Source organism: Oreochromis niloticus, linkage group LG22, assembly GCF_001858045.2.
Source record: "Oreochromis niloticus isolate F11D_XX linkage group LG22, O_niloticus_UMD_NMBU, whole genome shotgun sequence".
Taxonomy (NCBI): Eukaryota; Metazoa; Chordata; class Actinopteri; order Cichliformes; family Cichlidae; genus Oreochromis; species Oreochromis niloticus.
In genome coordinates, this window is record NC_031985.2 from 29,987,192 (window position 1) to 30,131,370 (window position 144,179).

Consider the following 144,179-nt stretch of genomic DNA (forward strand, 5'->3'; position numbering starts at 1 on the left):
CAGCAGCTCTAATAGGGTTGTGTACTTGTGTCCGCTCCTCGGGGTTTATTTGCTCAGTGTTTCCTCCGCAGATGGAGGCTTTACAAGCCCAGGAGCCTATTATTGGCCTCCTGTCACCGTCCCAGTGAGCTGTGTTAAATCTATAACTGACAGCTGAGCGAGATATTGGAGGACTCTCCAGGAACAATGGTGCGGCGAGAGAAACACTGTTGCTATCAGAGAAAAAAAAACAAGACAAGCCTTTACAAGCTACTCAGCTTTACAATGCTGATGATGATTATTATCGCAAGTTGGCGTGCTGCTGTGCTGCACTGATAGAGACCAGGTGTGTGTGTGTGTGTGTGTGTACTTCTGTATAAGTGTGCAGCCACTCCTTGCCTTCGTTTGTCCAGAAAGCCATTACACTGGTAACAACAATGCAACATGACTAATGTCACACTTATGTAGCTGACATACTTGCCACCCTCCACGTCAGCCTCTGCATCACGGCTAATGTATGCATGCAGGCGGCCACCAGTTCACATTGTTTCCTACAACACACAATGAGCAGAGGCGCATTAGCAGTTGCAGTTATGCACATCACAGAGGATAATTGCCTTTGCATATTTCCTCATATGCGCTCCCCGCTCGGCCCGACTAGCGGTGGATTGGTTTCGAGTGCCAGTTGCAGAACCATTAATAGAAATTAAGTGCCAGAGAGAGCTACTGGAGAGAGACCAGTGGAGCCAGAATGGAGTTTATGTGAAAGATAAATACATTTCTACAGAAGAGTGCCTCCGTTTATTGGTTGGGAAATGCACTGTGATATGATAGAGGGGCAACAAATGAGTGTGGAATGGGACGATATGGCTGAGAGAGAAGAGAATGTTGCAGAATTAGAGGCCTGACTTGAATGGGAAATGCGGCAAATAACGTTAGCCTGCATCTTGAGTTGTACCTTTGCGCTCCGAGACCTCAGAGATCTTACAGATACACTTAAATGTGCCCGCCATGTGTCATACATCCATTGAGTAATTTACCAACAAGCAATTGTAAAATACGTCAAAACACCACAGGCTTCCAGTCACTCCAGGTTGCTCTTTCTGTCCTGTGAGTTATTATCCTTCAGCCCTCAAGTGTCTCTCCCTCATGGCTGGCTGGTGTCAGACAGATTACACACTCATCATACACACACACACCCATGCATGTGCAAGTGTACATGCCTGCGCACAAATTCACCCGAGCTAATGAAAATTCAGCTTCGTCCCAAGCCGTCTAATGGGCCTAATAACAGAGAGTCACTGGGGGCCTTGCGCGTGTCAGGCAGATTACAGGACGCCTGTGGACTAGACAGACAGGCCCCTGGCAGCATCATCCAAAAGTACAATCCTCACCCACATGTGTGGCTCGCTCCATTAGGTGCAAAAACCTCTTTGGCCACTAGGAGGCAAGGACGAGCTTTGCCAGAACAGAAAAACAAAAAGCCACTGAGGCTCCTCATAACACGCTGAGGTGCTGGGTCTTCAATTACACACATGACTTCTCCCATTGTCATGTTGTTCCACGCAGCAACTGATCATGTTATGCATATGTACTGTATATTAGTCTTTATTGCCGGCACTGTGCTCTATTAAAGTTTCATGATTTCATTATTAAACTTTTTCTTTTCTGTGAATTCCAGATTCATTATTTCCTTAAAAAGCATCAGTTACTGAACCAGCTTACTGAGGGTCACAGGGTTAATGCAACAGCTGATACGACTGCTAACATTTTTTGACTGGATAAATAAAGTACTACGTAAAAATAGGGGTTTCCTGATTGCATTGTCTGTATCTGGGGCATCTGTAAGATTTATTCAGGCTATTCAGAATTAGTTTGACAGCTCTTTGGTTGCACAGAAAAGCACCTGTATCTCAAGATTTTATATTTTTATTTGAATGACTAACACTGATGAGATGTGGAGTAGTGTAAGTATGAATCTGCCAAGAGAGGAAGCTTTAAACAGGAGTCACCCTCTCTTTATCTCTAGCCTCAACTAAATCAGCTTGCCCAGTTTTCTTAAGTTCAGCTGAAATTTTTTGCCCGACAGCAGTGCCTGAAGGTCCCGATTCACCTGCAAACTGTTGATGGAAAAACACACAGAAATTGCACTGTAGATGGACACAAAGCCACAAAGAAACAGAGAAAGATTAAGGAAAAGACTAAGACAAGAAAATGAGAAGGAAAACGAAAAAATAGCACACAAGGAGACACAAATCTATTAGATAAAAACAAAAAAAAGCTGAAATGCAAAAAATGCATAGACACAAAACAACCATGAAGGGATATAAAATCCCAGAAAAAAGATGCAGAATAAAAACAAAGAGACACAAAATGACTAAAGTGAGACCTCCAAGAGTTAATTCTGTCCATCTGCATGTTGCATTTTCAGTGGTAGAAACTTCTTCTTCAGTCTCAGCTAACTACAGGTTTCCACAACCTTACGAATGGTACATTTGCATTATGACAGAAACTAGCACAACTGACAATGGGCCTTGAGGTCAGTTCCATGACTGTCATCTACATTGCTCAATGGCTGTAAGTGTGATTCCTAGAGAGTTGGGAAATGACAATCATACCATTGTAAGATGGTGAAAGATGTACTCTTTCACCATAACTCTAACCTTAACCCCTGTTTGGTTTAGAGATGGTCATTCTCTTTTCACGTAGTTTCTTGACTCCCCACTCAAACCATTGATCAATCCAAATATTAATAGTACTGATACCAACACTATCAGTATTGGATCGACACTAGCACAATAAGATCAATACTTGACTTCTATCCTCTCAGTACGTACCCCAGTGAATTGTGTGTTTATATATATTGTGGGAGTAAAGATGGACCCGACAACTGCACTTTAACACACTTCCTGGATTTCCGGTTGTCGTATTTCCAACTCACAGCCGCAGCTTTTCAGCTGCGTCCTACGCACAACAACAAAAACAACCCAGTCCTCAGGTCCTGGCACGTTTAATAGGGGAGGCGGGATGAGCTGATTGAGCTCAGGTGTGTCTGCCTCCCCCACAGCTGTGCCACGAACCACACCCCGCTGCATACATATACATACATATATATATAAACATAAATTTAGAAAAATCCCCTCTTTCCCCTGCAGGCGGTCTATCCTTCAAACTCGGGTCTTCTACCAGAGGCCTGGGAGCTTGAGGGTCCTGCACAGTATCTTAGCTGTTCCTAGGACTGCGCTCTTCTGGACAGAGATCTCAGTGCTGGAGCCACTTGCCTAGCTTGGGAGTCACTGTACCTAGTGCTCCGATTACCACTGGGACCACTGTTACCTTCACCCTCCTCATCTTCTCGAGCTCTTCTCTGAGCCTTTGGTACTTCTCCGGCTTCTCGTGTTCCTTCTTCCTGATGTTACTGTCATTCGGTATCACTACATCTATGATATATATCTCTATATAGATAGATAGATATACTTTAATACCTCACAATGAAATGACTGTGATGTCTATTTTACTTATAGCCTATAGCACATTTAAACAACAGACGCTAACCCACAATACTTTTAGAGACAGACACATTTACAATCCAGGTCTCCAAGCAAGACAGTTTCATGACAGACTGAAAGGTGTCTTTTGTTGTCTGGGCTCACAGCCCATTGTTAGTCAGTGACACTAGTTTTGGTCATTATGCAAATGTACTGAAACCTGCAGTCATCTGAGACTGAAGAAGTCACTTGGATGACTGATGGAATGTTTCTCCCACTGAAAACGCTACATGCAGATGAACAGAATCAGCTGGGATTTCCTCACCTGGATGACCGAGCATGCATCATGACTGAAGTCACACAAAAATTCAATACATAAAGAAAAAAAATGACTTAAAACAGATGAAAAACAACTTAACAGCAATGCAAAACTTCTATAAAAAAGCACGAACGAACTAGAAAAAGATGCAAAGTACATACAAAGTACTGAAACTAGGTAGGAAAATGACTACAATGGGTTGCAACAAGTAAAAGAAACAACACAAAATGCAAAAAACAACAACAAGAAGAAGAAAAGTACAAAACAACTACAGAATGAAAGCTGATGATTACAAAGAGATGCGAAACATCTGCAGGGTGTAAAGCAAAGAAAAAGACTGCACATAAAATCGGAGCAACTACAAAGAAATATGACAGAACTGCATATAAGCCCAAGAAACTATGCAAATAAAATGACAGGAAAGGCATGCAAACAGCTGAAAGGGGAGACCAGAAAGTCCTGCAAGCTCAAAATGGCTAAAGAGTTAGAGCATACAGGAGCAACAACAACAAAGAGATGCAAAATGATTAAAAGGAAACAACAAACGAGTGGAAAACGCTCTTTCAGACTGAGTGTCTTGTTCCTTTGTAGGTGGCAGGGAGCCTTTTTACACATTACTCAAGGGCCCATTTTCTCATAATCTGCCCATGCTAAAAAGCAAAAGAAAATTCCATTAAACACAAGTGAGCCCAATGTCAAACATAGACACAGCAGCCTATTTGATCAAACACAAAGTCCGAGCCACAGGGGACTGAATTACGATTGCCATTCTGGGGGCTTTGAGCTTCCAGGCTGATCCCATGTCAAGAGGAAGTCGAGGGAGACTTTCACGTGTCGGCTTAGACAAGTGGAGGGAGAAGAGAGAGAGGGTACCGGGTCTGCATCTGAACTCTACCTGAACTCCAAATAACTTTCCCTGAAGTCATTTAAAGTCATCCCAAGAGTGGGAAGAAGAGAGAGGGTGGTTCAGGGGGCTGAACAGGGGGACACACAACAGAGAGAATAGATGAGGGAAGAGCGGCGAGGATGTGACGGGAGGAACAAATGTGCATCATTCCGAACGGACTGAGGAACGTGAAAAGAGGATGAGGAGAGGTATATAGCGGTAGTGGAGACGGATGCCAAGGGAGCAATAAGCACACTGGCTCACCTTGACCCTTGATAAAGTCAAGACTTTGGCACTTAAAGTGCAATTCAACAAGTCTCTTCTTTTCAGCCACAAGCTGTAAACACTCTATTGACCTTTGCATCTAACACATATGGATTTCTACATGGTCACATATGACTTTCCTCTTGCTCTATCATTATTAATTTGTATTGATTCCATCCAACTCAATATGAATCACTAAAACCCGGCTGAATTACTTCACCTGTGACCCACAAGTATCCTTAGGAGTCATCACAGCTTTGGAGAAGTGGAAAAGTGACAAAGTAGCGCTTTGGCTTTGTGTTAGGTCAGATCCCCGGGCCAGTTGCAAATGCAAACTTCCAGCTATCAGCATTCAGCAGATGATGCTGCTCAGCCTGGAAGGCCTGGAAATGGCATCGATATTCAGCTATATATACATTTCCAACATTCTGCAACATGCCAAGCTGTTACAAAGGCTGTAGCCAGTTTGACCTATTGAACAGTCAAACACATGGCTTTAGATTTCAGAAGGGAAACAACGGACGCAGCCCTCCAGTATTTAGAAGACATGCATGTTTCCTCTGCAATAAAAACATAAACAGTGGACTTACTTATTTGCTTAGGGAAACTGCCAATCTATGATGAAATATGCCTTTGGGCCTAATTTTTCTGTTTTTCTTTATACAAATCAAAACATTTCCATCACAAGCTGATGCAGAAAAAGTACAAAGTTCACCAGAAATTCAGTGTTTGATGCTCAAAAGTTCACAGAGAAAGACCCACAGATCTTTTGCTTCATTTATTCCTGTTAATGCTGAAAAACAACCCCCACAACAAAAAATTAATTAATTAATTTAAAGAAACTAAAACCTTATTTTCAATATCTTATAGTACCATATCTCCCCAACAGAGCACTTTGCTCTCAGACTAATGGTACGTACTAGAGATATTGGTCCCTTTGCAATAGGTCTAGGCTGTTGGGGTTTCCCATGATGCACTGAGAGTTTCTTATTCAATCCCCTCTTTTAACTCTCTGTGTTTTTATACACCTCTCTGCATTTAATTACAAGTTATTATTAATCTCTGGCTCTCTCCCACGGTGTGTTTTTGTTCTGTCTTCCTCCCTTCACCCCAATCAGATGGGGCAGGTGCCCAGATGTCTGCCCGTCTGGGTCTGTCTGGTTCTGTCTGAAGTTTCTTCCTGTTAAAAGGGAGTTTGTCCTTCCCCCTATCACCAAGTACTCGCTCGTAGGTGGTCATCTGACTGTTGGAGTTTTCTGTAGGATCTATACCTTGCCATATAAAGCACCTTGAGGTGACTGTTATAAATAAAATATCAATAAAATATCAATAAAACTGAATTGAACTGAAATCAGTGATAAACAGACAGCAACTCATATTACCTTCCAGACTTCTATAGACTGTGTGAATAAGTCCATGTAAAATCTTTGCTGATAAATCTTATAACGAATTTTATTTTGCAAGATTAGACTGCAACATTATGAAAGGGTCGATTTGAACCCAAACACTGATTTCTTCCTTACTGGGCATGTCTAAACCTAAGGATGTAGTTTGTATTTGTTTGTGTTTAAACATTCTTAATTCCTGCACAGGCATGTTGTTGAGATCTACTTTTAATGGAGAAATCCCACAGCCATGAGTTTGCTGACTGAATTTAGGAAAAGATATATGACTGGACACAAAAATATACTGGTTCCTAGTTTTAACCACACATTTTAAGTTTCTGCAAGTACAGAATGTTTATTGGCCTATACAGTAAATCATGTGCTCATGCATCCGAGTCCTATTTAGGAAGAGAGAAAACTTTCCCTCCTCCTGGACTCAGCACATCATTCACTCCAGTACAGCGAAGGTCAAACACCTGATTGAATTACATTAAACGTGTATAACACCTTTAAGTATCAGGAGGGCATTTAATCCCAGCTGTTCTGCTGCCTTTAGAGCTCAGGTGAGGAGGCTGGATAAAACAAAATAGAAATAAAAAACACAGAGGAAGTCTTAAATCACATTCTCAAAATATGAAAAGCCCCCCACCCGAAAAAACCCTCTCTGGTGCTGCAGAGTCTGACACCCTCCTCTGTGAACATCCACCATCTTCCTTGTTCCCTATACACCCCCACAACCACCCACTCAACCACTTACAGCTCTACCCAACCTAGACTCAACCCCCCTCCCTCCCCCACCACCTCCACCAACCGTGCCCTCCCCAACAACCCTCCCCCTCCCCCGTCCTGTTAGTAAGCTCGGACATGCTTCCCAGCCCACTGCCCACACATTTCTCAGCTCCTCTTCATTTTGGACACTCATACATTTATGGAGTGATTCGGTGCAGTTCTTCCTCCGAGGCATCCAGGATTACTGGACATACTGAACTGTGGCGATCAGAGAGTGGGGGTGGGGGGTGGGGGCATGGAAGGAGCATTGGGAGGGGGCGGAGGAAGGGGGTGAGTGGGGGGGGTCTTTAAATTTTTTAAAGGGAAAAATGAAAAGCCGGATAGGGGAAAAGAAGGAAGTAGTGGAGAGAGGAATCAAGCTTGTTTTTTGTTTTTTTTACACAATATAGGCACCTGTGTGTGTGTGTGTGTGTGTGTGTGTGTGTGTGTGTGTGTGTGTGTGTGTGTGTGTGTGTGTGTATAAAGTGCACCGTATAGCCCATTATGTGTATGTTTATGTTTGTGTGGGTGTGTTTGATGGAGGGTGGTAAGCCTTGTGTGACATGTTACCAGTAATTTAAGGCTCTCTTTTGGTGCAACACCTACTTTTTTCTCTCTTCTTTTATCTCTTGAAACACTGTCTATATCACCAATGAGACTGTCTGTGGCGGTGTGTGTGTGTGTGTCTGTGATTGACTGAGAGATGGTGTGTGTTGTACTCTAATTAGCACCTAAACACACAGGAGAGTGCTGCAGCCAGACAGCAGATAAATCAGACGAGGCTATAAGATCGTAACACTCTACCAGACGATATCGGCTGCAGTGCAGCTCTAACACACTTGATGAACTGACAATACAGCGGCTGGCCGTGAGCAGCTACACAATCCCAGAGCATTGGATTCTGGGGGGACAATTTTGTATCTGCACTGCAACTTTCTTTGTCCTGACTACAAAGATGCAGCAAGTAATGAGACCAACACCCGGAAAGGTCTTTTTTTTCCTCCCCACATTCATTTGCTGATACATGCCCACTGCATTTCTATATGTTTCCCTCCAATTACCAGCATTACTCAAAGTCAGAGTTTCTCCAAGCACATTTTTCATTTTTCACTTCCCTCACTCTCATTCATTAATTTGAATATCTCAACCCCGACCGAGCGGTTGGAGGCAAACACAACAGTGGCAGCAGAAATGAGTGTGCTCCCTGATGTGTGTGTGTGTGTGTTTTTTTCTCTCTGCTTTTACGTGCCACCCTCCCTCTCTGCTGCTTTAAGCACTGCGGGCGTGAAGGAGATGGATCCCAGCAGTGCAGTATGGTCTGGCACTGGTGTGTCCCAGCCCCAGGGGAGTCTGGGAGAACGACTCCCAGTGGAGGTTTGTTTAAATGCTAGAGGGAGTGTTTGCCCTGGACTAGACTCTCTTGCGCAAATTGATATGTCTGTGTTATTGATTGTAGGACTGCAGGAAAAAGAAGGGAAAAAAGTGTATAAGGTTTTGTTATGCATTCATTATATTTTAGTCATACAGGGTGACATCACATTGCTCTTGGAGATTTTTGTATCAGAGACGTTGAATTCATATCTGCACTTTGGGATATTCATGAAAAATGAACCCATGACATCACCTTCAAACAAAATACATGTTTGTGAATGAGCAGAAGACAACTGTGACAGTGAAGGTGCCAGGAAGGTGGATGAGTTTAAATACCTGGGGGTCAACCATCCAAAGCAATGCACAGTGTGCAAAATGGGTGAAGATGAGAGAGCAGGCAGGTTGGAGTCGGTGGAGACGACTCTCAGCGGTGATCTGGGACAGAAGGATAGCAGCCAGAGTGAAAGGGAAGGTTTCTATGATGGTAGGGAGACCTGCTATAGTGTATGGTTTGCCAGAGATGGCCGAGCAGAAGATGTTCAGATTTTCATTAAAAGTGACAAATTTAGAAATGAGTACATCGGTAGGACAGCTCAGGTTGAGTGGTTTGAAGAAAAAGTAAGAGAGGCGAGCCTGAGGTGGTTTGGACATGTGCACAGGTGGGACAGTGGAAATGCAGAGGGTTGGTGTGACAGGAGATGATGCTAGGGTGAGATGGAGGCTGTTAATTCGCTTTAAAGAGAGCAGCTTTAAGACACGGCACAAGCAACTGGATGAGTTTCAGGTGTGAACACAGGTAAAGGCCTTGAAGCCCCTTTTCCATTAGTACTGACTCGGATCGACTCACCACAACTCAACTCGGATAGACTGGTTTTCCATTAAAATCGTGTACCACCTAATGTGTGTGGTCTTCATCATAGCAAGACAACCAAGCGTCCCGTGATGTAATTAGTATACGACACGAACGCTACAACAAAGGTGGATGTCGAGGCGACGATGTATGTACTGCTCCGTCTGTGGCTTTTCGTCAGACTCCAGGAACACTGCGTTGTTGTTTTTTAGCCATTTCCCTCGTTGCCAGGTTTCAAAAAATGATGGATGCACTTGTTTGAAACCTGGACACACTCATTGAATAACGCCACTGACCAGCCAATCGGTGGCATGTAGTCTGATGATGTCACATTTTAGTACCTGCTCGGAACGCTTGAAACCAAAGCCGAGCAGGTACTAAAAAAGTACCTGGTACCTGGTACTATGACCTAATGGAAAACCCTGGAAACCGTGGTGAGCTGATCAGAGTCGGTACAAATAGAAAAGGGTATTTATTTTACACTGTGAGCCAAACAGCCAAAAAGAGAACATTAAGGCATCTGCTAATCTATTTTAAATGGTCGTGCATTCATTAATGTCAGTGTTTCTAAAAGTGAGGTATGCAGATGGCCCATAACCAAGATGGCCACAAAACATTGTAAATTGGATTGTAAGTGCATGTCAACAGATGGATCATTTATGGAAACAAAGTAACTATGTGTTCCACGCCCTCACCCACTTTATTTTTGGTCTGCTAGACGCTCCCACATGACTGCGTCACATCATGGCGGTCGGCATTTGTTGAACTACTGTTGGGAGCTCCTTGGAAAATGTTGTTGTCTGTAATCAGAAACATGGAAAAAGTACAAACATTATGCTGTTGCTGTTAGGTGAAGAAATGCAGCTGGAGCACAATATTCCCAAAACACAAAGCATAACTCAGCACTAATGAGCTTAGAGTACAGGTTAAATGAAAACACATAACATTAAAAAATCATCTTAAATCTCAAACATTTTCAGAAGACTTCTGTAAAGACTGTGGCCATGAAGTCAAACTACAACTTGCATGTGTTTTAAATGGCTTAAAGAGATTCATATTACCCCTCTGCCAATCAGCTGTGCGAGTCATATGTATTAAACCCATAGAGACATCTAGCTTTTACTTTTGTTGTTAAATTAGGTGAGTAGATTATATTTTACTCGGGCAGTGTAAAATATTACACTAGTTGCAGAGTAATGCACATTACAGCCAATGTAATATGTAATATATTACTATATTAGTAGTAAGTTAAATAACTGGGCTTGGATCATATGATAGATTCACCCTTTTAACACATCTTTAATATGCAGTAGACATTATAACAGGAACTGGCTACAGCTGATACAGTCACATATCATATGCTGTTGGATTCAGCACAGTCAGACCTTTTCCAGCAAACTCTGGTTAATGTGTCCAATTCCAGAGTTTCAAATTCAATTTGAAATGTATGTTGTGCTGCGTTTCCTCAGTGCATAAGAGCATTCAGATCCATTATTTTTAGACCTGTAGAAAAAGCCTCTGCTGTTCAGTTTGGTATTATTTAACTTATGGGGTATACTACAATATTTGTCTATTTAACCAGTTTTGTGTGTGTTTATGGGTTGTTGTGTTTGGTTCCACCTCCTGTAGGGGTAAAACAGTGCTTAAAACAAAAGCACTTTTTTGGCCTTTCCTCTAACCTATTTACCAGAAGTGAACATTTTCTGTTTAAACCCTGTTATACTGCCCCCAAGTGGCCCCAACTCCCCCCACAATCACAGCTTGGGTTCAGTGAGGTTACATTTTATTATTTCTGGACAATAAAATACAACCAATTACCTGCAATTGAGGTTAATAAAATACACATTTAATAGAAGTCTACAGGTACTGTGGGGGATTTAAGATGGCTATGAAGCCGTGTTACAGTGTTAGGAATACACAGTGTTAGCATTTCCTTTAAAGACATGGAAGCACAGGTGTAGAAGTAAAGAAATAAAATAAATAAATAAATGAACTATAGAGAAGTTGTGTTTACTGTTCAAGTTAAAAGCCGTTGCTGGAAGTGTCCTTTAACAAGTACTTTGGTGACACATTCGTCTCCTTCACGTTGTCAGATCGTTTGTGTTCGCGCAAGGCCGCCGCACAAGCGCGCTTTTCACCGTATTTCCAGACATTTATGTTGAGCGGCCCTTCATCTTCCCATCTGTATAGATCAGACTGCTTTCATCTCTCTGGCTTCACGGTGGTAAAAAGATAAAGATAAAGAAAGCAAAGAAAGAAAGTACCAAAAGAAAGGAAGAACATCCTGTAAGTGAGAGTTTACCTCAGAACAACGCTGTCTGAGGCTGTCTGCAGGAGACATTATGTCATGTGTTACGAGGCGAGAAGACTGCTGCAGTCGATATCTCGCAGCGTGCATCTCTTCCCCCCGCCTCCCCTCTGTCTCATTGTGAGCGAAGAACCTGCGGACCTGTGGATGCAGTTGCTGGCTCCTCTCTGACACAATACATATTCACGTGAACCTCCTCACGGCAGCTCCCGATTGCTGCTGGCAAGGTTAGCTCTGTTTATGAAACCATCAATTACACATATTTAATTTTGTAAGAGAAGAAACGCCGCCACGCTGACTGAATCCAGACCGAGTGTCCCCCTGAGCGCTGGGATAAATAGAGCAAGGGAAGAGGAGGAGGAGGAGGAGACGAGAGAGGGCGAGGAAGAGTGAGAGACACGGGGAGAGAGGGAGGCAGACTTCATTAATTCTGTCGTCCATCTAATTGGAGCCCTGTTGGGCCCTGCAGCTAAAATGAGGTCCGAAACAAGTTCTAATGAGAAACCCGGAAAAAAAAAAGATGTAAAAGGGGGGAAAAAGTTGGAGCTACTCATATCCAGAGAACAACCTTGGGCAAAATCGAGACTTCATGTACCATACAGACCCTTGGGATGTCCCAAACTCCCTCGGTTGGATGCTGATTAAAATTGGATGGTATTCATTCTAAATAATGAGACTAGAGGCCTACCTGAACTTTCTAATCTGACAAAATGATGTAGTGGGGCAGAAAATGCGAAGGGGTTCTCGATCAGAAATTCACCTGCTGATATTTGCATTAAAAGCCTATACTTACGAAAACGGCGCGCACAGGAAGCTCTGTTGGAGCGTTGAGCAACACAAGGAGGCAGCAAGCGCACCGCTCTGCATCTCACTCTCTGACCTTCCTGTTGAACAAACCAAAAGACAAGAGGAGCAGTAAAGTCTCTCTTCTGCGAAACGTCTACGAGATCAACGTCAAGATAAATTTTTCAGATATTCCATCTTAAAAATCCTTAGAATAGAAAAAGAAGCAAAAAAACCATCCATTTTGGTGTAATTACAATTCCCTGGATGCATATCGGAGCGCCACCCCAAAATCCCAGTCATAACAAATGTGGCATCATAGGCGACTCTGGTTATAATGGCATCAGTGGATCAAGTCTTTGTCTTTCATTATGGCTGTGATCAAGACCAAAAGCCAGACCACAAATTAAAGGAAACTGAGCTGAACAAGGAAAACAAGCACAGCCAAATAAACAACAAGATACTGTGCGAAGGAGAAGAGAGGATATTAAAGTACAATAGATTGTGCGGACAGGAGAGTTATTAAATAGAGTACAGGAGAAAAAAAAAAGTAGAGCAGCGTAAAGTGAAGTCAAATGGAACTGAGTGCTGGAAACTAGAGTAAAAGAGTCTAAGAGGGAGTAATGGAGAGGAGTGGAGCTGCGTAAAGAGAAGTCAAGCAGGGAGACTGCAGAGTGATTCAAGTACAGAGTCTGGGTTCGAGCCAGTGGGAGCAGCACTGCTGTTTTTATGTATTTATTTATTAATAAAGCTAAATTACAAACTAAAACTCAGTGTTAAGTGAAATTAAAAGAAAGTTAAAAAAAAAACAACAGCACAGTAATGCAAGCATCAGCCAATCAGAGGAAAGCTGGCTTAAAAAGAGGGTGATATGACAGGGATCGGGAGCTACACGGGCCCAGGATATGACATAGAAGGATTATTCTGAACTGTGATTCATGCAAAGCTACTTTAAGAGAGTCCAATACTTTAAATTTGGGACTGGAAATGAACTCAAGTCAACTTTAAACACGGATTCTGCATTTTGCACTTGCCTAAGGTGTGTACTTTTTTACATTAATTGGATAATTATACAGTGGCCCTGAGAGTTCAAATGCACTGCAATTTAAGAAAATGCCAGGAAATAGACAACTGCTGCCAAAGAACACCAAACACAAGAGAAAGTGAAAAAAACACAATGAAAGTTGAATGAAACACAAGGGGAAAAGAAAGATTTTCAGAAAAAATAACAGAAGTGTTTTTGGGGAGACAATAACATGACGGACCAGCCGTGGAAGAGACAAGCTAATAGCAAACAGCTAATAGCAAACATGTATTTACATCATTACATGAATGATGTGATGAAAACACACATTACTTTGCATTTTTCTCTCCCACACAACTCATACAACCTTTACTCTCAGGGCCGTAAATAGACATTAGCATGCTATCAGCCTGCTACAGAAAGTGCTTGAATGTATCTAGAGCTAATTTATCTCTTAAGAACGTTTAAAGTGGTGATTTTGAACTCATCCATGTATTTCACTGTAAGGTTTAAAGGATGTGGCTATGTTTATTGACACGTGCAAATGTCAAGCAACCAATGGGCAATCACACTGGCCATCTTTTATATACAGTCCACCTCATGAGCAGTGGCACTTTGGGTTTTTATTTAATTATGTACAACCCTTATGTTAGTTTAAAGATGGCCACAGAGCTCCGATTATAACTTGAACCCCGACTGGACCAGAATACATCAGAGTGGATTACGGGAAGAGCAGAGTTGGGTACAGATGAGATTATTAAAATACAGAGGAGTAAAGTATCGCAGAGTAGAGCGGACTGGAGTACACTAGAGCTGTGTAGGGGTGAGCAGAGATAAGTAGAGATGGAAAGGACTGGAGCAGAACACAGTGTAGGCAGCACTGTTGCCTCTCAGCAAGAAGGTCAGGGCAGGGCCTTTCTGCGTGGACTTTACTCCCTGTGCTTGCACGGTTACCTCAGGGAATACTTTAATTCACCACGTGCCCTTTTTCCACTGGCTTAGAGCAGGAGTTGATCCCCGAGTGCTCCGTACAGCTGCCCACTGCTCCTGATACTTACAACGGGTTAAATGCAGAGACTGAATTTTGCTACTACGGATCAATAAAGGATAACTTTAACTAGTATAGAAAAGTAGGACAGTGAAAATCATATCGAGCAAAGAGGCAATCAGAATACAGAGTGATATAGAGTACATGTAGTCCACAACAGTGCAAAATATACAGTAGAGTAGGACACTGGAAAAGTACAGTGGGTTAGAGCGGAGTACAAAGTAAAGCACGAGTGAAGTACAGAGGAGTAGATTCCATTAAAGTGCAGTTCAGCAGATCAGAGTACTTGTTGACATGTTGCAGAGCAAATCAGCAGCGGGCCGTGTTTTCACAGCGCGGCGTACACATGTGCTGCGTGAAGGCTGCTGCACACATTGCGTCTCGCACAGGATGTTCAGGTAATTTGTTTGTGTGATGTGACGGCAGGGTGGAGTAGTGAGGTCTGGCTTCTGCTGACTGTCAGCATGTTACCGGCAACAGTGAGAACCGTCTTCTGCACCCAAACCACCGAATCTGTGGGCTCACACTGAAAATTATTAGACTAATCTAATTCCGTGCCCAACGCCGCCTCATCTCCATCTTCGTTCACAGAGACACACACACACGCACACACACAGTGTTCTGTGCTGTACCACCCCATTCCCAGGAAAAGACACACTGTTCAGTGGCATTCCTACAGCAATCCAATTAGGTTTGATTTCAATTCAATTACTGGACTGTTAGGGGAGCAGAGTGGAGATCCATTGAATGAACTTTACTTGGGAATTCCATTACTACTGAGAAAGTCATTCAAGTCCATAATCCGGATAGGAATAGAGTAGTAGGAGAGAGACAGAGGCTGATATTAACCCTCGCTACGTCCCTGGGAATGAAGTGGAACAGTAACCGTCTACAGTGTGCTGCCTGCCGCAGTGACGCTTTCAGTCAGACAGGGAAAAGATTAAGGCTCTGGTTCAACAGAAAACTGCAGAGCCTCACACAGGAAGACATCTGCTACATGAGAGACCACAAGCAGCAAACTGTCAACAACTATCTAACCCCACAACCTCCCTCTCTGTGTGGTACGTGCATATGTGTAGATCTGCATGTGTGTGTCTGTGTGTATGCGTGTGTGTGTGTGTGTGTGTGTGTGTGTGTGTGTGTGTGTGTGTGTGTGTGTGTGTGTGTGTGTGTGTGCAGCGCTGTGACTGCAAGAACAACAGATAAGCGCCAACGCATCTCAATGGCAGCCTGCGCAACCATAAATTACTACCTCCCAGAGATAAGAGGCCACTATCAAGTCAACCTCACTGCAAAAAGTGTCGACTGTAAAATAGTTTGGACTTGAAGTTCGTGTTAAAATCTTGTTTCTTTGTGGGGAAGTTATAAAAACCCCCCACTCATTTTCTTTAATCTTTGGTATTAATTAAAAACACAAAAAAGAAAAAGCTGTAAGTAAATGTAGGCTGTTTATAAAATACATTTAAAAAATAGAATATAAAAGTTAAACCTTCATTCTCTGTAATGACCAGCAGGGGGAGACTGCTGTGGTTCCAAAATGATTGTGCAGAAAGTCGTGAGAAAATGAGGCCAGTGCTCAGTTGACGTGTGACCTCAATGTGCACTTCTCCAATAGGAGAGTCTTACTTAATACAGCAGCATTTTTTTGTAAGCTACATTCCCTTTTAGAGTAAAACAGAAGCTAAAAGCGTGAGTATGCAGTGTCCTGCAGCTTATTTCTGCTAGCTGCTCTTCCTTTCTTGCTTATGACTTCTGGTGTCACGGTTTGCGGTGGCAGACGATGGAGTAGCAGAGAAGGAGGACTCGAAAGCAAGACTTTTAAGGTGACAGTGGATTTATTTACAGAAGTGCCCAATGAATCAGTCTTTACAAGTCCCATGCACTGTGGGTGTGCCTGGTAACGCACCGCTCCGCTCCCGATACCTAGTGAAGACAGAACACACTTACTGGTGACTACACTGTCCTTCCTTTTAGCAAAAGCTTTTCCAACTAGCAGGCCACAGCTATACTGACGAGTCTGACACAATAATCCCACGCTGACCAGAGCTCGGCCACACCCTTAAGTAGAGTGCTCCTGATGAGGCCATCAGCTGCAGCTGGTGACGGCTGACGAGCGGCAGGTGTGGCAGCCTCCAGTGTGGAACACTTCCGGGGTCGCGCAAATGAACAAAAACACACACAGCGAGACAGAGAAAAAGGGAGCGAGAACAAAATACTAAACGTGAAAAATAAACCTATTAATAAAGACCTCCCAGACAGGATGACCCGCGAGGATCACCAGCCTGAGGTAAGAACAAAAAACACATGAGTCCTTGGTCCCTCAGACCCGGGCTCTGACATCTGGTTTCAAAGATGGCAAGTCAACAAACCAGTAATTGAAATTATAGCAGAGAAATCCATCTTTTATTTACAGTCTATGTAAGCAAAGTAAGCGTTCACTCTTAGATATATGGAAAAACCCTTAATATAAAATTATATATTTGTCTACAGACCAAACATGTTTTTTTACAGTGTGAACTCACTAATTAACTTTATGAGTGAAATGAAGCTGAATGTTTCACAGGGCTTGCACAGACTTGTGCATGTATAGCAAAGCATTACAAATAAAAGATTCCTGCCATTTTTTTTTGTCGAAGAAAGGGATTAATAAGTATACTGCAATATACTTTTTTTTTCCCCCATGCGTATATTTTTTACAGTACGCAGTATGGTAATATAACTTGGAGCATAAAGGAAGTTTCCAGAAAGGGGAGAAGACAGTTTCTGTCACAGATAAGAGCTGATGTAGATTTGAGACAATGGGCTGTTTATGGTACCGTATCTATATCCAGAAGAGGAAGAACTTCACCGAGTTTTTAATATCACGGTTTAAAAAAGAAAAAAAAAGAGGATATTATTTGTGTGGCAAAGCGAAACTCCAAAACCTGCCTTTTATCTCCCTTAATGCGACTCCTTCCTGCTTTTCATCTCTCGCACAAACACAGACACACAAACCCCCTATTGAGAGCGCTTATATTTGAGTTTATCCATTATCCATATCCATCAACATCAATCACTCGCCCCATAACCGCTCCCCGTCCACGGCAATGCACACGCTCAGGTGCACACACATCCAAACCCTGCCACCCAGATACACTTCAATACCAGCGAATAGACTATCAGTGTGCTTTTTACTGGCATGTGTGAGGGGCTGACACCTCTGTGCTCGCTCTATTGATTTTGTTGTCTTATCCTAATGAGCCTTGCGTTATCCATCACTGCTCGGCTGGTAGCACTCAGCCAGCCTGGATGGCTGGGAGCACTGAATTAAGGAGGGACATGGACTATCACCTTGCCACTGGGTATATATATCAATGAGAGTTTCCTGAATACTGTTTTTCAGAGGCGTCAACTGTAAAATATATATATATAAAAGATCCTTGCACATCTATTTGAGATTCAGTATGTGATGTGAGGGTTTGGAATAGGATAAGTGCATTCTGACATGATTTCAGGCCCCTTAGCTGCTGACATTTGACCCCTGCAGGCTATTGCCTTTAACACTTTCCTCCTTGAGTCATGAAAGCGCTTTTAGGTTGAGTTTGCGTGTGTGCGTGTGTGCGTGCAGGTAACCGTGTGTATGTGGTGCAATCTCAAGAGCAGGTGTTGACTATAGTGATGATGGGGATGTTAGAAGGCAGCTAGCACCCATTACTTACTTACACCTCTGGAGTACAGACTGGAGATGAAACACTTCCACGCACTGCAGCTCCTCTACTCCAGCCATCCGTTCATCCACTCAGCCATTATGGAAGCTGCCCCCTGCTTTAAGAGGCCTCTCTGTGACTCTGAAGGGTGTTCTGATGTCTGAAGGGTGTTCTCCACCATACATTTAGAAATGCTCACCATCTGTCATCATTTACAGAACTGAAGGAGGCATCGTCAAAATGATCATTCTTTATGTAAAAAAGCACATTTCCATGTTAAGTGTAGAAGCACAGCTCCAGTCGTGTAGGCCGGGATTTGCAGCAGAGCAAGCAGCTGCGTCTCAATTTGTATATGCATGCTTTGCCCCTGAGGTGACTTGTTGTTATGCGCAAGACTTGTAGTCATTGGGCTTTGTTTCATGCCTGCCACTAGTTTTGGTGATAATTAGTGTATTGGTTTTGTAACCTACTTTTTGGCTCTTTGAAACACTTGTTACTCCCTGACGACTGGGACAGGACTTAGACTAGCTATCCAAACCCATTTATTCTCGCTGTTGTCGCCCTAACCCCCATTTTATTCATGTATCAGTACAGGAGCTCAGAGATTTCCAGATTACAGAGGAGACAACTTGAAAAGATGAAACTTTCTGAAGAAAAATGTAAGAAAAACCCCCCCCCTGTGTGATCATTTTGTTTATTGTTGCCACTTTGGTAAAAGTTTATAATGCAGCTTTATAATTACAGGACGTATTTTACCATAATAAGTGGAATTTTAATGTTTTTTGTTTAAAAAAAATTGCAATGTAATTATATTTACCTACAAATACTTAAAGGTAAGTACACTAAAATAAGAGGGTAACAAGTCAGCTTTTCACAGGAAACAGAAAAATTCTACTGTACGTATATTTAAGTTGTGTGTAAGCAATTTTAAGCAAAGCATAAGTAATTTTAAGTAGTGAATGACTCAGAAAAAGAGACACAAATGATTCTGTATGTAATTTTAAGAACTGTATAATTTTTTGGTAATTTTGTGGAAAAACAAACAATATTTCCCATCTTACATTGTAAGTACACAGTAGAGTTTCTGGGGCACAGACTGTATTATGGAGTGGCTTAACCTAGCCTACCTTACAGGTAACTTTACAGGAAAATAGACACTTCTTTCCCGAAACACTTCTTTAAGAAGTAATTTTTTAAACAATGACTGCAAAAAGAATTCAGTTAGGCTTGGCTCCATTATTAGAAGACCACATAGGCCAGCAAATATTGACAGTATTTATTTTTTGTAAGGGAGAACAGTCCTTGTTACATTTATATTATTAATATAAATGGATGGTTGGCCTCAAAATATAACACCCATCATGGACAAATATACACCATACCTAGATGTACTACTTAAAAATACTTATGCAGTACCTAAATTACTTACTATTTTTTCTTTCCTGTAAAATACATGAAGTTACTTAAAATTGCTTATAGTATTGTGTGTCTCCTTTCCTGTAAAGTAGCCAGAATTTAGGCACTTCTTTCCTATTCACTTATTTAATTATTTATGCATTACCTAAATTGACCTTCAATGTAATTATTTCTTCTTCCTTGTAAAATACCTGAAGCTATGTAAAATTGCTAATGAATTAATTAAAATTACTTACACACTATTTAAACGGACTTACTTTACTTTTACTTTACCCTATTATTGTGGGGTACCTTTACGTATTTGTAGGTAAATATATATACATTTTAGTTTCAGATAAAATACTTTGAAATTCCATTCAATAACAGGGGAAGTACACCCTTAGACACATACATATTATAAAGTGTTTCTTCACTTGTTCCTTTGACACCTGTCGCTCAGAAGACTGCAAAAAATTTAGTATGAATCAACTGAATAGTGATGATTCTGTGATGATGTCACAGCTGGCACATGCAACAACCAATGTGGTGACCATGAATTAAGCATTAGGTAGAAATTAGGGGGAGCTACTTCCTGTCATGAGTTTAGTTGGGCTGGTGCAGTGGTGATGGTGGTTAGCACTGTTGCCTCACAGTAAAAAGATCCTAGGTTCAATTCGTGGCTCTGGCCTTTCTGTTTGGTGATTGCATGTTCTGTCTGTGCTTGTGTGGGTTCTTTCTGGGTACTCCAGCATCCTCCCACAGTCCAAAAACATGCATGGGTTAGTTTAATTGGTGATTCTAAATTGGTTGTGGGATTGAATGGTTGCCTGTTGCCTGCCTGGGACAGACTGACGTCTTGTCCAGGGTGTGTCCTCCCTCTTCCCCCACGACAGCTGAGATATTCTCCAGCCCCCTCCATGAATCTGAAATGAATAAGCAGAAAAAATGGATGATTTAATACTGACAATTAGTTAAGTCTTTGACACTTCTGTTAGAAGTCTGCTTTGGTTTTGTTTTTCTGAGCTGAGTCACGCGTCCCCACCCAGATTTAAACTGTGCTTTATTCGTGTATCTCTGTGAACACACTTTTAGCTCAACCTCTGACCACCTGGTTACTAATAACAACCTAACAAACTGGATTGTGATTGGATTTTGTTTTCTGTAACATCCAAACTCATGTATAATAGGATCTCATTTATTCTACATCCCTATCCACCACCCATACACATAAACTGCCCGTACAATGAAGCCAAATTAGAGAAAACCTAAAAAAAAAAATGACCTTGCATTTACCCCACATCCTCCATCCTACAAGAGTTGAAACTGCACTTTCCATGTGACACTAATCCTACAGCAGTCAGGCAGGGTATATCTCACACTGATCAGCGATAACAATAAACCACTGACAGATAACAGTAACAGTAATGCTACAGTGGAATCTTCTGTTGGAAAATCTCTGACTCTTAGCGCTCTTATGAATGTTACTTTCACATGTACCATCCACCTCGCCATTGTTGGCACCAGCGGTAGCCTCCTACAGCAGAAAAAGATCCCGATAAACCACAAACAACACACGGGCATAACACAGCAAAGAGCCCAAGGCAATGACTCCAAACCTTGCCTACCAATTGATTGAGCATCTGCACAGGGTGCCAGAACAAGCCTGATCTGTGAAAGTTGTACCCTACAACCTAAAGGACCCAGACGTTTTACTAAGGTGCCCACTGTTCTTATCCCCCCAGGCGTCAACTGGCTCATGGTTCATTTATACAAAAGGTATAGTCAGATGGGGCTGTCGCTTCCAGTTTCTAAGATATAGGTAAACTGTTGTGAAAGTACATCATTTATCCAAGCCATAATGTTTTCCTAACCCCAGCCAAGTACTTTTCAAAGCCTACATGTAATTGGAGTGAAAGGTAACATAAGAAGCAGGAAAAAAAGAAGGCCAGAACACAAAGGTCCCGACAGGATGTGAAGCATGTCTGACAAACCTGTGACTTAAGACACGCCCACATGGACTTTGTGGGTCTTTGAAAAAGAACAGGTACCTATGTTGGTCCATACTGTCCAAAGAACACTCTCAGATGCTCGATGTCTGTGACTCAGTGGTTCACAGCATTTTTGACAGCATGAAGAAACCTGCACACAACATTAGGTAGCAGTACTGAGTCTGACTGGTGTACTTCCTCAAAGTCTCCCAGTATCTAAAGATCCTTCATTCTGCCAATCACAAAAGGGTTAATATCCATATTCTGCTTTCTACATATCAAACCCAGTATTTTATATCACAGATTGATCAGTACATTTTTGGCCCTATATCATACATCTGCAAGCAGTCTGTATGCGTAGGATGTAGACAATTTGCCAGCTACCTAGTTTTTGGCCACCATAAAGAACACTACAGCTGAAAAAAGATCCAATCCTCAATTAGAAAATAATTGTGTGGGATGGTAAAATAAGAAGACCAGAAATATTCTGTCCTAAGAGGCACTTTGGTGAAAATTATGGGTTTAATCTTATTAAACTCAGAGTGTTGCCACTATTTACTGGTGTTAAAGAGGATAAGCTGCTTATGGCGTGGTGGGGAATAAAGTCAGACTCGGCTGAGAGAACCTCTCTCAATGTCACTCGCCATCAATAAGCGAGCTATTCAACCCGGCGCTGCGTGCTAGCGCATCACACCAGCATAAGTGAAATACTATAGTTTACAGTGAGTCTAAAAAGATTACACGCATGCTGCGCTGTCATGTGACTTCAGTTTTTGCCACAAAAAACAGTTTGTGACTTTCCCGTAACATTAGCAGGCGAGGTTTCATGCACCCTAAGGCTAGCACACATACAATTGCCAACACACACATTGAAAGAACACAAACACACATACACACAGGCACCAAAGGATCCAGTAGGCTTTGGGAGCCTGACCTCTGGTTACCAGTCAAAGGAGCGCTGTTCACCAGCACACAACGGCACTACTGATCCCTTGTGTTCCTCTTGTAAATTTTGCTCTTTCTCCTCGGGGGCTCAGAAGAGCCCTGCGTTGTTTTGTGAAAAGGAGGAGGAGGAGAAAGAAGGAGTGAAGCCAGTATCTGTGTGTGACCACTAAATCACTGTGTCTGCATGAAGGCTGGGATTGTGCATGCGTTTCTATGTCTGTGTGTGTGTGAGACCCTCTACAGTACGTGTGCATATAAAAAGAGCAGAGAACAAGGGACCTATAGTGCGCGATGAAAACATAGACCAATGTTACAGGCCAAATAAGATTAACTGGTCTAATGGACACACTTATTTTCATTATTCTGCATCGTTGCTACAGCCCAGAAAGAATAGGCTTGCTACTACCAGAAGCCCCGAGGCAAAGACGTCTCGATAAAGAAGACTTTGCTCCATCCACTTCTCATTTCCAAGAAGTCGCTTGTTCCTCCTCCCGTTTTGCCATTTCAAACGTCACCGTGTCCATTTATACATAATTTATTGTTTTCAAGTATGTGCAAATTTACAGTATTCCATTTGTGACGGTACAGCGTGCTGTCATGTGCCCGTGCTATATAAAAACAGGCTTTTCCTTTTTGCAGATCTGCACTGTCCAGGGTAATAAAGATAAATAAATGAGAGATACTGAGGGAGGAGCCACATGTATACCCCTCGTCCCCCTCTTTAATCTAGCCTTCCTCATTAACGCAGGCGTAAATATGTAAATGAGAGGCGACAGCATGGAAATACACTAGCCCATTACACAATTAACATGACTGCTTGATTAAATAATATAAAAAGACTTTATAATGGCAGCGTGCATGCATGTATATACATGCTCACAGTTTTTTTCCCCTTATTAAGATTAATGCATTCACATCTACACTGGTTTTTCCCATTTAAAGGTTGTTTTTTTTTCATTTAAATACTCAATCTATAGTTTAACCTTGAACTGAACACAAAGCTTCAAATCCAGATGTCATATATCTCACGGCTATGTGATGCAAGCTTATTCAGATTAACGGCATGGCCGTATAAAGTTACATCTAATCCCATTCTTGCCCTGATTACCTAAGAGCTGGATAGCATCTAAATCTGCTCAATAATTGCAATGCAGATGATGATCAAGCGAGATGGAGACAGAATGACAGTGAGAGGTATCGCCAGTTTGACATGATTACAGCACCGGCCTCCGGGGACCCGTATCTTGATTTAGATTAAACCGCGCTCATCAAATGGAAAGCACCCGTCTTTAATGCAGCCATATATCAGCCGCTGCATAAAAATCTGAGGTTCCATCAAGTCCATGAAAAGTCCATGAAGGGGTTGATTAAATGAAGAAAGACGGAACGAGGGAAGAAATCAAAAAGCGGCATAGACCAGCGAGAGAACATGAAATGACGGCCAGCAAATATTTTGACACTGAATGAAAGTTGATACGACAGCTTGTGATGGGAAAGAAGTGCAGCTGAAACGCCGCACCTGTAAAAATATCAGACAGGATGCACACCAGCAGTCATCTATAGCTGCGTGCGCATCAAATCAGGATGGCAATATGGTACAGGTATCAATTAAAAAGTCTTTCTGTTGTCACTTGCAAATTGATATCTAACATCCTTGCAGCTAATTCAGGCTTTGGTGTTTTTAAGTCACGGTTTTCAAATGCAACATTTCTTCCTGGAGGAATAACAGACACAAATATACCAATGAATCCATCCATTTTCTTCCATTTTTCTAAATCAATTCGATTCAGTTCAATTCAATTTTATTTATACAGCGTCAAATCACAACAATAGTCCCCTCAAGGCGCTTTATATTGTAAGGTAGACCCTACAATAATACATACAGAGAAAAAACCCAACAATCATATGACCTCCTATCAGCAAGTACTTTGGCGACAGTGGGAAGGAAAAACTCCCTTTTAACAGGAAGAAACCTCCAGCAGAACCAGACTCAGGGAGGAATGGCCATCTGCCGCAACCGGTTGGGGTACTAACCACCACTCCACCATCCCACCATCACCCCCCAAAAGTGTATGTACCACTTTTGGGGGGTGAAAAGCTATATATGTGTGCCTAAGAATCAAATATCTTACTGAGCATGGGGGATGCTCCAGTGACAAATTAGTAAACCCCTAAAGCTACAATGATATGCTTTACCTGCTGAACTAGGGTTTAGAGATGTTCATTCAAAAGGGGACAAGCATTATAAAGCAATCTTAAACAGAAAAATACTTTTTTAATGCTAAAGTTCAGCATTAAAAAAGTATCCAGATGACAAAAGTACCACAAATGAAAAAAAAAAATAGTCTATTGCCTGTTTTATGGTAAAATACCTGCAGCACACACATTGTGGGCTGCATTTGCATTATCATATATTCCTGTGACAAGGACTGCAGGAGAGACGAGCTCTTCACAGCAGGAAATCTTAATCGTTTTTTCAGAAGCACAGGAGACTTTATTCCTTCCTCAGAACACAGAAATGTTTCTGCATCTAAAAAAATAACTGTGTGTTGATTTTTTTTTTTTTCCTGGGATTCATCAAGGTCAAAACCCATCCTGAACGAACCATCTGAAGTGTTGTCACTGCTGATAACCCCAACACTAACTCCAGCCAATCATTATATGTCTTTTTTGTTGGTGTTTCTTTAAATTAAATTGTTCTCCAAAGTCTGGTCGTCAAACAACAAAGAACATCGTCACCATTCTGGGTCGTTTTGACTCAGTATTTTGAGTTTGTGGTGTTTTGGTATTATTCTGTATTATGGTTCATGTTCTAATTCACCAGTTATGCTGTTTTGATTAGTATTATCCTATGTTTTGGGTTAATTATTGTTAAGAGTTTCGTTCTTAGGTTTAGATTCAGCGCTCCCTCTGTTCAACGTCTAGTCTGTGTCTCTGTGCCTGTTCTGGTTCCTCATCTCTATGTTCCCTCTGTTGCCATCTCTGTGATGTCGTAGCGTTAAGCTTGTGTCTTTGAGTCCGTGTCTGTGCATACGTGTCGTATTTCCTGTTTTATTTTGATAGTCTGTCTCCTACGCCAGTGTATCTAGTTTTGCCTTCCCTCGTCTCATTATGTCTGATTTGTCCCAGCTGTGTTCTTCCTGTTTCCCCATCCTCTCATAATCTGACCTGTGTATTTTAGTCCTCAGTCTTCCCCTGCTTGTTGTCACGTCGTTAACCTTCATACACCTCCTCAGTGCTATGTTTCTCTCCTCGTGTTCCTGGTTTTGGTTCCTCGAGTCTCCTAGTGTTAGGTTCCAGTACCCAGTTTGGTGTTTAGTTTCGTGTTTGTGATTTTTGGTTCGTTTTGTGATGTTTATTTCTTTGACGCATTTTCCCAGCAATAAAGCTGCGCTTTAAGTTTACCTTTTCATTTCAGAGTCCTGTGTTTGGATCCACATCCTGCCTGTGACACAGCACACAGCATGACAAAAATAAAGTTTTCTAAAAAAGTTTTGGCCTTCTAGGGCTACTACAACAATGACGAGTTAGACTAGAGAGGATTACCAATACATTCTGTCTGAAATTATGATAGGAATTAAATTTAAATGACATTGTATTGACTAAAAATAAATGAGATGAAAAAGGATGGTTTGCCCACTCTGGTTTTGTGAGGAACTGCTCCCCCATGTAGACGAGTTCAAGTATCCCGTTGTGTACTTCACGAGTAGGTTCAGGACTGACACACTGACTGACACACCGTGTGCAGTGATAAAGTTTATGTCCTGATCTGTTGTGGTGAAGAGCACATTTAGCATACAGGCAACATTATTACCTATCACCTACAGCTACAAGGGTGTCTCAGCACCCTTAAAAACAGACTCGGGGAGGCTGGTTAGTCTTAGTGTATCCATGTTTTCAGACCACATAACAGTTTTTCACTTTGCCTCAGTCCATTTTAAATGAGCTCTGGTCCAGAGATGACAGCAGCGTTTCTGGATATGCCTCTCTAAGATGCAGTCATGTTACTGACCTGTTGCCAATTAACTTAATTAGTTGCAAACTTTTCCTCCAGCTCTTTCTTTTTAGTACCACTTACTTTTCTAGCCTTTTGTTGCCCCAATCCCAACTTCTTTGTGAGAAGTGTCGCTGATATCAAATGCAAAATGAGTTCACAGCATTTGTGGATGGATGGATCCAACACACTGCCTGTAAAGTCCACAGTATTCCCAAAATTACAAATTATTAGCAAATATTTCTAGAGAAACCGAGCAAACATTACTTTTCAAGATGTGTCGCATGGATTTTTACTGGATCTTCATTTATCAGAGATGAAATAGTCCCAATGAAACACCAACTAAATCCATTCACCTTCAGCACATTGGAGCTGAGCAGGCCCCAAAAACGATTTGCATAGCTTTATGCTACCACAGAAAAAAAGACATCACATGCTTGCCCTTTTTTTCCCATTTGCATAAACTTATTGGTGATCAAGCTGAACTTCCGTGTCACATAAACCTGTAGTAAGAAGCCAGTCTTCGCTGCCACCAGCTCGAACGCATTTATCAAAACCCCGTGAATTGACGTGAACTGATCCTGACGGGGGAACGCCGAAGGAGACGCGGCGCTGAGGGAGAAAGTTGACAGAAAACACAGCAGGCAGTGCAATTTTCCTCGGGGGGAGAAAGCCTGCACAGGAGATAACTTCATGGAAGAGATGGATGATGATCACATGAAAACGATCTCTCGCATGCACCGCATTAATGACGTGAGAAAGCACCGCGGCCCGCGCGGAGAAACAAGGCAGGGAACTAAGTTAAAAGGGAAAAAGATGCACTGTTTAAATGGAGAAAATGGTGAGATTGGACAAACATGCGCACACACACACACTGTATGTCTGGCACAGTCATAACTTGCCTGGGGATTGCAGTTAGTTTGTGATAGAGTGGATGTTTAAGCACCAACACATGTACCAAATGTACGAACCGAACAGCAGCAGAGTTGTAGCGTTTCCACTTCTCCTTTAAAATCTTTCTCTTTTGTCTCTCTATCTTTCACTCTCTTGCTCTCCATAGGAGAAAAAAAAACATGTTTTAGTAGGTGTCAGGCAATCAATATAGTGATGAGGGTTGTTGTTTTGAGGCCTGATATACTACAGGCACACCAACACAAGAGTAATGACTACTATCCACAGGCACTGTAACAGTCATGAATTATACTTTATTGGCTGCACTTTGTCAGATATATGACTCTCCTGCCTCCTCGTATGTATTCTACAGCTGACAAGATTTGATACATGCATGAGTACACACACGCGCGGGTACGAAGAAAAAAAAATGATCGCAGAACATTCTATAAACTCCTGAACCGTGACCTGAGGCACTCTGCCAGCACAGAGAGAGAAAAAAAAGTACAGATGAAAGCTTTTGAAAATAACAGAACAAGACATTTTCAAATCAATACTTGTTTCTCTTTTTTCCCCCCATCTTGAGCAGTGCTTGATGACCCACGCCATTAGAGCGGACCGCGAGGCGCGTCTGCGAGGTGCTCAACACGCCGAGCGGCGTGAACAATGCCGGGGCTGATTGTAAGAGCCTGTATGCTCCTGGGGGGGTTAATAAAGAGGATTGTTCTGTGTTGTAGTTTCTCTTTACTCATTTATGTTCAGCTAGGTGGAGGTCGGGCATTGTGTCCCTTGAAGCCATACAGTAGCACATGTGCGTGTGTTTTCAGCAGGATGAAACCCAGTGGCCTCGAACAGAGAACTCTGAATATACACTCTCTCCTTCACTGACCAAATCAATCATTGATACCCGGTGCTGCTGCCCTCTCAGAAATGTGAAAAAATACAGTGTGGCACAAGCAAACTGTGTGCATCTATGCCTATGTGTAAACATGTGCAATAAAATATGAAGAATATGAAGAAACTGTTATTTTAGCAGGTGTAAAGGTTGAAATGGACCCAAAGGAAGCTGACGACGAGCACAAAGGAGCGAAAATGATAAAGGCAGGAAATAAAAATGCATGAGACAATTACCCTTCAAAATAAATTGGTTAAAGTAACTAAAAGACAAATAACTCATGTTGAAAACAACATGTGGCTCACAGCAGGCAGGACGAAAACAGGATGGAGAGCCTACTTCCAAGGACCACGGAGGAGAGCAAGAGTCTAAAAAGGTCGAAGCTCCGGGAAAGTAAAGTCCCCTTCAAACAACCCGGACTATAGCCCGTCGCCTGTGGGCTCGATCAGGGTCGTTGCCGAACCATGTTTGTGTGGTTGCTGGAATTTCAACCTTTTTAAATAATCAGGCCCCATCTTGTCTTAATGACCTTATAATACCGTATCACCCCATTAGAGCACTTCACTCTTGCACTGCAGGCTTACTTGTTGTTCCTAGAGTATTTAAAAGTAGAATGGGAGGCAGAGCCTTCAGTTTTCAGGCCCCTCTTCTGTGGACTCAGCTTCCAGTGTGGATTTGGGAGACAGACACTATCTCTACTTTTAAGATAAGGCTTAAAACTCTCCTTTTTGCTAAAGCATATAGTTAGGGCTGGATCGGGTGACTCTGAATCCTCCCTTAGTTATGCTGCAAAGTGCTTGCTCATGTTGGTGTGATTGGTCGAGACTGTTGTTGTGATTTAGCGTTATATAAATACAATTTATTTAAACTGGATAGTTTCCCCCTTCATAACAACTGTATGGGGAAGGGGTTTTTTACCTCTTGGCTACACCTGGCTCTAGATGCTTCCATTCGACCACAGGTTCCTCCATCACACAATTCACCTCAAGTCCCCAAAGCTTGTAAACCCAACTGGTCCAAGCAGCCAATTCATTCATTTTGCTTCCTTGGCTGAGGGAGCTGGCTAATGACATGACAGAGGAGCTCCATGCAAATAGCCAACATCTGTCACATCGCTAGCTCCACTCCATATATTTATTTGCTGATCCTACTTAATATTTCTGCATATTACCGGCTGTTTGTCGGAGGCGGACAGTGATGCATGTTGCCGTGTGACGCGGTACAAAAGAAAGCAATCTCCCGCAATCCTCACATCCACTCCTGCTGCTTCTTCTAAATGCATATTTTGTGCTGGCTTTGCAGCCCGCTGAAGGTCAGAGGAAAGTAAGGCCCCCTTCATTGTGGAAATAGGAGAAACACATTTGGTGAAGTTAATGCACACCGCATTTATCACCGACACAATAAGGAAGGCCAGATAATATATCTCATACAATGTGGAGGGAATACATTACACGGAGGTGTTGTGATGGCTGCATCTTGGTGTTATCTCTGGGGGTTATTTAGGTTTATCTTGCATCATGGTGACATTCAGGGTCTGAATATATCCAAGGTGCCCGCTGAGTTAGTTTAAACTCATTTCACCATGTAAATGAATGTGTTTATATACCTTAGACTAAAACTTTAATAACTCAGATCCCTCCTTCTTATCTGTAAAATAGGAGCCGGTCAGATACTAAATCCTCCTGAGACAACCTATTTGGCATTTAGCTGTCAGCGCCTCATCAACTTACATTGCCGTCCTCCCCGGTTTCTTTTTTTTCCTTGCACGTGGGGGTTGGGTCAAACGTTGACATGGCTGTTTTTTTTTTCCTGTCTCTGATCCAGTGTCAGCCTTCAGAAGTGATCCCTCACCGACATAGGGCTGTCTCAGGTGCCCCGAGCATTGACTGGCAGGTCTTGGAAGTGGAGAACTGCTTTAGTCCGACGTTCAGTCAGCCTGCCTGCTCTCTGACACATTCAGACAGATAGATCACTGAGGGCCAATGACAGCTCGTTATTGCTAGAGATGATAGAAGCTCACCATAGGGATTTGTATCAAAGCAGTAATGTTTGTGGGTGTGTGTGTGTATGCATGTATAGAAGCTTAGATGAGAGGTGAAGACACAAGGGTACGAGGGCTGCCAGCAATTTTCTAACCTGAAAACTGGGAAGCCGCTTCCTCCTTTCAGCTTGAAGGGAATACGGAGAGTGCAAAAAAATCCAAGCAGCTTTTGGCATTCCTGATCTTTGGATTTCCAAATATGTTTCCCCGTTTGTTGATGGTGGTTGTAGTTGACAAAAATTGCATTTGCTTATAAGTGGAAACTACCAAATCAAATCATACGTTCCCTGGCTCAAGTCTCGCTTGGCTTGCCGTCTGCTCTTTTCTGTGTAAATGTGTTCACTTCTGAGGAAATGTGTTCATATCTAATAAGAAACAATCAAATTAAGAAACATGGGTGAAAGCAGAACTGGGCCGGCATGAATAAACTTAAAAAAAAGAAAATAAATTTTGAGCTGGCTTTAAAGGTAAAAATGCAAGATTATGAGGATATATTACTGCATCCTCTACAATAGTGCTTATCCATTTTCAGTGTGTGAAAAATAACACTATAAATCTACCGTATGACCATCAATCCACCGATTGAGCCACTTTACAGATAATTAGATTTATGGAATGCTTAAAGGGACTTTGATTCATATGTTTATCTGGAGTACAAAGCATCGCAGCGTCTTTTAACTGACTGTTTTGTTCTGCCTGCTTGACAGTTTTAGTGTTTTGGTGCACTCTCACTGCTCTCTTAGTGTTGTTTTTGCCCACAGAAGACAGCTGTTTTAAGGAAAAATGCCCTAAAAACTAAATATATCAGGATTCTCTTCACAGTACCCGGGTGATGACACAAGCAGGATATAAAAACAGAGAAATCAAAGCACAGACAAAGCTAAAAGAAAAACAGCACAATCTAATGGGGAGTGGAAAACGAACAGTGGATAATATAACATGCTAGTGTAAGTGCAATAGGAACATGGAAGTACAGCATGTATACTACAAGATTTTTTTCTTTTTTTATCACAGTATGATAACAATGGTATCAGAATACCTCAAACTTTGCAAGACAGTAGTTTACAGTGCTAGCAAAAACCCACCTATGGCCTTTTTCACCAGGTCTGCGGCACTTTTTCTTCATTTCGGGTTTAGTGGTGACTTGAACAAAATTCTGCCGTAGATACACATTTTGGTGTGAGACAAATGCAGGAGAGCATAGCACCACATTTACAGGAAAATGATGAATTTAAAAATCAAAAGACCTAAAATATATGTGTGGCGATTTTTGCGCAAAGTTTGATTGAGATTGGCCGACCCGCTAAGGAGGAGATGAGGTACAAACAAATGGTCTTTGTGTGTTCTTTAAGGTCGGGTCTGCTTGGTCTGAAAGAAAATCAAAGCTCTCTGTCTGCCTTCCAATTTTAAAGTCTCAAACTGAAAAATAAGGCTCTCATCACTTAGTTAATTTTGAGACAGAATTTACCATATTTTGAAAAATATGCCAGCAAGTTAATATTAAGTTAATATTGAGTATAGATCAATTGAGTATTGAGTGCTATTACTGCTAAGTAACATACTAATTAAATAGCAGGAAAAAAAATCACAGCAAGAGCAATAATATTATTCACAGAATTACATTAGAAATGCTCCAAGATGCATCAGCTCAATGACTCAGAATATCTAAAGTGACTACTGAATAATGTAAAGCCTTTACACAATTGAAACAGTTAAAACAATAATCCAAATTTGTACCAAGTCGTAAACCTTAGACTTTAATTGATGGATATACCCACCATGAAATTACCCATTGCTTTTGGAAGGTGCGATTTAAAGCCTCAACATTACTATTTTGTCCACCATCATTACAGTTTTTTGGGTGAGAGAAATGATGGCATGTCAGCTGATGTTAGCAGGTTTGGTTTGCAAGCTGTACCCATAGACATCTTCCACAGCAAGCCTTTTGTCTTGTCTCCACCCCCTCACCCCCAACCAATCGCAGCAGATGGTGCCCCTCCCTGAGCCTGGTTCTGCTGGAGGTTTCATCCTGTTAAAAGGGAGTTTTTCCTTCCCACTGTCGCCAAAGTGCTTGCTCATAGGGGGCCGTCTGATTGTTGGGGTTTCCCTGTATCATTGTAAGGTCCTTACTTTACAATATAAAGTGCCTTCAGGTGACTGTTGTTGTGATTCAGCGCTATATAAATAAAATTGAATTGAATTGAAAATAAACTGTATGGGTGTATCACAAAGTCACACATATGTGCTAATGAGCACTACATAATATATCGAAAACACTTAAATTCTCCAAAATGAAATCAAACAGGGCAACAGCAGCATGAACACAGCAGAGAGGTCCAATCCAGTTTAGTGGCTAATTAGTGCAGGTAAGGCCTGGCAGGTACCAACTAGCTACACCTGCCTGTGCTGGGACAACTGTGAGTCAGAAGCAGCCAATCCCCTTATTCCAGTGTCCAGATGAATGAGCATTAAATAAATTCACAGACCCAGAAATCATTTGAAGGGGGAAACTATTGATAAAGGTCGAAACAGTTTTTCTGTACCAGCCTTTAGAAATGCTTTTTAATGTTTTAAAGTTTGACATTTTAACATGGGAATCTATTGGAATTGATTCACTTTTGGCAGTTACCTGCACTGCAGTTACCTTTTTCCTGCTGCTCAGGTAACAATAGACCTTCTGTGTGGTTATCTGTATCAGGACTATAGGCTGTTTAAAAATCCTGTTCACACTCTGAGTTCTCCTTTTTGATTACTATATCGCCTGTTCTGTATATCCAAGCCTGTGTGTGTGTGTGTGTGTGTGTGTGTGTGTGTGTGTGTGTGGGCAGGAGGGGCATGCATGTGGGGACACATCATCTTCATCATAATACCATTAAACAGTCAATCCCTGTTACAATCAACCCTTTTCATGGGAAGGCCGATTCAAAATGAAGCTTTCACAGAGACAGTGAGGGCTATTGATCTCAACTATGTAATCTGAAATGACTTCTGTGTTATTATTTCTCTCGCACTCTGTGACCCAGATAGCGTATGAATGTGTGTGTGTGTCTTAGGGGATGATGTGTCTCTTTTTATATCTGACCCTAGTTATGCAACGCAGGTTATTCAACATGCTGGGCCAAGGGAGGGTTACACCCTGGAGAGTGTGTATGTGCATGTGCATGTGTATGTGTATGTTCATTAAAACACGCATTTTCCCATGCTGCTTTTTCTTCTTAGAGTAATTTTCACTTACCAGTTTAGTACTGAAAGTGGTGAAGCACGTAGGGCAGTGCGGTAGAGGTGAGTAATGCTTAAAATGCTGAAACTGTGATACAGTGTGTGAGCCAGAGAGGGACACAGAGACAGAGAGCGAGAGTCCTGCTGTTAGATTGAGTGAGTGATGTGATAGCAAGCAGATCCTCTGTGGATTAGCCTCTTTCTCTCTGTAATAACATGTGCTGCTCTCCGCACAGCCGGACCAAACATTCGAGCCCAGTGATGACTGAAACTGTAGCACAGGCATGCTGGAAGAATGGAACAACTTTATCTTATTCAGATTACATCTCATTTTCATAAATAAATGTCAGTTCAACTGCCGCTTGCTATTTCACAACAATGATTTAATCTTTATTCAGGTCTTTGGGTACATTCAAAACAGTGTCTCTACTAGGACATTCCCGTGAAAACCTACTGACCCAGAGGAATAGGTGTGTGCTATGTGTGTTATGGCTCTGTGTGAAACTGCATAGAGAGCACGCACAGCAATTACAGATGAACAGAAAAAGGGAAAAAAACAAAGCCCTTTGAGACTCAAGTAAGTTGGAAGCCTGAATTGTGAAATTGAATTGATTAAGAAGAAATAAAGAGTAGCTAATTAGGCCTTGTAGTTAAGGTTTTTTTCTTTCTTTTTTTATATAATTGGATTTGATTTCTGTTTTTTTCCCTTTGGAGTCTCTCAGCAGGCGGTCTCCACACTTCCTGTGTGTTCAGAGTTATTTCTGAGATAAGTGTAAACTCCCTGTTGCTGGAGGAAATGACCAAGTATCGTCCTGAATCTGTCAAGCCTGAAGTGAAAGAGAGCGTTACTTATAAATAACTGAACGCCCGCTGCATCAGACTGTACGTGTCATTCTCTGTGGTAGAAGGTATGCTTCGGTTTTTGAATATTTAAAATGCTGCACTTGCCTGTTTTTACAGTATACAGAGTTTACCACTGTAGATGTAAACTTCTTCTCATTCTCACTCCCTTTGCCTGTATTTACCTCAGTGCTCTGAGGTCTACACAGGCTGACTTCACCAGGAGTAGAAAAAAATGTTCATACAGTGTTATTCTCACTATGGGGCTTGACAACTGTAGCCTGTAAGTGCGAAAGCATTACACAGAACGTGTCCTTTGTGCAGGTTTGAGATGTCACTGTGTATTTAAGAGGAAAAGTCCCACAACATAATTTTAACCCAGATAATTCATGAATGATTATTTAAATCCAAATATGCTGTTCATGTTGCACACAAGGGGGTGGTTACCAGTAACAATACTGCATTTTTTTGCTGTCGGAAACTGATTGGACGTATTTGCAACGAACAACTGTCACCAAGAGGTAGCATGCAACTCGTCAACCTCTTAGTGACCACTTTGGATCACATGCCAGGTCACCAGTGGACGGCATCCTGTGTCCGAGCAGTCCCTAGTCCAGTCACTCTCACACAGATTAGTCAAGGTTTGCAAATCGTTGCTATCAAATTTAAAAACAGAGATTGCTAACATGTTGCAATCAGTCTGAGTCAGTTTACACTGATCAGAGCAACTTGTCGATTATGTATATCTTTACAATCCAGGACTCGACTCAACTGGTTGCCAGATGGTTTTATGCTAGTTATATTTCTATATAAAAAGCAAGGTTATCGAGCGCCTATGTCATTTTGTAGTTAAATTGCCGTCCTGCAGCAACTTCGTTTTCTGTAGAGGAATATCAGAATTTCTCTTTCAACCCTATGAGGTTCAGGCTGGACTCTGAATGTAAACAGTTAATGTGAATTTCTTTGTATGTAAAGGATTTGCAAATTTCGCTGATGTACCATGACTCATTGTGATATTAACCATGTTACATGTGACTCCGCCTTCTTGCAGCTTTATCGCTGCAATAATAATTTATCTATCCTAAGGCACAAAGTTGCTTTGAACATGGCAACTGACTGTGAGTGCTTGCAGACCTGGTCCACATCTTTGAAGCACCAAGATGGTAAGCTGCACACAGTTGCAATAATTTTGGTTTCGGTCAGATGTCCAACCACTGTTTCCTCTGGTGTGACTGAAGCACAACAAAAACACACTCATACACAGCATTTACATGCTGTGTATGATTAATATATAACTATCCTAATGTCAAACTAATCGCTTTACCAATATCTTTTATCAATATTTATGCCAGCACATACCACTGAATTTAAATGTTAATGATGAGCGAGGTTACAGTAGTTATGTTAAAGAGCCATGGACACAATAATATATATTTACAATTACTGAAAGAATTTAAACTGAAAAAATAATATATAAAAATAGTTTGTCTATAAGCCAAATGTTAACACTAAAAAAGGTTTAAACTAACTGCTTTTTTCCATAAGGCGGTGGGTTTTCCTTCCTCTTATTTGCCATGAGATTTATTTGGGCCACATGACTGGATGAAAACGAGGGTAAAGATGTTTGCATTAGCAACCCTGATGCTAGGGTGCAATATTAAACTGTCCCCTTTGGATGCTTTTTTGTGTGTGCGAGGAAGAAGCATTACATAGAAGTGACCAGACATGCAAAGAACCCTGATTTGAAATCTATGGGGAAATTCCAGCAGCAAATATGGTGGTAGAATTATAATTTCTTTGGGGGAAAAAAAGCCTTATTTTGAACAAAACTTTGGAGTGATTGAGTACATCCATTTTTTTATGTGCTGGTAAGCATTTAAATTACCTATTTTGGATAAATACATCCGCAAATAACTGCCTGGAGGCTTAACTGAGATGGTGGCCAAGTAGTGAGTCTTGTTTCTGGAAGGAGCCATTAGTAATACACCTGAGTGGAAAAAATAAGCACATTATAGCTCTTTCTGCTGCATCGATTTAAAATCTTGTTTTTTTTTTTTCCCAACTGGCCACTTTGAGTCTGACAGGAACTCATCACTGTATGGGTGGAGTACTTTTGTTAAGAGTGTTGGTTCCAAGCAGATTTTTCAATCATGATGACCTCCGCTGGGTATTTCCGAGTATCTGCAAGAGCCAATCCAAAGAAAATTGGACTGGCTGCTTAGTGTGGTTGATTAGACAGCATTCATTGAAAAGGGGCTTACAGACTATTGAGTGGTCCCAGGCATTCAAACCTCTAATGATCTCATGCGTCGTGTAAGAGCGTACCTGAGATCACATATGCGTCATTAATGTCACGAGACAGACATGAAACGCATCAATTTAATGCAAAGTGTGAAATACTGAGAGACTGCCTGCCATCTGGGAAACACCTCTGACCTGTAAGAGTAAAATCTTCATAGTCACAATTAACTGGATGATACTGTGACTTCAAATCCAATATTTAACATAGATACATGTACATAAATATACTGCCATGATAACAATACAAGACAGTTCAGCCTAAGGTTTTAAATATCAGGACATCATAAACGTTCTTGAGTAAGTCATAAAATCAGGTAAATACAGCACCTGGCACATTACACCGCGCCAGTATTTATTTTACAGAAAGCCAAAGTGTAGAAGCAGCGTGTGAAAAACTAAGAACACCCCATGATTCAGTAGCTTGTTGAACCACTACTAGTCACAACAACATGACGTAATCATTTTCTGTGTGACTCTATCAGTCTCTGGCATTACTTTAGAAGACTTTTGATCCAGTTTTCTTTACAGTGTTGCTTTAGTTCACTGAGGTTTGTGGGAATTTGTTTATGCACAGTTCCCACCACATCATTCCAGTCAGATTTTGACTGGATGACTGAAACACTAGTGGGTTTGTGTTCTTTTCTTTTTCAGTCTTTCTGTTGTAAATTTGCTTCTGTACTTGGAATCTTTGTCATGTTGCATGACACAATTTGGACCAAGCTTTACATGTCAGACAGATGGTCTCACATTTGACTCTGGAGTACTTCGGTATACAGAGGAGTTCGTGGTCGACTCAGTGGCAGTGAGTGGCTGCTACACAAGTCTGAATCATCACATCTCCACCACCGTGCTTGCCAGTTGGTGTGAGCTGTTTGTGCTGATATGCTCTGTTTGGTTTTTACAAAACATGCTACAATTGTTCCTGAAGTCTCAGGAACTGATTTGCAAACCTAAACCATGTTGTCATGTTCTTTTTATAGGGAGAGTTAATTTTAACACTTAGCATGCTATCTGAGGTCTGTAGAGTCTAAGATGTAGCTCTTGGGGGGCTTTTTTTGCATTTTTGTAGAGCTCTGCATGGTCTGTCCTTGGGGTGTAATTACTGGAATGTCCATTTCTGAAAAGATTGTGGCATGTGTTAGCTGTCACGACTTTCCTTTTTGCAAAAGCATTTAGTTAGGGCTGGATTGGGTGACCCTGAATCCTCCCTTAGTTATGCTGCAATAGACGTAGGCTGCTGGGAGATTCCCATGATGCATTGAGTATTTCTTCTTCAGTCACCTTTCTCACTCACTCTGTGTTAATAGACCTCTCTACACTGAATCATACTTGTTATTAATCTCTGTCTCTCTTCTGCAGCATGTCTTTTGTCATGTCTTCCTTCTCTCACCCCAACCGGTCGCAGCAGATGGCCCCGCCCCTCCCTGAGCCTGATTCTGCCGGAGGTTTCTTCCTGTTAAAAGGGAGTTTTTCCTTCCCACTCTCGCCAAAGTGCTTGCTCATAGGGGGTCATATGATTGTTGGGTTTTTCTCTGTATGTATTACTGTAGGGTCTACCTTACAATATAAAGCACCTTGAGGCGACTGTTGTTGTGATTTGGCGCTGTATAAATAAAATTGAATTGAATTGAATTGAATTGATACTGCCTACCCAGTGAATGGAATATAGGATGTGAAGGGGGTGGGACGAAAGGGGCTACAGGTGTATTAAACTGAGCTTGTTAAATCTCATCAACTATTAAATTCAATTCAATTTTATTTCTGTAGCACCAAATCACAACAACAATTGCCTCAGGGTGCTTTATACTGTAAGGTAAAGACCCAACAACAAGAAAGCCCCAGCAATTAAACAAGCCCTTATGAGTAAACACTTGGTGACAGTGGGAAGGAAAAACTCCCTTTTAACAGGAAGAAGAACAGGTTCTGGCAGAACCAGGCTCAGGGAGGGGCCTTTTTGGCAAGCCCACACTTGTTGACACTGGGCATGTTAACAAGTGTGGGCTTGTTATAGCCCCTACATTGATGTTAGATTCGCAGACTGGTTTGGTGACCACGACTTTGACCACACGCCTGATTGCTCCAGACCTGCAAACTACCAGACCTTTTGTTTTCAAACAGGTGCTCACACTTGCTCATGATCAGTTAATCAAGTGTATTTGATTAGCAACACCTGACTGTGACTTACCATTGAATTCCTATGGAAGACAAAACAATGTACAATTAATATGGCCTCCCCCCAACCAACCATTTAAACAGTCTGTCTCGTTTGGGTCTGGGGGATGTATTGAAGAATATTCTACATTGACTCCCTCTGATCGTCTCTGAGGCCAAATCAGAGCTTTACAACACTGGTCCAAACATGGAAATTATGCATACCATAGCAAAAGTAAAGAGAAAAATTCCTGCTTATTAACCAGTGAACGGCATCGCTGCTGCCCTGGCTGACCTTGCCCTACAGAGCTTCCCTCTGGCTACAGTTTCTGACTTAATTCTCTAGCACAGCAGTGCTGCTGACTTGGGATGGGCTCCCACCTATTCCAAGTCTTTTCCCAGTATTATCTTGAATTTTAATATTCCTATCACAATTTATTTTCTTTTCTCTTTTTATCCCTCTCCCCATTAGCACCCTCACACCTGCCACACGCTCACATATTCACCACTGTTCCAGTTGTCTTTGTTTTGCTGTTTGTATGTGCTTAATTGCCTAAACCTGATTTCATGCTTTATTTTAGTAAAGCTATAAAAATATATTTTTTCTGACAAACTAAACTTGTAGAAAATGATTTCAATATTTGGCAAATCACAGTGATTTTTAACGTGGACAGATGTATTTAGCTGGCTCGTTTCAGTGAAGTGTGTGTATGTGATGACTAAAATATTCCTTTTAGTCAGTCAAAGACACTCTGGCCAATCCTTACACGGTGTGTTTACCTCACACACCTTCTGAGACAGTTCACATGTTGGGGGTGCACTGTATTTAAAAGTCGCCCTCACTCAAGAGGCTAAGCATCACCTTGATTATAGGGGCTTGTGATGATGCCGGCACCACATACGCAGCCACATCAGCATCACACCTGTAATCAGAGTAAAGAAATCCCCCGTGGGTGTTGCTGCAATAACAACGCATGACTTCATCCCTGGATTTCATCACTTGAGTGCAGCGTGAGACTCGATTTCTCCACATGTGAGTACGTTTGGCATCCTTTGGGGAAATGAGGCTGTCAAGCGTGCAGACATCTTTGGCATTACCTATAAATATTGCTGATGTCCCATATTTCAGGTGAACAAACAACAGCCGGCTTCTAGCGCTGCTTTCGGCACCGCGCTTATCAGATTACCTGAAGTTGAAATCTTCCAGAAAGGAAGTCCCGTCATCCCTTTTGGAGATTTTTTTTTTTTTGTGTGCACAAATTCAATTGCGAGGGGACCAGACCTCAATATGAGAGTGTGCAGGTGTGTGCCTTTGTGTTATGCTCATCAGTATTCATCTACTAGAAATATGCATTTCTTCAGCATGGGCAGTGGTCTGGCTGTGAAGGTAAGATAACAAGAATATTGCAGTTTTTGAAAAAAAAAAGGCTGAAAAGGAGGCCAAATCTTTAAGCACTTGACCCTCTGCCCTGCTAAAGAAAATAGCTAAGTATGTAATTTAAAAGTGTGAAACGTGATTGCATGTTTTTCAGCGGTAAAACCACTTGCAGGACCATTTTGAGATTTTTCCCCGTGCCTAGATAAGGAGACTTTGAAGAAGCAATTTCATGTGATGTTCGCCCAAATCCATTCCCCTGAAGCCTTTAAGCCAGGGCTGAAATCTCGCTGGTGTGAGGAGTTTGTGTCTTACTGATCGGCTAAGCCCCGCGCCTCTTTTTGCTGCCTCTATTCACAGCGGCGCTGCCTTTTTTTTGAGGGGGGGCAGACTTGAGCCTACACGAGTTAGAAGTCAGGGAGGTAAATGGCAGGCGGACAGGGTTTCTGAGTTTAACTGCAAGGCTCTGAGATGCTTTCAGGCCAAATCTATAAGAAGGATGTAAAGATGCAACTTAGAACAATAACCTTTACCCCCAGCTGTGAGCAAATCACAAAGCATAAAAGATGAGAAGGGTGAGCACACACACGGAAAACACAGAGATGATTGAATCAGCATCAGAAGCAGACGTGCACACTACATATTCCATACGGTTCAATAACATTGCGCTCAGATCTCCGCGTAAACCCCTCACAGGAGTTTCCCCATAGTTTTAATTACCAGCTTGTCTGCCGCCGGAAGAACATCGCGCCCGTTCAGACTTTAACTTTCATTGCAGAGGACCTACACACAAACACACACATGAGCTCTGATCCTCTCCAAACTCGCGCTCTCTCTCGTTTTTCATCTTTATCACTTTCCTCTTGTCTTCCTTCCCGATGACATGACACAAATAAGAAAAAAAAGAAAAGAAAAAAAAAGCTGTGAAGGCAGCCGAAGCGTGCCAAACAGAGCTGCTACAAACAAGGATTGCAGGGCAATTGCATGAGAAACAAACATCAACAAGCTGCGACAGCGGCGGTAACTGTAATAGATCATCATCTGCAGCAGCAGCAGCAGCAGCAGCAGAAGCAGCACATGAGCCTCCAGATTAAATTTACCTCGATTTACACTGTTAAAAGGGGAGAAGGAGAGAGGAGAGGGGGCAGAGATTGCAAATGACATTACGAGTTATTTGTTGTGTCTTTGCTGCCGAGCCGATGGGAGAGAGAGAAGTCAAATGGTTAAGAGAGGTTAGAGAGTGTATGTGAGGGAGAGAGAGAGAGAGAGAGAGAGTTCTGTACAGACACTAATGCCAGCACATCCGCCTCGGGGAGGAAACATAACGGTAAACCTGATGAACTCATGTTATCTAATCCCTACTGGAATACACACTCTTTCTGTCTCTCCCTCTTTGGCTCTTCCTAAACAGAGCCTTGGCACACTACCTTCAGTAAGAACACTCCTCATCAGCGCAACGCCACACTGATGAATCTTTTATTTCTGTCCGCAGCCAGTGATTATGACACTCTGGCGATGGGGGCTGAGACTCGAGTATTAGTGTAAATAGTTGATGCTATCCAAAAGGAACACAGATTCCAATAAGGATGCGGTTATGAACGCTTCCAACCAGGCAGGCGGGGTAAGCGATTAGTCACTGGTGCATACAGACTGTGGGGTGATGTTTCTTTTGAAATAAATAATGAAATAAAGCAGCTTAAACCTGAGGCCGTTTCCAGCTCAGCGCAGAGCTCGGTGTTGTTTTTGCCGTCTCGTCTTCAAATATTTAAAAAAAAAAAAGAAACAAGGCAAGAAAGAAAGCAGGGAAAAATACACTGGCTCCCCCGAGCGCTTGTGTTTGTGTGTGTGTGTGTGCTTTTTAGGTGCTCTCATCTTTAATTTGCACAGCCAAAACATTGAGGTTCAGTAATTGGATGGACATATGTACCATAACTCAAGCCACATTTACCTCACCGCCGCGTGCCCTCAGGCAAGGTCTGAGCATGGATTAACAAAACTGTCTGCAGAACTCTGCGCTCATCTGTGGTACTGGGGCTTTTAATGTGAAATCCAATAGTTTCAGGGTCAACTGATCTCTGACAGCATGTCTGGATGTATTATTCAATGCCCGTGGAGGTTGAGGCAGCAGGAGGATGGACACAGAATCGCAGACAGGCCAGCCTGAAAAAAACAATCCGAGCGCATATCCTTCAAAGACGCAAAGACCTGAAGTACACAGACAAAAAACAACAGTTACCCCCCCCACCCCACCCCGCCTCCAGTGTGGTGGCACCTTATGCAACAGATTGAAAGTTGGAGTCAGTCCACAGAGCTGCGGCTCAAAAGACAAAAAAACAAAAAAAGAGAATCGAAGATGGCGCCTGACCCCCGCGGGGTCACGCCGAAGTTCTGCCGAACAGATCCCGTTGCAGCTCGCGCAGAAGGTCTCAGCATTTTATTTTTATTGCTGTCATGTTCAATCATCTCCCCTGAGAATTGGGTCGCCTCCTCCCACCCCACCCCCCAACCCTTCCGTTCATCCTCCCGTCTCTCCATCTCCATCCTTCACTCCGAGCCGCCGTCGCTTTCGCTGACACAAAGGGGTCTTGCCTGAGACATAAACCATGCTGTTAATTAAAAGATTCCTCAATGGGCATCTGTGCAGTAATCTGTGTTCGACGCACCCCCCCGTCGCATATGGATCATTTGACTAACGCACAACTACCCATGCATTAATGAATGTATAATCATCCAGACGCAAAACTGCTCTGGAAGCAGAGGAAGAAGAGATGGAGAAGAAAGAGTGGAGAGGGGAGAGAGAAAGATGGATTGTTAATAGTTTTATGACTGATAAACAGAGCAATCGATCAATCCGTGTGTAGCCGGAGAGGCACTTACACGGGTTCCTAGATGGTTGGGAATAATTTGTCGTCCCACGGTGTTAACCCTTCCAAGCGTGGAGGATATGGATTAATTGTGAGATGGGTGAGAGGGATGGGCGGATTTCTCCACCATGCAGAAATGATTAACGCTGCAGTTAGGCTGTGCCACAAACATAACAGCTGCAGTAAATGTCTGAACGGATATGAATGATTTTGCCTATGCGCGTGCGTGTCTGTGCATATGTGTGCAATTATGGGCGGGTTAGAGAAGAAGCGATACAGAATGTGCATGAATCTAAATTTCAGGGGTTTTATTTTATTATTTTTATTTTCACTCAGAAAAGTAAGAAGACGTCTGATTGTGTTTCAAAGTTATACCATTATCTGTATTCACTGCACTGAACGTTGGGAACAATGCAACACGCACACACTTTCCTGGACGTCTTATTTCTGTTTTTTCCCCACAAATTATTGCACACTGTTTGGGTAGGCCCTGAAACTGTCCCAGAAGAGGCCAGATCATGCGACCATCTGCAACATCCCATCTGGGATAGTCTATCATAAATGTTGATTTGGCCGAGAACATGCACTCTCTAAACATAGTGCTTTTTGCCAAGGAGAACAGTTGCCAAGAAGAGGGAAAACATTTGCACAGTTTTCACAGCTAATTGTAAAACATCATCATTAGGAGAGGAGCGCTTTGCCAAAAGCAGTCAAATCGGCATCAGACAACAAGCAGAACTTTTGTCAGACTGGTCTACAGAGCTCTCCGCGGTGGGGGTGGGGGTGGGCATCGCTGCAGGAGTAAATTCTGTCTGAAAGTTAATAATTTGTGCAAGAGAATTAGTGTTAAGTGTTGTGCAACAACATAAAGTAAAGTTACAGGTAGTTGTGGTTACGTTGGTGAGCTACGATTGAGGGCAGAGTTTGAAGCCGTTATCTCGATGCCCCCCGCCCCCGTGTGTTACGCAAAGCAGAAAGCAAACAAAAAAAACTGCCTGTTGCATTAGCTTGGCATTTTAACAGTCAGTAATGTGTGAAATATAACAAACCAATCCAAAAAGAAGAGGGCTTCTTCAAATCCCTGCTGATATTCACGAGCAGTGTTGCCAACTCCTCAGTAAGGAAAATCGCTATTGGCTGTCCTAAAAGTCGCTAGAAGTCACTAAATGACGTCATCGCCTAATCTGCATAATTGGTCATGCTAATGTAAATGTAACTACGTTGTTGGAGAGAGAAATAACATCATGGAAGAGACATAAAGTGAGTAAAAAACGTCCTAAATGCATTTAGAATTTATTTAGAACTACAAATTAAATTTCTTTTAGCAATTATTGTTTTGTTTTTTTTAATGTCACAATTCCAACCCTGCTCCTGGGCTTGGACTGGCAAAAGTGACCCAAAATCGGCACTCTGGTGGGGTTACTTTGTGTGTGTGTGTTTATGAGTAGTTTTAAACCTTGTGATCCACAAAACAGCATAACATTGAAAGAAGAATTGACTGCGTTACAGTCAGTGCGGGAGCAGCGGCTTCGCTCATGCGCGATTCATTTGCAGTTTGAACGCATAGGGGTGAACGTCTCCTAACATGATAGCAGCTGCGTGAGGACTATCCTCCGCCTATGAGCGCTTTGGCACGGGCGAGGTGCCCACGGCAGCACCCGCTGCTTGTTGAGAGTAGGAGCGATATGCGCTTTCACGTCAAAAAGTCGTCATAAATAAGACTCCAATAACACCAGAAAAAGTCGCCAGATTTGTCGCTAGTCGCTTTTCAGAAAAAAAGTCGCTAAGGGGGTCTGAAAACTCGCTAAATATAGCGACAAAGTCGCTAAGTTGGCAACACTGTTCACGAGGCCAATTCATCCTCGTCCCCAGGGGGAGTCGCGTAATGCTGATTACTCAGGTGCCTTTTTGGACGGTGGCCCTGAGAGGTCAAATGCACTGCAACTTGAGAAAGCACAAGAAAACAGAAAAATGCTGCAAAAGCATGCAAAACACAAGCAAAACATGCAAAGGATTGCAGTGAGATACACTCAGAAGAAGCAGAGGATTCATCTGTGTTGTTGCAGGTAATCACATCATTCATAGAAGACTGTTAATACAGGTTCACTATTAGCCATTTCATGTTAGCTTCTCACTTCCTCAGCCGATCCGTCACATTATTGACTCCCCAAAAACACTTTGTTGTATTTTGTGAGATTTTGTTTTTCTATTTTTGTTGTTTGTGTTTGTTTTTTAGCTTTTATGGCAATTTTTCCCATTTTCATTGTGTTTTACTAATCTCCTGTTGGGTTTTGTATACTTTTGAAGCATTTTTCTATTTGCTGGCATTTTCTTAAGTTGCAGTGCGTTTGACCTCTCAGTGCATCTGGGCATCTGTGCCATCACAAATCAGCCACCTCAGTGCTACAAAATCCCCATAAGGATCATTAGTCAGGTGACTATACTCTGCCTCCTGTTTGGACCTCCATATTTTTCTTTCCTTTTTTGGGGGGGGGGGGGGGTCTTAATACTTTTTAACTTCATGTAATTTTCACTTGCTTGTTTACTTTGATTTCAAAGGTTTAGCAAGTAAAAGGTTTTTAATTGCTGTAGGTTTAAACTTGAAGGCTGTCACACCTGTACAAAGTTTTGTGTTGTACTTACTGCCATGTGTCAAGTCTTGGCTTTACTTCAATTCAGTTCAATTCAGTTGTTTTTATATAGCACCAAATCACAACAAGCTAGTAAAAGCTTTAACATACTTCACAGTTCCAGCCAGTAATTGATTGTAGTAAGTACTGACTGAAATGAATAAATCTAATATGTTTCATTCTGTTGGTCCACAGTGCCATATTTGATTTGGCCCACTAATGCTGTCAAACAGTTACCTTTTATGAAGAAAGAAACATCTATGGAGGCCTTTAGATAGGCAGGAAATGTGTGGAGAGACTGTGGGGGGACTGGCATGCAGAAAATATTTCCTAAGCAAGCATATAACTTTGAATTTAAAGAAGAAATAACAAAAATATAGCCTTGAGTCTCGGCTTGAGTTTGGAGATCAGATTTGGCAGTACCGTTTAAGTTCACTTAAATCAACTTAAATCTAGAACAAACAAATTTTCATTTCAAAGCAACGAATGTCGCCGTTCTGTCAGATAACGCTGCTTTCACACAGATGTGCACAAGGTGTCCTATGGTGTTGGTGCCTTGGCGCATCTGTTGTGGTGGTTAAAAGGTTACAGGTGTGTCAGCTAGAAGTGACTGAAATAAGTGGCTGCTTATGTTTAGGTTTTGGTTAAAATAATCCCCTTCATAAAATTAACCATGCACACTTGGAAAAATTTAAGCTTAGCATGGGTATAATGTTTAAATATAAACATTATACCCAAGGCTCCACATGTGAAGAGTTCAGAGTCTGTGTTACTATTGACAAAGGTCACTTCCTGAGTGTCTGTGACAGTTCAGCAGCTTTGACAGAATTGTCAGTATTTGGTGGAGGAATTTTGGCCCACTCATCTTTGCATTATTGTTGTAATTCAGGCCCAGTGGAGGTTTTTTGAGCATGAACTGCCTTTTTAAGGTCATGTCACAGCATCTCAATCGGATTCAGGTCAGGACTTTAACACGGTCACTCCAAAGTATTCATTTTGGGGGTTTTAAGCGATTCAGAGGTGGACTTGCTGGTGGGGTTTGGATCATTCTCCTGCTGCAGAACTCAAGTGTGCTTCAGCTTGAGGTATCAAACAATTGGCTGGACATTCTCCTTCAGGGTGGTTTGTTAGACAGCAGAATTCATGGTTCCATTTACCACAGCAAGTCTTTCTGTGGCAGAAAAACAGCCCCAGACCATCATGCTACCACCATATTTTACTCTTGGCATGATATTCCTTTTATGAAATGCTGTATTAGCTTTATGCCAGATGTAGCAGCACATACACCTTCCAAAAAGTTCAGCTTTTGTCACATCAGTCCACAGAATATTTTCCTGAAAGTCTTGTTGATCATCAGGATGATTTTTTGGTAAATGTGAGACGAGCCTTTGTGTTCTTTTTGGTCCACAGTGGTTTTCTCGTTGAGCTCTCCCATGGATGCCGTTTTTGCCCAGTCTCTTTCTTATTGTTGAATCATGAACTTTGACCTTAACTGAGGCAAGTGAGGCCTGCAGTACTTTAATGTTGTTCTGGGTTCTTTTGTGACCTCCTGGATGAGTCATCGCTGTGCTTTTGGGGTCATTTTGGCAGGCTGGTCACTCCTGGGAAGGTTCACCGCTGTTCCAAGTTTTCTCCATTTGTGTATAATGGCTGTCACTATGGTTCACTGGAGTCCCAAAGCCATAGAAATGGCTTTGTAACCCTTTCCAGACTGATTGATGTCAATGACTTTGTTTCTCAGTTGTTTCTTTAGATTGTGGCATGATGTGTTGCTATTTGAGATCTTTCAGCCCGTTTCACTTTGTCAGACAGGTTCTATTTAAGTAATTTGTTGATTTAACAGGTCTGCCAGTAATCAGGCCTGAGTGTGTTTAGTGAAACTGAACTCAGCTTTCCAAAAAATGTGGTTAATCACAGTTAATTCATGATTTAACAAGAGGGACAATTACTTTTTCACACATGACCAGGTAGGTTTGGATAACTTCTCTCCCTTAATCAATAAAATCATTATTTATTTAAAAACTGCATTTTGTGTTTACTTGTGTTAAATATGCAAAACACTAGGAAATCCGGAAGGAAGCAAGCAAAACAGGAAGAAACTGGAAGAAGCAGGCTCAGGGACGGGCAGTCATCTGCCTAACCATGGTTAAGCTCAACCTCAAGAAAATGCAATATACAGATGCAAACATCAGGACCTGAATTCCTTTCTGTTTCTTATGTTACACATATTATTCAAATCCACCAAACAAATCTGAAATTCAATGTTGTGATTTTAGGTCATGTGGCACTCTAATCCTAACATTCTGTTTCCAACCAAATGCAGTAATTCCAGAAATAAGAGAGCCATAAATAATTTGCTTTATAACTGTGTTTAAACAAAGTGTGTTCAAATGTGAAAATTATTCTAGGATTTAAAAAAAAATCTAGAATTAAGTTTCACCAAATGGAAACTGTTTACTTCCCCTCACCATATGTCATCACTTACTATGTGACCAGGTTTCTGTACTTGGCTCTTGTGATGATTCAGTGAGATGTATTAAATTAACTGTGTGTGTGTGTGTGTGTGTGTGTGTGTGTGTGTGTGTGATCCCAGTTTTACAGATGGGCCTCTGTGCGCAAATTAAAAAACACGGTTTAGCATGATGTCATTACTTTGACACCACTTTTTTTCTCTTTAAACTAAAGCAGTTGGTGTCTGTAATTTATGCAGCTACAAAAAGTGCAACAAATACATTTTTTAATCAAAAACTGTATTCAGAAAATCATTGTATTGTCATCTACATTGTCAAACCTGTTTAATCCAAACACTGACTCTGCTTCCATGAGGAAATTTAAACTTGGTGACATCATTTCATGCATACAGCTGCGGCAAGGCAACAGAGTCGTTTCATTCTAAGAGGGGAAAAAGTAAAGTGCATGCACACCCGCTGGCACCTAGCAGAATAATTGCTGTGTTTTGGTTCTGAATGTAAAAGGGGGCGTGGCCTGCTGATTACAGCCAATAGGGCAAGCCCTGGATATGATGACACAAGCTGTCTGTGGCACTTCTCACCACGCTGTGGGCCACATCCCAGCAGCAGGTGAGGCATCTAACGGGGGTAAACACTGCTGACAGTGAGTCAAAGTGACAGACAGATCACACTTTACATCAGCAGCAATCCCAAACCACAGCGCGGCGGTCCTCCGCACCAACACCTTCAGTTTCACTCTTGTGTCATCACACTGATTTTCCCTCCTCACCTAAACTCACCCCTTACCCTCTATGGGTATCGCACAGGAGAGGGGACAAGGGGAAGGGGAAGAACAGCACTTTAGAGCAACAAATGTTCATGAATGTTCAAACGCTACAGTCCCAGAGGCAACATTCTATTGATCGCGTTCGATCAATGCCTTTTATTTCTTTTGTGTTTAAAAAGCGGCATTAGGTATCCATGCTAGGTGGGAGACTAATTAAACGTTCCAACAAAGAGATCTTGCACTAATCACTGGTCCGAGTGCAGACTCTCCTCATGAATACTTCATTTAAAGTAGTTTGTATTCATAAAATCATCCTAATGACCTCAACTGACTTCACTCTGCAGTATAATGGGAGCCTCTGGGCGTCTGTTTTACTTTCTGCTTCGGTATTTGTGTGTCTGTGTGTTTGCTTGCAGAATGCTTTGCGCTAATGGGCAAGTACACTGTAAAAATATTCATCTTAACACATCTTGATTTCATTTTCTTTCATACAATAAGATATTTTTTTGTTCCTAAAGCAAAATGTTGAGCTTTACACAGCCTTGTGACAGACATGTACCTGGTGTTCAAATGAGCCTTGAATGTCAGTGTAATCATGCTTACAATATGGTGTAGCAATGTAAGACACAAAGAGAGGAGAGTTTTTTCTAGCTGTACCTGTTCTGTTCAAAAGCAACCACTGATGCAAAGATGACACAATAAATCAAAAGCATGAGCTGAGTAATGTAGCATTTTGTCAGATTTCGTATTATTAAAGCTATGCAACAACGGAGCCAAAAAAGAGACTCCCACACATCCTTCTTCCACAGGTTTCCAATCTTTCAAGTACGTGTCTAATTTCTGTCTGACGTGCTAAATGAAGGAAAGATGTTGTAACAGAATCATTGACTGTTAGTCGCTTGATAATATACAGATTTCTTGCAGTTTTTCAAAAATGACCTTTTTTAAGTAATAGAGAGTATTGCAAACAAACATGGAAATATAGTATATAATGCAAATCTTGTATATCTGATAGTATTGTATTGTGTGTTTTTTCTATCAAGGTATGATTTTGCTGCATTAGCAGTGTGTTTTGGATCGATATCATGCTGAAAATTCAAGTCATTGCCAATCAGATGCTTTCCAGATTTTATTGCACAGTGGATCAAAACGTGATGGTACTTTTTTGTGTTCATAAGTCCATCAGTTTTGACAAGATTTCCAACAACACTGGTTAAAATGCAGACCCAAACCACAACAAAGCCTCCATCATGTTTTACAGATGGCTGTAGACACAGATGGCTAGATTCATCACTCCATAAGACCTGTTAGCAGTTCTTGTGATAATTTTGCATACTTCAGCCTTTGCTTGCTGTTTACCTTCCTTAAGAATGACTTCTTGACAGCCAACCTTCCACTGAGATCATTTCTGATGAGGCTTCACTGAACAGTAGATGGATCAAATGAAAGGCCAGATGCATTTCTTGGGTCCTTACATGACTTTCAGATACTGCCACTTCTTTTTTCCTCCACTTGTCCAATTTCCTCAATTTTTTACAGGACACGCTGCACACCATGTTAAGATATGCCAGGTTTTTGGCTAATAGCTCTATGAGAATCAAAAATACGAGTCACGCCTGTCAAACTGTCATTGATGATATTTTTCATAGATTCATCTAAAGAGATGGGATGTGCTTGTGAGACAGACTGCTACAAGATACAAGACACAATTTAAAAATGTTTTTTGCTAAGTTGTCTGTTATGTGAAGACACAACACTGGTTAGAGATGTTAGAGTGCGATGCCACTTTTATGCCTGAAGTATTCAGGTCAGTGTTTAGTGGCTTAAGAAAAAGAAAACATTCCTTTACATTCTGAGAATAAGTGAAAAAGCGATCAAAGAAAAACTACAAAAAAGTCTAGTTCCTTAGAAGGAAAATATAAAGATGTCAAAATGGCTGTGAATTTTGCAGGACTGTATCTATTCTTGCCATGCAAAATAGACAAAGTTGTTTTTTTACTATTTTAATCAGTTATTTTACAGCAATGGATTAAAGTAGCTACAGTGTGTCATTATTTTCGATATTAATAACATATAGCATAAATATGAATAAACTGAAAGGTGTTACTGTTATTGATGATGCATGAATGCATAAAAAGTGATGAATAATCACTTGATGATTTTGTTTCCTCCATCTCCACAGAGTTTTATCATATCCACAAAGCAGATATCCGATTTTTTTTAAAGGTTGTGGTAAAAAAAAAAAAAAAAAAATGCTCTTTTTCACTTCTAAGGCTCTAATGTGTTCAATTTTTTAAAAAAAAATGTTTTAATTTTTTATATTTCCAAGATTATTTAAATACAACCTCATTTTGACAAAACACATGACTTATTTCTTCATGGCATTATTTATCTAACAGAAGCAAAGCCAAAATATTGAAGTACTGTGTGAAATACTAAGTACAACTCACAATTCAACAATGCACCACTTTTTCTTATCACTTTCTAATGATCATTTCATTTAATTTATTTAAATTACGCTCTTAATTTCTGTGAAAGAAGTAAGGTTGTACTTGATTTTTACTCATTGTTTCTGTATTTTGGCTTAATTTTTGAATAAACAATGGCGCGGTAGTTATTCTCAGGCTGCGTATACCTGCCTGCTTTGCACCTGATGATTTTTTTAAGTTATATTCTCATAAGTAAGACCTTAAAATTGAATTGGGGTATACTTTCTTTTTTACCATAACAGTATATATAAATAAACACTATCATCCTATTGATCATACCAATTCTGCACCACTGTGCAGCTAGCAGTTAGCATATTGGAGAATTTAGAAGCTAGCATAGTAGCCCAGAAGCTATGCTACTAAAGTACAGATAATTTTTAAAGTAAGTTGTTTATTGTTTGTTTATTTGTTTGTTTGTTTTAGTGCTGTCAGCATTAATCTCGTTAAAATGACATTAACGGCGTCAACGCGTTAGAGTGGTTAGCTCGTTAACGCGTTAGCGGCGTCAAGCCCCACGCACGGGGTGATCCGCGCTAAATCGCTAACGGAGATTTGCGGCGTTAATCCAGTTATGGCGTTAACGTCATGTTAATGAGATTAGTGCTGACAGCACTAGTTTGTTTGTTTTGTCTCAATAACATAAAAAATTACAGGTCATTAAAGACAAGGACAACAAAGCAAACTAAAGTCGGGGCGATCGTGGCTCAAGAGTTGGGAGTTCGCCTTGTAATCGGAAGGTTGCCGGTTCGATCCCCGGCTCGGACAGTCTCGGTCGTTGTGTCCTTGGGCAAGACACTTCACCCGTTGCCTACTGGTGGTGGTCAGAGGGCCCGGTGGCGCCAGTGTCCGGCAGCCTCGCCTCTGTCAGTGCGCCCCAGGGTGGCTGTGGCTACAACGTAGCTTGCCATCACCAGTGTGTGAATGGGTGAATGACTGGATATGTAAAGCGCTTTGGGGTCCTTAGGGACTAGTAAGGCGCTATATAAATACAGGCCATTTACCATAAAGTCAGCGAACAACCGCCATCATTGTTTATTGGGTCCAGTTTCAAAGAACCAAGACTGCACGGAGAAAATGTTCAGCTTTAAGCTTCATAATAGGACATCACTAACCAATGGTTGATGGTCACAGTGGCTATGTCCACATTGTATGTACAATTTACATGTTTAGTGCACTAAATTAAAATGTGTCAGACTGTCAGAGGGTTTTTGATACAGTAACCTAAGAGATAGCGTCTGTATCAGTGCTCTTATTGTCTAAATGTGCATGCTCATGTAATTCTGAGAATGTTTTACAAGCGTTCGCTAGCCAGCCACTTGGGGCAAAGCAGCGCAGACTCAAATCTTACATGTTCATAACCTGCAGCCATATCTGGTCAGCTGGAGTTGTAAATCCGGCAGGACGGATCAGTGTGGTTTATTTACACCTGGGATGAAAATGTTTTGAGGGGCTGTCATTTTAAAGATGTGCGCACATACTGACACGATGAACCAAAGGTGCTGGGGATTTTTCCGCAACCAAGTCACACATTTAGCTTTTGATTAATGCTGGGGAGTGATAGATGGGTAAATTGTCCCTGGCGTATGTCTCCGTAGCCTCCCCGCCTACTGTCTTTCCATTTATCTCACCCTTCTTCCCCTCATGCTCTTTCCCTCCCCTTTCTCCAGCAGCAGTAGGAAAACTGGGGATGTGAACACACACTTCTTTGCCAAGCCTCACAGCTCCCCTGGCACCACACTGCAACATAACACCTTCCAAACCATCCTCCTCCCTCCCTTGCACTGCACCCCTTTTCCTCTCTCAGCACGGCTGAACAGCATGTTTGATTTTACAGCAGCTAACTCTGCTAGGGTTTGACCTTTATGGGTTTTCAAGGCCGATACTGATATTTTTAGAGTTAAAGTGCTGATAGCAAGAAACTTAACTATTTTCACTCACACCATCATTTGTTCAGCGCGAAAAAATACCTGTGAGGCAGAATCAGATCATCAGAAAAGGAAAAGCTCCATTTTAACCAGTGAAATTCATATGGCTGAATCAGCAGCTCCCACACTGATGCCAACACAGAGTGAGACACTAAGACATTGGTTTGGTCATATTTTTTTGGTCATTGCAAACTCATTAAGTGAGAGACATAACTTTAATAAAGTTACTGAATATTGTTAAACTGATTTAGTGGGAAATGTAGACTGTCAAAAAGAAAAAATGTCAGTTTGGAAGACAATGTAAACAAACTATATGTGAAAAAAACACAAGATAATATAAGTTACTACTTAATGCTACATGAATTATGTTTAAATCCTGTCCACATGGAGAAATTGCAAATTGCTTCATTATAAATGAAGACAAAAGCGAATCTGATAAATTTGTTTTCACTAAAGTAACAGCTGGTTTTGTACGGAATCAAATTTGTGTCCAAATTATTCAACAAAGGAATCGTCCAAAAATAAATCAAATCAGAGTGAATGCAAATAAGCACAAGCTCAAAGAAACAACTTAATGCGATGTCTGATCACTTTTCACTTCCTGAATATTCAGTATTTTGCAGGTTACTGTTTCAGTTTAAAAATGTCCAGTTGTCTTTTTCCATAGAAAATATATATTAAGAAGATATATAACTTTAATTCATTCAGTGGCCAAAATTTCATGGGGTTGTATCATTTATGTTGCACCACTTGTTGCACTTCCGGTCTGTTTGCATTCAGGGCAATACCTGCGCACAGAAGCAGCAAAACATGACAAAAACAACAGAACAGAAGCAGAATCATGATCTTATATTTCATATATGATAATGATTTTAGAAATACACTCACCAGCCACTTTCTTAGGTACATCTTTCAGGGAGTGGTACCCAACAGCTAAGAGTAGCAGAAGGCCATACATGAAGTAATAAGGCTTGGAGTGTTGTGCATGAGATGCTCTTTTGCACACCTTGGTTATAACGAGTGGTTATTTTCCTGTTACTTTCCAATCGGCTCCAAGCAATGTGGCCATTCTCCTCTGAGCCTCTGCCATCAACAAGAAATTTTTGCTGAGAGAGCTGCTGCTCACTGGATATTTTGTCTTTCTTTGGCCATTCTTTGTAAACCTTAGAGATGGTTGTGCAGCAAAAACAGTGCAAAAGAAAGAGTACTCAAGACCGGCTCGACTAACAACTACGCTGGAGTCAAATTCACTTAAATCACCTTATTTCCCGATTATTTCTCAGTGTGAATTGTAGTAGTTGGTCTCGGCATGTCTATATGCCTAAGTTCATTGAGTTCCTGCCATGTAATTGACTAATTAAGTACTCACATTCAAGGAGCAGTTTAGTGGATGTATTTAATGAAGTGGACATTGAGTCTATATTTCTTTGATTCTTCATCATAATCAAATCCAGTACTCCAATCTGATTGTAAGACCCTTTTGACTTTAGTTTATATCATTCAGACTCAATTTATGTGTTTGATTCTTTGATTCACATGCTATAGTTTTTTTTTTTTTAATCAATACCATGTCAGTCAATAGAAATTCTTGGAAACATTTTCAAACTGTGGGCTGCGAGGGACCACAAAATATCAAAACCACGATATCTGATGGATCAATATCGGCCCAGGATATTGGTCTAAACCCAAAGCCTGCAAGCCAGTAACCCTGACAGGATGTGTTCTCTCTTACTCATATTTTTCTCTTACTCCTTTTCTCTCGCCCTTGCACCTCCCCAGCTGCCTCCAACATAGTAATGACAGTTTTATCAGTTTAACCACGTTTGCCATCTCCAGGTCTGGGCTGCTCTCCAGTCCTGTCTGCTGTGTGCTCAGCTCTGCTTGGCTAAAAGCAGACACTAACAAGAGGCCCTTGTATATCCATTATGCAGATCTACCGTTTCTACCACTGTCAGTGCGTGTGTGTGTGTATATGTGCTGAAACCTGTCCAGGTTTAACATATGGAACCCGGCTGCCAACACCTACTTCACTGACACCTCAGTCTCTTCCAAATACAACTTGACTGTTACATTTTTTCGAGGCCATGAAAGCTAGGTGGAGATTTAAATTAAAAAGAAAAAAATCTTAGCATAAGTCATGCACATTTGCAGGTGTGTCTAATTGATTTTCAAGAAAATTCCAAGAAATATGACTTTTGGCTGCACTGCATCTTTATAACAGGAAATGAACTCTGCTTTAACACGGCGCTTGCCTTAAACTCCACTGTACACATTGTTGCACTGGTAGGGTAGAAGGTCCATTGCATCTACGGTTCAGGTCATTAAAGCTTAAACTCTAATACCATCTCATTATGTATTGAAGTCATCCCTAGAGCTGAAACAGCATTCGCACCGCAGTTCTAAATCTTCCTCCCCTCCCACCTAAAGATAGACTGCAGCTCTTTTTATAGAGGGCTAAGCTGCAGAATTGCATATTCTATTTCAGACGTCCCAGGCTCACATCATTGTTTGTTTTAGCAAGCTAACCTTCCCCGTGTATTTATAGGTGTCGAGGCCAGGAGAAAGACCACAGCAGCTCCATAAATAAGCTGCCCGGGCCTCCAGCGAGTGTCCCAAGCAACAAAAGCCCAGTCATTTCACAGGCCATTACCTGGAGGTGCCTCGCAGGGAGGCTGGCCTGCTCTCCGAGGCAAGGGAGGGTTGCACAGCTTTGAGGGCGAGAAGACCCGGTGGGAGGAAGGGAGCTGTTTGGATTAATAATAAATATGGTGCTCTGTTTTCTGTGACCGCAGCCTATGAAAATGCAATGGAAGTAAATGGAAAATAACCAGCTGTGATGTTCTGCATATGAGGCTGTTTGGAGCTATAGCTCATGCAAGTTTTCACTGTCATCCGGAGCGCCTTTCATCCACTTGCCTTCGCTTTCATCCACACAGGCTGCCACTCAGCCCTCTCTCTCTCTCTCTCTGTCTTTCTCTGAACTTTTGGCCCCCAGGATCCTGTTGGAACCTCACCCATATGGCCCCTGGCTCTTAAAAATAGATGAACCACAAAACATCACACACTCGCACAGGCCCACAAAATCCACTCATGACGTCAGACGTCAAACAGAATGTGTGTGCACTTTGTGTGCGTGTGTGTGTCACCGCTTATCTCTGCCTCCACAGACGCTGTGTGGAAAGCCAGTCAGCAGAGGCCACAGCCAGTGCACTCCGCAGCCTCTCTGGCAGCCAGACCTCGCTGCGCTGAGGAAACTGCACCCTGCAACACAAACAACCCATCAGCCACAGCAACGCTTCTGCGCTTCTGCTGCTAAATCCCGGTACCTCCCTGCGAGGTACAACCCTGCAACACCCACACAGCTTTGGGAAAGTGCTGTCATCTTCCCCCCCTGGCTTTAATCTGGTTTTCCAGAGTGATGAAATATTCAAAAGCATTGTTTCGCGGGGCCATTCTACTGTGGCATTTGTCCTAAATATTGCTGCGCTCATTTGCTGGGCGGCGACAGTGATGATTCCATAAAGCATGTGAATGGAGAGAGTTGTCATGTGAATGCGGCTGAGCACTGAAGGCTCATAATCTTAAATCAGAGGGGAGCACTGCTGACTGGCACAGCAGGGGTTCCAGCGGAACGACTACAACTGCTAATTTGTCTCAGAACGGCCTTTTACGATTTCAAGGGCACCATAACTGTTAGCTGGAGAGATGTTGTTGTTTTTTTAATTTATTTTCTGAAAGTATCCCAGCCACACACAGCGTGTGGTAAGGTAAGATAACAGTACGAAGGCCGTATCTTTGGGCGGTCCGATGATATCTTCAGGAATACCTGCATTTTAAATATACAAGCCTTCTCTGAGCGCACACTTAATGTCACTGGAGCATAATAGACTCACGTATGGTATAAAATTCACACCAGTCAGTCACAACATTAAAATCACTGACAGGTGAAGAGGATTTTTTTTTAAGGCTGGCATAGTTTCTCAGTTGTTATCAAAGAGATCGCCATGTTTTATAAGTTGCTAGAATACCATGGTTTGGGTAATGCAAACATTACTGCACAAAATGCCGCAGGTAAAATCAGAGTTAAATTCTGTAAATGTTTGTTTCCTGCATTAATTTGAAGATCCTATCAAGACCTTGTTTTGTCTTGTTACAAACAAACTAAAGACATTACCATAACATCCGTCGTTATCTATTACGTTGTTTAAGTTCAGCCCGAGCCAAGATGATGGAGACCTGAACCTTCGCTTGGTTACTGTCTAATAGGCCTAGGCTACTAAGGGCCTCTCCTTGGAGTTGTTCTTCTTTACTCTCTATGTGTTTATGGACTGGTTCTTATATTGCACTTTTCTGCTCTATCTGTATCTACACAACTTGTACATTCACTCATTCACACTATGCTGTTTTTAAGTGCTTGCTATTTAACATTCGCATGCATTCACACTCCGATGGAGCAACATGGGGTTAGTATCTTGCCCAAAGACATGGATGCAGACTGGGATCAAACCATCAATCTTAGTTAGTAGGTGACCTGCTCTGCCACTCTGCATCTCATTACTTATTATCACTGATTCCTCACCTCATCCCTGACTGGTTATAGCAGATGGCTGCTCTGAGCCTGGTTCTGCTGGAGGTTTCTTCCTGTTAAAAGGGAGTTTTTCCTTCCCACTGTCACAGAGTGCTTGCTCATAAGGGGTCATCTGACTGTTGTGGTTTTCTCTGTAATATTGTTGGGTCTTTACTTTACAGTATAAAGAGCCTTGAGGTGACTGTTGTTGTGATTTGGTGCCATATAAATTAAACTGAATTGAATTGAACTGAATCATTTCTTTGGATGATCACAGCAATTCATGCACAGTTTCTGAGATTTAACAAGAGAAAAGTGTCACCAGTGTTTTTTTTACCTTTACCTTCAGGGATCATCTGAGTGTTCGTCATTTGGGTCTAATTAACCCAGCGCTGTCATACTTTGCACTGCTTGAAACTGACATAAGAGCTGTTTTGATCTGTAATTTTGGTGTCCGGCCACAAGCTCCGCCCACCTGGCACAAAAACAAACACTGAGGGTTGATTGCGCTAACCGTTCGCTCCGGGTCAGATGGCATGTTTGTTCAGTCAGAGGTTGTGAGTAGCTCTTGATTGAGGAAAAACCTTTTGAGTTGATTCAGGCTGTGTGTCGATGAAGTGGGTCTGTGCTCATCATCATCCGCTCGTAATGACACCAGTACCACTGCCGTTAATGCAACTCCCTCCGTGTGGGTGGTTTTCCCCCACGTGTTGTGTGTGTGTGTGTGTGTGTGTGTGTGTGTGTGTGTGTGTGTGTGCTTTAGAAGTTGGATTCAGCAGTGCTTCTCTCCTTGATCCTTCTCACTCTCTTGTACCCCTCTCTCTCTCTCTCTCTCCCGTTCTCTTTTCTTCTTACTCTCTTCCCCTGCTTTTTCTCGTGTCAACGTCTGGAACTCCCACAGAGCTCCCAAGCAGCTCAGATTCAGAGGAAGCCCTTCCTGGGATTAACACACACACACACATACACAAACTTCCTCGTCAGATTTACCCTCTCTCATCTGTCCTCCCACAGACATCCTGTTTGTCTCCTGCAGCTCCTCGACTCCCTCAGATGAACATAAGCCAGAGTATGCGCTGCATAAACACAAGAGCTGTTTTTGACGAGAAGGCCGCACGGAAGCACAGAGAACTCCAAAAAACAACTGCAATTCCTCTCACCCCATCTCTCCAGCTCACAGTTTTCAGTTTTATCCTCTGTCACCTTGTGGGGTATTTTCTCCTTTTCCATATTTAGAACTTGTTGATGCTGTGGATTAAATGCAGTGACAATCAGTTTTAACCAGGATCTGGGGCCTCACCAATCATATTAACAGCACGTTTTCGAGCAGTACTCCTGGAATGAGAGAAACCTTGTTGATTTTTTCTGTAATCAGTTTCCATTATCTCTCGCTGCGGCGGTAGGCATCAGCTCTCCGTCTTGTCTCCTCATCCGTAGAGCGGTCTATCCAATCCATTTTACCCAACTGCCAATCTCCATCATTTCGATCTTGGTTTGTCTGCTCTTCCCTCTCTTTTCTGTCTCCCTTCACTCTACCCGTGGCTAATCCATTACATCTTCTAATGACTGTTGTTTCGCTCTGTAAAGAAAAGTGTGGTGCGGATTGGCATTTCTGAAGCCATATATGTGTGCGTATGTGCCACTAACACCTTATCTGCAGCGTCTGTATATATTTCAGAGAGAAGATACTTTATGTTCAGTGTGCATTGGTGTTAGCGTAAAGACTCAGTATTTTCCATTTTTTAATTCTTTGATTTCTACTAAACTAGATATGAATAATATAAAGTTCAAAATAATCCTTATTTATTTTTACTGACCTTTGATCTAGCTATCATTCCCCTCCCCCTTCCCTTTAAGCCCACAGTCTTCTGATTGGCTGCCGCTTGTAAACAACATGTTTGATTTGTGAGTGGGTGTGGCTTCTGAGGTTAGCTTACCATGAGATGACCATTTATACTGTATGACATTATGACTTACTAGGATTAGGAAAAGATTATGGTTTGGATAAAAACACATGCTTTACAACATGAAATACATATGGAAGCCCCTTTCCGCCACTAAAAAAAAAAAAGTATCCATAACTCAAAATTTCAAGTTATTAACTTGAAATTTCGACTCGAGAAAAGTAGCTCGAAATTTTGACTTAACTCGGAATTTTGAGTTAGCGCTGCCAATCAGTAATCTACGTGAATGACATCATTTCCTTGTTACCCGGAGGTTGAAGCCCTCAGCTACAAATGCTACAGCTAAGTTACCAGTATTACAGCCAGTCTTCAATGCACAAATTGCTGATTATTTTCAGCGCAGCTTCACAAATGATGAAATCCTTGTATTATTAGCTGAATCACATGGCGTTACTATCAGCAAACATACTCTCGAAAGCGCCAATTTGTTGCGATCCGGTTTTCAGTGCGCATTCCACGTAGATTACTGATTGGCAGAGCTAACTCGAAATTTTGAGTTACTTTTCTCAACATTTCAAGTTAATAAGTCGAAATTTCGAGGTAATAAGTCGAAATTTGGATGCTTTTTTTTCCATAGGCGGAAACGGGCTTCCAAAAATTCATTTGCTAGAATGCTGTGTTCTGCACTGTATAAAGGTGACAATAAAAAAAGGTCACGATAACAATTGGCATATGGGGTTGTTTTCAGGGCTTGAGATGTGTTCATGGCTGATACTTCTAAAACTAATAAGATACAGTCACAGCTTGACTGTTAAGTTGCATTTGGAAAATGTTAGCGTGCTAACATGCTTACTGAGATGATGAATATAGCAACTGGACCCCAAAATTCACTATGTTAACACTGTCAGTATGACAGCATAATGATAACAGAGCTGCCAATGTATCTATTAGCACTTAATCTGGGAAATGAAGCATTCGTGTCTTGATCTTTCATGTGTTTTTTGATTGAAGGAACTCTGACAATAATAACTTACTAATTACTGTTAGCCAAGATATAGGCCATTAATTAAAAATAGCTTTTGTGTTGCCAAGTTGTGAAAAATCCATTGACTGGAAAAATCCATCCTCATTCGACTGCTTTAAATTTTTAAAGCATTTATAGTCATTTATAAAGTTAGCAGTTTTATATTTTGGCTCTCGGGTCTTTACCCACCATAGGGCACAATCCTTTATAGACAAACACATAGATTAGACCACCTACTGTAAAACCAGAAATGTTGCCAGTGAGCCAATCAGTAGGGGCTACCTGGCTGCTTTCCAGTGAACTGAACTTCCAAACTGTGAATGACTGTCCATTACAAAGCTGCGTGATGCCATGATGATTCTTTCAGATGTATGAGGAGAAATGATAAAAAGGAAAAACAAACAAACCAGCCACACAGCTCAGGTCTGTGTGGGAAACAGATAAAGTAAATTTTGAAGCACGTTCTCTGATGCTTTACATGACTCATTAGCTGAGACATAACCCTGATGATGGCACAGTGATATCATCACGACCTGAAAATAGGTGAGTTAAGCTTGAGTCAGTAAATCTGTGTAACAAACTGGGAGTATTTAACAGATTGGAAGAGCCAGCTTACAAAGTGCTCTTAAAATATTTGCCCCCTTTCTTGATTTCTTATTTTTTGTATATTTCAGATCAGAGTTTCAGAGTTCATTTATTAGAATAAAAAAGCTATCCGAATCTAACTGGCTGTGAAAAACTAATTACCCCTATTGTTAAATGATGAATTAACTGTGATTAACCACATTTTTTGGAAATCTGAATTTAATTTATTTAGCCACACTAAGACTTGACAGAACTGTCATATCTAATCTATCTATAAATCACTTAAATAAAACCTTTCTGACTAGGAAGTAGTCTTAGTCTGTAGATTTTAAAAAGCAACACATCGTAATGCGATCTAAAGAAACTGAAAAACAGCTGAGAAACAAAGACATTGATATCTATCAGTCTGAAAAGGGTTAGAAAGTTTTTTTCTAAGGCTTTTATTCACAAAACTACGGTAAGAGCCATTATCCACAGATGGAGAAAACTTGGAACAGTGGTCACCCTCCCAGTAGTGGCCAGTCTACCAAGATTACTCCTCACTTGTTTCAGTTAAGATCAGAGTTCATGGCTCAACAATAAGAAAGAGATTGGTCAAAGATAGCATCCATGAGAGAGTTTCAGGGAGAAAACCACTGCTGACCAAGAAGAACACAAGGTTCATCTCACATTTACCTAAAAACATCCATTTACCTTGATTACCCTCAAAACTTTTGGGAAAATATTCTGTTGCCGAGAGAAAAGTTGAAGTCGTGTTACATCTGGCACCAAACTAACACAGCATTTCACAAAAAAGATCATTACACCAACGGTCAAACATGAAGATGGTTCACGGCTGCTTTGCTGCTTTAGGACCTGAACAACTTGCTTCTGCTCTCTACCAGAAAAGAAGAATGTCCAGCCATCAGGTCGTCCTCTTAATTATAAGCACACTTGGCTTATGAAGCAGGAAAATGATATAAAACACACCAGCAAGTCTTCCTCTGAATGGCTAAAAGTCATCAAGTCAAAGTTGGGACTTCAATCAGACTGAGATGCTTTGGCATGACATGAAACAGGTGAGCCAAAATTCTCAGACTCATTACCAGTTATCATAAAACACTTTATTGCAGTTCTTGCTGCCAAGGGTGCCACAACCAGTTTTTAAGTTTTGAGGGGCAATTACCTTGTCATACAGAACTGGGTAGGTTTGGATAACTTTTTCCCCCTTAATAAAATAAATCATCATTTAAAAACTGCATTTTTTATTTACTCAAGTTATCTTTGTCTAATATTAAAATTTCTTTGATGATCTGAAACAGTATGCAAAGCAGTAAGAAATTCACAGCACTGTAGTGTAATATGAAATGTAATGAAGCCTGATTAACAATCGGAACAAAACAATGTACTGTGCTGCTGTCCAAAGCTGTTCTAAATGTATGAAAGCTTTAAAAGTGAATCAATTTCATAAGAGAAAATGACATTTTGGCTGACAGACTCATGAAGCCTTTGAAAAGGGGACTGTTGTTTTCTTGTGGCCCATGTCTGTCTTCAATATGATTAAAGCAAATAAGAACAGAAAACCTGGGTAAAGTTGAAGTGAGTTCATCCTCCAAAATCTCTGAATAATTTACCCAGATGTGTCATGTTAAACATATGACTTTTTCACCAGGAAATCTTCAGAAGTTACGTAACCAGCAGAACCCACAACTGTCCTCTAATTAGATGGAGAGAAATGCCTGGCCTGTAAAAAGCTCTGTGATATATATTCCATCACCACCCTCCCCCTCGCTTTTTAATCCTGTCTCTCAATTTCCTCATGGCCATGTGTCAGGCAGAGCTCTGGATACCACACACATACCCACTTCATCATATGTGTGCTTACTCATCATCACAGCACCACATCAGAGAGGCCCCATGCACAATACACTTGTCTGCAAGCCAAATGGGAAGAAACCACAGCAAGGAGACCAAAGAGACCAGAATGACCGATCCCCACCCCCGCTGCACCCCCCACCCGTGCCATTCCCAACTGCACTCCCCGCTTCTCACTCAACCTCCTGAGTCATAAACTATCGCTGCCTCAGAAGTTCTGGTTCAGAAACTTACCCTCGCACTCCTCAGCCCCGCTTGGAAGAATATTGTCTCCACTGTGAAAGCATCTGTTAAGGGAAGAACAATGATAAAGAAAAACACTAATTTAACACTTATCCTTGGCACGCAGGGGGGAAAAAAAACCATTTGATGCAGGAGAGTGCGCTGAATCTAAGAGCTGCGTGGTCGTGAGATGTCAACAACTATGACAAGGTTAATCAGAGCCGCTACTTTGCCTCCAAAAATGGAAAAAGAAACAAAAAGAAAAAAAATTTTTCAGCGTCTGTGTGAACAACATTTTGCAAAACCAATTATCTCTTTTGAATAAAAGGCGTTCGCCTATCAAGAGTGAGCCCACTTAAACAGGGTCAAATACAATTCGCTATCACGCCACTTTCAAATAACATATCAAATTGTTGTCACTTCCATTTGCGACAGTAATGTGCACCTACTAAATTGCACTACTGCCTTTGGCCGCTGACAACAGCTAATTGTAAATGTCAGAGTCATTCATGCATGTCTCTCCGTGGTGGTACATGATTAAAAATCACCTATATTCCTTCTCTGAATGTCTCGTTGTAAAAGCTGTAAACATATATTTGAGTGGGTGACAGCGTGCCCGGGGAGAATCCCTCATTCGTTTGTGGCGATGTGGTAAAGTTTCACTCTTGGGTATCACTTAAAAAAATGACCCAAAGAGGAAACACAAAAGGATCTTTGTGTGTGTGTGTGTGTGTGTGTTTGGGGTGGGAGGGTTGTTGGGTCACCCAGTATCTTTGTCCTGGCCAGGGGTGCATGCATGTGCGCCTGCACACATGCGACAATGATTTGTTTTCCTTCGTGACCGTGATTAGAGGTTGTCAGCCATGCTTTTACTAGAGCTGATGGGTAATTTCGCTCTTTAACATGGTTTGGACTTGACGGCTAGATTGGCACAAACACGCACACACAAGCAGACGCACACATGAAACCTACACGTTAACAACATGCACACCAAAGCACCCAAGGGTAGAGTTGTACCCACATCCATACTCGTATTATCTCTGTCTCTCTCACACACACACACACACACACACACACACACACACACACACAGTGACAAGACAAACAAATCAAGTGCCATGTCTATTAGAGTGGACTAATCAACAAGGCCTACATCTTCTGTCACAACTCACACAAGAACATTATGGATAATTTGTGTCTATAACGCTGCATGCAATTATTCCTGCATACATTCCTGCGTGCATGCCGTTTAATGAGCCGAGCTAATTAAATATGGAAATTAATGACATACAAAAGGAAATAGGGAAAAGCACAGTCCTGATGCATCTGAAGGAGCTGCTAAGAGCCTTTTATTGCATTAGGGACTGGGAGAGAAATGTGCCTTCCTCTAAGGAGACTATTAACAAACACAGTGATTAGCACAAGCCAAAAACACCACGTACCATTAGATGTTATTCTCAATACGGCAATGAAACTCGTTTTATACATTCCATGAATTACACGAAATATTACAGTAAGCCGCTGCAGGCCCTCGTGTTTGTCATCATATACTTTTTTTTTATAATGAAGCTCATCGTTGCAGTAAACCAACATGAATCACCTTAATTACACCGTGTTTTCTGGCTTGTAAACAGAAAAAAAAAAGATGATTTTACAGATGTACAATCACATGTGAGTAAATTTAATCATGGACTGATTACTACTTGGGCGATGCAGGCATGTGCTTAGGGCTCTAAAACCAATGGTAGCCCTTAGCCTTGAGGGGGAGGGGGTCTTGGAGCCCATCCCAGCGAGAGGCGGGGTAATCTGAAACAAAGAGACAAACAACCATTCACACTCACATTCACACCTATGGGCAATTTAGAATCACCAATTAACCTAAACCCCGCTAAGTGTTTGAACTGAGGGAAGAAACCGGAGTACCTGGAGAGAACCCATGCACATGGAAGGAGAACATGCAAATTCCACACAGAAAGGCCCCGGCCAGACACAGGAGTCAAACTGCAACCATGCTCGTCAATTCAAAAATCATAAGGATGTAGGCTAAAAGCTGAATATAACTGTCTGGCAGTCAAAATGAAGGCAGCATAGACAGCCTATAGAGAAAAGGCACTCTTAGATGACTGGCAAAGCATTGCATGTCAGCAGTGGTGCCAGTGCTACAGTCCTGGCTCCTGTGATGACCTAGATGCTGACCTGGAGGCTAATGCTTCCATCTCAAGTTTCCAGGTGGACTGCACCCTTTTTTCCATCCAAAGTACCTGGAAGTTTTTCTCAGAGAAACCCTTGAGGTAACTAAAAACTTACTTCAGAGCATTGTTTGTCGGCGCGTACACAGCGGTGCAGGCCTGTGAAGAGTATCTGCATTTGTCTGCTGTGTTTTAACAGACGCGACTTTATAAAAACACCTCCTTGTTCACTTATACAAATGTAGCGACCAGGTTACACCCCGACCGTCTCGTCTGTTTTTCTGTTCTGTCTATGTCAGAGCTGCAGGTTTTTGCAGCTACGCACACACACACACAAAAATGCATGCACAAAGCAGTGAAAGCAGACAGGCTGAAGCCTTCTCATTGGGTTACATACAGGGCCTTCCCACAGGGTTTTGTGGAGGTGTGGGTGGGTAACAACTTTAAAACTATCAGAAAATAAAGTGCTTTTTCAAACAACGACTTCATCAGCAACATAGTAGGCCAGAAAGAGCCTGCACGGCCTGACTTTTATCTGTCATCACCTTTTCCTTTTGTTCAGCTGCTTTTCATCTGGCTTCTGCGAGGTTGCTGGGCTCTTTAAAACAGCACGTGCAGATATTGTTTTGGATTTTAAAGTATTTTTTTTTCCAGGACCACTCAGAGGTACCTATCCCAAATTACGTGTCACTGTTTGGGCAGATATGAGCTTTCTCTGTGTGTTTTCTTCTTTCAGGTGGAGAGCTGGGCTGGTCTGTGTCCTGCTCTTGGGTGGAGCTGCCCTTCTCAGGCTTGTACTTCCACACTTGTTGTAAATCCATTCAGACTGTGTATTTAAGTACCAGCTGTGGCTTTTATTCTCTGCCAATTTGTCACATCCACAGTGATGGAGACTTGGCTCACTCAGTCTTGAGTTGGCTTCCCTGTGTTTCTGCCTTTAACCCCAGGTTAAAGCCTGAAGCTTGTTACCTGTTCTTGAGAAAATCACCCTGTGTACACTGGAGGAGTCAGGAGCTCACAGCTGGTCTCAAACCTTTGTCACTCTCACAGTCCAGTGGATTCATCGACTGCACTGCCACTCGCCAGCCTGCCCATTCTCCGTGGATACCTAATTGCTCACACCGCATGTCCACCTGCTCACCGATACTTCTACCTTAAGCTCTTCTCACCTGCACTCACAAATAAGCCCTCAGCTTGCGAACTCTTTTAACAGCTACAATCTATTAGAGGTGAGCCGATCGATCCAAATATCGATAGTATCAATACCAACACTTTATCCCTATTGGATCGATACTAGCTTGATAGGACTGATACTGTTTTTCTATCCTCTAAGTCAGGGGTGGGCAACTCCAGACCTCGAGGGTCGGTGTCCTGCAGGTTTTAGATGTGTCCTTGATCCAACACAGCTCATTCAAATGGCTAAATGACCTCCTCAACATGTCCTGAGGTTCTCCAGAGGCTTGGTAACGAGCTAATCATGTGATTCAGGTGTGTTGAGCCAGGGTAATAGCTAAAACCAGCAGGATACCGGCCCTCGAGGCCTGGAGTTGCCCACCCCTGCTCTAAGTAATATACCTCAAACATTCACAATGAAAAATGTCTGAATGTTTTCGTGTTTCATATTTATTTACATTCTATTCTATTCTGTTCTATTCTATTCTGTTCTGTTCTATTCTATTCTGTTCTATTCTATTCTGTTCTGTTCTGTTCTGTTCTATTCTATTCTATTCTGTTCTGTTCTATTCTATTCTGTTCTGTTCTATTCTATTCTATTCTATTCTGTTCTATTCTATTCTATTCTGTTCTATTCTATTCTGTTCTATTCTATTCTATTCTGTTCTATTCTATTCTATTCTATTCTATTCTATTCTGTTCTATTCTATTCTATTCTGTTCTATTCTATTCTGTTCTGTTCTGTTCTATTCTATTCTATTCTGTTCTGTTCTATTCTATTCTATTCTGTTCTGTTCTATTCTATTCTATTCTATTCTATTCTATTCTAAAAGTATCGGTATTTGTATTGGCAATAGCAGCTCTGCATTTATTTGGTATAGGATCAAAATCTGCAGTATGGCATAGCACTACAATCCACAAACTTAGTCCAGCTACACCTAACTGTCCCTTTCCCTCTCTACAGTCGCCACCCAGGTTCACCAGTAGTGTTTGGGACACACCCATTTTTCCCACTGTCCATCACTGCTCAACACTCATTGGAAATAAACCTTTAAAGACTTTCAACTGTCTACTCTTTGGCTCTGAAAGTACTTTATTCTTTGCCAACAACAGCCCTGAGAGACTCCTGGTGGTGGCAATACACATAAAGGTTCAGGCCAGCCAAAAATATTAGCTGGTGGACCATCGAGATGAGCGATGGTGGTGAAGCAGCAGTGTTAGCACTACCTTGAATTTTAATTATATTCAACACTTTCTGTATACTGTTGAGACTACTTGATGCTTCCTGTCAGCACCTGCCAAGGAGAACAGTCCTTGTTGCAAATGGGATGTAAGGAATAAACTAAGGAGAGCACAGAGATGCGTGAACAGCCTGTCACTTGTGGCCACTGAATCAGAACCGTCTGGCAGACTGTAATGACTTGATCAATTATTTTTCTCCATGGAATGCAAGAAGAAAGTCAGTACTTTAAGTAGGACATTTTCTCTGCTGTTTTATTTACATTGAAACCTGTGTTTGACTCCTTAAGACTGTATGTATTGTTCTGTTGATGACATTTATAGATCATCAGTATAAAGTAATACTTTGTGTTACAGTGTGGACAAAGTCTGTGTGCTGAAGTTGGGCCTGTGCCAAGATTGCATCCAGATTATTTGAGTCATTATAATCCACCCGTGATTTAGTGGAAATTGTGCAGTGATTCAAAAGCATGTGCAGTGTAAATTGCTGTTGTATGCACAACCAGTGCTTTTCACACTGTCCGTATCATTCTGTGTGTGTCACATGAGATGACGGGAAGCTATGGGAACAAATAAAGACGCCTTTCAGTGAGAAGCAAGTCATCACATCATGCTTCATGCAATGTGTACCCCACTAAAGACGCATTCTTTAGTGAGAATATGAATGTGTGTGTGTGTTTCTGTGTGTGTCTGTGTGTGTCAATTTGCACAGGGAGAACCCTCCAGACACACAGGGTCAGACATAGTTTACAGACGGGCTGACTCCATCCCAAAAAAACTCACACACCATGGGATACAAGCAGGCCCAAGGGTGTATAAACTCAGATTGAAGCAAAAGGGGGGTAACAGCAGGGCGGAGGGAGGCTAAAGTTCATCTAAAATCGCTTTCCTCCCCTGGGGAAGTACCCGACGGGCTGGCTTGTGGACACCCACGCATGACCCATGAGTTCAGGTCAAAACAAACGAAGCAGAACGCCTCGCCTCCCAGGTCTTCACCTTAGATAAATTCCAAAGGCATCAACTCTTGTCCTTTCTGCAAAAACAAGCCATCATCTGCTTAACCTCTGACCTTTCTCCCTTCTGATGTCACCGCTGATGTCACTCCTTCCCCCTTAGCACTTGATCCTCTTTTTGTTAATCTCACCTCGTATCGTCTCACCCTGGAAAGAGACGAAAGAGACCGACTGAGGCAAAAAACGAGGAGGAGTTGGAGAGGTTTAGCAACTCAGCGCTCCTCTCCCATAGGGCTTACCTCATCCTTCTTTCCGTTCCCATCCCTCCCACCTCTTTCTCGCTTGTCTCTTTATTTATACTGGACTTTTTTTTCCATTCCTATCCTTCTCCAGCTTTTGCTGTCCTGTTTTACACAGCACAACTTTTTGTTGCAGAGCTGATAGCAGAGATGCACCTATTTAAAGCAAAGAAAAGAAACATAACAGCAAAGGTCAGGGTTTAAAGACTTTGCAACTACATAAACTGTAATTATTTGTTTATCTAATGAGAACTTGAAAACTTTGAGAGGTGATGAAGGTGCCGGGTGAAACATGTTTAAAACTGGCTGGTTTTTTTCTCTGTAGGTCACATATGACCTGAGTGTCTCAGCTTAGACTGATTTAACCCAGACAATTAGAAATGGAGAAAAACTGTTGGTCTGATGGCAGTATATACTAATTTTCAGCTTTTGTTAAAAAAAAAAATCCCCCACTTAATCCACTATTACCATCTTTTCGGCATTGACTTTTACCATGGATACCCATGGATTTACATTTCTTGAAACCAGTGCAGTAAAGTTACCAAAAGAAGCTGAGCACAATACATTTTATTGCAAGAGCTTAGTAAACACTCTACTGCACCGTTTTCAAATTCATGGCTGCTAAAATTCTCACAGATTAATGGATTATTTTCTCAATAACTTCAGATTAGCAGAGATGAAAATGACCCATGATCTGAGACAAATGGTCCAACTGTTTCTGGCAGTTCATTAAGAATAGGTATTAAAAAAAGAAGAGCAAGCATTTTCAAGATAACTGCAAAAATCTACACGTGGTTATTGAAGTGCCACCTTTTTGATACAGCACTTCAAGTTATCAACATAACCAATATAAAAACACAGATGCCACTTTCAGATCTGATAAGTAAAGCCAATGCAGAAATGTGTTGAACCAGCATTCTATTTACTGGCCACCAGGGGGGAAAATCTCTGGTTGTGAAATAAGCTTCCTGTTCCTAGAAGCATGTAGCAAGAAGCAAGTGTCAACAATCAAGTCAAAGAGGCAGGGGAGCAAGTAAACTAAACACAAAACAAAAATAAAACTGAAAGTGAACGACATAATAACCTAAACAAAAACGTAACAGAGAAAATAGACTAAAAATTTAAGCAGTAAACTAATGCCAGAAAAACAGAAATTGCTAAACTAATCACTCAAGAAGCAAAAGGTAACACCTCTAGAACTAGCAACCAAGGACTAGCTAAGAATAAGAGAAACAAGTAAGAATAAGTTTAAATGAAAAGTAACAAGAACCAAACTAAGCAAGAACCATAAACTCAAAACCAGGACTGACTTCGAGACCAGTTCTGGGGGTGGAACCATGTTCAAAGTTTCAGTTTTTCAGATCTCAAGATTTTTCATATATTTATGCTTTTAGTAGAGAAAAGTGAACAAATAGTACAACAGTGTTATGAGGGCCAGGATTATCCTTCAGACCTGCTGCTCTGTTCCAAACTCCCTCAGTACTGAGTATGTGAAAATTCAGAGTCTGATGAAACACAAAACCAAACAGAAAAAAAGCTATAACCCAGTAAATCTAATACATACTACTTGATGCAAAGACAAAAGGTCCTCAAAACGATTACGTTGCTTGCATAAATTATTTATATGATATGAATGAAAGTTTAACGAGAAGCTACTGAACCTGATGTGATGCAATATGCTAGAGCAGAGTGTGTTGGAGTGGTTGGAACATGTTGTATGGCAATGTTACAGAGTGAAGATTCTTTGGTCACAAATGTTTGTCTGACTGTGGGCAACAGCTTGCACACACTTTAAGCAGACAACAGATGAGTTTATTTTAGCCGGGCATCAGTTCACATGAAATAGAAACAGTTCATATAATTTCCAACAGATAGGCTACTACCTGAGGGTTTTCTAGTTTGTGTGCTGCCAATGAGAAGCAGAATGTATTTACAATGGAGCCATATAAATCTTTACTGTGGCTACGTCCAAGATTATGTTTTCATTTTAAAATGGCTTTTCCAAACAAAAACAAACATGTATTTCAACCACATCTATTAGGTTACCTCCATCCATATTATTACATAAAAAATGCAAGTCACAGTTAGCAAGGTCCTTGAATGAAATGATGCTAAGCTTACAAAGTAAACAGCATCATGAAGAGAAAGCACAAGCTCAAGAAGCAAATGTAACCTACTTTTTTCAGCCTCCATAACAACTATATCTTACAAAACTCACTGGTTTAACACTATCAACGCTTAGGTCCCAATTCTTAAATACATGGATGTTTTTCTTGACTAGTGGATGATAACACATGTGGCAGTACTGACTAGCTGTGTCAGCTACGTCAGTCACTGAACGTGATTCCTTTACTGTGTTTGCAGTGACTAAGCCTGACAAATATGACTAGCTTTGTGATTAGTGGTACTAACTGCAACTATAAGAAGCTTGTAGCTAGTCAAGTATTAGCATTAGCTATAACTTAGCATATCATTCTCTTATCTAAATGGGCTACAAAAATCACAGTGGCACAAATGCTTCATCCAAGAGTTTTTAAGATATCATAGAAATGTTCCTATTTTGGTGTTTTGAAGCCAGATGTGTCAAGTAAAGAGGGGTCTGAATGTGCTTACTAGCTAATTCATTGTGATTGACATGTCATGTAGCCATACTGCTGAGTAATTCTCCTTTCTGACACATAGAATGACTGAAATTTAAAAATTGAGCTTAGCGATTTTATTTTATATGCCTCCAAATTAGTGACTAACCCCATAAAACCATCAGGAAATTGATAACCCTGGTTAGCACCAAGGGACTGGAAGTTTTGCAACAACAGTGACTGCACCCTGGCGCCCATTTATAAGAATGCACATTTAAGTCAGTCTCACATTGGCTTCACTTTTTAAACCTGGTAGGTACATCCATCTTTTATCCTGGTTTCCAAACATGGGTGATGTCACCAATGGGCAATGACACAATGGCCCCATTCATCTTTTATATAGCCTACTTTCTGTGCGCACCAAGGTCGCAAACCTCACAGAACCAAATATTTCACAAAGCTGAAAGGATTAATATTGCCATGCCACATTCTAGCATGACTAAGAATTTAGACAATGACCACAACATCAAAAACAAACACAGGCGCACAAAGAACTGAACAAAAACCCATTACTAACTTAAAGAATGTCAAACTCAAAGTGTTTGCTCTCCTATTGCTAACTTAAACCTCGTGTACATTTCTAAACTTTTGAAAACTATGAGGTAGTTCCTGTAGGTTCAGGTGGGTTTATCCCGCAACGCATTCCTGGGTGACACTAAAAACCTTGATAGTAGAGCTACATGGATATGTTTGGCTGTGGTTGCATCTCTCAGTGGAGCTTCATTATCAGTCTTCAAAGCAAATGTCAACTACAAACAAAAAAAAACATCATTAGTCTCTTTTTCTTTTTGTGGTGGAAAAAACCCCACTAATCATTAGTGTGTTTCACTCTCCCTCTCTTTACTGTGGCTGCAAGACAGCGCTTCTTCTCAGCTGCTGCTGTAAAAGGTATGTTGAACATCTCTCCCCGAGTCTCTCTTTTTTTTTTCTGCTCACAAGCACACACACACGCTAACTGATTAAAACCTTCACAAACTACTCACATTTGCATAGACAGCAAAAACAAGTGATATGAAAGCAAAAGTTATTGTTGCTATAGCTTTCACCCTGACAAAACACAGAACGCTATATATGCTAATTAGCCGTTTAATATGAATGGATAATTAATGGTATGCAAATGAGGGAGTGCCATTATTGGACCTGTTTGATATGAGGGTGGACGCGGATTTGAAAATCCTTAGGAAAACAGACATTTGATGCTGTCGCTTAACACACACACACACACACACACACACACACACACACACACACACACACACACACACACACAGGGAATCAATTTGGTTAATTGTCAAATATGCAAACATGTAAATTGAAGTCATGCATTGCCATGACCAAAGCACCTAACCATTGTCCCTGGAGCATGAATGTGAGCACAGGAGTCTGAACACACACAGAGTTAAGTGCACGAGCACACACTCCTCTTATCTCATCAGCCCTTTAATGGCGTTGGTATTCAGCGCTCTGTCCTCTGACACAATGCATGCCACTAATTACCAATTCCCTTGATAAGAGCACTGCCAATAGAATACATGATGGAAGATGAAGGGCCTGCATGCTAGGCCACAGCTTTTGAACATTCCGACTGTACACCACTTTGAAAATTGGCTTTCAATCAACAAGGGCTGCTTAATTCTGCCACAGTTAGGAACCTGTGCCATCCAGGGAGGTCTAAAACAGCTGCTATCCAAGCATCACAGACGACTAATGGCACAGGACAAATACCTAACAATCTTTCGTGAAGGGTGAGGGCAAAACATTCTCATTCTCCTCTTGCAAGGATGTCTGGCTGTGCTCTGAACTGTATCACCTTGCAAAAGACCATAAAGCATTCATCAACAAGCCTGAAACAGAGAAAGTCACCGCAACACAGGCATTCTTCTTCACTCACTGTGTCTAAGAGGAAGATAAAATGCAAAAAGAGTAGACATCACACAAAAGATTTGTTTTCTATCTTCCTGCTTCTTCTTTTTTTTCTTTTCTTTTCTTTTCTTTCTTTCTCTCTTTTTTTTTTTTGCACTGAAAGTTAATTGAATTTGTATGTTAATGAGGGCTGTGCATAGCTAACGAGCTCAGTGTGTGACCCATTAACACGTTGAATGATTGTTATGCCCGGGGCAAGAATCACCTATAGGAGCTCAAAACACAAAGACAAAGAGCCAATCTGAATACATTATAGATTCATTTACATGTTCACTGACATTACATATGTGTTACAGTGATATTTGTCCACCGATCAAAAATACCTGACTACAAAGATCTTTGTGTGGCCAGGTAGAAAAGAAATGTGAAGAAAAGTATCAGTCATAAATTTTCATACATATGTCCGAAGTATAATATATGCTTTATGTGTAAAGACAGAGGAAAGGTAATAGTAGATAAGAGGATAATAGACCTAAAACCAGAGGGTTGACTCCAATGTGCTTCTTGTTCCTTAAGTGTTTTAGTTTAGCAACAACAGCTTCCACCTTGTTGGAAATGAGGAAATCGTGTGATTCACCCAACCTCCCCTCATCACCATGACAATATGGGAAGCACAGTGAGATCTCTTAACTTCCATTATGATGAAAGCCATACTTCTCTAAATAGCTACTCGCTCACAAGTATGAGCAAAAACAAATGCGTTTCCACTGATGCATAACAGGCAGTCATTTATTATCACTGCTTTCCTAGCAAAGCTATGAAGTCTGGTAAAAGAGCTATTGTTCTGTTATCTAACACATCATTTCTGCTGAGTGTAAAAATTCCACTGCTAACTTACAAGCAGCTGGGGGAAAACAACCCTTGAATACTGGCATATGGTGTATTCAGTATTTGATTAGCGGATGACTCATACTAGTTATTCGCTGTTTCATTTCTAAGACCAGCCATTCAGTCTTACCACTTCAGTTAAAGCACTGAGGTACACTCAATAAAGATAATACTATGATCACTATCTCTAATGGATTTGTACTCAATCTGTGAAACACTTTGTAATGATGTGTTATACAATTAAAGTTATTATTAGTAATATTATCACTATGGGCTCATTTTTTAAAACTAAATTTTTGGATTACAGATATCCATCATTAGGATATGACTCATCCTAATTACTCTTGGGAGCCCTGGACTTGTCATTCCTATAACAAGTTGTCCACTACTACTAATAATAATATTGACCAAAATCATGGACAAAATTATTTGGTTATTTGAACACCCAAACCACTGCTATTGTTAGAACGCATTAGCGTTTAGCGTTTAGCCTACAGTACAAGCAGAGAATGTATCAACATTTTTGTTGATACGTGGTTATAATGTGTCTGTCTGCCCAGAGAAGGGTAATTGTTTGAGTTTGAATCTACTATGATGGCTAGAAAAGTGAAAATGTTTCCACATTTTCTTTGTTGCTTACGAACCCAGTCACACAGGCCTAGAGACTGATGTCTGCCCAGCAATCACGATCACCAGGGAAAGATGAATATTCCCAAAATGGTTGTGAGTGGTTGCTTAAGGCTGCCGGCAGTTGTGAAATTGAAAGTCCCAGTTACACAGGCCTAAAGGAAACAGTGATGCCCTGGTAAAAGTGTGTATTCCCTGACTGGTTAGTGCATGGCTGTGAGCTGTTGCTTGTTGTTGCTAGGTGAAATTGGTCACAAAGAAGTACATGGAGCTGCAACAGAAAACCGTCTTGTCATCACTATGGTCTTTAGCCGTTTACCACTGTAACCATATATTGTATGAAAGACACCAACTTGTCTGCAAACGCTTGGCAACCACTTGCTAAAAAGTGGTTTAACTTTTCATTATCTTTAAGCATTCATTATCTTTCAAAGTAAAAGCTGCGCCTTTTACATTTCTGGTGTTGCACTTTTACAGATTCAGTACCGCTCTGTGGTTAGTTAGCAAGTGTTTGGAGACAAGTTGGCCTCTTCTATGTATTCCGCTAGCGACCCAAGCAATCACAAGGAGGTTTTTGTTGTAGCAAAATCTTTGCAGCCAGTTTTACCAAGAAACCTCAATTTAGCCATTCGCCAGTTTGGGGATTACACATTTTTCCCTAAAAACTCGATTGCCAGGGCTTCACCGGCTGATCTCTAGGCCTGTATGACTAACGTCTTCTATAAAGTGTTATATGAACTTCATTTTCTTGAGTACATTAACAAAGAATCAAGTCAGGATCATTTCTTCAGTTTTCATTTCTTCCTTGTAGCTTGCAGCAGGAAATAGTTTGTATCAAACTTGTTGGTGATATTGAAAATAATCTTTGTGGTTTTAGTTGAGAAGGCCAACTGAAGCAGAAGGCATTACCAAACCATTAAATGCAGTGTTTGCATGCTGATGTAATCTGGGATCAGACAGAGTTTTCACAAAGACGCTTTCAGGTTAGCGCCCCGGATTGACTGCATCAGATATTTACGTCCTCACATACACCTTTGTTGGCTGATGTCTACAAAAATTCAGGGCTGCAGTGCTTCTGCAAAACTGAACTATAACTACATTTTTCACATCGGTGAAAAGCTTGTCTTGGCTCCCTCGGTCAAGGTCCCTTTACTGAAAAACATAAACAAGTGGAAGTCATTTTTCATGATTGCTTCTTCCACTGTTTGCCATTATGACACACAGTGAATGCAAATAAAGCTGTTCTGCTGGAAATTAGAGAAAAGCACCTGCTGCTTTGCAGCTTTGTACATAAAGCACACTTTCCTGATGCTGTAAAGTAAAGTAATACAACAAGCAGTGCAGAAGTGTTTGTAGACTGCCAATCATCTCCGCATAGGTCCTTTTTTCCATTTAAAAGCTGGACTATTTTCAGAATTGAAGCTTCAGGATTCACGTGCTCTGTATTCAAATGCCAAATAGACAATGTATAGACCAAACACAGAAACATAATCTAGTACTCTTTATTCTCTCTGTCCTCATCCACTCTCTTGTGTGAAAGCTTGACTGGGATTTGACTCCTGCTATTGGATGATTGCATAAGGCCACTGCAGCAGCAAAGTGAAAATGGGCCCTCATCATAGTTGCTGTACAGCAGATAATAAGAGTGCCACTCTGAATAAGTCTAGACATCTTTGCTCCCATGGGGTCTTATTCGTATCACAGAGACATAGACAGGCTAATCACGACAGGCTTTCATAACGCACACACTCAAAGCATCTAAAGGGATGCACTACATGGAAATTTCAGATCAACCTGGATGTATCATTCATTTCTCTCCATCCCTCTCACACACTCCACCCTTGCTAGCTCAGCTGTTATATAAATTTTCTGTGCATCTACCGGCTCTGCCTGCCTGGCTGCCTCCAAGCTCTCACTTTTCCAGCCTAATGGCCGAGTGTGTATGTATTGACACAGCTCCTCAAAGCTACACTGCAGAGCGAGGGCAGCGCGGTCCAGCTGCAGGTCTCTGTAATGATAAGGTTAATGAAGGTGGCTGGGACTCAGACATGCCTCCATGGGCCGTACCAGGAAGTAGAGGAGAGGAAATGTGAAGAGAGGGCAACGTAGGAAGAGAGATGAAAGGGCGAGGACAGAAAAAAAAGAAGACAGAAAGACTGCAAAGGTAAGAAGAAAGAAAGGAGACAAGAGAAGATGATAGAAAGGGAGGAGGTAAGGAGAGGAGAAGGAAACAGCAGTTAAAGCTACGTATGGAGTTTACATCATTGTAAATGTAAAGTAATGTCAAAGTCATAATATGAATGGATTTTAAAGACAATTCGGAGTAGAAGGCAAAAAATGAAGAAGCTGAAGGGATAAGGAAGTGGAGAAAGGAAAGGATGGGAAAGAGAAGGAATAGAGAGAAAATGTGAAGTGAGAGAAAATGGAAGATGAATGAAAGCTCACGAAAGGACAGAAAAGGAGGGGATACATAAAGAAAAGCAGCACATAGGGAAGTGCAACAGAAGATAAAGGAACAGGGAAGAATGAGAAGAGAAGCGATGAAAAATGAAAAGAGATGTGTGGAGTAGAAGACCATGGCAAGAGTACAGAAAAAAGAAAAAGAAAATCCGGAGGAAATAAATAAAAAGAAAAGGGAAGACAAAGAAAGAGTTAGGAGCAAGTTAAACTTAAGGGAAAGAAAAGAATGAATAAAAAGGAAGCACAGTAAATGGCGTTGGGGGGGCATAAGATGGAAAAAGAATAAATGAAAAGGAGAAAAGATGGGTGGAAAATAGGAAACAAACAACCCCCCACAGTCTGGGAGGATGAGGAAGGAGAAGAAAGGAAATGAAAGAGGGCGAGCAAAAAAACTGGACACACACAGGCTTAATCATTCACACTCAATAATACCCCCACTATGCAAGCCTCCCTGCTCTCTGCTTCGTGGTTCGTTTTACTGGACACACAATAGAACTAATGAGCACATGTGTCACTTAATCATCAGCACAGATGCTGGTAAAGAAGCGGTCATGCTTCCAGCAAGATGCCAGGAGTCACACTCTCAAACAGACAAACACACAAACACATGCATGCTGTTGTTCAGTGCGAGTGCTCCTGTCCATACAGAGCATATGCCCCTGCCCAGACTGCCCCGTTGGTGTAAATCCCCAGCTGACAGACACAATGCATGTGTCCGGGCAGAGATTAGCCTATTTCCTTCTTCAGTCTGGAAAAAAAAGTCCTGAATCAGCTTCAGAATACTGCTGATTCCCATCTCTAATAGGCTAATCTGTGCTAAACTCTTATTCCGTGCACGTGTGTGTACGAGTGTGTGAGCTAAAGCGCCTTTTTTTGGAGATTAACCCAAAGGTGCCAGTGAGGAGTTGTGGATGTGCGCCTCAGCTCTTAGCCAAAAAAGGAAAAAAAGTATCTAGTATAAAAACAGCTTATGCGACAAATCAGACCAGTGGAAGCATTCAGGGATTTTCAGTTTTTCATCTTTTCTTTTCTGTTTACATTTAGCTGATGTGCCTATCCATTCTGGCTTAAGAAGTGCACAACTGTAAAATAAGCTCAGATTTTCAGTAAAGTAACAAAAAGTGCTAAAGGGCAAAGTTCAGGGCACATTTGCCCCCAGAATACACCCCAGCTGAGAGAACGCAAAGTTATTCTGAAATTTACTGAAAGCAGAATAACTGCTGTTAACATCTGTTTGTATAGATGTGCACAGACTGTATCCAACTACCGGAAAAAAGCAGATTAGGAAGTCCAATTCTTTCTCATAAATGGTTAACAAACCCACTGACTGTGGCCTTCCTTCCTCACGCGGCAGCCACGATGAGTCAAGCTTGTCCCTGACCTCAACCCAAGTCCCACAGACTTGTTAACAACACTTCCTTGTTGACTAACCTTTGGGCAATACACTCAACAACTGCGAATATTCATTTTGAAATATCTTTTATCATCGTCTCATGGAGCGTCACTGAACTCTCGGTTCATCTGTTAGTTTTAAACGACTGCGCCTTGGTCTGTAACCATACACGGCTGATGAAAAGCACCCACACTGATGCCAAAGAAGCGTTACACGGATGGTGACGGACATGTGGATAATGTGGAGATAAAACAATGAATCAGCTTTTTACTTCCCAGAGGATCATTGCTGCTTGTTGTTTCCTTGCTTTTTTATCAGTCATGATGTGATAACCAAATTGCGGGACCATGTGATGCATTTAAGTTCCCCAAAAGAAAGGTCAGATCAAATCAATCCCATTATAACATGAACTCAATATTAAGTGTGTTACCATACATTTCACAAGGAGGGATCCAGCTGGTATTTGCTGTAGTACAGAGGTGTTTTTTTCTTAAAGATTTTTTTTTAATAGGTTGGAAGATGAAGGATTGAGAACCAGCTGGTTATTGTTAGTGCTGGGGGTGCAACCCCGGGCCCTCCTGAGTCGAATCATGACCCAGAGTAGCTAGGTGCAGGTATGTAGGCGCAAGGAATACATGAGAAGAGGTGAAACAGAAGAATCAAAGAAGAAATCGCAATGTTCCCCTGCTGTATGAATGTCTATGTAGCCAACATAACTAAAATTCTATTTTGGACTGTTTTTAATTTAATTAAGACCTGATATTAATGTTTTTTATTAGCCTACTTTTAAAAATAAATAAAACTGAACTATACTTTCAGTTTAGCTGGTGTTTCATTTCCCTTTAAGTAGTTCTTAGTTTGTGACGAGTTACTGTTTAAAATCCCAGACCTGCTAAAAAAAACCTCCCATCTCCGAGGTAGATACTTATGAATGCATCCTTGAGCAAGACTCTTATTTCCCAGTTACAGCAGGTGAGCTGCTCAGTGGCCAGTAATCAAATGCACCATAGGCCAATGAGTGTGAATGACATTGCTTAGAAAAAAAAAGTACCATGTAGTCTCAGTTCTAAGAACTTGCTTGAAAAAAGAACTTATCGCACCATTTGACATGCTACCAATTGTGTGCACAAGCCTGACTGACCAGCCTTAATGCCCAGGCGCTCTGGATTACACACACCAGTAGTCTGCTGGCTCCACAGCTCCAGTCAGAACACACTGAGGCAGGACAATTGAGTGCGTGTATATAGACGCATATAAAGTGACAGTTCATATGAGCAAACATAAAGCCTGATCAAACATGTGAACACGGTGCTACAGAATGCTGAATGGCTTTTCTATCTGTGATCTTCCATGTCTGTGTGAAAGCTCTGCGTACTGTGACGCTTTGTGCTTTGTATGTGTTAATGGGACTTGCTGATCAAATATCCTCTGATCACTGGCGGGGATATGAGGGCGACGTTAAGTCAATTGACCCTCATCCATCATGGTGTCTGCAGGGAGGTAATACATAAAAAATGTCTTTGTAGTATCACTTAATAAGTGTAAGATGAATTCATTTTACATTTTTAAACTAAGAAGATATTGAGAAATATTTTCACTGTCTAAAGGACTTAAGTCTTGTGTCAAACAGAAAACTGAGTCACTTGTGTATATATCAAACAGAAGGTTTATTTGAATTTTTATTAAAACAGATAATGCATTGGAAGAAAATGTGCTGTCAACTTTTATAGTGCACTAGTGAGCCTACACTTCCTTAGCAGAGAGGGAAGCTAGCAAGCTAGGCTAACAACCTCTTAATAAGTAGTTAGCATTGTTTGCATTGATTTGTTATTTCACTTGTTTCTTATAAATATTTCAACCAAGCAGCAGCACCTGATACTGAAAAGAAAAGAAATCAACTGTGAAGTCCCCACAAATGCAGTTCTTAAACTGGCCACACGAGGCTAGCTCTAAAAATGGGTCAGTCAACTTAAACCTCCATGTTAAACTACCCAACTTTACATCTAAAATATACATTTACAGCTTTTACAAAATGGATTTGGTCTGTACACATATTTTTCCCATTTTTGTTTTGATTGACAGGTGTGAAGATGCTTGGTTCAACTAAAATACATGCTAGTAGGCTGATTAGTTTGTCTGCTAGTTACATTTTGTTTTTGCTAGCCAAGGTTAGCATCCCATTTCATGTAATGGTAAACTCCGGAATGTGTTTTCTTAACAAAGATAGCTAGCTAGTATAAGCTACTGACTTCCTACCTCTATTTTCACTTCCAAATATGGTCATGTCTATTTAAAGAGAAAACAAAAGGCAGAGACAGCGAAAATCCCCAAACAATAGTGTACAAACCAAAAAGTAAGTTTAGTAAGTTTAGTAAGGTACAGTTAATGATTAAGAGAATTAAGAATTTGCTTTAATGAAATAAAGTTTAAACAATGTTTGATTTGTACAGCTGAGCCTTTGCAACCAGTGCGTGACTTCAACATGCACAGTAGGTTCCTGTTGCTTCATACAATAAGAATTTGCAAGAGAAAGGCAATAAAAGTCAAGGAAAATATTATATATCCTTCTCGGTGTGGAACCTCAGGGAGCAGCAGTGCATTAGTCCAGTGCTGACAGTGACAGGATATGACAACATAAACCTTTTGTGCGAAAATGATCCTGCCTTGTCACACCACTGAACAGTAAGAGCTCGATGAGTGAACTGAATAAATATTTATGGCTCCATGACTTGGCCTATCCTGTTCACTGTCCACCAGCTGAAGTGGGTGTGTGGGCCCAATGTGGGAGGAAATGGAAGTAAAAATAATTCCCAGCCAAAGGAAAAAAAAAACAAGGCTGTATAAGGAGACCAATCTGGATAAATTACATCCTTGGGGATTATTTTGTTCCGGCCTGGATCTGATATCAACTTTTGCTGTTCAATAATGTTACTGTAGGTAATTTGGTCTGACCCAGGCATCCAGAGGACTTGGAGCAGCTTCAAAACCTTCAGAGGGACAAAGACAGAAACATAACAACACAGCATAAGAGCCCAAACACAGAGAGAGATAGATGAGGAGAGATGGAGAGAGAGAAGGAGGTGATGAATGGTGTTGTTTTTCTCTGTAAGGAGGATAACTGTATCCTCCTCTGGGAGCAGCGGAGCCGGAGAGCGGCAGTGAGCAACCGTCATGTGTCTCGGAGACAGCCAATGAAAATGTGCCGATTTGGTTCATATGTGAGTTTACTGGGTCAGAGTCAGAGCAGCGGAGAAGGCAACAGCCAATCACAATGTGAAGAAGCGTCTGGAGGATTAGCCAATGAGGTTGGAGTCTGGTGTCTGGTACCAGTTGATGTCTGACAGTTAGACAGACTGTATCTAATTTCCACAGCCAAGGCTCAGCATGGGTCTGTGTGCACGTATGTGTGTGTGGGGGTAACTGAGGAGAGAAGGAGTAAAAATTAGAGTTAGAAAGGAGGAAGGTTGTTTGGAGGTTTTGGCAAAAGTTGAAAACAAGGCATCAGATCTGGAGCGCTGCCACGTGAAATGAAACCGTGCCAATTGACACTGTAGTTATAAATATACAAACTGGATTTAGAATTAACTTATTAAATTTGCCATATAAAGTGATTGCTCTACATGCCTGCTATTAAATAAGCTAGAGTCTGGTACAGCGTGTGAACAGAGGAAGCATGTATAATGGCTGGATGTTTTTGTGAGGATATCTGTATATTTCTCTATTTCCTGTATGAATGAATAGGCTCTGAAAAGAGAGTTCAGTTTCCCACCATGTAATAGTCTATTATTGTCTCTAACACATTGTTCTCTTCACTACAGGTAACTTCATTCAACATCTCTACTGGTGATCGGACAGACAGAGACTGCTAGGTGTTAATGGGACACACATACACCAGCTGTAAGCAGGTACAAGTGCGTGTGTGCATACATGCATGTACTCAACATCAGCCAGAGGTGAGCAGGGGCGACAGACAAGGGCAGCTGGTTGGTGCTTTTTTTTTTTTCTCACTGCTTCTGTCTAGACACAAATGCATTACACACTCCCAGACACACACACACACTAGTGCTACTCATTTACACAATGGCTGGCATGGATTATTTTTTCTTTGTCGCAGATTTTGATATGTGGTTCCTTAGCTGTAGACAGAAGACGTAAGATTAAGATAAAAACAGCTAACTTTAGCCCCTAAGTGAAAGTACTGATTAAAGGTCATAGTTTGACATTTGCAGAGATAGAAGTATTTGCTTTTTCTTCTGAAATGTTAGATGAGACACTCATATCCCTATTAGATCAGTTAGGAAGGTTTAACCTAAACACAGGAAGCAGAGGAATAAGCTGATCTGACTGTCTAAAATAAGGAGCACGTCAGGGCTGAGAATTCAAGCCAAGTATAAAAACTGCAATTGCTATAAAGACCACTTGAGATTACTCCAAAAGCAAAGGAATTCTCAGAGACTCCTGATAAAATACCCAACGTCAGCCATGAAAATATCATGCTATACAGCCTGGCGCAAAAAACAAAAAACAATGAAAAATTTCGGTCTCTATGGATAGTTTCATATGGGGGACAATTTTTCTTTAAAACTTCAAAATTAAAATGTTTGATTAATTGATGCATGCTCAATCATCCAGGTAAGTAAATCCCCAGAGTTGATTCTGTCTATCTGGACGTAGCGTTTTCAATGGGAGAATCATTTCGTCACTCATCCAGGTGACTTCTTCAGTCTCAGCTGACTGCAGGTTTCCCCAACCTCATAAACAGTACATTTGCATTAAGGCTGAAACTAGCACGAAATGTTTCTCCCACTGAAAACGCTACGTTCAGATGAACAGAATCAACTTTTGGAGATTTACCTACCTGGATGATTGAGAATGCATCAAGACAAATACTCTGACGGTTTAAATTAGGGATGCGACTGCTTTGACAGTTTGCTGCTTGCTGGACCTCACCTCTGATAATTCCCCTAATTCAATGGACCTCTCAGCTGTGTTTATAGTGTCTTTTGGAGCATTTTAATAGCTTTATCAGCTAAATAATGGTGCTTGCTACTTGGCAGAGTCCATTTAAGAAGTTTGGTCTTGAATCTCAGTGAGTGACTTAGTATTTTATTGGTCCCCAGGTTTCATTGTCTATCCATTGCACTCATACAGTTTCTAGATTCAGCTTGCTAAACTCATAACCAAGCTTAGATGACCAACATTAGCTGAAAACTCTTGTTCAGATAGGGACTCAGTGGCAGTCAAAATGCTAATGTTAACTGTTCAAAACTGTCTTCTGAAACCAGTAGGTCTGTGGTGTAACCGCTGCATAACAACATCCTTAAAGTGTTCTAATTATATCCTGTTGTATCCTGTTTGTTTAAGTCATAGAAGTACACAGGTGTAAAAATAAAATGTTGTGGTTTGCAAGTTTTGTCAAGTGCTATTTCTTAGCCAACAAAGACAGCTGGAGAGGGTGCTTCCTAGTTATACCGCCACTCTGACAAAGCATAGTACACACACTTGTTCAGGGAATTCTCTGGATAACTGTGTGTACATGTGCCATGTTTTCACTTTCAAATAGTGAATCCAACAACGTGTGAGCGAAGAATACCTCCTCCCTGAAGGCAACAGCCAATACTCTGAAAACAGAGGATGTGTGCTACCTTTCTGCCTTCAGGGTCGACCTTCACAGGAATTACACCATCCACACATATAGTCTTCCATGGGAATTAAGAGCACTTTGCACTTTGTGCTGTTAAGGTGCTGCTGATCAAAAAAACGTAGTTAATTGATCATCAATGCAAGCACCTTTATAAAAATGAATGTTTTGGTGGTTTGCTGACCTGGACTATTCAGGTATGTTAACACAATACCACTATCTTCCTTCCACATCCCTGAGGTCAGACATGCAAAAAACCCCAGGAGGTAAGGTATTACCAAGCAATTTTAAATCCATCCCTGTAGAGTGAGAAAGAATATTGACAAGAAGAAAACCTTCAAGATAGCTGCTAATTTTCCTGGGAGCTAACGTCCCAGTAAGCTCAGGCCAATGTGCAAAAAAATGAAAAAACAAACAAACCAAGAGCTACATCTCAAACCCTGCATGCCTTAGGTAGAATTCTACAAGTTAAAGATCGTAACAGTACAATAAGGAAAAGAATGAAAAGGAATGGCTTGTATGAAATCACATGATAGGGTGGGGCTACCTTTCACAATGGGTTCAGCCGAAACGGCTGATTGTGATCCACACCCGTTTTCACGCCTTGGCTTGTGTGATTAGGTAGAGGATCAATAGGGGTCCATGAGACTCTTAGGGGGATACTCCCACAGGGCTTAAAATCTGGGACTCTCCACCAGTTGCTCTTCTAACTGAAGAAGCTTCTCGGATGAGAGGTGAAACGTCTTCAAGGAAACTTAAAGAAGTCCAGACGCTTTTCTTTCCAAGCTCCTTAGACTTCTGGAATATCGTCCGATGGCCAGATGTTTCCAAAATGGAGATGTTTGGCCGTAAAGCACAGCACCACATTTATAGGAAATGAAACACCGCACATCAGCACAAATGTCACATACCAACTGTCAAGCATGATGGTGGAGGCGTGATGGTTTGGGCTTGTTTTACAGCTATAGGACTTGGGAATTTTGTAGTTATTGATTCAACCACAAACTCCTCTGTATATCAAAGTATGCTAGAATCACATGGAAGGCAATCTGTAAGCTAAAGCTTGGAGGAAGTTCGGCCGTGCAGCAGGACAGGGATCGAAAGATTGTGAGAAACTGTTATGGTCAAACAGAAATCAGTTATTTCAGATGGTTTTATAGGCAGTTGAATCCCTAAGTGTGCTTGGTTTTTTGTAGGATTGCGCAGAGTCCTGTGAAAACCTTTTTTTTAAGGCTATGTCTCAGTCTACACTGCTAATATCAACACAAACTGAATAGCTGTGTCTCAATTCCTAGGCCGCATCCTTCAGAGGACCGGGCCTTTGTGGACTACGTGGGCCGGGTCCTTCGAAGACTGAGAAGGCTGGAAGTGCAAGGCTGTGAAATGGGACGGTCTAGCCTTCAGATTTGCGTCACCAGCTGTCTCGGTGGAGTTTAATAAACTCAGCCATCTGCTCCTCACTTGCTATTATATAACACGACATTGGAGTAAATTCTTGACGATCTCACACTTCTGTTTAATCAGTTTTCTGTTTGACGTTTATTCAGCTGTGTGAAAACTATAACTTTAATTTCAGCCAAACCGATTTACTCACGAACAAATAAAACACTGAAAAAAGCCAAACAATAACATTATTAACTCATCTAAGTGACTTATATATCCTGTTTAACCTGAGTAGCGAAAGACCGCGGGTGGTCTGAAAACGATGTGCCAGGAGTTCGGTGTTCTCGCCGGCTCTAGTGAGCCTCAACCTCCCGGCTAGCTATCAAGCTGGTGGTTAACAGACGTCTCAGAAAACATCGGAGCACTTTTACAAATATTTGATATCTTGATAAACCGAGCAGATATTTGAAGTTTACACAGCTACATTCTCGCCTGAAAGAGTAATATTAAAACTAAGTAGCTGCCGCTAGTGTTGGAAACTGAAATTGGCTGGGCCGCGCTATGAATTCTGGGATAAGTTGGGCCACGAAGGATACACCCGACCCATCCTTCAAATTTGGGGAAATGAAGGACGCAGTTGTCGGCCGTATTTGGAGCAGCCTTCGAATTGGGACAGCCTTTGTCGCTTGGCTGTGACGTAACCAGCCTACAAATGTGGCCTCTGAAGGATGCGGCCTATGAATTGGGACATACCTAAAGTCTGATTAGTCTGATTTTGACAGCCATTTTCAGGAACACCAATAGTATTTACTTAGCTCAGTTTCAGTTTACAGCTCAGCCCCACCATAGTAAATATCAGACTTTTCAACAATTGCAACTGATATGTTTTCATGTTAACATTTCTTGAGGAAAAACACATAAACACTGCCAGCTGAACACTGCAAATACAGCAGTGGTTGTCCAGCAGTAAACAAGCAAGCAGAATAGCTCATAGCGGTCCACAGAGAGTCACCTATTTCCAGGTTTTATGATAAACTAAACAAACAGCTCCTGACTGTAGCTTCATATTTAATAGATGCATTTTTAAGAAGTGCCAGTGCCTTCATCTAACTCGTATATGTTGTACATATCTGTTGAAACCATATGACCGTGTGGACATTTTCTTGGTGTGTGTGCTCCTGCTTTGATCCTTTGATCTTTCAGTGTAAAAGCTAGCAAAACAATACTGTTGGGGTAAAGTGTAATTAAAACAGGCTCATGGTGTGCATGCATTGGCTATCACTGGCATCAGCACAGCAGAATTACAATTCATCAGCCCAACGACCTGGATTTTAACTCATCTTCTATTTCTGCCTCTTGCTTTCTCTCTCTAGGATCTCCCTCTTCCTCAGTAAAAACGTGGACCATTACACTGAGCGCCAAAAGTTCCGATTGAGGATCCGTATTAGAGAGATGAAATAATAATCCTACATTATCTAGTCAGCAGAGAGCATCAGCACTGATAGTGCTTCAACCCAACGAAGGCCTGTTGTTGTTATTCTTTGATCAGACCAGCAGGAATAACAATCTATAATTCATAATGCTCAGTCTAGTCTGGGAACACTAGGCACTGCACCTTTAATTATTGATCAAACAGAAGAGATTTAATATCAATCACTGAAGCATAGGCAGAAGTGAGCAAAGTAGGAGGAATGGAGGAATCTCTCGGGCTCTGCCATCTAACTCTCTAATGAAAACAAGAAAGGAATACAGTGCGTTTATTGCTGCGATGGTGGTGGTGATGTGCAAACAGGATCTTGGGCTTAGCTTGGACATGGATTCACTCAGACTAAAACTCACGGGATACATAGTGTTTGAAGGCCAATGCTGGAGGTTTGGGGTTTGAAGCGGCACTACTCAGTACCTGTACAAATCAATTTACATGATTCATTTACATGTGTGAATATGATGGTTAAAAAAGCTGATAGACAACAGGCAGCAATATCAGTTGACAGCTACTGACACTGCTGATATTGCTTATGCAGCTAATGATGCTAATATCCAGAGGTGGCAAAAGTACAGAGATTCTTTACTTAAGTAGAAGTACAGATACTAATGTTAAAAATACTCCAAGTTGAAGTAGTGATTCAACTTCTTTACACTAAGTAAAAGTGAAAAAGCACAGGCTCTGAAATGTACTCAAAATAAGAAGTAAAAGTAGCTCCATGAAGAACATTTCTAACAGCTATTTTTATGCAAAGCTAACTGCGCTACATACTATACAATAAAGGAATCACAACTTGCAATAATTTATAGTGAGAGTGTGACACAAGACGTCATCAGATCTTTCATGAACTGTCCTGGCTGATTTCTATTTTTACACTGACAGAATAGGGTTTGTGATGTCTATATGTTAGACACTATAAAGGTGGAATTCAGTCAGTGGATCTCAGCATCACCCACTTACTTTTATATTAATCTCTACTAACTCTGACCATGAGCACCAGTTACACACATTTTAAACCCATCGCAGTCAGCAAACTAACCTGTTTATCCGGCACTAAACTACAGAATATTTTCATGCATATAAGCTTTAAATTCCCAGTTTATCAAATCCCACTGAGCAGTCCTTACCTTTAAATCTAACCTCTTCCTCCTTTCTTTTCCTGGCTTTCTTATCTTTCTCCATCTCTGAGTGAAGTTAGCTCTCTTTCTTTTCTTTCCCTGTGAAATACAGCAGCTGGACCTTTAGCTAGCAACACACCATGCAACAAACTGCACACCAACAGTTTGTGTGTTTGCTGATATTTGTTGAGCTGATAGAAAAATTACATGTCACTTGAAAAGTGTCAGTCCATTTACACTTGTTCATCTTCTGTAAGGCTAGCTAGATGCTAAAGTTATGACTTATATAAACTTATGGACACCTGCAGTCGTTCCAAAGTTGTGTCAAAAAAAGAAAAAGAATGGCCCACTTTAACCCGGTTTTGCTTCTTTCATCTCTTTTTTTGCGACATATCCTGATGATTAATATGTGACCAGGATTGCATTTCAGGTTTACTGTTTAGGCTCAAGTCGGTTTGATGTTTCACTAAATAATAACTCAAATGCCTCAAATCAAAAATGAGACTGTTTTAAAAATGTAAGGAGTAGAAAGTACATATATATGTTCAAAGATGCAGGGAGTACAAGTAAAAGTGAAGTGAACTTGTAAGAAAAAGATTACTCAAGTAAAGTACAGATACTTGAAAATTCTACTTAAGTACAGTAGAAAAGTATCTGTACTGCTAATATCAGAGTAATAGCAGTACTCCAATGATTATGACTAGTTTTACGGGGGTAGGACACTGTGTCCTGCCACACCACAAAAACTACTTAAGAATGGCTCAAGGCTCATTACAAAAAGTTAAAGGTGTTTATCCAGCCTTTCAAACAACACAGCCCCACCGCACAACCCACAGGACCCAACAGACCCACGTCCTGTTCCCAGCACAAGACACCCAGAGGTGCTGCACATGCCCTAATGGTTCAGAGCTGTTTTGGCAGCGTGGCCTGTACAGTTTTAGGCAGGCGGTTCAAATTAGCATATGCACTTTTCTACAATAGCAAATAAGCACCATCTCTACTACTGATTGTATGTGTACATGAAGTTGTTTTAAATCATTTCTTTAATCATGCAGGTCAAATATTTCATAGTGTCATTTGTACTATACAGTATAAGTATAAATTGTAATGTAAACCTACATTTAAGTCCATTGCTTTCAGCTGTAGCTCTACATTAAGACATCAGTCAGGAGAGTAGCGAGGTAAAATGGTTTGTGTGGGAGATATGTGCAGCTGGAGTATACTGATTACACTGGGCCTGTAAAGGGCTTGCAGCTGGAGAAGCAATTGAAGACAAACACACACACACACACACACACACACACACGCACACACACACACACACACACACACACACACACGTACTGTAACTGCTAACACAATGCAAAACCCCAGCATATTTCCAGCTTCCTGCCTTTTACTGTCTATTGTTATATTTAGTGACACAGCTCTTACAGACCACTTTCAACACTTAGGGTGCAATTAGAAATGGACTTTTTCTCACACTTGTGCACATGTTGTGCACTCACACACACACACACACACACACACACACACACACACACCAGAGTTCCTGCAGTGCAAAGGGGCCCTTGCCTTGCACTCGGTGTAGGAATGCAAGCAGAGAGAGAGGGAGAGGGAGGAAAGCGACTGGGACTTTCCCCAGGATCCCAGAAAAAAAAAAGGAGGGAGAAAGGAAGCAGACAGTGGGAGCAACGGAGGACAGGAACAAATACAGGAGGAGGGAAAATGGATGGGTTGTCTTGTGTATAGGCTCATTTCTCTTTCCCACAGTGGAAATGACCCAGTTATTACTGCGCACTGTGTGAAAGAGGCCTTACTGCATGAAACAGAAGAAGATTAAATACCACATGAAATGTATCAGAGAGTTTGTGTGACAACATTGTAGAAGTTGTAAGAAGTCAAAGTCGAAGCTACAAAACGCTGTCACACGTCTCCCTTGATCACCTGCTCTGCTTTCTGTCTGTCTCCATGTCTCCCCATCAAGGTTAATGGCATGTCTCTGGAGCTCACTGCAGTTGCCACTGGTGTTCTCGCTGATCCCACACACAGCTACCAACGCTGCTCCCCATATGGCACCGCTGAGGGTGTAAGCGTACGTGTGTGATAGGGATCAGTAGTCTTGATTGCGACTGTGTGTGTGTGTGGTCGTCTCGGTGAGCCAGCTGTTGGCTTTAAGGTTGTGTACGTGCATGCATGTGTGTAACAGTAGACGAAAACCTCTCTGACATTAACAAACTTGCCATGTCATCTCAATCCAATGAGACCTCATTGTGATAACGAGAACAAGGAATCCTTTCAACCCCGTCTGTGGGTCAGCACTAGTGCATGGGCATGTGTGCACGTCATTGTGCGTGTGCGCCTTTAATTAAGTGTTTGTGTGCATTTTTTTCATCCACAGTGTATGTCCAGGTCATTTTTGCATGTGTGTGCACGCAAGTCTATTAGTCTATGTGTGTTCTTGGCTTCAGATGTGTGGATGAATGTGGCTTCAGTGAGGGTGGTCTCCACCTGCGGATTACAGCGTAAGGCGCTGTAAGCAGTCATGAAGGAGGGACCTTCAATTTTTTTTCCGAGAACATAAAATTCCTCTGCAAAATTAAAGTCCCAGCCCTGGAAGCTACCCTATACCTAACTTTGAGGAGAAAAAATGAGAGAGTGAAAAGCAAAGGAAAGCCCCTCATCCTGTAAACACTGGGATATCGAGTTTAATTCTGTTTGACAACTTTAGCTGATTATAAATCAACTGATTCACACAGAAATGTGAGGGTTAGCCTGTGCTAGCTAGTGGTTTGTGTCTTTTGCGGAAATGCAATATGAGACCTGAGTGCTGCGTTTCATGGTCTTGGCCATTTATTTCAGTCAGAGTTAATCACCTAGTAGGCTCTCTCGTCAATACTTCACCACCACGACACATGCTCATTAGTGCTTTCCCTGTTGGACTCCCCGATCTCATGCTCTGAGATTATGTCTGAGGCAAAGTTTGAGAAACACTATATTGCATTTATGTGGTAGACTATCTGGTGAAGTCTGTGGTTAGTCACGACAGCAGACTTTGGAAGATATAAGAAGTTTCCTCATTCTGTCCGTTAATACTCAGCAGTGTTGGGTTTAACCTATTACGAAGTAACTTAACATTTTTCAGCAATGTAGTAATGTGACATAAATTTTGTCAGCAGATAGTGAGTACGAGGGTGTGGACATCCATGTGCCCCCCCCCCCACACACACACACATTTTTTGTGGCCAATCAGACTAGCCAGCCATTACAACACACCAGCTACGCATGTGCCCAGGCAGCAGACTTTAAGAGGACTTCAAAGAAGTATAACAACAATGACTATTCAGTCAACAAAACGGAAAAAAAAAAACATCAAGCTAACATGATATTTTTCCTTCCTGCACACTTGAGCTACAGTCAGCTGATTTCAGTTCATTTTCAGGAAGGTGTACAAGCACTTTTTCACTTTGCTTTAACATACTCTTTTTCTTTTTGTGTGATTAAAAAAAGTATACTTCATCCAAAACTCCTGCAGACATTGCTAACAGAACTTTGGCTCTTTGAAAGCATCCCTACAGACAGCATGTGAACGCAAAGCTAGTAAAGAATCCAGAGTGATTTCAAAGCTGAGTGCATGCTGACCCCGGCCCAGCAGCCAGAGCCTGAACGACAACAGGTAACAAACGGATAAGCAGTCAGGCCTCAGCCTTTACCTGTTCATGTTTCTAAAGAAGAATAACTGCGGCAATTGCTTGAAAGTCTCTTTGTGCTGGTTTTCATCTTTGCTTCATTTTGTCATCTTTATGTTTTAATGTAAACATTGAAAAAGAGATCCTATGTGTATCTTCATTGGGATGAGGTATTGTGTTAGTCTAGCCTCAGGTTTACATTGTTAACTGTTAATGATGAGACAATTGATTTTATGGAATAATGAGAAAGTAGTGTAACAACTTCTCTGGTGAGTAATTAACTACTGTACTGCATTACTGTCAGACAGAGACTGTCGCTGAAAGAATTTGTCTATTAGAGAAGTCCAGTAAGTGGTGCAGGGGGTGGTCTGGATCATCCATGATGGACAGTAGTTTGTTCAGTGACCTCACCACCACAGCTTCAAAGTTGTCAGGAATGACAAATGCTTTCTGTTGGTGTCCTCAGCTCTGATGCTGCTCCTCCAACAGACCACATCGAAGTACAGTGCAGTCCCCACAACTCAGTGATTAAAAACATTGCCATAATTTTGCTACACACATTAAAGGATCTCAGCTTCCTTAGGAAACAGAGCCTGTTGTTCTCCTTTTTGTATACAGTCTCTGCGTTGGTCTTCCAGGTCCGTCTGTTGTGAGTGTGGACTCCTCCACCATATCCACTTCCCTGTCTCAGGACATGGGTCGTGGAGTTGACCTCTTCCCTCTGGAACTGATCGCCATTTTTCTGCCTTATTCACATTCAGAAGCAAACAATTCCTCCAGGACAGCTCCACAAAATCATCCGCTGGTGCTCTGTACTCCTCCTCCTGCCTATCCAAACGCTGAGTATTTCTGTAAGTGGCATTATTCAGAATCGCACTGAATGTGCGAGGTAAAAGTTAAAGCAGGTAGCACTACAAGTCTGTACCGGATACCAGGCATGTCAGTGTGTCAAGCTTGAACTAGTAGCTAACCCTGCAACCAGCTTCCAGTATTGTGTTAGTCTGTAATATAGCTATTCAAGAAATACATTCACAGTGAAACAGTTACATTAAAGACAGAAAATGTCAAAGCAAAAAGAGCAGTATTGGCCTTTAAAAACCTGTATCAGTCTAATCCCAGCTGCCGTGTGAGAGAGAAAAAGAGGCAGACTGCAAACCACATCTTAGCCTGCCAAAAATCACATTTCGCCTCTACAGTATAGCTGGTTTACATTAACTCTCACACATGCATGGCGAAGCCCGAGTCCACCCACTTCACATTTCATTACCAAGAAGAGCTCAAACTGCTCTACCAGCCTCTGCAATACAGCAGAATTCTCTAATGCAATTCGTTCAAACTTAATATGAAAAAGAACTGTAAAGAATGGTGGTTAAGCAGCAGGGAGAAGGTATGGGGGGGGGAACCAATATAAATTCATCCCATGGGAAAAGAAGCTCACACATGGCCGCTAAATTGATGATCTATTGCCCAGAGCAGTATGTTAAAGGAATAGCCACACATCACACAGTCTTGTTGCTGTATGCACATTTCATGAAAGCAGTTCTTTAGCTTTTAAAAGGCACCAGAAACTGATGCCAATGCTTTTATAAGTAGAAAACATTAAGTTTAATGGGTTTATTTTGTATATGCAAACTGTAGCCAAAAATTCAGTCAAAACATTTACACCCATTGATGATTAATGAATGTCTCCTTACAGAACCACTCTGTGATAACCTTGGTGAAGTCATGAAGGAGTCAGCCCCACATGATGTCATCAAGGTTGTCTCGGCCTGGCTTAAAACTTAAAATAACAGTAAAATTTAGAGTAAAATTTCAGTAAAATAGTCCTGGATTCAGTGCATTATTTTTTAATATATATATAGAACAGAGAGGAAGAAGAGTAATAATTTTTATTCCAAGTGTGCTTTCTAAATCTGCAGCATAATATAATGTCATTTTTTCAGATGTCCCCATTAAGCATCATCAGATATTAGCACAAGGGTGTGGACACTTACCCAAGAGTGGACAGGACCATTAAAACCTTCTTGGGTAAGTAAGGCAAAGATTAGTTAGAGAATTCCACAGATTGATGGTGATTTAACCACAAAATGCCATTTTGGCTTTTATACAGGAATATATCCAGACTGCAACCAGTTGGCAACTAGTTGCTTCGAGTCCTCTACTGCATTTTGCAGACAAGTTGCACTTATTGGTGCAGATGAACTCAGATTTATTGCAGCATGGATGCAATCAGTCAGTTTTTATAAATTTGACTGCAGCTGTTTGAAAACCTTCACCGATCTAAGAGAGTTTGCACTTGTTTGGAGACGGGTTGCCTACCACCAGGTTGCCTGAACAATTTTTCCTAATCAGGAGGACGTTGCTGTAATGTTTCTCCTCTGGTGTGACTGAGCCATTAGACACATGGCTGCTGGTAACATGTTATTCCAAAATTTTAGTTGTTAGTGTTTGACCTTATTTATTCAAGAAATGGAAGGACAGATGAAATGACTGTTATTGAATGAGGATTGTGACCGTTAACTCTTTGACTTTTCCCCAGCCACAGAAAAATGTTTCTGATTGAACACAAAATAAACAGTAATAATAAGCAGCTAATGCTGGGTCATGTTATCTGACATTATTAGTTACTGGAAGAAATGAATTATATGTAGATCCAATATTAATATTGTGTTCAGTTTTCTAGAGTTCATGTTTCTAAAAGAAACATCACTTGTATTTCAGAAACAACTGAGTAAATAAGCATTTAAATCTAAATAAATACTCTGTAGGTGAAAGGTAAATATGAAGACTAGAATTTGAAGTTAAGTTCAGCCACAGTCTGCAAAGGGTGAGGAGTTTTTCGAGGAGCCTCAGGCTGTTTTGTCACTGTGCAGAAAACTGAAATGAGCGCCATGTAAATAAGTAACACTGCCTTTACCCATTAACTCAATGTCCATTAACCTAATGCCCATTACCAGCACAGCACACCAAAGACAACTGAAACCATGGCGATAAAGACAACTATTAAAAACGATGAAAAAAATTAGAGCATAGACTCTCTTTAGTTTTTAATTAAACAAAATTAAATGGACGACTAAAACGAAATCAAAATCAGCATTGTTTAAAAGACGGCCTCTGTTAATTAAGTTGAAATGCTAAATTGGCAGATTACTCCTTTAACAGATCCCCCGAGGCCTCACAAAACAAGCCAGAAAAAAAACACACACACAAAAAGCCTGAAAAATGGTTTTGTTCATACTGAGTGTCTGATTCTATATTTCCTGTTTGTTTCTCTCTCTCTTAAGTGGATTTCTTTGTTTACTGTATGGGCATGTGTTTTAATCGGAAACACTACTGACAGCAGAGTGAGCAAAACCTAATATTTCAAAAACAAACAGGCACCAGTTAATACTGCACTGCTATATTTCAAATTGTATTAAGATGATAACATTTCTCTCCCTCTCTGCCAGCCCATATGGATCGCTTTAAACACACCCGGGTTTGGCCCACTTTCAGAATGTCACAGGACATTTATCTTTATTCCCTTCTTCCTCTCCTTACCTTATAGAGCAATGGCTTTTACAGATGTGCACTCGTCTACCTCTTTCTGCCTGCTGCTCTCGCTCTCTCTTGCACTTTACTGACATGGTTTTCTGCTTTGTGTTTCACTCTGTGCCTGTGTACGCTTATAGAGCTCTCCATCTGGAAAATATAGATCCTATCAACTAGATGGATAGAAACCAAGGAAGAGAGGACTTGTTTCTTTCCCTTTCTACCCCCTTTCCCTCCTTTCCTTATCAGAGTTATATGGACAGGTAAACCAACTCAAACATCTCACCCCAGTGCATCACTTTGCTGTCAGACTGCTGGCTTACTTGTGGTTAGGATATCTAAAAGTAGAATGGGAGGTAGAATCTTCAGCTTTCAGCTCCCAGTTTGGGTTCTGGAGACAGGCACCCTCACTACTTTTAAGATTAGGCTTAAACATTTTCTTTTTGATAAAACTTATAGTTAGGGTTGGATCGTTTGACCCTGAATCTTCCCTTAGTTATGCTGTAATAGCCTTAGGCTGCTGGGGGATTCCCATGATGCACTGAGTGTTTTTTTTTTTTTTTAACTCTATGTGTTTATACACCACTCTGCATTTATTCATTAGTTATTAATAATCTCAGGATCTTTTCTACAGTGTGTCTTTTGTCCTGTCTCCCTCCCTTCAGCCACAACCAGTCACATCAGTTAGTTGCCTCCACCCTCCAAGACTGGTTCTCCCAAAGATTTCTTCCTGTTAAAAGGGAGTTTTTCCTTCCCACTGCTACCAAGGTTTTACCTCACAATATAAAGCACATTGAGGCAAATGTTGATTTGATTTGGTGCTTTAATAATAAAATGTAATTGAACAATAAATGGATATAGTCTCTAGAGCAACATTTAATCATGAATCAATGCCATTTATTAGCTATATAATACTGATACAGGATGAATAATAATAATGTGACATAAAGTATGAATAGCTTTAGTTGAATACTTTACTACAGCTTAGAGGTAACTGAAAATACAATTCTTTCTATAAATAAAAGTCTATTTTTTGCCCCAGTCTCCGCCAACAACTAGTGACTCACCAGCAATATGTTCATAAAAGCTTTCTGTTGACAGCACCTCTAGCTCATAGAAAGATTTTTTTTGCACTCAGCTGAAACACAGGAATGTTGAAAGTACCTGCAAAAATGTTGGTTTCATCATCAGAAAGCCTAGAAACAGCAGTTAAGCAGAAAGCATGTTCGACAATCAGACAATCTTATACTTAGAAAATTCCAATGTTGCTCCTTTACTCTCTTGTTTTACATGCCAATTCTAACATTTGCTGAAAAAATATAAATCAGGCTTTTAGCAAAGTGAATATATTATTGTAATCTGACAGTCTTTGTCCACTGAAATCTTGTATGTTTTCCTAGCAGTTTCCTGTAGTGCAGCGCAATCAATAGTGCAAACACACTAATCAGCCGAGGGTGACCTCTCGTGACCTCATCACTGACGGCTTTTCTTGCATAATCAAAACTGCGCATATTAGAGTCTATCCACGCTCTTTCTTTCAGCGTAAAGCAAATATAATAAAAATCTGAATCATACCTGGCACAGTACTAATCCATGCCCTCAAGTGCCTCAAGATGACTGTGATAACTGTGTGTCCTTTTCGAGGTCCTAAAAGGTGCATACTGGCATCATTTCTTCTGAACTTTAAGGTGCAATATCAGGACAAATCTCCTGTAGGGATATATATATATATACATACATAGGGTTTAAAGCAGGGGTGGGCAACTCCAGGCCTTGAGGGTTGGTGTCCTGCAGGTTTTAGATCTGCAGGGTCCACACACCTGAATCAAATGATTAGTTCATTACCAGGCCTCTGGAGAACTTCAAGACATGTTGAGGAGCAATGTTCCCTCTAATTTTTCATGTGTCTGAGCGAACACACAAACTCCCTGAGCGATCCCTTGGACCACTGTGAGCGACATCAGACGTGTGCACTGTGGTCACGCCAGCATCTAATCCATCCAAGTTACATGGTTTATTAAAATAATCAAATTACAGCATTTACATTTATGTTAGACTACTTTTAATTAACTGCTTTAGCCCACTTACAATGAAAATTTAAAAAAATCTTGTTCATGACCTGTGTAGTATGTTAACACTATTGGAAGTAAAAATAACTTGAACTCCAATTTTGAAAACAAAAACTTTCTTCTTCTTTTTTTTTCTTTTTTTTTTCATAAAGCTCTGACTTGTATTATGAGTCTGTGGTCTGGGAGAGAGTCCTGTAACTCTCTGTCTGCAAAATACAGTATATAATGACCAATGTTGGGCAATTAATTATATAGTTACTTCTTCAAAAAAGTAACTCAGTTTGGCAAACAACGAAGTGTTTTGCAGCTGTTTACCTAAAAATGCAGCCAAGGCGTTTTTTTAAATAAACATTTCAAACTATTTACAGAACAATCAGCTGTTCTACATCAAATCTGATGCCACACAAATTATTTGTGCCACTCCAAAAAATAATTTCTGTCCACTATGAGATAAAGGAGAACAACAGCCTGATACCTGCAGGCCTGACAGCAGGAGATGTATCACTCCTGTAACACCTGTAACATTCAGCAGCCGCCTCATTGTTCTGACACACCAACAAAACTACACACTAACTACACACTAACTACACAAGATTTGCGCTAAACGTCTCAAATCTCTCACATCTCAGAACACCGCCGTCACTCCAAAAAAATTCCCACGGTTTCTTAACAACTAGATGCCAAGTTGCCATATCATTTTTTGATTGGTCGACATGGTACTTTTTCGGACGAATAGGAAAGTGAGAGGGGGGTGGAGTTTGTTTTTGCTCAAAGGCTTTCGAGCCTTTTTTTCTTATAAAACGCCGTTTTTACCGTTTCTTCCCGCAGTAAATATAAACAACGATAGTATTCAGGAAGAAAACCAAACATTGCAGATATTTTTATCATAACTCTGGTTTTACGTGGCCTATCAACACAATTTAAAAACTGGTATAAAGTCCACACTTGTTCCGTCAATTGTTCCGTCTGTCCTGCTCACATCTCCAATGGTTGTACACGTTGTCATTAACGTGGCTTCACTCCACATCAGCCACGCCGCTTTGCTAGTTAAAACACCGGTGTCGGCACATAAGGACGCTGTCATAGCCTGTCAGTGACGTTGATTAGCTGAATATATACGAATGTGAATCGCATCATTGGCTGGACTATAGTGTCATCATTCTAATCCCATACAGGAGCAGCCAGTCACTTACTGACTAACACTGCAAAACAGAATTGTTAAAGTATTAATTTTAATTTTAATTCAGGTTAGATTTTTTTTGTGCACAACGCAGATTTTCTGTGCGCAGAGACCGTGCCAGCAGTGCGCAATTGCGCACGTGCGCAGCTTAGAGGGAACATTGTTGAGGAGGTAATTTAGCTATTTGAATCAGCTGTGTTGGATCAAGGACACATCTAAAACCTGCAGGACACCGGCCCTCGAGGCCTGGAGTTGCCCACCCCTGGTTTAAAGGGTAAATTAGGTTAGGGTTTAAAGGGTTAACTTTTGCTGTTTCCTTGTTTATTTAAATTACATTTTAATGCATTCCGATGAGTTTTATTTCATATTTGTAACAGCTGCATGGTAATGCCAAAGTTAGCACCGCCATGGCTTGGGGTAGCTATGGACGACTGCCTTCTGCTCTGTCTCAAATCATCTACATACTTACACTCATTTGACAATATATAGTCATGTGAAAAAAGAGAGTTTTCACATGACTTACTGATGATTAACTGATCATCAGTAATGTGAGCGCCTGTAAGAGCGGAGGTTTGGAACATTCAGGTGTGTGTTAACACAATGCTCTAATCTTCCCAGGAGTGGACATCCCAACAGATTCATGCCTAATTTAGACTACGCAAAGATCAGAGACTGCAGAAACACCCATGAGCTACATCTCAGTCCTCAGTTAGCATGTAAAATTTTAATGTTCACGATAGCATCATTAGAAAATGCCTAAACAAATATGGCTTAGGTTGAAGGGTCGCCAAGAGAAATGCTGCGTTAAACGAATGTATTTTGCATATCAAGCATGCAGAGTGGTGGAAGGGGTGATGATTGAGGCTTGTTATGCAGCCACGGGACTTGGACACCTTGTAGTCATTGAGTCGACCATGAACTCATCTGTATACCAAAGTATTCTAGAGTCAAATGTGAGATCATCTGCTGTGCTGGGATCCTAAGAGAGTTGTGCACAAACATCAATGAACTGCAGAAACATTGTAAAGAAGAGTGGGCCAAAATTCCTCCACGATGTTGTGAGAGACTGAAAAAGGTCCTAGAGAAAACAATTGCTACAAGGTATCGCTCCTACAGGTGACTCTGGAAGCTACTGAATCACGTGGCGTGCTTAGTTTTTCACAGTACTGCAAAGAATGCTGAGAAAACTTATGCTTATTTCAGCAGAGAAACAAGAATTTAATAAGCAGCTTCTCAGAACCAGGCCCCAAGGTTATAAGAGGAGTATTAACACGACTGAATTGGTTTTATCATCAGCTGTATGCCTCATTATTACATTTCTATACTGTAAGTCACACACTCCAGCTGTTTTCTTTATCAGCTAGATCGAGTGCTGCTTTTACTTTCCAAAAAAACACACAAATTCTGAGAATCTTATGTTTCAAGTCTCATAAGTTTTCCAATAATCGACCTCGATCGGCGTCTAGACAAGGAGTGACACATAAACAAACGCTCCCCCTGAGTGCTGTGTATGAGATGGAACGACCCCGCCTGCCTCCAGTCCACTTATATAAGAAAGGATTACACAAGAAAAAAAACAGCACTGCAAGGGGAAGACGAATATAGCTCTACGAATGTCTGTGTATATTTGATCAAGCGTGTTGAGCTACAGTATGTGAGAAGAGAACAGTGTTTGAAAGAAAGGCCGTACATTAGTCTATATGTCAGACACGGGTGGAGGCAGACAGGCAGAGATGGAGAGGAAGGAGGCAGGGGGCTTGCTCACATTCTCTTAGGTTAGAAGAGAAAGAGAGCAATTTATCATCTCTACGCGGCTTCGGCGTAAACTGTTTGGGCTGTTGGAAATTTACATTTTACACAACTACTTTGGCAGTGTTGCTTCTGATGAAAGTCACAGCAGTCAAGTTAATGCAGTGCATTAGTGTGAGAACAAAAAAGGGAGTTGGGGGACTGGGAGGAGAAGACGGGGAAGGAGCGGAGGTGTGGGTTCGACTCAAACAGCAGAAGGACTGCTGGAGCTGCTTCCACACTTCAAGGGCTTTAGTGACAGGGAAGCTGCTCTGTTCAGCACTGTCAGCAGTTTTACTCACGCATGTGTGTGTGTGTGTGTGTGTGTGTGTGTGTGTGTGTGTGTGTGTGTGTGTGTGTGTGTGTTTCTGGTACATGTGTGCCTATCCACAGGGAATGAAAACTCCTGTGTTGTTGTTCCATAAAGCAAGGACACTCTTCTACATAAGCGCAGAGGACAAGTACACATATGCTATGCACCCACTGTTCAGTACTGGCGAACTTACCCACAGTACTGGTATTGGCCTTTTCTAGAAATTCATTCTCATTTGCCTTTAACGTGATGAAATTTATTCAAATTAATTTTTGATATATGATTACTCAGTGCCTCATTAGTTGTCTGTGGAACGGCCTTTAATATAACTTACTACATGAATATGTATTACTGCTACTCACTATTAGTCATGTTTTTTTGTTGTTTTTTTATCAATTTCTCCGTGCACATTACTCATTGAATACATATTTACATTATTTTACTAATTCACAAACTACAACCCCAAGAGTAATGATTTCCATTCTAGCAACTCAGCTTCCCCACTCACCTCACCTCCATGTTTCTGCATTTGAAGGCTAATTCAGGCTAATTTAAAGTCATATCTCCCATTGATGAGGCTGTTCTGGCTCTACGCTAATGCTGCACCGTCTACCTCTGTTGCACAGATTTTAACCAAATGCACAAAACTGCATGCAAACATTTATCAGAGCGACTACCACATTCCCTGCAGCTTTCCAAAAAAAAAAGCAGAGAGTTTAACATGAATGATGTTGAAAGTTTGGGACTAAAAGTAAACACAGAAATTAGCTGCCTGGAACAGGCGTTTTTTTTAACTGCATTAGGGATCTCCATCTGGGGATACTTTTCGCCTGGCCTAATCACCAGCATATTTATCTGCACCCGCAGGTTTGTTTATATGTGTGAGGCCAACTTTTAGGGAACTCACCACTGAAAATCCAATGGAGGATCACCCAGTGAGGGTTTAGTTGTGTATCTTTGAGCCTGAGAATGTAGAAAGATAGAATGGTCTGCTAAGTATAAGCTACATAAAATGCTGATCATTTAAAAAAAAAAAAAAAAGGAAAACTATTAAAAGAACTATTATTTTATGTGCTTGATATCTTTTAAGTTATCCATAGCCTCACACAAATAAACAAACCAGCAGGCAGGGTGAGGGTGAAGTTAGTTCCAGATGGAGATTCTTTATGCAGTTAGAACTTAGCCATGAAAACATGAAACGACCATTTTTCTTCTTATCTAAAGAAACACTCAGAAACAAACACCTAAAGAGTTTCAGGGATCGCACCCCGAAAAGTCGATTTGAGTTATTTGCTATCAGTCCTAGTAGCTAAGCTGAAGAATAATGTGGGCAAAGCAGGTGGTGGATGCACAGAGACATCATCATATCAATGCCACTGAAAGTTCAAATTTTAATGTACCTTAAATAGCATTTGCAATATGTTGCAGTACCTTAAGTGATGGGAGTATATATAAATACAGTGTATAACACGGTTCACCTTTCGCAGCTTCGCTGTTTCACAGATTTTTTTGTGCAGTTTTGCTTGCTTTTTATTTTCTACAGCGCATTGTGTTCTGCGTCCTGATTGGCTGTAGACCATTGTCAGTCAATCTCCTGCCGTGTCTCCTGTACAGTACAGAATGGGTTCAGTTTCTCAAATTTACATAAATCTTCGATCGCTTCGATCAGTGTGAGTCTGAAGTGCTGTACTGTATGTTTGTAAGTTTTCTCCCCAACAAACACAACAATGTCGACGAAACGTTTTGAGCCATCAAAGGCATCTGCGGTAGCACCCAAAAGGCAGCGGAAGATGCTAACCCTCGCACAAAAAGTTGGACTTCTGGACATGCTTAAGGAAGATAGAAGTTACCGTATTTTTCAGACCATAAGGCACACCGTATTAAAAGGTGCATTAAGCGAAACAAAACAGTCAGATAAGTCAAACTTTAGTCAGCTCATTCTTCGTGCTTCCTCTACTTCCGTACCATTGATTCAATAATGTTGAATTCTCTGGCAGCTGCTCTGTTCCATGTTCTGGACCTAAAAACAGGGTCTGATCTTTGGTTTCATTCTATAATACTGAACTTATTTTTCTATGAAGATTTGAACTTTGAGAGAGTTTAAACAAGAGAGAAAAGTGTGAAAATTTTCGTGCCTGTCTGAGAAAAGTGTATAAAGTGTGTAGTGAGGGGTTTTACAGCCTTAAAACATCTATAATAATTGTAAAAAATAAAGCTGGCTGCTTTGCGGATTTCATCTATCACGGGTTGTTTTGAGAACGTAACTCCTGCGATAAACAAGGGACCACTGTATATAAAAGTGATGTTAAAAATCAATGTGTGCGTTCATGGACTGATTTTTATTTTTTTAATACTGAATACTTTTAGAAACATGTGCACACTTACATTTTATCACAGTTTATGACTGAGGTTAGCCTTAGGAGCTATAGTTACATTAGCTCATTGCATCATTCCCACCAGCTGCACACTGGGGTCATTGTAGAATTGGAGGATATTTTCTGTCCAACCCATGAATTTGCAAATAATCCATCCACAAAACACTGAAACATATGCTTTTTGTGTAAATTATACCTGTGCTGGGACAAAATGTCAGCGTACTTATTGAAAAAGTAAATCAAAATATTTACAATGCAAAAATAGCCCTTGAGAACCCCCCAAAATGGCATTTTCACCTTTCCCAACTTGTTGATAACCAAGTTTCATCTCACCAAAAACAGTTAAAATAAGTTGATACCTGCCTCTTATAATTGTTAAACCAATTTATAAAAACATTAGCATATTTTAAAGAACAGTAATCATACAAATCAAGCTGTGTCCCATAACCTTGTTACTGAAATCTGTTTCAGCTCTAAAAGCAAGACAGTCATGTGCTAACGTAACGGGTAGCGTAAGAGTCAGTCCTCTGTGATATATTTTGTATTTTTCCAGTCTTTTCATATATTGAGTGTCACCCTAACCAATGTAACCCTGTTACCCAGATTACCAATAAAACACTAATTGATTTCAAAGTTTCCTTCCCTGACTTAAATAACTACATTTATCCCTGACTTTATACACCATAGCCATCCATGGTAAAATAGAATAATAGGATTCAAGACAAGTCATAATTTCGATTTAATTTGTATCATATTTGCTCCATCATGTATCAAGTGTACAAGTGTAGTCTACGAATGGCTTCTTGACAGCCAGCCTTCCACTGAGATGATTTCTGATGAAGTTCCATTGAAGGGCCAGATGCATCTCTGTGTCCTGTGTCGGGTCTTTGCTATTTTTAAAGACATGATGTTCAGATTCTGCTGTAGATGGTGTTTTTTAGTTCTTCTTCTTGTCCAAATGGGAATCACCTCGTTGGTGCTAAAAACACTATGTTATGTTTGTTATCTTTTGCAGTTCTCATAGATACAACTTAAGAAATGGGAACAAACTATATGTTCTGTGACAGGCTGCTCATGCCAGAGTGATTGAAGATGCTATTTCCTAACACTGCTTCCTGTCTTTAGGCAGGTAGCGTGTTTATGCTCGATGATTCATAGGTCAGTGTTAATGGGCTTATTATTTTTCTCTGAAAAATGGTTGGATAAAACAACTGGAATGATAATGAGTAACACACACCCCCCCCTCCAAAAAAGCAGCCAATGGCCAGAGACCAGTAACCACAATTATGAATCGGAGGTGGAGGTGGGTTGCAAAGGAGCTTTCAGTAATACAGGTAGAGGAAGGTTAAATAGCAAACCCTATGAGATTTGCCAGCTGGCTGTGTAGAAGAGTATCAGCCACAAAGAAGACTCAACAAGTAAATAAAACAGTGAGTTACCAGGAGTCACGTTTCTCCTCTCTGTGGTAGAGGCCGGCCTGCCCCTGTGTTCAGCTAACGCCTCCACAGCAGTCGGTTGCTCCTTTTAATACATAACTGACATCAGCTCTTAATCAGCCTCCCCATAAGGCAGCACACAAGCCTGCCCCTGAAATGTAAAATAAATGGTACTGGAATTGTGTAGTAATTGCTGAATGTAAAAATGAATCACTATAGTGTGTGGTAAATGTGGTGGATGGTTTCGGGGGTTAAATCACAGCCGTTATTATGAATTAACTGCATTTTATTATGAAAATACATTTAAAGATGGTGAAAATTTAATGATTTAAATCCACAAGACCCTTTGCTTTTCCTTTTTTTTTACTCCAGGCTGCTCATTGTACACAGCGGAAACCGCACAGTGTGTCCGACCCATGCTGACTGTTACTAAATGATAGCAAAGAAACCACAAAAGAAGACTTTGTATAATTCAGGAGGTTAGGAAGAGCGAAGAAAAACGAGCGAGCCCGTGGTGTGGCGGCACGATGGCACCCGGCAGTAAAGTGCAGCCATCCCTGGCTGGCACATAGGACACCCATTCACCGCGTGACAGGGTGTCACACCACATGATTTATGATGGGTAATTATGGTTATGGAGGTGACATCATATCCTACTCGCCGACTCCCGCGTGTATCTGAGCTGTGTATATGCGCTTCTCTGCATGTGTGCGTGTGTGAGCGCTCGCATGTGTGTTTGTGGCTAATTAGTTATGCTGTCTGGATCCAGCAGCGACTGTCTTTGTTTTTCTAAAGAATGGAAGACAAGGCATGTCACAACAACATACCTCGCAGTTCCTCCAGACGTGCAGTAAAGCACACGCATTCACACATTTGCACATACGGGCCCACAAAAAGAGTCTCTGCCCTTTTATTATCCGCTAAAATATTAATGCTTTGTTCAGTTCAATCCACACAGATCTCTTTCTTTCTTTTTTCACCTGAGATAGACGGTGAGCACGCCGGGGCCAAAAGTAGCAAAGGAGTGGGGACAACAATCACACATTTCTTGACAGAGCTAACCGTCAAGCTTGCCACGGTCTGAATCTGGCGACAGGGAGAAGCATACAATTAGAAATCATTACTCTGCACCTAACTGCTGCTGACAGGCATGGGCACGACAAATGAGAAAAATGGAAAGATTATAACACAATTTCACTCTCCTGTACACATCTGCTAATTCACTTGCCAGTTCTAAATAAATGCATTCATTTAAACGTGATTTGACAAACCATGCCTTCTGCTGGATTAGAGACATGGAAGCTGCAGAGGAAAAAAATTTAAAACATACATTCACATAAATGCATTTACAGGAAGCATTAAAAAGTCAAGTGAAATCCTCCATCTTCCTTTTTTTAATGTTTCCCAGCATAAGATCAATCTTGACTGAGGTTTTTTCATGTTTATTAAGGTGTGTGGAGGCTCGCAAACTCTGCACAGGCGACGTGCTGATGCGCAGAGGTCAGTGCGGGGGATGTAAAAGTGTCCTTAATGAGCCAATTTGGAGAAAACAAAATAAGGCAAAAGAAGAGAAGGAAAATATAGATTAAACTAACTGAGTGACTCACCATAATGAGTAGGGTTACGTTTTTTTGTTTTTTTGTTTTTGTGCTACTGAATAGACTCGTTTCAGTATTCAGTCTGAAACACGGCCATAGCCACAGGGGCCTCATTTGGGAAAGGGCTTCAAAAGTCTATATTTGAACTTTACACTGCTATTAAGGCAGCGGCAGAAAATCAAAAGAGCTTATTCCTCTGAAAAGTCACCACAGATCAGTGTTTTAATACAGTGTAAAAAAAAAAAAGAAGAAGAAAAAAATTACATCTTTGCTCCCTGACCTGGCAAATATTTTAACAAAAATGACCTTTTGCAGCTTTTCAACCTCGGCTAAAGCATGAAAACTTCTCAAACTCCTGCCAGGGTGAGATTTACAGCGCACCCGCTACCCTGAATTTTAATTCAAGATCATAAATAAAAGGAATTCATATAGCTCTAGTGGGCTGATGTCCAAAAATCTTTTTTCTACCCTCCCTGCTAAACATTATAATCATGTCAAAACCCGTAAGAATCGGCTTACTGTACCTGATCTAGTCCAGTCCATGTGCAGGTGGGCAGTAAGGTCCCCAGTACAAAGACAGCAGTTTGCACGGCTGAGCTTCTGCTCCCCTGCTCTCTTGCTCTTGCACTTAGATGCATCTCACAAATGTCTTGCTCTTTCTCCTCCTCTGCTGCTGCCTAAGCGGCACACTGTGCCTCCTGCAACGCTCCCGTCAAGCTGCGTAATTCAGTGGACGACACAACCACTGAACAATTACTGGCCCGTGCGACACTTAACTTCAAGTGTTGCTCCTAAGGCATCACAGGGCAATGCTAAGTATCTGAATGCTGCCATCTGATTATTGTGATTCAAGTAAGAAAGATAAGGTATGTTTTCAGAGATTGTGTGGCATTTGGGGAAAAGGGCACGGCCTGTCCTCGCCATGACTGCAGAATAACTTTAAACCTGCAGGAAACATTGAGGACTGACTTAGTGAAAGGAACTGAATGCAGAGGAACAGCTAAACAGGGATCTGTCATGTTTTTCAAAGTCCACCATCATCCGTCAAATAGCAAGAGAACGTCTTCTAAACCCCACTAGAGGATTTTCTTCCTGAAAGCCCTGCAGGTAGCCCAGAGCTTCATACCTGATTCTTAGGTTTAGCAATCAAAAGCATCTTCACATTCCCCATTCCTGTCTGCCTCTGCTCTAAGCCTCACTGTACTGCCGCTCAGTAGGCTGCCTACTGTAGAAAAGGACAAGAGAGATTGTCATCTCGTCTCCTGTTGTGGTGTTTCATGAAAAAAAATAACTTTCATCTTAGAGACAGCCCTGATCCACCGAGAACAAAACAAACCTGAATAATCTGCTCAGGTGTTGTGGTTAGTCTGCCTGCCTCCATCTGGTATTGACACCCTTCCAAACACCTCAGGCCCCCGCGGAGCTCTAATCCTACTACTGGAGCTGTTTAGCATATCCTATTTATTTGTAGTCTGCTCTCACACCTTCCTGCCTTCTGCCTAATTGATGCCTCTCAGAGTTTATCTCTTTCAAGGTATTACTCATAACCCACTCAAGAACTTTAAAATGAACCGACAAGGGAGCCGAAAAGACACAGCGATGCAAAAGTCCTCATCATTTAAACATAAACTAAAAACCTGCCTCTTCAGCCCGGCTTTTGATTGAGTGGGCTTTATCGACTTTATTTTTTAATCTCATATCATTATTTTAGAGTTGCATTATTTCATTCACTTACTAGAGCTTATTGATTATTGTACATTTTATTCTGTTGCATGATGTTATCCAGCGTTACTTTATTTTATTGATTTTTTAGTTCCTCTTAATTTTGCTGATGTACCAATAAGAAAATGTTTTACCACTTTGTCTTTTTGAGTTAAGTTGATCATGTTATATATATATATATATATATATATATATATATATATATATATATATATATATATATATATATATATATATATATATTCCCCACTCAGCCTCTGGGTGATCTTGAGAGTCCTGCATAGTATCTCAGCTGTTCTTTATCCATTTTCTTCTTGTTTTATGTTCAGTTATCTGTGAAGCACTTTGTACACTTGCATTGAATTATATTCTCCAACTTTTTCTGTGCATTTTCCCCTCACTTTTTTTTCACTGTTTACATGTTTCCAAATCTGGTGACTTATATTCTCATAAATCTGAGAAGACTTTAAAAATCTCACAGTCCACACATCACAATAGGTCACGTCACCCTTTCATGTGTTGACCGACAGTCTTAAGTTGAATTTTTTCCATACTGGTGTAACTGGCAAGTACTGCTGTGTGGCAGGCAATGTGTGGTAGGACCCAGTTGCAGGGCACCGAGACAACAGGATTAACTGAGTGAGGCAGCTTTAAATCTGTTACTTAGAAAATAAGAAAAAAAAGCAAGGAATACAGACACAGGAAGACACCACCAGCGAGAGGACATGACAAAGAACAAAGGGAGACTCAGACAACATGTACAAATGGGTATTTATGGACATTGGAAACACCAGGAAACACAGCTGAAGAGAATTTGACTAATAAGACAAGGGGATGCAAAACTAAACACAAAACATATAAGATGAGAAACTCTGAAAATAAAACAGGAAGTAACAAACACTGAGAGTAGGACTAAGACATGTGACACAGTGACAGGCAATAAACAAACATGACTGACAGGGAAGACAGAAAGGAATCACAAAAGATGATAACTAAAGGTTTCATAAACTAATGAGGAACACAGACTGGAAACAAAGGAAGCACAAGGAAATAATATTATACTGAAATGACTAGATGCAGAGTTAGAACATAAACCACATATCAAAATCCAAAACAACAAACCATGATCTCACTGAAAACCATGACAAAACTGAAAACACTGGGTCAGGACCATGACAGAAACAACTGAACATGAGGACACTAAATAAAGAATAACACTTGAATGCATTGCTGCAAAAATGACATTATGATTTTACAGTAAGCAGGCTGCTTTTAAAAATATGGTGAAGTTCTGTAGAAAGCAATGCATTCTGGGAGATTGCAGCAGTATGAGCATTAAATCACATATACAACATATTCTGTGAATTTCAATTTTACAGATTGATGGTGAGATTCCTAACAATCTAGAGAATTTTCAGCAGTGAGTGGAGTGATTCACAAAGCAGTAAGTGACTTATTTGATTTAAGTACTATTTACGTTTTTTCCCTTTAGGTTTAGTAGCTTTAAACTTAACATTTTTGAAGGTAATGTTAAAAATATACCACTTCTTCTTGTGTGCTAGCAAGGTTAGGGTTAGCTTGATGTTTGCAAACGCTATTGTTAGCTAGCATCTCTATCTCGATAAAACTGAGGATATTACATAGTATTACATTTTGGGGGGAAAGTACCCAAGCTTTTGGTGTGGAATGGCGTTGTTACTGGTTTTCCCAAACCCTTTAATCAATGCATACATTTTAATTTTTCAGAAGTAAATGACAGCATGTAGTTATGAAACTAGCAACATTTCTCAGACTCAGAAAGTAGTGAGAGTATAATTAATTAATTACATTTAAATGTAAGTTTTTGGACTTCAGCTGGCATATCTTTTTTTTTTTTTTTTTTTTTTTTTTTTTTTCGCCTGTCCCGTTTGGCTCTTTTGCCATCAGAATTATTGTCTAAAGGCGAAGAAAGATGCCCAACGGATTTACTTTACCAAATGGACCATCCCAGCCTTGCCGTAATGGTCCATCTGATTCACCTTTTATTGTTTATTTTATTTTCACTTGCTGAATACGGGACAGACTTGACTGGTGGAAAGAAAGGGGAGAAAGAAAGAGGGAAAGAAAAAAAAACCTGAGAAGAGGGACGGGGAAAAAGGGCAAAAAACAAAAACCAACAGAATAAGCAGACAAAAAAAAAAATACATATCGATCACCTGGATCACCTGTTGAGAAAGAAAAAAGAAAGCAAGCAGAAGAAGACAAGAGTAATAAACAACATCACAATGATCTATGGGAATATGACAGTAAATACTAAATATTAAACATTATGGTGCAGCACATGAGATCGACAGCGCACAGTGTGCTTTGAGGTAGGAGCCCAAAAGGGTGTAGTTTGTGTGTGTGATCACCCGTGTGTACACCTGTGAGCATGAACGCGCTTGTTTTTAAGAGGTTCCTTCATGTAATGATCTGCTAGAGGGTGTGGGGGGCCACTGCCCCGACCTCCAGGGCATGAAGCAGGTATGGAGGAGATCAAAACTCCAGACATCCAGAGGCCCCCAGAACACAAGAGACCAAGGAAGACCAACAGAGGGGCAGCCGCGCCACTATCCCAGAAAGAGCTGAGGAGAGTCCCAGATGAGGGGTCACTCAGCAGCCGCGGAGCAGAAGCCAGGGGGGTTGCAGTGACGTGCCCGTGAGCTCCACCAGCAGCCAGCTGTGCCTGAGTGACCGAGCCCCGGGCCGAGAGGCCGAGGGCACCCCATCCCCGAAGTGGCCCGAGCGAGCCCCAGGCTCCATGCCCCGATAAGCAGCCGCCAAGGAGTGAGCCGGTGTGTACCTGGGCGCCCACCCCTGGACACAAAGAACCACCAATGCACCGATGTCTGAGGGCGTCTGCCACCGGCAGGGGAAGTGGTGGGAGGAGATGGGCCTCCAAACCTTGGAGGGCCTGAGATGTCCCCAGAGAGGTGGCGTCTGATACCCAACCTGACATATAGACACAGACAAACAGGCACACACAGATACAACCATCTATTCCCACCCTCATGCTCTCAACACTCACCCAACGTGGAGACAGACAGCTGGCATATCTGTAAAAACAGGCCACAAGGAATGGTGTAGTGATGCCACCATCACCATTAGCATTAGCATTAGCAGCATTAGCAAGGAATTTTAGAATAATTCCTTGCTAATGCTAATGTTCCCAGAAGAAAAATATATTTGTATATAAAGATGCAACTCCTGGAAACTATATGTCTGCAGTCATCAAATTCAGTTATCACACAAAGGTTCTTGACATGTCATCCACCTACCACAGTAGTGCTGCTATCTTTGCTTAATATCTTCTTTTCATTCATGAAACAAAATATTTTTCCTTTCACTTTTTCTTAGGACAGCGGTGCACTGTTGGTCGGCGAAAGGCGTGAAGTCTATATGTTTGCAATGAGTCACCTGCTGCTTCTTTTCTCCTGTACGTGAACAGCTTAACAAGCATTGCAGGTTCATGGAACCCCCGCGATAAGGAAATAATTCCTCACTGGACTCAAACCGGTGAACGCTGCCGGTGACATTTCATTTGGCTCGCTGCCAAACTCATTGTACTGCTCTCGGGTGTTGAGTGCACTGGCCTCTGCGTCTAAATCAAGTTTTGTGTTTGTCCTTGTTGTGCAAATAAAGTTTGAAATGTAAAAATATTCTTTCAATTAAAGTGAATCGGAATCTACTTAACAATTCACCCCATCTCCCTCTTATTTCATTATTCCTTTGTTGTCCTCCGTGCTGGCACAGGTTCAGACAAGCTGAGCGCTGAAATTATGACAACTGTCCAAGGAGATGATGTAATTTGGGTTGTGGCGCAGTAACAATGACACATTCCAATTTGAGCGTCTAAATTCAAGCTGCAAGTAGGTCGCCCGTCTCGAGGTGCAGTTTTGTATCTCAGGACCTTATAAACCAAATTACAAGTGAGACGTATGAGGAGGTGCACGCAGACACGGTTTGGCCAATTTTAGCTGCATTGTCAGTGTTCTCTTACACAACGCTGTTTGCGCGGTGTTCTGTTCTGCACAAACCAGACTGTACACTCTGCCACGTAAGCCTTTAGAAATTATGATCCAAGCCTCTGTGTTCTCAGAACTCATCCCTATCTTTTCAAGTGTACTACAGTACAACACCTACCACTATGACTCAGAATCCTCTGTCATGCTAAACTGCTTCAGCACATGGCTTAACAATGAGTCCTCTCTGTGCTGTACAGTGTGCCATGATGTCTGAATACCCATTCTGGATGTAGGAGTAAAACTGTCTCTTGCATGACATAAGCAGTCATTATGAAGACCTGCTGCTCTGCCACTGTCTGTACTTGCAACTTCTTTTCTTCATCCAGATAAACTCTCATTAACTTATCTTTGTACTCGAGCAGTAATTCAGACCAGATGCTCTGAGGGTTTGTGTGAAAATGATCAAGGAGCCACGGAGTCAGCAAAGGAAGGTGATAACACTCCAGAGAGGGCGATTTGAATGGTTTCTGGAGAGCAGAAGAGGCAAATTTGTTTGTAAAGCAATTAAATAACGGACAATGGTTCATCCCAAGAAGACATGCTGGAAAGCAACGAAGCGGCGTATAGTATTGTTTTTTTATGATAGCATCTCCCCACAGATAGTATAAAAGATGGATGAAGCTACCTTGACGTCACCCATCAACGCTTCAAATCCTGTTTTGAAGCATTGACGTTAAACTTTTTGTCACCATATTTGTGTTTTGAAGCTGAATACAATGAGCAGCACACACTGGAAAATCCACTATTCTGACACTTAGATCAAATTTTTTAAAATGAACTGAATGTTTTATTCAGTGTGAAGCAAAACAAGTGACTGAGCCCATAAACCCTTTAGAAAAGTAATTAGAGATGTCAGAGCCAAAGGCCATTTTCCCACAGACCTCTAAAGGACTGGAGGTCTTTTCGCAGCCTGGTGGCCATTAAAAGTAGGCGGAAAGCACATCCGCATTGGCTTCGCTTTTCAGAACCAGGAAAGGACTGACATTTTGTATACTCTTTATAAATCTGTTGGTGTATTCAAAATCACCATTCTTTTTTTCTTAATTTCACAGTAGAAACCCCAAATTACTCACAACAGCATTATAAGTAACAAAAGGAAAGCATCACAATGTAACTTTTGAAAATTTCTTGCCTTTTTTTAAAAAGAAGGAAAAGATGATCAACATCAAAAATGTTTGGCAGTTAATTTTCTACCATTTCTTTGCACATCAAAGAATACAGATCTCTTTGGGAATATGTGTTAAAACAAAGAAAGAAAAGACAATCAATATCTGTGGCGATTTCCACTTTTACAAAAAGGGGTCAAAATCTGGCCCCTCTTAAGTGGAACCAGATCCCAATTTGGATTCTGGAGACAGAACTATCGCTACTTTTAAAATTAGGCTTAAAACTTTCCTTTTTGATAAAGCTTAATAGTTAGGGCTGAATCAGGTGACCCTGACTCTTCCTGTAGTTACACTGCAATAGGCCTAAGCTGCTGGGGGCTTCTCAGGATGCACTGACTGTTTTTTTTTCTTCACTCACTATGTGTTTATACACCACTCTGCATTCAGTCATTAGTTATTCATTTGTGCATTTTTTGTCCTGTCTTCCTCCCCTCACCCCCATCGATAGCGTCAGCTGGCTGCCCCTCCCTGAGCCTGGTTCTGCTGGAGGTTTCTTCCTGTCAAAAAGGAGTTTTTTCTCCCCACTGTCGCCAAGTCCTTGCTCACAGGGGGTTGTCTCATTGTTTGGGTTTTCTGTCTATTATTTTAGGGTCTTTACCTTACAAAAGAAAGCACAACAACAGGAGGCTGTTGTACGCTTTGGTGCTATATAAATACAACTGAACTGAAGTGAAGTGAACTGAGATGTTGCTTTAAATGCGAGGGCCCTGGAAAGTTATACTGCCCTTGGGAAAGGTGTAGATTTCTTAAAAAGTGAAACTTAATCTTCATTTCGCCCTCCATCAACACCACCGTCCACGCCAGGATTTATTTGAACTTGCTGTGTTATTGGCAGAAATGCTGATATATGTGAGGATGTATACATATAGAAGCCTCAGTGTCTGAGTTTATTGTTATTGTTATTATGAGGAACAGCCCACCATTATAGAGCCACAGTCGTGTGTTTACAGCTATGATCCGTCAATTTGTGTCAGTCCGCAGTTTATCTGCCGATGGATGTTTAATAGAAACACAACGCAGTTTATCCAGCCAGCAACCCCGGAGGCAAAGATGTCCCGAGTCCACCCCCCACCCCCTGCTGCCAGACGTCATTAAGCCTGCACTAACTGCCCACTTTACTGGATTGTACTGTAATGTTCATAGTGCATCTGTCCACTCAGGTCCCCACCCATCAGACCACTGTGGGTTAGGCAAACACATAATCATTTCAAACACAACTCGTTAAAAAACAGTCGCTCGCGCACACACACATCATTCCACGCAGCCGCTGTCCAGCCCTCCCTGTGCTGAAACTGGGATGTCAGCAGACACCCCAAAGAACCCTTATTAGTCAGAAGAGTCTACTGGATAAAAAAAAAACCCGGAGCTTCATTTGCGCTCATTTGTCACTGGCTGCAGTTGCTGAAGCATTGCCTGACAGAAGCTGACTTTAAAGTCGAGAGTCGGTATCACACAACCCTCGGAAACTACCTTCACAGCACTTTTTTATACACGACAACAAAAGCGCGCACATCTCCCCGCTGAGACAACACTTTTTTTCTTTACTGACTCCGAAGCCAGAGCAAATCTTTGAGGTGTCAGAGCCACGTTTATAGAATAAAATAAAAAGATAAAGATAAAGACCACATCAAAGTATCGCTGTCAAACTGCTCCAGCAGGTTATTCATAACAAAATAAGTTTTCCCAGCCTACCTGCCTCCTTCCATCAGTTGGTGGTCCCACATTTTGCGAACTTTTACGCAGTAACATCCCGGCTCTGACTCCCTTTTCTTTAGTCTCCACTCATAACGTTGACACATGACTCCAGATAAAAGTTTAGTCTCACTCTCAAACTTTTTAGTTTTCGTTTTTAATCTCCACACTTCGGATAAATGAATGTCCGACTGTCTGTGTTTTCTTCCACCCTACAAATCCACAAAGGCGACAGGAGCGCAAAGGTCTGAAATCAATGAAACAAAGTTGGGCTGCCTGCCATAACGGCGGTGTTTGTGTACTTCTTTGTCTATGCATGCCTCATGACTTTGTGTCCCGCCTTCAACTTCACCGGCAGCATGCGAAAAATCACTCCAATATTCCTGCAGTAAGTCTGCAGGGACCCTGAACACATCTGTGGTGTTCAAAGGCGCGTTTGTAGGATTTAAATGGTATTTTTATCCACTGTGCTTTCTGTGTGATATTATATATGATATAATATTCCCATAGGGAAACACGGCGTATGAGCTCAGCAGTTAGCAGTGATCTCCTCTCACTTTATGCTTTATTTATCTTATGTGGCATCACCGCAATAATCCTGGACACTTTGATGTAATACTTTTGTAGTAATGCTCCAGGTTATTCTTGCTCTGTCATAGAGGAAATACACACTGTAGCCCAGGGACAGTCTGTAGTATGACACAGTTATTCGAGGCTTGTAAATCGCTTAATATAACACTATAAAAATGTTAAAAGTCAAACATAAAAATGACACAGATAAAACATGATACACATTGTTATAAATTTGTTAATATATCAATATGTCAACTTAAAAAAATCCATTCCAATTAAAAACCAAGTCACACAACACAACCAAGTCTTATTAATACTGGAATCTTGCAGCAGTATAATTTTCTTCCTGCGCTCTGTTTGAGACAGGTTGCATGAATTGTGCAAATGATTCCTTTGTTGTTATGTCGCACTAACCCTTTGTGCAGCCGGACACAAAGACAATAAAATGAAATCAGTTTATTCACGGTCTGAAACAAGCTTTTGATTTATTTGCTTTGGAGTACCTTATAAACTTGCATTCTTTCTAACAGCCAGCAGGGGGCCAAGAAAAAAAATTAGCTGTAGATGTCTACATGGAAGACACTCCTCAGCTCTCTTGAGTTATCACTAGAGTAAACATTTCTCTGGTGGATTTATGATCTCAAGTGATGTTCACTTTCTTACTTTCCATAAGGAGGACAAAGCATGTCAGGCTGTGGGACTCGCTCTTTGTGGGTTTAAATGTTGTTACTGAATAAGTGGGCAGTGTCACTTGGTTTCACAGCCGCATCTGTCCCGTGAGTTTCGCTGCCCGATTTCAGAAAACAAAGATGGGGACAGTGAGGATGCTCCCCTCAAGGGGTTAAAGAATGACTTTAACTAACACTATGGTAGTTATACCATCTTTTAAATACAGTCTATGCTTTATACACTTTCAGATCAAGCTGGGTAATGCTTTACAAAAGTGTCACAAGAGAAATGAGAGGGACTGAGACATGATTAATCCGGTAAGAAAGTTTAATGGACAAACTTCTCTTTGCTGGTACACTTCAAAGGAAACATGGCAAGAAAGCCCCAACTAGACACTGATATTGTCTACTTTTAAAAGCGGAAAACATTCAGAGTGATGGATTTAGCCATGTATTTTAAAAGCTTATATGTTCTACTGTGTGTGTGTAAAAGCTGAATCTGAAACTTTACACCTATTTGTCAAAGAATTGCAGAAGAGTAAAATATTTAGCCTTGAACTGGGCTGCACTTCCAATCTCATCGCCCGCTCAGAGGGATTTAATTACAAACCACATTCACCCATTCACACACTCACATTCAGGCACAGCTTTTCATACACCCAGCAGTTTCTCAATCGCAGTATAAAGCAGGAGAAAATGAAAAATTCAGGTAGTTGTTCTCACGTAGTGACATTTGGCTCCCTGGATTCTTTCCTGTCACATGTGTAAGAAATGTTGAGATTAAGCACAGAGGCAAACACATGAAACAATTTCATTTCATATGATGCTTCAATCATGTGATGATTTTATAAAATAATAATAAAGGGTTAAAAATGTGTACCTTTGTTCAGATCGCTGGTATTTTATTGTTGGCCTGTATTTGAAGCAGTCACGGTCACCTGATCTTTTTCGTCCCCACACTCTGAGGACCAGACTGAACTTTTTTTTCCCTCTTTCTGAAACAGAGTGAACACTTCAGACAACACCTCACACACCATTTCCACAGTAATGTCAAGCTTATTGCAGACATCCCGGGAGCCGGTGTCTCATCTTTGGGATGGTGCGCTGCCTGTAATGGCCATGCCTTATCTCCCTCTCAGTACCCAGGCTGAGATGTCAGAGGAAAGCTGGAGACGACCCTGCTCCCCTGACAGAAGAGGGGAGATGGAAATAATTACCAATGTCTCTTGTGGAAAAGGGCGTAAATTGATACACACTAAATGCTGAACCTTAGGGGTCTCTCTTGCTCTGTCTCTCTCTCCATGTGTGGCTCTCTCTCTCTCTCTCTCATCAGATGTAGGAGACAAATGAATGCATCCAGAAGGAATTAATTGGATTTGGGAGCAGTCTCCTGCACAATCCACCAGGACAGACAAACACCCCCCTTCTCTACCCTCTCCTTCCCTCCCTCCCTTTGGCACACACACACACAGACACATGCCTCCTTTATTCCAGTCATGCCTTGCAGAAATGTCTGCCACCCCCTTTATCCCCCTCCCACCACCCCACCCTGATGGATCAGTCTGTGTCCCTTATCCATCACACACACACACACACACGGGCGAGTGCCGTACTGCTCCCCAGCGGATTGCAACCTCTCTCTTGGATACAGTGTTTCCATGGCAGCCACGTTTTTTGCACGTGCAGAATGAGATGGAGTAAGCGAGAGAGGAGGAGACCACTCCTATCGATTCACTGGGTGCCTATTGATTCACTGTCTGCAGCTGCACACTTACCTACGGCAAACACCCCCGTGAGCTGCACGCATGTTCACGCACGCTCACACTCAGACAGGATGTAAACATCAGATTGGAGATTTTGGAGAGGCTGCTGTCAGCTAACCACACAGCAGTGCTTATGTTTGTCCTCTAGGAAGGTACGAATTATGCAAAAGCCAGTAAACTTATATATTCACACAGACGAGAAACATTTTCAGTTCCAGCTGATTTTATTTCCTTCTTGGAAGAAAAGAAAAAAAATAAAAAACGACAATCTGTACAGAGGTCTGAGAGGCAGTGATTGACCCAAACATTGGCTGGTTTTTGAGCATAAAACATCAAATGATATTGGCATGATTGGACAAAACATGATCATACACAGCATATTGCACAAATGAAAGAAAAAAAAAGGACGCTAGAAAAAAAATCTTTAAAAAAAAAATTAAGAAAAGAAAAAAAAAAGAAAGGAAAGAAACTCCTGGACCACAATCATCTTCAACATGTCCAAAGATGGCTGTCCTAGTGCCTGTCAATCATCATCATCATACATAAAAAAACCACACAATCTTTGCTTATAATACAGTCAGTTTACATAAATATCTCGTTATTATTCTTTAAAAATCTTAAACACAACAGCTATAGCTACATATACCTGAATCTGAAATACAAATGCTATTTGCCATGCCATAATATAGGAAAACAATTAGCCTGCTATACTTAGCCAACAGGTACAGAAAGGTTAAATACTATTTTTTTTTTCAATGCAATTTGCGCAATAACAGATGAAGCACTTCATACATCTCCCCTCCCTCCAAAAAAGTCTAGGCAAAAAGTGGAATGAGTGTGAAATTCCATCCAGTGGTTCAAATAAAACTTATCTCCATAATTTTAAAAAAAAAAAAAAAAAAAAAAAAAAGCACACAGAGGTATTAGCTCTATCCAAACAGTGACTCTCTGGGATCTTTCGCACCTAAACTTTCTTTTAGGTCTGTGTTGTACTGGAAACACAGTCACCACTCAGGCTGGGAGCCTCAGTGGCGCTTTGTTTACTTCGCTGGTGAAGCTGGAGTCACTGTGCCATTAAGAAGCATGTGGGTAAATACTGTAAACACTGTGAGGTCAGATTGTGCCAAACAAACCCCCCACCCCTCCCTCTCTCTGCACGACTAAAACACCAATGTAGATCCAAACAACAATGTTGTAGGCTACCCACTCGCCGGAAGAAGAAAAAAAAAAACGTCCCCCCTCCTTTTTTTTCTCTATAGATTTTGTACAAAAATACAAGTAGAAAATCATGACACACTCAAATCTCCATAAAAGTGAGAGAAGTCGGACATTTTTTTTGTTGTTTTGTTTTAAATAAGATACACTTCTAGCCCTTCCGCGCTGGATACAGACAGGTGTTATGTGCACAAACACAAACGAGACCTGTACGAGAACAATACTTCTATGTATAAAAAAGTTTGGCCGGTATAAATACATCGATATAAAAAAAACGTCATCTGACACAGAAACTACAAAGTTGAAGCACTAGGCAGAAAGAATGCGCGTCAGGGGGGAGGAAAAAGCATTGGTCCTGAATTGTGCACTGAGTGTTTTAAAAAGTGTTCAGAAAAGGGGCTTCTGAAGTTTGGAGTCAGTCTATGTTTAAAGTCCTGCCGTTGAAAGAGAAGCTGGTGATCGTGAATTGAGTCCTATGGTCACACAAATTGCGTAATTACGCAGCAATGAACTTTTTTTTTTTCTTCCTTTTTACGCATTTAAAACAACAACAAAATCCTCCTCAACGTGGAGGGCATGCTTGCTGATATTAAAAACATTTCTAGTTCGGAAAAAAAAACTACACCTGAATAGCAACTCGATGGTCAATGTGAATTGGCTATCTTTAAACAAACAAACAAAAAACCCCAACATGACGAGCTCTCCAGTAAGTGTCCCGACCTCAAAAATAACATCAATGTTCAAATGTTCAGTCTCAGTCTTCATCCTGTGCGGATTGGGTTGAACAGTCGAGCTCGAGTCTGTATCACTGCTCTCTGCTTACATTCACTCCTCCTCCGAGTCCAAATGCAAACTAAGCACCCCACCTCCCCCCCCTCCTCCCCACAGGTCTGCGCGTTCCCGTCAAGCGCACCGAGCGCAGTTCCAACAAGTCTGTGAGCGGCGCGTGCCTGGGCTTCAACGCGCACACAGGCCTACCTTTTTCTTTCCCGTTTTCACTCTCCCTCTTTTAGTGAAAGAACAGCGGAAATCTTCTGGTGTGGACGCACACGCCTGTCTGAGGTGTCGGGTGGGGTGGGTTTGAACAGTTCAAAACGTTGCTGGGCGGGTGGTGGTGGTGGGGTGGGCGTCGCGGTTCTCTCCCACCTTTCAGTAGGTGAACACCAGGTTGGAGATAGTGGACTCCAGCCAGTCTCCTGAGATCATCTCGCTGACCTCTGGGGTGCAGTAGTCGGAGAAGTCGAAGTGAGAGCCCGCCCCGCACTCCCCGAAGCTCCAGTCCAAGTCCCGGTCCAGCTCCGCGTCGGAGAAGCCCATGCCGCCCAGAGACATGCTCTCAAAGCCGGGGCTCGGGTTCAGGTCGAGCCGCTCGTCTTCGAACTCTTCATCCGACGACGAGGACGACACGGAGGAGGAGGAGTGAGAGGCCGACGGTGTTGGAGAAGAAGGGCGGGTGTACCTGAGGCGCGCGGTGTGCGAGGTCTCGCTGGCCGCCGGGCTCTGCTCCTCGTACAGGCTGAGCGGGTCGCTGGACTCCGCCGAGCTGCTCAGGGCGGGACTGGCCGGGACTCCCACGGAAGGAGGCCCGCTCTCCAGGCTGCCCGCCCCTCCGAACATGTGCGCGCGCCGAGCCTCTCCGCTGCGCTTCTCTGGGATCTGCCTGGCCCCGGACACCGACCTGGATTTAAAGAGCGACTGGTGGTCACCGGGAGAGGCGTACTCCTGCGCCGCCGCGCTCCTCACGCCCCCCTGCTTGTGCGTCCTGCTCACTCCTTTGGACGCGGGGCTTCTCTTGACGCCGGACTTGGCACCGCGCTCGCCGCTCTTCTCCCCGCGGTCCGCCTGCTTACTCGCCCCGCTCCCCGACTTCACTTTCTTCCTGGGCCGGTACTTGTAGTCTGGATAGTCGGCCATGTGTTTGAGCCTGAGTCGCTCCGCCTCACGGATGAACGGGATCTTGTCCGTGTCTTTCAGCAGCTTCCAGCGCTTCCCGAGCCGCTTGGAGATCTCCGCGTTGTGCATGTCCGGCGACTGCTCCATGATCTTCCTCCTCTCGATCTGGGACCACACCATGAACGCGTTCATGGGTCTCTTGATGTGTCCCGTCGGAGTTTTGCACCACGCCAAGTCGCTCCGCTCCCGGGAGGAGGGGGACCCCGGGGTAGGAGACGCATCCATCTCCAGGTCCATCTCTCCCGTGTCCGTGGAGTCCCCGCCGGGGGAATGAGCGTGGGCGCTCTCTGTCTGGCTCATGTGCTGCACCATATCTCTCCAAAGTGTCTGAAAACACCGCTCAGTGCTTTCACAAAGTTTTTCAAAAACGTATTCCTCACTTCTTGTTGGAGTCAGAGCACTGCTGTGAGCAGGTCTCTAAACAAAAAAAGTCCATCCAAGTCTGTCTCTCTCTTTTCAGTTCAGCACGCTTTGGAGACGCTCGGGCTTCTTAACTTTTCTTCTTCTGCGCTTCTCAGCGACAGTTTTTTTTTTTTTAAACTAATAATCCGGAAACTAATTTTCAACTGCCTGTGCGGCTGAACACTCGCAGAGCAAGGCTGAAAGCGCGCCGCTGTGGGCCGCAGCAGTGCGAGTCCCTTACGTGAACCTGGCTGTGAGCAGCGCAGCTCTTCCGTGCGGCTGAGAGACCATGTGGCTGAATGGAGCTGCTGCGCTTTCTCATAGTCTCCCTGTTTCCCTGCGAGCTCCCTGATATTACTGTAAACACAACAACGAGAACCTCGCCCTTTTATAGCTTTATCGCGAGACGTGAGCGCCAATCAGCGCCTGTCGCCATCCCGATTTTTGAGTCGGACCACTCCCACCTCCTCTTGCCATTGGCTGAATAAAAAAGAAAAAAAAACTGGTAATAATAATAATAATAATGTGCAATGAGGATCCGTGTGTCTGACCTCATTCCTGTCAGACTCCACTGAAGGAAGGCAAACTTGTGGTGTGTGTGTGTCCATATATATATATATATATATATATATATATATGTTTATATGTGTGTGTGTCCTTTTCCTGGCTGTGAGGGATATACTTAGATCCAAATTAGCTTCATGTGGTTGAGTAGTGACTAAATATAGATCCTGTGTAATGTGTCTGAGTGTTTGTCGGTTGGAGGGGTAAAGCAAGGAAATGCTGAGAAAACACCCACCCAAAAACAATCTCGCCCCAAACCTGCTATTTGCGACTCCTTACGACACGCTATGACATCACAGCCGGCAGATTTAAAAAGAGACTCAGGTGAGATGACGGCAGCTTTTATTTACTCCCTGCATCCTGGCGGGGCAAAGGGGTGGGGGGGGGGTGCTGTGGTGAACCATGAAGCCAACAACAACCCGTATTTACAATTATTAAAGTGAGAAACAAGAGTCCCCACTAAAAACCCAGCAGCTCAGCACACTCCACAGTGCAGAGATTCCTCCTCTTCCTCCACCTCCTCCTCAGACCCATTATGTTAACATGTCAGTGTCATGTAAAGATCACATTACAGCTTGTGTCGCTAGATGTCAGGCTAGAGCCAAAAGGAGCCACGCTGTATGGTGTGTGTGTGTGTGTGTGTGTATGTATGTGGTTGTGTGTTGCCGTGTATGGCAGGATGTATCTCCATGCTGTAATCGCCCGCTTTGAGCTGCCATCATTAAATCATGCAGGTGATGTCATCGGCTGGTTGGCAAAGGCCTCCTTTCTTTTTTTTCCTTTTTTTTGCTGTTGCATCTGACTGACGTGAGCGCTGTTCGCCTGAGCCGTCCGATGAGTAAAGCAGGGGTGACGTCTGACCTTTAGTCACTGATCGATAACTAGAACTGATGTTTAACTTCTATTTATTTCTGTCTGATCTGGTCTTCAAATCTCTGACATAACATCTGCGTTGCGCTTAATTCATGAGGAGAAGCTCAAAAGAAGTCACACACTCTTTAAAAATGCACACAAACAGCACACCCCCACCACACACACACACACCCACCCTCTGTGCTTACATAAATCAAACACATAAATAATAATGAGCTCCTTCATCAGTCTATATCTTTAGCCGTCCCAATTACAAGCATGCACCTGCCACTGGATTAGTCTGTTATCTCTATCGCTTTTTCCCGGGCTACACACACACACACACACACACACACACACACACACAGCAGCATGCATGCACATGGGTTTGTTTAAACAGGTGGAGCAGGTCTACCTGTAATCTTATCTGATGTGTGAGAAGCAACTGTCAGGTAGCTTTCCACTGTGTTGCCGGCAGATGCACCGCAGTGATCCCTGCCCGGTCTTTATCACGCCACCCTGCTCCGCAGCCCAGTCATCTTTGGAGCTGCCGGAGCCGCGTGTTTACCCCAAACACACCGGCGCTCAGTCCCGCCTCTGCTGACACCTAAAAAAAAGGAGGGCGGGTGTTGGTGTTGTTATGAGACAGTGCTGCAGGAGGGTGTAGAGCTGGAGTTAGACCGGTGTGGGTTTTTGGAGGATGGTGAGCTGGGGGGTGGGGTGGGGGGGTTCAGGGCTGTTTATTTGTGCATTAAAGGAAGGGAAATAAATAGTTTTGTGCGTTTTTGTTGTGTTTCCATTTTGCCATCCTTGGAAAACTCATGAATGTGTCCCTGAAATGATCTCAGGGTGTACAGCTGCTGGAAAAACAAATGTGAGAGACAAAGTGCTTAATATGCATGTTTTTGTTGTTTTTTTAAAGGTAGAACATAAACAATAACCCAATATGTTAGAAGAACAACAGAGTAAACGGTGGGTTTAATGAGTGTGCATCACATGACTTCGCTGGGAGTTTATTGTTGCTGAGACCTTCATGACCCAGCAGGAGAGGGTGGTGGGGGGCACACAGTCATCACAGTGTGTCTTAAAAAGGAGGAAAAGTGAGGGGCGGGGCTTAAGAAGCTGAAAGGCAGCTGGGACGAGGAGAGCGCCTCGATCCGTGGCTCGTCTATGTCATGTCCAACGTGTCATGGGGGGAGGGGGTGTACTCCTGAGTTGCCATGTGCATTGGCACGTCTGTGTGTGTGTGTGTGTAAAGGACACATTAAGCTTTAAAAGTCACAGTATAAGTGCACGCCATTGGCCGCGCGGAAGGGAAAGCATGTGAGAGCGTTTATCTCTAGCAGAGCTACTCATTACCATGCACTTGCCTTTTTCAACCGCCTCTCAATGACCCACCACTTTGACCTGCCTGCTCGTCATCCGGGGTCAAACACAATGAGGCCTTTGTGTGTGTGTATGTGTGTGTGTACGCAAGCAGGCATGCGTGCGTGTATGTGTGTCCTGCTCTAACTGAATTGGAGCTTTTCCAGGGATTGAATGTTTGAGAACCAGTGGGAAGTCCCCTCCACCCTGCAGTTAAACAGAAAAACTGAAGAGTAAGCACAGATTTGCATACTCTCTCTCTCTCTCTCTGTGTTTCTCTGTGACTCATCCACAGTTGGTTTGTCTCCTCTGTGTTTTGTGTGGATGTGGCAGACAGTGCAGGTGGCCATCTCACCATATCACCCACCTACTGCTGTCAGCCCTTACACAACAGCACCAACAAAGTCAGTTATTTTTAAGTTACCCTGGAACATACAGTGCTACTTATTCCACTTGCCCCTCTGCATTTCATCTTCAACTCTGATAAGCAGCACTGACGGCAGCTTGTTTTCTCTGCCGCCTTTGTCCAACATATTCTCACATGTTCAAACAGGCTAAAGAACAGGGACCGCCTCACAGGTCTGTTTGATGAGTTTGGGGCCTTAATTTGTAGCACTGCGTCGTGACGTTCTGTTACACAGTGCAGGCGTTTAGGATGTTTTGTACACAAAATAGCTATTTTCGTCCATCTACTTCCTTCTTTATGTTCGCATTGGGGGGAAAAAAAACTCTTTGTTTTGTGCTTCTTTGAACCCTCTGTCCTATTTTGCCGTCACATTTAAGAGGCGTAGAGTTGCATCCTCGGTCAGGGCAATATGAGCGAGCCAGAGAGCAGCAATGCAAAGCAGGAGGCGAGACAGTGAAATGAACAATCTGTTGTTCAGAACGGAGTCCCGGCTTCACTCTCTGCCCTCTCCGCTATAATCCGGAGGATTCGGACGAGTTTAGGTGGAGAGAAGGTAACGGGTGTCAGACGAAGGGAAACACCCGAGGTGTGGTCAGGCCGGCGACGCCACGCCCCAGGAATTCCAAACGTCCCTCGCTCCGGGTAGCGAAGAAGGCGGGCGAGACGGTTCGTTGTGTCATGCCGATACAGACACACGAACACACAGATGCGTAAACACACAACAACAAACTCACCGACGTGCCGCTGCAGGACCCAGACGTGCTTCAGAGTCAAATCGAGAGCACAGACTCAGACACTACACAACACTGCCACTCTCACAGCTGCACTCAGACACTCTGATACAACGATGTTTTTTTTTTTTTAGGGGGGGGCATTGTCTAAAAGCCAGAGGAGTGGGAAGGAGCAGAGAATGAGAGCGGAGAATGAGGAAGAAGTGGGGGGACAAAGGGAAAGGTGAGCAGAATCAGGAGACGGTGAAGTCGGCGGCGGATTTTTTCGCTCTCTTGCAAAAGTCATCATCGTCGTCCTTGCACTCGTTGGCTTTCATTTATTTAAAAAAAAAGGGGCACACGGCGGTCGAAGGATGCTCTCAGTATTCGGTATTTTAGGGAAAGGACATCAGTCGGAGTGGATCCGTAAGGAGCCGCAAAGGAATGGATATACTGGAAAAGAAGAAAGAAAGAACACCGCTGTTGCTTTCAAATGGGTTTTTTTTCTTTGGTTTTTGTTTTTGTCGTACGAGGCGCATCAGTTTGGAGTTTGCTGGGTCGCTGTGGTGTTTGGAGAGACTTCGATGGCTGCATACGTGAAAGAATCGGGTCTAGGAAAAAGACATAAAGCATCACGATGAAGTTACAGAAAGAGACAGTGTGTGTGTGTGTTGTAGGAAAAGGGGATGCGAAGGTAGCACTGCATGAAAATGACCCCCCTACCCCTCTTGTAAGTGCGTCGATGAGAAGAGAGACAACGATTACTATCTCTTGCATTTTTGCCCTCGCTGTTGTGCGCGTGCATCTACGACCCACATGCAAACAACATGCACCGCCTTAGCTTTCCAAAGTACACAGACACCCCGCGTCACCCTGCTCTCCCTCCCTCCTCCTCCTCTTCCCTCCTCCTCCTCCAGGCGAGTCAGGTCAGGCGAGCTGGTCCTGTCCTCACACAGCCCAGGGAACGGCGTCCATCCTCAGCTAGGGCACAGAGGCAGCCCTCCGCTGCGAGGGTCGTCGAGGACCAGGCGTGGAGCTCTGAGGCTCTCCAGCAGCTCCAGACAGGCTCCAGACGCACTGACCTACATCAGCCTCAGTCAGACTGGGAAAGAGAGGGAGAGTGAGAGCGAGCAGGAGGGAGAAAGAGAGAGGGATGCTGTGGGAGGTTAGGGAGGGGAGGGGGTGCAGACAGAGAGAGAGCGAGAGAGAGAGAGAGAGAATCGGCGAGAATGATTGAGAGACGAATAAGCAAGCAAATGGTTGCAAAATAGCAACGTTTATCAAAAACAGTGCGAGACGGTGGCACGATGCGAGGAGGAGGGGGAGGAGAGAGAGAGAAGGAAAAAAACTTGTGGATCCGATCGAACTCTCAGCCCTCGCTTCACACTAAGAACGATTTAAAAATCCCCTCCCTTTTTTTTCGTCCTCACCTTTTGCTAATCTGTATCCTCACCTCACTTTTAGCCTTTTTTGCCTCTCATCCCTCCCCATGTAGCCTCCCTCTGCCTCACTGTCAGTTTAGCTTGATTCCCATCATATACTATCCGGAACGTCTCTCACTGTGGGAGGATTAGTCCGTCTCTGGCTGCCTGCTTATCTGTCTGCTTTGCCTCTCAGCTGCAGAGAGTAGAGGAGGTGGAGGAGGAGAAGAGGAGGTGTGTGTGTGTGTGTGGAGGAGAGGTTTTGGCATCTCTTGCTCGGCTGTTGTGGCTATATCAGCTTCACTCAGCTCACTGCTAGTTTTCATTTTTCTTTTTTTTCTTCTGTTTTTCGTCGGAGCAGAAGCTCGTTGTGTTCACTCTTCAAACAGGTGTAGATGTGTGTGTGTGTGTGTGTGTGTGTGTGTGTGTGTGTGTGCAGTGAGGTGTGGTGCATTTTCTTCCATGTGTGAAACGACTGCATCCATTCTTGCACTGACTGTCCTGACTTGCTGTGTGTAATAATTGCTCCCCAGAGCAAGAATCGACAACTCGGATCAATACCAATAGTGAAGCAAATATATCAGGCTAACGTTAGCAGCCGGTCTCTAAAGCCACATACCTCAGTCACACTAACAATGTCTTTATCCCGAGGAGAACATCCTTAGGCCCCGGGGAGTTATAAGATGTATCAAATTGTAGAGTGAAATCCGGCTGGCTCTGTGTTTTTCTGTTTAGGTCAGCACCTTGAAAATGGAAGCTGGTCCAGGCATTTGAAGGGTTAGTTTAGTTTTCTTCTGTAAAGCTGTTGTGATTTATTGTGGTCTGTCAGTTGGCAAAGTTAATCTATTAAGGACTAACCTCGGTGTCGTGGCTGTGGACATATCAGAAAGACTGGTTCCCTCAGATTGAAGAGATCAGAGGCAATCAAACAAAACACTGGAGGAAAAAAATCCACCGTGTACCTTTAAGGTCCCACTCAAATGGGATTGTTCACATAAACGACCCAAACTGGTTAGCTAAACAGCTGTATTTCCTGCTGTAATGTGAACTAAAATGCAATTTTTCTCCTAAACAGAAATGTAACCTTCACTTTCTAAAACTTGACATAGCCAAACAAGCTAGTTCCCCCTGCTTCCACTTGTAATGCTAGGCTACGCTAACTGCCCCCAGCAATGTTACAGTACACAGACACAAGCTTGCTATCGATTTCCTCATCTGACTCTCAGCAAGAAAACAAATAAGCATGCTCCCCATATTAATCTCCTTTTTTCAAGTTGCACTGACGGATGTCGTTAGGCTTCAGTCACACTAACATTTGAAATTAAGAGTGAAATTTTAGATTAAAAATTGAATCTTTTTACTTCAGTTGTTACATTCAGTGGATCTGATAGCATCCACGCCAAATGTCTGCAGGCTTTGCTTTTGGAGTTTGACTTTGGTGTAATTCACCCCTATGAAGGAAAGGAGAGAATCCCGGAGCACAAAGAGACAGCCTGTTAGCTCTGACGCATTAGCCAGTTGTTCATTTGTGCATTCAGGTCATGGTACAAATAAATAAAAAGTTCACCCTCTATCGAGTTTTTACATCATAAAAATGATTGAGTCCTTAAAAGGTCTTAAAATAGTTTAAATACGACACATTGCACTGTCATTATTTACGCACCCCACGGGGTACACCCCACAATTCATTGACTTGTAGAACCACCTTTACCGACAATAACTTGAACTAATTGTTTTCTATGTAACCTTAGCAGTCTCTGAATATAGTAGAGGGACTTTGGCCCACTCTGCTTTACACCATTGCTTCTGTTCATTGAGGTTTCAGCCTTTCATTTATGCACAGCTCTCTAAAAGTCCCCACAGCATTTGAAAAATGAGAAAATTGGCGAGTGTCTTAAATGTTTTCCTTAGTGAATAATTCCCAATGCGATCCCAGTCATTATTCACAAAACCTTTAAAAACCATTATGAACCTTCTGAAGGCTTAAAATTATTCAGAATAATACAAACTTTTCTTTTCTAGGAAAAAAGATATGCTGATACCAAAGCTGTTTCTGGGGTTATTCGAGGTTTATTATGGTCCAGTTGGCAATATTTCATTTTAAAAATTAACGACCTGCTTGAACGCCTAAATGGCAGCATGTAACCTCAGTCCTTTCAAAAATAAACAATGGTGAAGTTTCTCACCATGTGGCTTAAAAGAGGCACACGAAATGTAAACCATCCACTTAAATCACAAAAACCAAGAGCAGCTTTAAAAACAACACCGGTCCATACTGAGACATGTGTGTATTTGGATGTTTCTTTGGAGGATGGAGAGGAGTGTGTTTCTCATTTCACGTGGCGCGCACTCTCTCCTTCCTGATTATACAGAAACTACTCCGCTCTGACCAAGTTTCAAAGTCGGTCCAGATCAACACAGATAGAGATGTCACTGCGTAGGTCTCTCTCTCTCTCACTACTGCTAAAGAGGAAAGTTATCAAGTCCAGATGCACAAAAAAAATGGGTCACCACACTAAACATGTGCCAGACCCTATACTTCCCCCATATGCACAGAGACCTGCCAGAGACCCACTGCTTACACTAGTACACATATTTACACTTGCCAAGTTAGACCATTTTCTTCCCCCATCTCCCAAAATAGTACAGACTCAGAATGAGTGTCTGGTTCCATCTGGTGTATATCTTACATCTGCCCATACATCCCTACCCTGCCTGCATCCATACTTCTCCAACAGTGAATCTTACAATTTTATCATATTTAACAACAGGTTGCGTTTCACATCGGCTTTTAAGTCCGCCTATGCCCCAGCAGTCTTTTGTCTTAATGCACTTCTCCTCTGACATCCAAACTAGTAGCTGCCTTAAACCCCTAGACCCTTTCATGCTGTGCCTCTGCCACTGCAAACAGCAGCCATCTGACAACGGTGGAGGAGTGCGGTCTGGCCCGCAGATCTTTTTAATAGGGAGTTTACGGGCGAACAAGAGAGCGTTTTTTTCCTTAGCAGAGGGAGTTAAGAGTTGCTGGGATGAGGCCAGCTCAATTTCGGGGAGAGGGGGTTCAAATGCGAAGCTCCAGTAAAGTGTTTGTTGGGAAATTCGAGGCTGTTTGCACAGGCTTTATTTGGCTTGTGAGCCATGGTATATCATTGGAATGGCTCAAAGCCTCGGGCGGAGTACTATTTCTGAGCACAGATATATTTAAGGCTAAGACTGCTCTGTCAAAGCCCTCATACAGTTTTCCAAGTATCACCCAGCATGACCCCTTCTTAGAAAAAAAATTTAAAAAAATGCAGAGCTAGTAGACCGAAATCCACGACACACTTTTTCTTCCATCCTGTTGCCTTCAGCTTTTTTCCCTCTGCTTAACACTTTACAAGTAGTGACAAATTACATTGCTGAAAGCGCTACGGAATAACAGCAATATCCAGATGAACCCAGTGCATGTAAACACTCGAGCACAGGCAAACACACGGCGCTGGGCTCGCTGGGAAGGGTAACGTGATCGAAGTGGACAGCGAGTGTCAAGCCACGGGGCAAATCAGCTGTGTTGTGATGCGTAATCGGTCGGCTGTCTGAGGAGGTGTGTGCTTGTGTTTGTGTGCGTGTCACACAGCCACACACACGGGTCAGTCCCTGGCAATGCCCGGAGTGTATTGCATTGATTAGCGTCAGAGGGTTGGTCACATCTTGAGCAGCGTTACTGCCATGATGGGGTGAAGGGGGCCGTTATGGGCTGAGGACGGTTCTCTGTTGGCAGAGCATATCCAGCTACGGATAGCCCGCCTCCCTACGGAAAGCGTCTGCTGCCAGATGGAGGCAGTGTCCAAAATATGTGCTACAACTAGTGTATGGGCTTCTCTTGCTTGTGCTGATGTGGGTTCATAAGCCTGCAACATTAAGCCAGAGAGTGAAACCAAGTGTTAAAACTATGAAACGTGTCCACCGCAGCTACTATCTGTGCTATCCACATTTGACTTATGCACAGTCGCTGCTACGTGCTGTTTGGTTTTTGGAGTCCTGCACATGAGCACGTTTGTGCAGGTTGTGTAAACGGTACTATAAAGTAAGCATTAGAGAGATGGCCTCTTGTCAGATCCATTTCAATGTGAGCATATATCTGTGTGGGTATGTTGAAGCCAGTATAACTTCTACAAATCTGACTCATAGCACGCACATAAAGAACTACTGTGACTATAATTTCTGTAGTTTTTGTATTGATTCTGTCACTGTCACAAGTGTGCTCTAGCTAGAAGCTATTTTTCAGTGCAAGTTAAGCTGCAGTCACAATATCAGCTTTCACAGCTGATGCTTATATACACAAATTAAAGTGAAGTTTGGGATGCGTGCAGTTTATTTGTTTTCACGCGCTCTTGCTTTTTGCTGCTTTTAAAAACAGTATAAATACAAATGAATTATATTGGTCTGTCATTTCGGAGCTTGTATCTTTCTTACGCGAGTGTAGGGAGCAGAAAACAGACTTATCCCCTTTCAAGGGGATTACATGAGCTTGTTAGCAATCTGGTTAGTTTAGCTATGGAGCTACATCAACGTTAACTTGTTTTCTTTGTAGTCATACTATGATACGTTTAACCTCTTTTAGCTCTGTTTTTGTTCTCCACCGACTGATGGGAGGAGATATTTAAGTCTTCACTGCTTACTGTTTTGTGAATATAGTCCACATTTTTCTAAAAACTCTGCTGACAGTATGAGATGGCTGCAAGTGAAACAAACTGCTAATATTCTAAATCAGGGGTGTCAAACATAAGGCCCGGGAGCCAGAATCGGCCTGGCAAAGACTCCAATCCAGTACACTTGGTGACTTTGAAAAAATGTGAAGGAGGGCGTTAACCTTGGGCTTGTAGTTAAGCAAACAGTTTAGTACTTTATCATGTAGAGAAACTGAGGTTTACACTGACAGGACGCGGGGTTTCACTGGTCCGGCCCACTTGGGATGAAAGTGGACTTTATGTGGCCCACAACGTAAAATGAGTTTGACATCCTTGTTCTAAGTAACATACTTTGTAAAGCTACTTCACTGCAAGCACAATGGGCTTCTTTCATATTGCTGATTACGTCTATAGAAACATAAAAAAGTATCAGCAATAGCCAAACTATTGCCAGCAGCATCAGATGCGAGCAAAAGTGAAGCAAAATAGCAGTTAGTCATGTTAAAAGACTTTCAGCTGCTTGCTTACTTCCCCAGGGATCGCCACAGCAGATGGGTCTGCGTGTTTGATTTCACACTCAGTGTCCTACCTGACACAACCCTCCCAGTTTTTCTAGCTTGGGACAATCAGGCCCAGGGGTGCATTAGCTTTTGACCCCCTGAGGTTAGGTTTATATCGCCTCCTCATCTCAAACAGGAAATCTTTTGCATGTAAGGTGAATGTCTTAACCTCGACTGAAAAAATATAAAAATCAAGAAACTTTAAAAGCTTTGGATGAACTAAACTTACTGCTACTTGTAGTAGCACAGTTCCACCACAAACACTGGCTTGAAACTGATTTTAATGAGGCTAAAACTGAAAGTTGAGTCCCCGATCCTCTCGGTATATAAAAGGCCTGACAACCCCACACGTAACGCAACCCCATGCGAGTGCGGCTGGTCAAAGCTTAAAAACTAGACACATACTAGAAAGGGAAGACTAAAGTTCTTCTTTTTGACTTCAGTTCAGTTCAAGGCGCTTCATATTGTAAGGTAAAAACCCTACAACAAACTTGGTGACATTGGGAAGAAAAAAACTCAGGAAGAAACCTCCAGCAGAACCAGACTCAGGGAGAACAAACCTAACGACCTTTTAATAAATGACAGATCTTTTATTCTTTTATTCAATTAACGATCATATTAATTCTGAAACAAATGGCTTTTATAAAACAAATGTACTTCTTGAACTTTCCTTAATACACTGCTGATTCACATGCACTGCCAAAATGGAAACAAATGTGACCCTTCCACATGAGGAATTCCCCACCAGTGTATGAAAGAAAAAAGTTTTTTTAAACGCACCGTGCAGCTTGTTAAAATGATCAGCGTTTGGCTTCTTCTTCTTCTTTTTTTTATGAACGCCTTCCTCTAAAAGCGCTAAGAGGGGGGTGGATTTTTGCTCATTAACTTGACCACCGCGGTGCTGTCTGTGAGATACTGAAATCAAACAATTGCCAAACCAAGCAAAGTGGCGGGGAGAGAGTCGATCTGTTTGTTACACAACACTGAGTCAACGGCGCGGAGCTGTATGTGCAGTTATAGCAGGCTGTTGGCACACAGCAGGAACAGGTGCAATAAACAGTTTTCTGATATATATGTATATATATAATCTTAGTGTGCATGTGTCTGTGTGTCTCTGAATGAGACGTGGTCGACCGGTTCATGCTGGCCCAGACTGACCGAACAATAAAAATAATTCCATAATAACGCGACAGCCTCAAGGGGCTTCCACGATTAGAAACATTCGAGAGAGGAGGAGGAGGAGGAGACAGGGTGAAGAAGGATCAGACGAGAGGAAGAAAATGGGTTGTCTGTGTTTGTCACCCACATATTGCATATATGTGTATGTATGTTTATCGCCTTAGCACATCATGTCTCCTGCTTTAAACTTGCCGAGAGCGCTCCCGTGTGCCGTACGCTTCTCCCCGGGCTCTTTCTTGCTTTTATAGCCCAGGCGGTCTTATCTAACCTGGTCTCCTGAGGAAAACCAGACCGAGCGAGCGAGACAGAAAGAAAGAGAACATGCGAGGGAAGTGGAAGGATTTAAAGTCCTATCAACAGTGTAGCGCTGCACTCCACGAGGCATCCATCCTAATCACACACAGTAGCTGCAGCCTCAGAATGTTGTTTTATTGTTGGGGGGGGGAGCTGCCGTCTTGACAGCTGAGAAAGTTTAGTGCAGAATTTGCCCAAGTCACGCAAACATATGGGTGGAAAATCGCCGGTGCATAAGCGGTTCAAAAAAGTGTGAACAGGTTGACGTGGAAAATGAGACAGCATCTAAAAAGGGGGGATTTCTTTCTTTTTAAATGCTTTAATGTTTATGTAGACCTGTTGGAAAGTGACCAATCGGCTCCAAGCTAGCTATTCATCTATGTGGCTGCCAAACACAGCAGTAGCTCATTAAAAAAAAAAGCTGCTTATGCAAAACGGTCTGTTCACACACAGGTGAGAAAGGAGCCCCAGGGGCTTGTCCTGTTGATTCAGAGTTCACCACAGAGAAACACTTTGTTCTGCTACTGTGGAAGAGCCGGCGTTGAAACTTAGTATATCCTTTTACTGTGATGCTACTGGTCATCTGAGATCCTTTTATATACAATAAACACTGAGATTAGACAGACATGTTACATGTAATGTGATTACTGCAGTTGCTAAGCTTTTGCTAACCTGTATTATTTACCCCTATATGCTGGCAACACTGATAGGCATTGAGTGTGCGCTCCATACTTAAACTGGGGGAATAAAGACGTGAAGAGGAAAAGACTGATGGGTGTGTAGGGGTTTTTTCCCCGAGTTGCAAAGACTTGACAGAAAAACTTTTTTAAAACAGATGTATTAATATTCTAGTTGCAGGGGATTAGAGTCAGCAGTCAAAGAAAAGAAGCCCGGAGCTGCCTCTTCTCAGGCACCACATTCAGATCTTCTGTTCTGTTCCCAAACAATCCAAGACATGCCCGAAACACCTTACCCTAGGAGGTCTCCAGGAGGTGATAGTCAGAGGCTTGAACCACCTCAATTGGTTCCTTACAGTGTGGAGGAAAAGTAGTGACTCTGAGCTCCTCCTGTACCTCATCTCTTACGTATGAGGCCAGACCCCTTTGGAGAAAGTTTATTCTTTTGGTCACAGCTCATGGCCATAGGTGAGAGTGGGAATGCAGCTCAACAGTAAATCAGCAGCTTTGCCTTCTCACTTTACCTCAACAAACTGGCCCACATCCATATCACTGCAGATGCTGCACCAATTCATCCTTCAATCTCACGCTACTTTCTTTCCACACTCCTGAACACAACCCTGAGATACTTGCACTCCTCCACTTGGGAAAGCAACTCCTCCCTAATAGGACTCTATCATCTTCGGGCTGAGAACCATGGCCTCAGATATGGAGGTGATAACTCTCATCCCAGCCGCTTCGCACTTGGTTACAAACCACACCAGTGCAAGGTGGAGGTCACCTTTCAGTGAAGCCAACAGGGCAAAATCGTCCGCAAAAGATCAGGCGAGCAGATCCGGAGGTCAGCAAATGTTATGAACCAAATCTGTGACAAGGGGCAGCCTTGGCAGAATCCAGTACTCATCAGGAACGAGTCTGACTTGTTTCCAGTAATGTGAGCCATGCGCTCAGTGTGGCTGTGCATGAACTGAAAGGCCTGTGAAAACATCCTGATTCCCCACACTCCTTAAGCACCCACCACAGGGCACCCAAGGGATGCAGCTGGATGCCTTCTCTAACACTTGGAGATTGGTTGGGTCAACTCCCACGCACCCTGAAGTATCCTTGAGAGGGTAGAGAGTTACTCCGGTGTTCTGTGACCGGGAAAAAGACTGTTGAAATTTTCCTCCCAAATTTGTGGTTCAGGATTTACTTAAAATCAAAAGTAATGCAAATACAGACACAATATCTCGTAGGATCACCTTTGCACTCTCTTTTAATCCCACTGTTTACCATGTGAGTGCCGTCATTAAACAAGAAGTTATGTCTCTCATAAATTTCTAGTAGGACGGATAATTGGTGTGAAACAGCAGTTACACAAGCATTCAGGGTCCTTATGAAGGCAGAAAATCCCCACGCTGTAAAATAAAATGACCACAAGGAGTGCATCAGTTCTATAAGGCTGGCTTCACGCCGTCTGACTGCTACTCTCACACATTGTGTCACATATAACAAGTCCCGATTTTGCAACCATGCACGAGTCTTCTGACCTGCAGTGTAATTATCTCCCTCAGTGCTTGAAATTTCATCTTGCTCAAAGAAAAATTTGATTATCTCAAAAGACTGAATAAACAATGATTGAATGGTCACGGTGGACACATTTCGGCAGCTTAATGCCGTGTGTGTGTTTGTTGTGAGGACACCGAGGTCACAGTAGAGGTAATCAGACAGCTATCACATGCAGACAGCTCCAAATATCCCCGTGTTCCCATTTCTTCGTGCTGAGATGCACATTTATGTTAATGCCACACTACTGTAGCGCAGTGTTGCCTCGGCATCACATTACTGGAGCGTGATGTTCCCTGCTCCAGGGCCAAACACTCTGACTCCCTTTGTGTGTGTGTGTGTGTGTGTCTGTTTTCCAAATCTGTTTGCAAACTGCTGAGCAGAAGCCAGGGAGTGGGTTCACACTGGATTAGCTCTGAGTTGGCTAAATACCAGATAGCAGAGATAACAGTGTTTGTGTGTGTGTGTGTCCACGGTGGAGAAGGGGGGAGGCAGGGTGCTGATATCAGCAGGAATAGAGGCACTGATAAGACTTTTTCGGGATCTGCACTTCTAATGGTAATGACGGTTAGATGTTAACGAACACGGCTGATGTTTCCCGGCCTTTAGAGGTAAGTATTGTTTACAGAAAGCAAGAGAAGGAAAGATTTTCAGTGTCTTCTTAGAATTTTCATTTTTCTTTTAACCAGACCAGCCGGAGCCTGACCCAGAGTTTTTTGGGATCAGGACCTCTAATGATAATGATGGTTAGACGTAAACGAACTCGGCTGATTTTTACGGGCCTTTAGAAACAAATGTTGTTTACAGAAAGCAAAAGTGCCTTCATAGAATTTTCATTTTTTATTTCCTCCCACCAGCTGGAGCCAAACCCAGTGGGAGGAGGCCGTCATATTCGCTTTTCCTCCTTTCTGCTTCCTCTGTTTCACCTTTACTCCCTTCTTTTCTCCCCAGAATTAAACCCATCAAGATGATGCCGCATCCCCTCGTTTCGTGGGAGGGGAAGGTGAATCCGTAAAAGGCTCTGCCTGTTCCCCAGCCGATCGATTGATGTTGAAGTGTTTACCTCACAAAGGGCTGCATAAACGGCTCGGCAGCTCACGCTTTATGCAGAACACCGGGTGAATCTTTCGCAGGTCTCCATTGATGTTGCTCGTTTCACGCGAGAAGGAAGACGCTAATCCCCTTGATGCGCACCAAGCGGAGAGGAGGTGATATCTGTGGGGGCGAGAGGGGTGGACCTCTTGCCTGTCACCTAAACATAAGACAACAAAGCTGTCTCTGCTTCGCCTCACAGCCAAGCTGCATGAACCAGAAAAAAAGAAAAAGAATGCCAATAGATCTCCTGTAAAACCTTTAGCACTGGAGCAGGAAAACGTGAACAAAACCACAGAGGCTGTTGAACATCCTTATTGACATATGAATTATGGTACAGAATCTATGGTACTATTTATTTTCTAAACAAACAAGAGCCTCGCTAAGAGGATTGGCAGCTTCTAGCAGGCTCTATGCTACATGTTATGTACAGTACGTTACACATGTCATTCAAATTTGCTTTAATGTGACATCTGCTAGAAACCTGCTCCAAAAGCAGGTTGTAGCTTTTTTTTTTCACTACTACAAGGTGGAAGAGGTCTGTTAAACCCTGTTTTAACTGAACCCAGTGAGTATTTAGGAACTTAGAGCGCTTCTGCATTTTCAAAAGAAAAAACATGGTCAGAATTTCATTCTTCAGCTATTTTTTCTGAAGTTAACACTTTCTCGTGGCATAGTGTAAACTATCAGATATACGTGTTTTGCTTTGTTCACTAGTCAAACACTAATCTTGAGGTTGATAACACTGATGTAAACACAGTAAGCCAACACTGATTAGCTTAACTCCTTTAAAGCCCCTTCCCACTTTTTATGCCATTTTATTTTTGTTGTAAATGTAAACTGTCCAAAGATTTAACTGTCAAACTGTAACTGCTTAGGCCACGATTGATGGCTATAGCCCCTTCCATTAGCACCTACTCGGATAGACTTGCCACGAGTTGACTCGACTGGTTTTTCATTACACTCTCGTACTAGCTAACATGCATGCTTATCATAATAGCAGTGTGTCTGAGCGTCCTGTGAGGTCATCAATATGCGACACGAACGCTACAAAAAAGCCAAAAAGAGGGACATCGAGGCAAGAATATAACTGCTGCTCGGTCTGTGGCTTTTCGTCAGACTTGGGGAACACGGCTTTTTTTTGTAGCCATTTCCCTCGTTGCTGGATTTTTAAAAATGCCTGTTTTAATTTTCATGCACGAGACACTCTCATGACTCATCGGTCGTGTCCAAATTCATGGGCTGCATCCTCCTGCGGCCGCATTTGTAGACCGATTACATCACAGCGACGCGCCGAAGGCTGTCCAAATTCGTAGACTCCTCCGAATGCAGCCGACAAATGCGTCCTCATTTTCCCCGAATTTGAAGGATGGGTCGGGTGTGTCCTTCGTGGCCCACTATATCCCAGAATTCATAGCGCGGCCCAGCCAAACTCCAGTTTCCAACAATGGCGGCCGCTACTAAGTTTTAAAATTACTCTTACTAATCTTTCTGAGTCACAAAATAAACTTTTAACATATTTTCAGGCGAGAAAGTAGCTGTGTAAACATCAAATATCTGCTCGGTTTATCAAGATATCACATATTTGCAAAAGTGCTTCGACGTTTTCGGAGACGTCTGTTACCCACCAGCTCGATAGCTGACCGGGAGCTAGAGGGTCACTGAAGCCGCCGAGAACGGCACAACTCCCGGCACATCATTTACAGATCACCGCGGACTTTCGCTACTCAGGTTAAATGTAATATATGTCACTTAGACAACCTAAAAATGTTATTGTTTGGCTTTTTTCGGTGTTTTATTTGTTCGTGAGTAAATCGGTTTGTCTGAGATTAAAGTTATTAGATTAGATTAGATAAAATAAAACTTTATTAATCCCCCGGGTGGGTTCCTCCAGGATTTTCACACAGCTGACTAAACGTCAAACAGAAAACTGATTAAAAAGAAGTGTGAGATGGTTGAGAATTTACACCAGTGTCCTGTTATATTTTAGATAGCAAGGAGCAGACGGCTGAGTTTATTAAACTCCACCGAGACAGCGGTGACGCTAATCAGAAGGCTAGACCGTCCAATTTCCCCAGCCGTTTACTTCCGGCCTACCCGACCTTCTGAGGACCTGGCCCACGTAGACCGCGAAGGCCGGGTCCTCAGGAGGATGCAGCCCATGAATTTGGACACGACCATCGACTGACGCTACTGACCAGCCAATCGGTGGCATGCAGTTTGACGACGTCACATTTTAGTACCTGCTCGGATCGCTTGAAACCCTGGCCGAGCAAGTACTAAAACAGTGCCTGGTACCAGGTACTATGAGCTAATGGAAAACCCTGAAAACCGTGGCGAGTCGATCCCAGTAGGTACTAATGCAGTGGTCCTCAACCTTTTTTGCGACACGGACCGGTTTATGTCCGACAATATTTTCACAAACCGGCTTTTAAGGTGTCACGGATAAATACAACAAAATAAAACCAGAAAAAGTACCAAAAAAGGAGATTTATTCATAACACGCAGGAAAAGACCCAGGGAAACCGCGTTAACGATAAAAAAAAATAATGATAAACACCATAAATTTCACACCTGAGCCTCAACTCTCGCAGCCGGTACCAAACGACTCACGGACCGGTCCGTGGCCCGGGGCTTAGGGACCGCTGTACTAATGGAAAAGGGGCTTATATGTACTTATGCATATTTTTGCTGAGCTGTGTTTATTTGTGATTTACATTAAGCTTTATTTAATTTGACTCATAATTTGCTCACTACTTTCCATGTTAGTGACGTTTGCTATTTATTTGGAGCATGGTGCTGCGGGGTTAACTACCTGATGCCAGTCTTATTTTGTAAGAAACCTCAAATTGCATCATAATGTGTTTGCAACAACCGTCAGCTGCCAGATAGAGAATCAATACACAATGTCTTACCTTAAGGACAATCAGAGAAGCCTTTGTTCGGTACACTGCACTACTTTATCTTCACTTGCTGTTGAAGTTCAAATGGGACCAAAATCCTTAACAGGTTTTTCCATTGTACATATAAAAGAGAAGATATGCTGTCCAGACACCCTTGATTCCGTGGAGTATCTTTTTTTGCCTTGTCTGGGCCAGTTCCACTGATCTTTTATCAGCGACACTGACTTTGCACTTGCATTTTTTTTCTAGTATCTGGCACACAAACATCTCCTTTTATTCATTCTTCTGCCAGGTGTGCCCCTGATATTTCTCAGAAAGCAACAAACTTGTTTCCTTGCAGGAAAAAAAACACAGCTTTGCTTTTCTCTTTTTATGTCAAGCCAGGTATTGGACGTCTTGCATTCTTCCATTTATTTTAAGTCCAACCCTGTGGCAGGTCGCTGCTTTGGAGACTTTCTAGTGAACCTGCCAGGGTATTTTCCATATCAGTGGTTGGCTGTGCTGTGGCAGAGCAGTCAGGGTAATATCCAAGCAGGCAGCTGAAGAACCAACACAAACCTCATTAGCTGCCTGTTCACTGTCGAAGTTTTGGTGTGTTTTTCCACTTAACATTTGGCGGTAAAAAACATTTGCAAAGAGGTTTTTGAGATTTGAAATTCACATTTGAGTTAGCATATAATTTATTTATGTTTTTTTGGGAAAGAAAAATTCAAGTAGTTTTTTATGTGTGTCTTTGAGATATGGTTAATTCTTTTAATTTTTTCTTCCCCCACCTACCAAGACATTTCAGGCAAAGACTCTTCATTCGGTAAGCCTGTTCCACTACTCATTACCATAAATATCTAGTCAACCATTCACACAGCAGCAACTCAGTAAACATAGGCATGATCAAGACGACCTGCTGAAGAAATTAAGCATCAGAATGGGGAAGAAAGGGCTGATGTGAAGTTACTTTCAACGTGGCATGGCTGTTGGTGCCAGGCAGGCTGATCTGAGTATTTCAGAAACTGCTGATCTACTGGGATTTTCCCACAGAACCACCTCTAGGGTTTACACAGAAGGGTCTGAAAATGAGAAAATATCCAGTGAGTGGCAGTTCTCTGGGTGAAAACATGATGTTGATGTGAGAGGTCAGAGAAATGGCTTGTAGGGAACAGTAACGTTACAACCAAAGTATGCAGAGGAGCGTTTCACACCCAGTGCCACTTCTGTCAGCTAAGAACAAGACAATGATGCTATAGTCTGCACAGGCCCTCTGAAATTGGACAATAGAAGATTGGAAAAACATAGTCAACACGAAAATACGGATCCGTCCTGCTTTGTGTAAACTGTTTAGGCTGCTGGTGGTACAGTGGAGTGGGGATATTTTCCTGGCACACTTTGGGCCCCTTGGTACCAGTTGAGCATGGTTAAAATGCCACGGCCTGCCTGAGCATTGCTGCCGACCACGTTAATCCTTTATGACCACGGTTTACTGCAACCAGCAGGATTATGCGTCACAAAGCTCAAATCATCTCAAACTGGTTTCTTCAATGTGGGAAGGAGTTCACAGTATTCACATGGCCTCCACAGTCATCAGATGTCAATACTGTAGAGCAGCGGTCCCCAACCTTTTTTGCGCCACAGACCGGTTTAATGTCAGACAATATTTTCACGAACCGGCCTTTAGGTTGTTGTGGATAAATACAACAAAATAAAATGATACGACCGAGACAAAAACTGTGGTATTTTGTAAATATAATAATAAATGTGAATTCACTGTGTAATTGTGTAACTTTATTAGCAGCGTCCTCCTGAAATGCGCCAACAGCACTGAGAGTAACATCCTCCTCTCTGCCCCTTAATGCTCTCTGGTCACTATGGTAACACGTAAAAATTTCTTTCAAAATAAGACACACAACTACAACACAGGAAGAGACCCAGGGAAACCAAGTTAATGATAAAACCCCCAAAAACCATAAATTTCACACCTGAGCCTCAACTTTCGCGGCCCGGTACCAAACGACTCATGGACCGGTCCGTGGCCCGGGGGTTGGGGACCGCTGCTGTAGAGCACCTTTGGGACGCGGTGGAACAAGAGACTGGAATTGCCATCATGTCAATATGGACCATAATACCTGAGTAATGCTTCTAGCACCTTTTATTAACTGGTATTTATTAGGGTATTTAATTGTTCTGCATCTACACCAAGCATTAACAGGTTTGTCTGTACGTGTTGAGCTTGACGAAATTGCATTTGTTAGTTTTTATGCAAACTGGATATGACATGCCAGTTTAGGGTCTTTAAACCTCCCCCCTTAATATTTCACACACTGGCTGTCCAGGCTGTTTTCACCAGAAAACAAAGTAATCAGACTGGTTCAGTTGGGTTAGAATAATGTCTTTAAAGAAGGAGGAGGAGGGTGACTGGGCGGCGGATGGACTGAACAGAGTTGACATCCCATCTTCTACACTGAAAGCTGGATTTTTACCTCTTATCCGGGCCTCAGACATGACAGTTATCTATTCCCAGCCCTGCCCAAGTTTCACTTGCCTACACATCATCTTAAGTCCTACAAAGCAGGGACGCCAATTTAGCGCAGCATTCACGCCGGTCATTTAGGAACGCAAAGATAAATGCAAATCAGGCCGTTAAATACGAGGCGAGATGACGTTAATCGGAAAAGTCATTTTTAAATCTTTAGAAACAGCACTGGTGGCTTTGAAGGGGAGCTGAAATTGTACTTTATGTCTTTGTCACCTTCAGGCACATCCACACATGAGACGCACACGTACCCAAGACTCATCTTTATGTGCAAGAGTGGAAAAAGAGACGGCTTGAGTCTCCACCAAATCCCTAAAAGCTGTCATTGACTTCAAACACAATGAATTCTTTACAGTAGAGTGCCTCTGCCGAGCGACAGCGCTGTCTGCCTTTATTTTTCCATAGGATCCTTTTGATACGGCCTCAGCAGTCCAGAATCTGTGCCTCACTGTATAAGGACCAAGGCTATTTAAATTCGCCTGAAAGGAAGCCGGAAGAGGAACAGTCACACTGACGCCTCGTCAGACTGAAACTTTTATGGAATTCCTGAAGATGAGAAAACAGATTTCAGTCAACGTTAAATATTCACATGGCAGAAAGAGAAACTGTAACTACACTACGCATCACTCCACTGAATGATCATTTACCAACTTAAACGGCAAATTCATTTTCATGAAGCATGTGTAATTTATGAGTGGTGTGGGATTGCGAGCGTCTATCAGTGTCAGAGTGACACGAGTGGGGCGATAATCTATTCCGTGACCCAAATTTATGCGGCGAAAATCTACAAAAAGCGCTATCCAGCCCTCCCATCCGATTTCACAGCGCATCACTGTCAGCGCGATATATGCTGCGCACGCTTGTGTGTGTGTGCGCGCCTCTGAAGGAGAGGCGCATGATAAAAGGAGCGTGTTATCCATCTTATCCAGAGGAGATGTTTTGAAAGGAATTCTGTTATTAATAAATTCATGAGAGCCAAAAGAAAAAGGAACATTCTGCGGCTTTGCAAAAATTATTGAAAGAAAAAAAATGGTGGTGGGGGGGGGGTGTGCGCTCCTTGTTAGCATTCTCTTAGACGCTAGATGCGCTGGGAGGTATATTCTCATTGAGAGGCATATTATCTCTGGTCAGCTTTCCTATCTATTATTCACAGCTCTGTGAGAAACACTGGTGGCTAGACGAACAGCAGTCACTTACAATATATCCCGGAGCAACGGCGCCCCTATTCATGTGCAAGACAAACCTTAATAACCACGACCACAGATAGAGGAGAGCGAAGTTGGCAAAAGCTTGCGATAGCTTTGATTTCCAGGACTACTGTGGATTCAACACAAACAAGATTTAAACCATAAAAAAAGGGGCGATTTTTCTAATGTAATATTCACTGGCAGGTAATGC

At 42.0% G+C, this 144,179-nt stretch overlaps 1 protein-coding gene and 2 long non-coding RNA genes across 3 annotated transcripts; 1 reads left to right on the forward strand and 2 right to left on the reverse strand.

Moving 5' to 3' along the window:
* Positions 1-10,006: 10,006 nt before the first annotated feature.
* On the reverse strand, positions 10,007-115,736 carry LOC102081918 (uncharacterized). The gene is made up of 4 exons (XR_003215843.1): positions 115,446-115,736; positions 69,163-69,253; positions 12,412-12,502; positions 10,007-10,110 (listed from the first exon to the last, which is right to left on the reverse strand). It is a non-coding gene; the product is annotated as an uncharacterized LOC102081918 (long non-coding RNA).
* LOC106098114 (uncharacterized) lies at positions 15,970-26,109 on the forward strand. Its single transcript, XR_001224227.3, has 3 exons — positions 15,970-16,760; positions 18,749-18,818; positions 25,906-26,109. It is a non-coding gene; the product is annotated as an uncharacterized LOC106098114 (long non-coding RNA).
* Positions 115,737-118,654: 2,918 nt separating the features above from the next.
* Positions 118,655-122,397, reverse strand: sox4a (SRY-box transcription factor 4a). Its single transcript, XM_005450780.4, has one exon. The coding sequence runs from the start codon at positions 121,927-121,929 to the stop codon at positions 120,814-120,816; it is 1,116 nt and encodes a 371-aa protein (XP_005450837.1). The 5' UTR covers positions 121,930-122,397; the 3' UTR covers positions 118,655-120,813.
* Between the last annotated feature and the right edge of the window lie 21,782 nt (positions 122,398-144,179).

Excerpts from the sequence above, each read along its gene's own strand:
- sox4a (XM_005450780.4), bottom strand. The coding sequence starts at position 121,929 with ATGGTGCAGCACATGAGCCAGACAGAGAGCGCCCACGCTCATTCCCCC.